Source organism: Salmo trutta, chromosome 16, assembly GCF_901001165.1.
Source record: "Salmo trutta chromosome 16, fSalTru1.1, whole genome shotgun sequence".
Taxonomy (NCBI): Eukaryota; Metazoa; Chordata; class Actinopteri; order Salmoniformes; family Salmonidae; genus Salmo; species Salmo trutta.
The window spans coordinates 26,611,446-26,752,166 of NC_042972.1; the positions used below are offsets into that span (position 1 = coordinate 26,611,446).

The 140,721-nt window shown below is 42.7% G+C and overlaps 11 protein-coding genes and 1 long non-coding RNA gene across 25 annotated transcripts; 6 read left to right on the forward strand and 6 right to left on the reverse strand.

Moving 5' to 3' along the window:
- The first annotated feature begins 4,645 nt into the window (after positions 1–4,645).
- On the forward strand, positions 4,646–8,783 carry LOC115150412 (translocon-associated protein subunit alpha). Its single transcript, XM_029693680.1, has 9 exons — positions 4,646–4,803; positions 5,906–6,027; positions 6,140–6,233; positions 6,386–6,513; positions 6,848–6,982; positions 7,134–7,210; positions 7,348–7,426; positions 7,558–7,651; positions 7,862–8,783. The coding sequence occupies exons 1-9, from the start codon at positions 4,734–4,736 to the stop codon at positions 7,930–7,932; spliced, it is 870 nt and encodes a 289-aa protein (XP_029549540.1). The 5' UTR covers positions 4,646–4,733; the 3' UTR covers positions 7,933–8,783.
- A 321-nt stretch (positions 8,784–9,104) lies between these two features.
- On the forward strand, positions 9,105–15,942 carry LOC115150413 (neuritin). The gene is made up of 3 exons (XM_029693681.1): positions 9,105–9,730; positions 13,227–13,377; positions 14,215–15,942. The coding sequence occupies exons 1-3, from the start codon at positions 9,670–9,672 to the stop codon at positions 14,438–14,440; spliced, it is 438 nt and encodes a 145-aa protein (XP_029549541.1). The 5' UTR covers positions 9,105–9,669; the 3' UTR covers positions 14,441–15,942.
- A 6,049-nt stretch (positions 15,943–21,991) lies between these two features.
- Positions 21,992–23,959, reverse strand: LOC115150415 (protein SYS1 homolog). 3 transcript variants are annotated; one of them, XM_029693689.1, is made up of 4 exons: positions 23,888–23,959; positions 23,170–23,370; positions 23,011–23,078; positions 21,992–22,743 (listed from the first exon to the last, which is right to left on the reverse strand). In XM_029693689.1, exons 2-4 carry the CDS (start codon positions 23,329–23,331, stop codon positions 22,503–22,505), a joined length of 471 nt encoding a protein of 156 aa, XP_029549549.1. In that variant the 5' UTR covers positions 23,332–23,370; positions 23,888–23,959; the 3' UTR covers positions 21,992–22,502. The 3 variants fall into 3 exon arrangements, with proteins under 3 accessions (XP_029549549.1, XP_029549548.1, XP_029549547.1); XM_029693688.1 differs by having other exon boundaries at positions 21,994–22,743; positions 23,806–23,940; XM_029693687.1 differs by having other exon boundaries at positions 21,994–22,743; positions 23,632–23,931.
- On the forward strand, positions 23,942–28,925 carry LOC115150416 (bile acid-CoA:amino acid N-acyltransferase-like). 5 transcript variants are annotated; one of them, XM_029693692.1, is made up of 4 exons: positions 23,942–24,324; positions 27,179–27,914; positions 28,199–28,408; positions 28,647–28,925. In XM_029693692.1, the coding sequence occupies exons 2-4, from the start codon at positions 27,911–27,913 to the stop codon at positions 28,796–28,798; spliced, it is 366 nt and encodes a 121-aa protein (XP_029549552.1). In that variant the 5' UTR covers positions 23,942–24,324; positions 27,179–27,910; the 3' UTR covers positions 28,799–28,925. The 5 variants fall into 5 exon arrangements, with proteins under 5 accessions (XP_029549552.1, XP_029549554.1, XP_029549551.1 ...); XM_029693694.1 differs by lacking the exon at positions 23,942–24,324 and adding an exon at positions 25,466–25,502 and having other exon boundaries at positions 27,789–27,914; XM_029693691.1 differs by lacking the exon at positions 23,942–24,324 and adding an exon at positions 25,470–25,502.
- Positions 28,926–31,299: 2,374 nt separating this feature from the next.
- LOC115150419 (bile acid-CoA:amino acid N-acyltransferase-like) lies at positions 31,300–35,147 on the forward strand. Of its 2 annotated transcripts, XM_029693696.1 has the most exons (6): positions 31,300–32,016; positions 33,559–33,627; positions 33,853–33,946; positions 34,192–34,229; positions 34,393–34,516; positions 34,815–35,147. In XM_029693696.1, exons 1-5 carry the CDS (start codon positions 31,994–31,996, stop codon positions 34,454–34,456), a joined length of 288 nt encoding a protein of 95 aa, XP_029549556.1. In that variant the 5' UTR covers positions 31,300–31,993; the 3' UTR covers positions 34,457–34,516; positions 34,815–35,147. The 2 variants fall into 2 exon arrangements, with proteins under 2 accessions (XP_029549556.1, XP_029549555.1); XM_029693695.1 differs by lacking the exons at positions 31,300–32,016; positions 33,559–33,627; positions 33,853–33,946 and having other exon boundaries at positions 33,957–34,229.
- Positions 34,593–46,520, reverse strand: LOC115150420 (uncharacterized). Its single transcript, XR_003867105.1, has 3 exons — positions 46,332–46,520; positions 35,226–35,384; positions 34,593–34,903 (listed from the first exon to the last, which is right to left on the reverse strand). It is a non-coding gene; the product is annotated as an uncharacterized LOC115150420 (long non-coding RNA).
- Positions 39,209–49,492, forward strand: LOC115150414 (inositol polyphosphate 1-phosphatase). Of its 4 annotated transcripts, none has more exons than XM_029693683.1 (8): positions 39,209–39,512; positions 41,896–41,968; positions 42,097–42,168; positions 42,245–42,466; positions 42,621–42,681; positions 42,849–43,055; positions 46,815–46,983; positions 47,390–49,492. In XM_029693683.1, the coding sequence occupies exons 4-8, from the start codon at positions 42,263–42,265 to the stop codon at positions 47,892–47,894; spliced, it is 1,146 nt and encodes a 381-aa protein (XP_029549543.1). In that variant the 5' UTR covers positions 39,209–39,512; positions 41,896–41,968; positions 42,097–42,168; positions 42,245–42,262; the 3' UTR covers positions 47,895–49,492. The 4 variants fall into 4 exon arrangements, with proteins under 4 accessions (XP_029549543.1, XP_029549546.1, XP_029549545.1 ...); XM_029693685.1 differs by lacking the exon at positions 42,097–42,168 and adding an exon at positions 39,612–39,672 and having other exon boundaries at positions 39,210–39,512; XM_029693682.1 differs by lacking the exon at positions 42,097–42,168 and having other exon boundaries at positions 39,210–39,512.
- A 2,405-nt stretch (positions 49,493–51,897) lies between these two features.
- On the reverse strand, positions 51,898–58,317 carry LOC115150421 (dnaJ homolog subfamily C member 14). The gene is made up of 7 exons (XM_029693698.1): positions 57,935–58,317; positions 55,758–57,319; positions 55,363–55,469; positions 54,687–54,806; positions 54,299–54,459; positions 53,742–53,847; positions 51,898–52,917 (listed from the first exon to the last, which is right to left on the reverse strand). Exons 2-7 carry the CDS (start codon positions 57,057–57,059, stop codon positions 52,596–52,598), a joined length of 2,118 nt encoding a protein of 705 aa, XP_029549558.1. The 5' UTR covers positions 57,060–57,319; positions 57,935–58,317; the 3' UTR covers positions 51,898–52,595.
- A 4,001-nt stretch (positions 58,318–62,318) lies between these two features.
- On the forward strand, positions 62,319–70,568 carry LOC115150422 (NGFI-A-binding protein 2). 2 transcript variants are annotated; one of them, XM_029693699.1, is made up of 8 exons: positions 62,322–62,598; positions 62,760–62,893; positions 63,644–64,561; positions 64,705–64,838; positions 65,563–65,614; positions 66,269–66,383; positions 67,232–67,417; positions 69,035–70,568. In XM_029693699.1, the coding sequence occupies exons 3-8, from the start codon at positions 63,653–63,655 to the stop codon at positions 69,130–69,132; spliced, it is 1,494 nt and encodes a 497-aa protein (XP_029549559.1). In that variant the 5' UTR covers positions 62,322–62,598; positions 62,760–62,893; positions 63,644–63,652; the 3' UTR covers positions 69,133–70,568. The 2 variants fall into 2 exon arrangements, with proteins under 2 accessions (XP_029549560.1, XP_029549559.1); XM_029693700.1 differs by lacking the exon at positions 67,232–67,417 and having other exon boundaries at positions 62,319–62,893.
- On the reverse strand, positions 70,512–73,772 carry zgc:113184 (uncharacterized). Of its 2 annotated transcripts, none has more exons than XM_029693702.1 (4): positions 73,484–73,772; positions 71,985–72,113; positions 71,464–71,846; positions 70,512–71,387 (listed from the first exon to the last, which is right to left on the reverse strand). In XM_029693702.1, exons 2-4 carry the CDS (start codon positions 72,094–72,096, stop codon positions 71,208–71,210), a joined length of 675 nt encoding a protein of 224 aa, XP_029549562.1. In that variant the 5' UTR covers positions 72,097–72,113; positions 73,484–73,772; the 3' UTR covers positions 70,512–71,207. The 2 variants fall into 2 exon arrangements, with proteins under 2 accessions (XP_029549562.1, XP_029549561.1); XM_029693701.1 differs by lacking the exon at positions 73,484–73,772 and adding an exon at positions 72,990–73,440.
- A 4,722-nt stretch (positions 73,773–78,494) lies between these two features.
- LOC115150424 (LETM1 domain-containing protein 1) lies at positions 78,495–90,584 on the reverse strand. Its single transcript, XM_029693703.1, has 9 exons — positions 90,422–90,584; positions 88,989–89,122; positions 88,521–88,636; positions 86,369–86,451; positions 85,977–86,163; positions 85,413–85,514; positions 84,863–85,015; positions 84,428–84,524; positions 78,495–79,394 (listed from the first exon to the last, which is right to left on the reverse strand). The coding sequence occupies exons 1-9, from the start codon at positions 90,541–90,543 to the stop codon at positions 79,330–79,332; spliced, it is 1,059 nt and encodes a 352-aa protein (XP_029549563.1). The 5' UTR covers positions 90,544–90,584; the 3' UTR covers positions 78,495–79,329.
- A 24,210-nt stretch (positions 90,585–114,794) lies between these two features.
- On the reverse strand, positions 114,795–133,927 carry LOC115150425 (probable nuclear hormone receptor HR38). Of its 2 annotated transcripts, none has more exons than XM_029693705.1 (7): positions 133,614–133,927; positions 117,556–118,388; positions 117,215–117,344; positions 116,546–116,709; positions 116,070–116,272; positions 115,700–115,878; positions 114,795–115,456 (listed from the first exon to the last, which is right to left on the reverse strand). In XM_029693705.1, exons 2-7 carry the CDS (start codon positions 118,384–118,386, stop codon positions 115,194–115,196), a joined length of 1,770 nt encoding a protein of 589 aa, XP_029549565.1. In that variant the 5' UTR covers positions 118,387–118,388; positions 133,614–133,927; the 3' UTR covers positions 114,795–115,193. The 2 variants fall into 2 exon arrangements, with proteins under 2 accessions (XP_029549565.1, XP_029549564.1); XM_029693704.1 differs by lacking the exon at positions 133,614–133,927 and adding an exon at positions 120,668–120,825.
- Between the last annotated feature and the right edge of the window lie 6,794 nt (positions 133,928–140,721).

Here is a 140,721-nt window from a genome sequence, read left to right on the forward strand (position 1 = left end):
TCACCCTCAGAGTCTTGCGGTCCGCAGAGGTGGAGTTACCGTACCAGAGGCTATGATGCAGCCCGACATTATGCTTTCAATGGTTCTTCTGTAGAACACTGAGGGTTCTCGGGGACAGGCCGAATTTCTGAGGCCGAATTTCTTCAGCATCCTGAGGATGAAGAGTCGCTGTCGTGCCTTCTTCACCATGTGTCCATGTGGTTCGACCATTTCAGCTTCTCTGAGATGTGTACGCCGAGGAAATAGAAGTTATTGATCGTCTCCATGGCGGCCCTGTTGATGAGGATGGGGGCGTGCCCCAGCCTGGTTCCTCCTGAAGACCACAATCAGCTCCTTTGTTTAGCTAACGCTGAGGGAGAGGTTGCTTACCTGGCACCACACCGTCAGAGTGCCTACCTCCTCCCTGTAGGCTCTCATTGTTGGTAATCAGGCCTACTACTGTTGTCGTCATGGAACTTGATGGAGTTGGAACTGTGTGATGCCACACACTCGTGGGTATACAGGGGAATACAGGAGGGAACTGAGAACGCACCCTTGTGGGGCACCCGTGTTGAGGTAATGTTGCTTACCTTCACCACCTGGGGGCGCCCTGTCAGGAAGGACCAGTTGCATAGGGAGCAGTTCAGACCGATCGCTGTGAGCTTTCTAATGAGCTTATAGGGCACTATGGTATTGAAGGCCGAGATGTAGTCGATGAACAGCATCTTATGCATTTCTTTTGTCCAGGAAGGTGAGGGCAGTGTGCAGTGCAATGGCGATTGCATCGTCCGTGGAGCTGTCAGGGAGGTAGGTGAATTGGAGAGGGTTGAGTGTGTTGGGGAGGGAGGAGGTGAGTGCTCCTGGTTGGTAGTGGAGCTGTCAGGGAGGTAGGTGAATTGGAGAGGGTTGAGTGTGTTGGGGGAGGGAGGAGGTGAGTGCTCCTGGTTGGTAGTGGAGCTGTCAGGGAGGTAGGTGAATTGGAGAGGGTTGAGTGTGTTGGGGAGGGAGGAGGTGAGTGCTCCTGGTTGGTAGTGGAGCTGTCAGGGAGGTAGGTGAATTGGAGAGGGTTGAGTGTGTTGGGGAGGGAGGGAGGAGGTGAGTGCTCCTGGTTGGTAGTGGAGCTGTCAGGGAGGTAGGTGAATTGGAGAGGGTTGAGTGTGTTGGGGAGGGAGGGAGGAGGTGAGTGCTCCTGGTTGGTAGTGGAGCTGTCAGGGAGGTAGGTGAATTGGAGAGGGTTGAGTGTGTTGGGGAGGGAGGGAGGAGGTGAGTGCTCCTGGTTGGTAGTGGAGCTGTCAGGGAGGTAGGTGAATTGGAGAGGGTTGAGTGTGTTGGGGAGGGAGGGAGGAGGTGAGTGCTCCTGGTTGGTAGTGGAGCTGTCAGGGAGGTAGGTGAATTGGAGAGGGTTGAGTGTGTTGGGGAGGGAGGGAGGAGGTGAGTGCTCCTGGTTGGTAGTGGAGCTGTCAGGGAGGTAGGTGAATTGGAGAGGGTTGAGTGTGTTGGGGAGGGAGGGAGGAGGTGAGTGCTCCTGGTTGGTAGTGGAGCTGTCAGGGAGGTAGGTGAATTGGAGAGGGTTGAGTGTGTTGGGGAGGGAGGGAGGAGGTGAGTGCTCCTGGTTGGTAGTGGAGCTGTCAGGGAGGTAGGTGAATTGGAGAGGGTTGAGTGTGTTGGGGAGGGAGGGAGGAGGTGAGTGCTCCTGGTTGGTAGTGGAGCTGTCAGGGAGGTAGGTGAATTGGAGAGGGTTGAGTGTGTTGGGGAGGGAGGGAGGAGGTGAGTGCTCCTGGTTGGTAGTGGAGCTGTCAGGGAGGTAGGTGAATTGGAGAGGGTTGAGTGTGTTGGGGAGGGAGGGAGGAGGTGAGTGCTCCTGGTTGGTAGTGGAGCTGTCAGGGAGGTAGGTGAATTGGAGAGGGTTGAGTGTGTTGGGGAGGGAGGGAGGAGGTGAGTGCTCCTGGTTGGTAGTGGAGCTGTCAGGGAGGTAGGTGAATTGGAGAGGGTTGAGTGTGTTGGGGAGGGAGGGAGGAGGTGAGTGCTCCTGGTTGGTAGTGGAGCTGTCAGGGAGGTAGGTGAATTGGAGAGGGTTGAGTGTGTTGGGGAGGGAGGGAGGAGGTGAGTGCTCCTGGTTGGTAGTGGAGCTGTCAGGGAGGTAGGTGAATTGGAGAGGGTTGAGTGTGTTGGGGAGGGAGGGAGGAGGTGAGTGCTCCTGGTTGGTAGTCGTTCAGTTACTTTCCCTTTCTTTTCTTTTTTTGTAGCAGAGTTTCGACTGTTAGATGCACATCAGCTGTAGTTATGCATAAAACAGTGGAAAGAGGCATGCTGCTAGCCACCATTGTACTGGAGAACAAGCGCCCACACGTGGACTATTTGGCCTCCCCATCTTTCCAGACCAGATTTATACCACCCAGAAAGGCTGGATGTTCTGCCCCTGCCTGCTATGAGAGTGAACTAGTGAGTGAGTAAATAAGCCAGCCAGCCAACACTTTAGCCAGATTCATTCATCGGTATCATCACAATCTAATTCCACGTAGTCAATACATAGGCTGATTTGTTCGTAGTTTTGGAGACTTTCCTTTGGCGCACAGAAACAAAATCCACAGTAGAAATAAGGAAAGGTGAATACAATGAACACAATTGATATGAATGTATAGCCCTCAATCTATACAAAAGTAATTCTCTATAATGGAATGTAAAATTGTTGGAGATTATGATTTAAGATTAACCAAAAGTTACTGAAAGTAACCCTCTACATCTCTGCATGCCTGCAATATTGTAAAAAGTATAAAAATGATATCATCCCTATTGCCTAGATCTTTCCCTTTATTGTACATGGTATGACACTGATGGGCTGATTAAGAATTTACTGATTGCCGGAAACATAACACACATTTCTCTTCTGACAAAAACATTGTGTTAATATTATGTGAACAAAGCACATAACAGTGAATTTCGTATTCACTGACGACATATGTATTTCAAGTTTTGCAAAAGGTGGTCAAAGATCTGCAAGTCAGGTACAAAACCAAGAATATGATCAGAAGATCTGTAAATGGATTTGAGCACAGATCAAAAAATTGCTTGTAGGCGATTAAGAAAAACTGCAATTAGATACACACCTCCTTCTGAAGCGGGGCAGAAACGTATTTCCTTTATCTGTAACAACAAAAGTGTGTTCTCTGTCAGTATTTTCTTTTAAATCAGAGGTTGTGTTAACTCTTGACTTCAGTCTTACCTGTACAATGTGTTGCGATACAGCAAAGAATATTCCAGCACACTGAAAAGACCAACATTGTGCTGACAACTGACAGTAGGATCCACAGCTCAAAAGACCCGCAGAAAATACCAAAAACTTTGGGGAGAACAACAACAAGAAAGAGAACAGGTGTATAACCGTTAGTATACGTTGTTTTCTTTGCATTGGGCTGACAAGACTTTATGGCAAGTCTGACAAAGACTTTCGGGTCTAAATTTTGCACAATAAAACGGCAGATGCATGGAATAGTGTGTGGGTATTCATCTTTCTTTCAAGATTTGATGGCTTGTCATGTGTAATATGTCTATTGGTCCAGAAAACACTGAATTGAATAAATAGTTCAAACTAAATGAAGCAACACACTGTTGTATAGCCTCCCACATGTCTTTTGGGAGCCGACAACAGTGTGTGGGTTCATTTGGATTACACTGTGTAATACAGTTTAAAAAATGGAACGCTGACACCAATCTTTGAGCCTGAAGTGTTTTGAGTTTCATTTTTTTTTTATAGCATGTAAATTTGACCTTTTTGACCTCTTGATGAGAATAAAATATTGTCTAACTTCAAACAAGCTTTTAAAAAGAACACTACAATATCCACTGTTCCTAGGCTGTCATTGAAAATAAGAATTTGTTCTTAACTGTCTTGCCTAGTTAAATAAAAGGTAAATTTTTTTTATATTGTGAGTTAAAATAGATCAGACTTACCTGTTGTTTGAGTGCTGCTGTTACAGCTATCTCCCATGATTGCGAGTTTATAAACCTGATAAATTCAGACTCGCTTGAGAAAAAATTTAATAAATAATTTAATCTCTCCCTGTGACTCTCTAAAAGATTGATCCAAAATGTAATTATATTGAAGCGTAATTCTGTACTAAACTATTATATTTGTATTTGAAGGTGTTGGTTTTAGTGATGCAGGTTAATCTAGGGTTCTTTCTGGGAGTTTGCTGCAGGATGTTAGTTTGTCATTTCTTTTGTGCATCAGCAGGGCAATCTGCAGAAAACCACAATCCTTCCTATGAAAACAACTCATGCTGAGACACATTTTGGTAATGCGCAAAAGAGAGAGAATATTTTGTGTGTGTTTTATACCAAGGGATGCATCACCGATTTATTTTTGTCTGAAAGATTAGGACTAATTTTTTGTTTGTCTGTTTTGGGAAATGTACTTATATGTTTGCTAGTGTGCTAAAAAAAAATTACAGTGGCTGCAAAGAAAAAAATATATATATTATAAATATTTAGGCAGCGTAGGCCTAAAATGATCTACAATGATTAACTATAGTGAGAACCCCCACAACATAAGTTCATTTAATTATCGATGATGGATGGAAGAATTACATGTGTTTTTATTGTTGTTGATTCAATCAATTTCTCCTAAACATTTTGACAATACGTGCATAGTATGGGCGTGTCTTAAAACTCTTGTCCCACGTCTTCTCTAACTTTTCTTCCTTTTCCTGAGTGCTGATGTGTATGTAGCAAGCTACGAACTTGACCGCAGCAAAATGTTCAATTTCGGATCAAAAATACTTGTACTTTTTCTCGTGGCTTTCCCATGTGGCCTGATATCCTTCGGTAAGTCATTTTATCCTTCTGAATTTGTATTCGTCACTCCAGCGGTCCAGAGTTCATTGCAATAATGAAACGTTAACAAAGTTAACATTGACGTGGCATAACGCAGTTTTTCATTCAGTGATATTTAACGTTTGAAGACTGCATTGTCTTAAAGCTTCGTGCTCAATGTCCATATTTGATTAATTAAGTAAACAAATGCATTTCACATAAAATTATAGCAGGAACATAAAACTTTGGGAAGCTTTCTCAATATTGGCATGTTGAGACATCGCATGCTTATGCAAATTAAACATTTCCATAGATGTAGTTTTGTGGTGAAAGACAATAAGAACCTTAAATGGAGAAACAAAAATGACACATTTTTCAAGACAAAATGTGTCTGGTGAGCAATAATGTTTCTATACACAACTAGAATTCTGCACTAGAGCGCCAAAAAAATTGATATTCACAAGTTTAGCATATCTTTGCAGGGGGTCTCTTATTTTGAAAAATACAAGTAACAGATCGTGCTGCCATCATAATATACTGCTGCTAGGAGAACGGTAATCTCTACTCTGAGTTCCCCTTTTTTCTATGGTGACGTGTCCTAGGATCATCGTTGCGTTAGTACTGTGTTGATGCATTGCAACACCCGTGTGAGGCGCTGACTTTTACGTTGTATCTTGCCTGTTACATAGTGTTCAAATTGATACAATAGGGCAGGCCTACTACTAAATGATTGGCTTTGCAATTTCTTATACAAAGTTTATACAGCATTTTCGATTAATTAGGCCTACCAGTCATGAAGCATAACAGGACCTAGTTTTAGCCTTTAGGCTACACATTCTTTGTGAACGTGCACAATGAACTAATCTCTTTTCATGATCACTTGTATCTATTTAGTAGTGTCACTAGTTTACATTTATTTGATCCATTGTATCATATGTGTATTTTTTGTGAAGATGGAGAAACTATGGGTAATGTTAGGTTAATAAGAGGCCTGGCCTTTTTAACAGGTGGCGAGTTGAAGTCAAAATTATCATTAGCTATTATAGCAATGTATGCTATGTGTATGTGTTAAAATGCACACATTGCTAATGGCTTCTTTTCTCTGTTTGGACAGGCCAAGTATCTGCAGACTCTGAGTCTGCGGAGGACATTTCCCCAGATTCAATAGTCGATGAGGAGGAGGAGGAGGAGGAAGAGGATGAGGTGCTGGTGGAAGAAGATCAGGTCCCAGGCTCAGTATGTGACGTTGGTCGAACTGGGATGAAAGCGGCTTCTATTGTCCCTGCCAAATGAACCAGACAGTTGTTTGACATATTGCTATTTGATTTGATATTTTGAAATCTCTCAGGAAACAGAGGATGACATAGATGAAGATGCTGCAGTTGGAGATGTAACCTCTCACCCTGATGCTGACACCACCATTGTCTTTGTGACTGGGGAAGGTTGGCCTTCTCTTCCTTGATGAAGACTTTCATATCATTTTACACTCAGTCATTCATTGTAAAGTTAAAGGCTAATATGCAAGACAGCATTGAATGGAATTATTCATTCACATCAATGGTTTAATTTGTATATCTTTGTGCCCTCTATCCAGAGTTCCCAGCCAACGAGATTGTGAAGTTCCTGGTGGGTTTCACCAACAAGGGAAGCCAGGATTTCACTGTCCATTCCCTGGAGGCCTCCTTCCGTTACCCTCAGGACTTCCAGTTCTACATCCAGAATGTGAGTCTGGGCTCTCGGATGCATGATGCCTGCATGCCTCATCTGAGGAATAGAAAGTCCCCATGAAAACACACATGATTCTGTAACATACATTATAATGGGGTTTGTAATCTGTTTACTTCCAATTTATTAACTAACAACTACTATAATATTAACTTATTATAAAGCCTTTACAAACCCGATAACATATGTATTACCCATGAAAGATTACAGTTAGTTCAAAAACAGTGTGTTGTATTTACCAAATATACATGGAATGCCCTGTAAAATGTAGTATTGGGAACTTTCTGCCATTGTTGATCAGAAAAGTAGACTAGATGTTTTTGGTATCTAGTTCACAGCCTTGCCCCTGAGCACTGTGGTCCAGCCCCAGAAGCAGGCCTCCTTTGAGTACTCCTTCATCCCTGCTCAGCCTATGGCTGGTCGTCCCTTCGGCCTGGTTATTCTACTCAACTACCAGGACAGTGAGGTGAGACTACTAGATTTATTGATTGTTTTTATTATTGGAGTGTTTTGCATCTTCAGTATGCCCAGCTCATATGGGTTGTTGACCAGGTGTTCAGAAGTTCCTTGGAATGTGTGTCCTGAGGCGCTGATCTTGTGTTTTGACTGTTCCGCAGGGCAACGGTTTCCAGACGGCCATTTACAACCAGACCGTCACTATCGTTGAGCTGGAGGAGGGACTGGATGGAGAGACGTAAGCATTTCTTTGCATACATCAATTCTATTTTTATGCCAGTATTTGGTTATATTAATTTATGTTTTAGGTACATTTGTTTAAATATTTTAACTCATTTATATAGTATGACATGTTTTCCTTTGTTTTTCCTCCAGAATATTCATGTATATCTTCCTGACTGGATTGGTTGTCTTGGCGGTCTTTGGCATGTACCAGGTGCTGGAGTCTAGGACGGTACGAGTTTCATGAATCTAAATTGTCATAGTCTAAAATATTTCCAACCTCTTTACATATGGTGTTGAATGTTACATTAAAAATGAGCACCAGGGTGAATGAAGTGATGACCTTTCATCTATGTTGTGCAGAGGAAGAGGTTCCCCGTGAAGGTGGAGACGGGCACTGGTGGGATGAACGGTGTGGACATAAGCTGGATTCCCCAAGAGACCCTCAACATCATGAGTAAGTTGAGCTTTAATACTCTGTCATAGCTTTTCTTCCTGAGCGCAGGAAGACAAATTCAAACTCTGCTTATAACAACCACTTTTTTGGAAGTGTACTTGAAAAGGCATCCTCTGTTTTTATCTTGTCTGTACAAAGATGAATATCAACTCAAATGGCTGTATTGACCATCTCTCTCTCTTACTCTCTTTGTCTCGCTCTCTCTTACAGGCAAGGCATCTGCATCCCCTAAAGCCTCTCCAAGGAAACGCACCAAGAGAGCGGTGGGAGTAGATCAGTAAACTATTCCATGATGCGGCCATCTTCATATCAATATCCACCAGGCCCATGTTCAAGGCCCATGACATCACAACAGTCAACACCATCAACCTCTACTCAACCTCTGGGTGGACCTAGTTAGTTATCCAAGAGCTTTTTGCCGCTGATACATAGGCATACACCAAATGTCTCAATGTCAAGGGTTCTTGGACTGAAGACACTGGTGTCACGAATGTGTCCCATTTAGACACCACTCTAGTTGGACATGGTCATAATTGTGCAAATTTGGCCCACATTTTGTTTAATTAAAGGAACTTGTTTTTTATCACTGTGTGGTTGAAACACTAAAGGACTGATATGAGACTAAAGACTAAGTAATTTAAACACCATGCCAGCTCCATGAAAGACATGGGGAAGACCTGGGGAGTTTTAGACCTGCCAAAGAAAGCTATAACGCTACACCAAGTATTTCAATCAATCTTTTACTTTTTTTTCACTTTTAGAAATGTATTTAAATACTTAAATTCCTGAAGTATTATGATATTGAGCTTTTAGTTCTATTTCATTCTGTGCCTTAGTGGCTGACTCCCTGTCAGGAATTGAGATAGTGACCAAAAGGGTCTCCCAAGTTCCTCCAAGGGAAAGTTTTCCTTGTTAATGTGGACCAGGTTTTTCAGTGTCATACTTTGGAATATCATAAAGATGCTTTGAAAGGCTCAGTGAAGAGAATTTCAAAAGAAAAGGCCATCGGCTACCAGGTTACATTGTTAAATGTGAATGATACAAATGCATTTGAAAAGGTACTTGCTTTCAGAGTCAGGTTTAATTTTTTCCCAAACCATACTACAATAAATGTACCTGGTTGAACTATGAATTATAATTTTTTTCACACATACTACACTGACACTCCAACACACACACACCACAAACTACATATGCTCACACACACAAAACACACATGCATATTGATGCCACACACTTCACACACTGCAGCTACTCTGTTTATTATCTATCCTGATTGCCTGGTCACTTTTACCTACATGTACATGTTACCTTGGTCACCTCAACTACCTCGTACCCCAGCACATTGATTCAGTACCAGTACACCTTGTACTGTATATAGCCTTGTTATTGTTATTTTATTGTGTTTCTATTTCCTTTTTATTTTGTATAAATGTCTTTTTAAATCTGCATTGTTGGGAAAGGGCTCTTAAGAAAGCATTTAATGGTAAAGTCTACACCTGTTGTATTTGGAGCATGTGACAAATACATTTGTTTTGATTTTATGCCTCAATTTATGAAGCTCTGAAATAAGCACTTTATTTGGTCTTTTGATTTTGCACAATATTATTCTCAGAGAAATCAAAGATGACTAATGTCAGATTAACAAGGGATCCGACTGAGAGGAGACTGTCCATATGTACCAATGGGCTATATTTGTCTGTCAGCAAATGAGAGACATGGGATGGCACTAAACGTATCTCTGGCGAAGAGCGTTGATGAGGTGAGAGAAGCGCTCTGAGACGATGCACGCACGCGAGGGGCAGGTTAAGTAACGTCACGGTTGTTAATCATGTTTTGGATCGAGAATAAACTGCAACTGATACTGCAAATGTCAATCGCCTCCTGGTAACCAGATAGGACGTCATAAGTAATTTATCTTGATCGATTCATCTTACTTCGCTTTGATTTTTTTTCTCAATTTATGAGCGACTTTGTTGGATCCCACAGATGGCGAGAGGCACCCTCCGCTGGGTTTGATGTGGGAAATGGGATTTACGTCAGCGAAGATTCTAATATTTTGTGCATGTATTACATTAGGTAAGACGGGTTCAATTATCGTTCTAGATACATATTTATTTGTAGAATAATAATTTGTCGTATTCAATGAATTTATTTTTCGACACCACTGTATTGGCTCTGTTTTTATAATATATTGGATGAAACGTAATATTTTATTAATTAAGGGTGTAGGCTAAATGTAGATGTTGCATGCAGGGTGAGAATATAGTTGTAGCCTACTATTTGATAGTGCCAAGCCTTTTTCATATTTTAAGTGCTTATCAATAACGCATTGTCACTCAGGTGTGTGCAGTTAGATTTTGGAGTGCTTGAATGATATTTGACCAGAAATAGACTTTTAGTGTTGTGCTGGTTTGGGGTCACAGAGTACTGAGTATGGCTGGAGGGCGGTCCGGAGGGGGACTAGGCCCCATCCTGAAGTTGGAGAATTGTGCATTTTTCAAACACCTGAAATGTTTTTTGCCCTGCAATCAAGAGCCATAATCATTATGCTTAATTGTATGTAAAAAAAATATATATATATATATATATATGTCAATTTCTCTGCATATTTAGCTGTATCCTCCTGACTGGTGGCTCTTTTTTTTAAAGAAACTAAATATGCTTCTCTGGTAAAAATCTGGGTAAATGATTGAAAGGAATGTGAGTCATATTCAGTAATTGCTTGCTTTTCTGAAGTCTACCAACCTTGCCAGCAGGAATGGCAGCTATTTAATTTTGTCCTTATTTTACCAGGTAAGTTGACTGAAAACACATTATCATCTACAGGAACAACCCGCAGAATAGTTACAGGGGAGCGGAATGATCCAATTGGAAGCTGGGGATGATTAGCTGGCCATGATGTTATGAGGGCCAGATTGGGAAGTTAGCCAGGACACCAGGGTTAACACCCCTACTCTTACAATAAGTGCCATTGGATCTTTTAGTGACCACAGAGAGTCAGGACACCTGTTTAATGTCCCATCCAAAAAGACAGCACCCTACACAGGGCAATGTCCCCAATCACTGCCCTGGGATCTTTTTGTTTAGATCAGAGGAAATAGTGCCCTCTACTGGCCCTCTAACACCACTTCCAGCAGCATCTGGTCTCCCATCCAAGACCAATCCTGCTTAGCTTCAGTGGCAAACCAGCAGTGGGTTGTAGGGTGGTATGATGCTTGATTGATAGCATGAAATGGCTAGTGGTAGCTAGTTATGAGGTTGGGAGATTGGGAACCTATCTCGGCTAGCTAAAGCTAACGTCCTAAAATTGCTAGGTGGCCAGTAGTATTACAGCTAATATATATTTTTAAATATTATTATTATTATACAGTGCCTTGCAAAAGTATTCATCCCCCTTGGCGTTATTCCTATTTTGTTGGATTACAACCAGTAATTTAAATAGATTTTTATGTGGATTTCATGTAATGGACATACACAAAATAGTCCAAATTGATTAAGTGAAATTTAAAAAAATGACTTGTTTCAAACAATATATATATATTTTTTAAACGGAAAAGTGGTGTGTGCATATGTATTCACCCCCTTTGCTATGAAGCCCCTAAATAAGATCTGGTGCAACCAATTACCTTCAGAAGTCACATAATTAGTTAAATTAAGTCCACCTGTGTGCAATCTAAGTGTCACATGATCTGTCACATGATCTCATTATATATACACCTGTTCTGAAAGGCCCCAGAGTCTGCAACACCACTAAGCAAGCTGCACCGCCAATCAAGCGGCACCATGAAGACCAAGGAGTTCTCCAAACAGGTCAGGGACAAAGTTGTGGAGAAGTACAGATCAGGGTTGGATTATTAAAAAAAACATCTGAAACTTTGAACATCCCACGGAGCACCATTAAATCCATTATTAAAAAATTGAAAGAATATGGAACCACAACAAACCTGCCAAGAGAGGACAGCCCACTAAAACTGACGGACCAGGCAATGAGGGCATTAATTGAGAGAGGCAGAGAGGCAACAAAGAGACCAAAGATAAAGCAACAATCGAGTGGTTTAAGGGGAAACATTTAAATGTCTTGGAATGGCCTAGTCAAAGCCCAGACCTCAATCCAATTGAGAATCTGTGGTATGACTTAAAGATTGCTGTACACTAGCGGAACCCATCCAATTTGAAGGAGCTGGAGCAGTTATGCCTTGAAGAATGGGCTAAAATCCCAGTGGCTAGAAGTGCCAAGCTTATAAAGACATACCCCAAGAGACTTGCAGCAGTAATTGCTGCAAAAGGTGGCTCTACAAAGTATTGACTTTGGGGGGGTGAATAGTTATGTACGCTCAAGTTTTCAGTTGTTTTGTCTTATTTCTTGTTTGTTTCACGATAAAAAATATTCTGCATCTTCATAGTGGTGGTCATGTTGTGTAAATCAAATTATGCAAACCCCAAAAAACTCTTATTTCCAGGTTGTAAGGCAACAAAATAGGAAAAATGCCAACGGGGGTGAATACTTTCGCAAGCCACTGTATTTGGGGAGGGGGCATTGGATTGAATGTGCAGTGGGACTTGGGAATTTAATCGATTTCTTGAAAATGATCCAGGCAAGCAACCAAATCTGGGGGCAGTTGCTCTATTCTCAGAATCCCATAATATAATCCATGCCCTGATATACTTCAATGTTTTCTATGCTTTAAAATCAATCATTCAAGCTTATAACAGACAGTGGCTATTACAGTGGCCTTGGACACCTTGACCCTGACCCATGAGCCTAAGTGATCAATAAGGGGGTGGGAGGAGGAGGTAGATGGGAGAGAATTGTGACATGAACCATTCTCACAGGTAGCCTATGCTGATTATATCTATTGACAACGGACATATCTGCTGATGGCATCATCCACTCTTTGAAGCATCTCTAAATCACAGGAGGACAAATATCTCTAATGCAATCTCGTCATTAAAAGTACATTGAGAGGCAATTTTGAAAGACTGGAAGAAAAACGTTAGCCAAACTTCCTGGGAGGGATGCTGAGAGCTGTTATGTCTCTGTTTCCCCCATTTTAACTCCAAGAACAACAAAGAAGGAGGGTGACCTACTTTTGGCATCCTCCCATTTGTTTCAGAAGACACTCTTCGCTTCAAACAGGGAGATGGATAAAGATCTGGATCAGTGGAGGCTGGTGGGAGGAGCTATAGGAGTACGGGCTCAATGTAATGGCTGGAATGGAATTAATTGAACGGTATCAAACAGATCAAACATATGGAAACCACATTTGACTCTCTTCCATTCACTGCATTCTAGCCATTACAATGAACCCATAATCCTACAGCTCCTCTCACCAGCGTCCACTGATCTAGATAAAGATGATACTAGAGCCTATTGTTATTGTATCATGACATAAAACAATTATATTTGGCCTCTGTAAGTGCAATGCCTGAATTGTACAATAAAACCTATGGTAAAAATGAATAAGCAGGATATATATGAATACAGTATGATTTTTTTCACAACGGGCAATATAATGGCCTTTCTTTCCTTAATGCATTTGGATGTATTTTTCTCTCTGTGTGTGTTTTGCAGTGTCCCTGGCTGTGGCAAGAGTCTCAGCGGCAGATGTGAAGTGTAAGAATATTTATAGGGACTTCTCTGACTGTGTTCTGGAGCTGGGGGAGAGCATGGACAACTACCAGGAGAATGTGACCAGCGAGATGGGAGTGGAAGCTGTGTGTAGGTGAGAGAGAGTGTGTGTGTGTGTGTGTGTGTGTGTGTGTGTGTGTGTATCGTACAGCATCCTCTACATATCTGCATCTGTGTTTGCAGTGCACCAGGATCTCATGGGACCTGATTACTCTTACGACTGTAGGCAGCAGTCTCCTTTTGCTTGTGCATATAAGATCTAATATCGAAATCCAGTGAGGTGTGTACCTTGCGTAAGAACAGTGGAGAGAAGAGAGAGATGCTGTAACCTCCGAGGAAGATAGCAGAAGTGAATGGTGCTGAAACACTCAGCCACTGTACTGAATAATTTATGACTTTGCTGCAGCAGTAATGAAACTCAGAGGCCATCTTTTATTGTTACTGAGTGCATTCCTATACATAGTAAAATATATTATTGCCTAAAGCTTACAGGCCTTGCCTTCCCCGGGTGAAACAAGTTCCCTGTGTAGCATCAGCTGTTTTTTCCAATCTAATTTCTGTGGCTACAAAATAAAGGTGGGTTGATCTTGCAAAACGCTAGAATAAAAACGGTTACAGTTTCACTGGACAGTAGTATAAAACACAATAATAAACCAAAAATACTCCTGTAAAACACACCTTTGGCCATGTGTGTTACAGGTGAGCTTTGAAGCCTGGCATGTGAGGCGATTAAAGTGCCAGATAAATCAAACCAATGTCATTCTTCAATCCAATAGATTGAAAACCAATGGCATGTTTTCATGTCAAATATAAAACAGTTGGTGAATTTGTGGAAGACCCTCTTGTAAAGCACTTTGAGACAACTGCTGATGTAAAAAAGGGCTTTATAAAATATATTTGACTGATTCATTGATTGATCTTTCACCCCTAGCCACTGGGAGGCGTTCCACACGTGTGCCCTGACGGCACTGTCCGGGTGTCAGGAGGAGGTGGGCTCCATCTGGGAGACCCTAAGAGAAGACTCCAGGAAGATCCGCTTCCAGGGCAGCCTCTTTGACCTGTGCAGCCCTAGCTCGGCCCCAAGCCTGCGCTCGCCTCTACCCCCGCTGTTCCTGGGCCTGCTGATCCTGGGAGGGCCCATCTGGCCCTCCACATAGGTGGGGGATGCCTCTCTCCTCCTCGCTTCCACCCCCATGCTCTCTCACATTCCCGAGGTGGGGTGAGTAGAGAGACGATCAGTGAGTAGAGAGGGGATATGGGTTGAAGATTAGGTTAGCACACCGAGCCATGTCTCTATGGAGACACCATTGATATCTATAGTACTGGGTAATCAGAAGGCTATGATATCACAGAGCCATTTATGTCTATGGAGAGATGAATGGATACCTATGGCTCTGGGTTACCCACCATAGATGTCAATGGCACTAAGTAGCTATAGGGTTATGTTATCAGAGCCTTAGATGTTAATGGCATCAATATCTAGGAGTCTGGATAAACAAACACACCCAAGACCCAAGCAATTGTAATGAAATTACCTACTACAGTATACGCCTATGAAAAAAAGCAATTTTAAAGCAATTGGTCGGTTTTGTTGACAATCAAGTGAATTCTTTATAAACAATGACCTTTTGACCCCTACACACCAGCCCCAAATGGTTGGAGTTGCATGGCTGCTATAATGACACCAAAAAGGTATTTTGTATATGTTTGCTCTGTTAAACCGTTTCTTTGGTCATCCTGTTAGACAGTAGTTGCTGTTAAAGTCAGGTAACGCTCTTAACTGAAAATATTGTAAAAAAATGTTGAGGTAGATTATGTTCTTAACTGAAAATATCGTTCCTTGCTTTATTATGCACCTTACAGTAAAATGCCTAAATTATTGTTAGTAATTGTTTATGAAGGACAATAGTCTAGTTAGTTTCTCTTTTGCCAACTAGTTATTGTACCTGAAAATGATCGCTGGTTATGTGAGAATGTTCAGCGTTGTTTTATGAACCTGTGTCTTGTATGGAAGTCCAAGTGTTTGGCTGTTAATTCATTTTATATCATTGACTCCACAACTATATACAATTGTACACAGTTCACTTCCAAGCACATTCACCCTTACACAATACGCACAGCATACTGAGTAGAAATAAAGACGAGGTAATGCCACAAATATTCACTTCATTATGGAAGCTAAAATATATAGGACTTAAGTCATAGGATTCTCCTATGGCACCACCCTGCATTGTTAGGGCTAATGCCTCAATGCATTACAATATTTGATTTTGTCAACAGCTGTAATATAACATCAAACTGAGTCAATATAAATATAAAATGTAAGTAATTTGTAGTTTTATAGCAACATGTGGTGTTATTGTATGGCTTCTCCGTTACTATTCTCAGACTGAATAGGCAATGAGGGGTGAATCCTGACTTAAGAATTTATGCCTTTCCTACACACTTCTCAGTATATTCAGACTTACCTTATTGAGTCGCTTAACGTGCTCTGCAGGTGTGGCTACCTTGCACACTCTGAATAAATGTAAAACCCTCCCAATTGCTGGCCACCATATTTTCTAGTTGAGTTTTCATTCAATGGTGTTTTCAGTACATTTATCTTAAGCCATCCCTTTAAATACAGTGTACCTTCATTTTTTAAATTTCACCTTTATTTAACCAGGCAGGCCAGTTGAGAACAAGTTCTCATTTACAACTGTGACCTGGCCAAGATAAAGCAAAGCAGTGCGACAAAAACAACACAGAGTTACACATCGGATAAACAAACGTACAGTCAATAACACAATAGAAAAATCTGTATACAGTGTGTGCAAATGAAGTAAGGAGGTAAGTCAATAAATAGGCCATAGTGGCAAAGTAATTACAATTTAGCAATTTACACTGGAGTGATATATGTGCAGATGAGAATGTGCCAGTAGAAATACTGGAGTGCAAAAGAGCAGAAAAACAAAAACAAATATGGGGATGAGGTAGGTAGTTGGTTGGATGGGCTATTTACAGATGGGCTGTGTACAGCTGCAGCGATCGGTAAGCTGCTCTGACAGCTGATGCTTAAAGTTAGTGAGGGAGATATAAGACTCCAACTTCAGTGATTTTTGCAATTCGTTCCCATCATTGGCAGCAGAGAACTGGAAGGAAAGGGGAGGACCAGTGAAACCAGTGAAATATACCTGCTGGAGCACGTGCTACGGGTGGGTGTTGCTATGGTGACCAGTGAGCTGAGATAAGGCGGAGCTTTACCCAGCAAAGACTTATAGATGACCTGGAGCCAGTGGGTTTGGCGACGAGTATGTAGAGGACCAGCCAACGAGAGCATACAGGTCGCAGTGGTGGGTAGTATATGGGGCTTTGGTGACGAAACGGATGGCACTGTGATAGACTGCATCCAATTTGCTGAGTAGAGTGTTTTATGGCATTGAAGCTTGTTTGGAGGTTTGTTAACACAGTGTCCAAAGACAAATATAGTTAGAATATAGTCGACAGACAATAGAATACATAGAGAGAACGGGGTCAGAATATAGGGATTAATGAAAGAAAGCCCCATCTATGCATATTCGTCTCTGTTTCAGCACCAACTGGTAGATTTAAAAATACTCTGATCTTGTAGAATATTTAGGCACATTTTTGGGGTAGGAAAGTATATATGAATTAAAAAGAATTACAGTTTGGAGAACCTTTACGCACAAAATATACTGACGAATAAAAAAATACAGTGGTTTGAGTCAAACTGAAAGCTGTCATATTCAAGTTCAACCCATAAAATATTGGAAGGTGGAAAAAAGAGTACAATAGAGGTTGAACAATAATCCTATAAATCGACTCTAATTCCCACTAATCATGGAACTGTATGACAACAGTCCAGTCGTGTGGTCTTAGTTCCATAATGATTCATATAGGCTACATGTTCCAACTTATTGCACAATGTTAGCCGAATATGATCCACTAATGCTAGCAACCCTCAGGAACAATTTACAAGGACATGACAGAGGAAAGAAAGGTAAACGGAAGGGAATGAAATTATGCAAAAATAAATGTAAGTGGGTATTACTGACAGTGGCTCGCGATAGTGGCTAATATTTAACGTGATACAAATTGTAAAATAAAACGGAGAAAAGCCTGGGCATATAATCAAAACATTCTAAAGAGCATACATCAACTTGGCAGGTCCAGCCCTAGAGAAGCCTATAAACTATGGTCTCCAAATTTCATCAACGCAAATTATGAGGGCACACAATTACAATTCTGAATAATGACACAGCAATTTTTGTTTTCTATTTCACTATGTTAAAGGGGCGGCAATACATGTCATGTTGATATGATTTTCAGTTTGCTTCTATATGGCTGGTGTCACATTTGTCTCCAGGGATCATAAGAAAATAATATACTGCTCAAAAAAATAAAGGGAACACTAAAATAACACATCCTAGATCTGAATGAATTAAATAATCTTATTAAATACTTTTTTCTTTACATAGTTGAATGTGCTGACAACAAAATCACACAAAAATAATCAATGGAAATCCAATTTATCAACCCATGGAGGTCTGGATTTGGAGTCACACTCAAAATTAAAGTGGAAAACCACACTACAGGCTGATCCAACTTTGATGTAATGTCCTTAAAACAAGTCAAAATGAGGCTCAGTAGTGTGTGTGGCCTCCACGTGCCTGTATGACCTCCCTACAACGCCTGGGCATGCTCCTGATGAGGTGGCGGATGGTCTCCTGAGGGATCTCCTCCCAGACCTGGACTAAAGCATCCGACAACTCCTGGACAGTCTGTGGTGCAACGTGGCGTTGGTGGATGGAGCGAGACATGATGTCCCAGATGTGCTCAATTGGATTCAGGTCTGGGGAACGGGCGGGACAGTCCATAGCATCAATGCCTTCCTCTTGCAGGAACTGCTGACACACTCCAGCCACATGACGTCTAGCATTGTTTGCATTAGGAGGAACCCAGGGCCAACCGCACCAGCATATGGTCTCACAAGGGGTCTGAGGATCTCATCTCGGTACCTAATGGCAGTCAGGCTACCTCTGGCGAGCACATGGAGGGCTGTGCGGCCCCCCAAAGAAATGCCACCCCACACCATGACTGACCCACCGCCAAACCGGTCATGCTGGAGGATGTTGCAGGCAGCAGAACGTTCTCCACGGCGTCTCCAGACTCTGTCACGTCTGTCACGTGCTCAGTGTGAACCTGCTTCATCTGTGAAGAGCACAGGGCGCCAGTGGCGAATTTGCCAATCTTGGTGTTCTCTGGCAAATGCCAAACGTCCTGCACGGTGTTGGGCTGTAAGCGCAACCCCCACCTGTGGACGTCGGGCCCTCATACCACCCTCATGGAGTCTGTTTCTGACCGTTTGAGCAGACACATGCACATTTGTGGCCTGCTGGAGGTCATTTTGCAGGGCTCTGGCAGTGCTCCTCCTTGCACAAAGGCGGAGGTAGAGGTCCTGCTGCTGGGTTGTTGCCCTCCTACGGCCTCCTCCACGTCTCCTGATGTACTGGCCTGTCTCCTGGTAGCGCCTCCATGCTCTGGACACTACGCTGACAGACACAGCAAACCTTCTTGCCACAGCTCGCATTGATGTGCCATCCTGGATGAGCTGCACTACCTGAGCCACTTGTGTGGGTTGTAGACTCTGTCTCATGCTACCACTAGAGTGAAAGCACCGCCAGCATTCAAAAGTGACCAAAACATCAGCCAGGAAGCATAAGAACTGAGAAGTGGTCTGTGGACACCACCTGCCGAACCACTCCTTTATTGGGGGTGTCTTGCTAATTGCCTATAATTTCTATTTGTTGTCTATTCCATTTGCACAACAGCATGTGAAATGTATTGTCAATCAGTGTTGCTTCCTAAGTGGACAGTTTGATTTCACAGAAGTGTGATTGATTTTGAGTTACATTGTGTTGTTTAAGTGTTCCCTTTATTTTTTTGAGCAGTGTATATAAAACAACTGCCATGTTTATTTACAATCCCCTTCTCCAAATGGAATACTCATTTACCTAGCTCTTATTAATAGCTCTTATCAATATATAAATTACAGTGCATGGACAATGGTGTTATTTAAATTAGAAAAAAAGAAAGCAGATGCTTTTTCCACTTGGAACTGTCAGGCTAGCTTGACCTTATTCATGGTTTCCTCGCACGTTAAGATGGCGGAATTATTATTAAATCAAGGTCAAAATACGACTTAACCACCACACCTTTATTCGAGCTCCACCTCAAACGAATAGCAGGTGAATATCATGCTATTCTCAAGCTTAAATTCAAGGTCATAATATGCAGAGAAAAGCGCATAAAAAGGGAATTACCTTCCATTTACGCACGCTCAACTTGGGTCGGAATCGAGGCCTTAGTACTGAGATTTTTGTGCAAATCTCTCATTGATAAGAATGCATGATTTACGCCTAAACTAAAGCTACATCCACATCCATGTATCTCAAATTAGGATTTGACCCAGAGAGAGCATGTCAAAATATTCACACGGCTTCAGCCAACATAGGACATTCTTCTTGTTTTCTTTTGTACCCTCCCAACAGTACCTATAGTATGAATGGATCTCTCTCTGCATGGTTGTGTCTAGATATTAGGTTAGATATTCAGTTGAAAATACATTCCCAAGAGACATCCTATTCTCTATCAGCATGTTTGTACTGGTTGTCCTCCACACCTAGTCTGTGCTCCTGATTGTGGTAGCATTCTGTCACCCAATCTGTGTGCCTGGTGGCAAGAGTCCACTTCATTTTTTTTTTAAACAGAGTTGTGCTATTCACAAAGCATGAGCAATATGTATGGGAAACACTTGAGGGACCAACTACTTTTCTTTTCTGTGAGATCGGCAGCTAATGAAAGCATGAAAAATATCACAAACACTAAGCATATCATTATGTATGACTGATTATTGAAAGAATTACTGCATAGAAAAATAGGCCTACATCAGGAAACACTAAGAATTAAATATGTATGTGGTTTTTCAGATACAAACTACAGAGTACATTAAGTATTGTATTGCAAAGTAATGTGTTTCAAATAATAAAGTATCAAGTTTGGAAATATGACATATTATGCTGTTTATACCTGCATGACCACAGAGGGATCTGCTAGATCAAGATCATACTTGCTCCTACTCAGTATATGCTCTATCACAGTTATAGAGGATAGATTCTAGGCACGAGACACTTATTGTTGATATGATGTCCCTCCCCTGAACCATGGTTTCTTTTTTAGTCGTCCTCGTGGCAAGGTGCTAATAATCAGGACTGGATCCAGTATGGAACAGCCCAGCTGGCAGTCAGCCGCTTGTTAGTGGGCTACCATCTGTTCTCCCCAACCTGGCCACAGAGAATGCAGAGAGGGAGTGGGGGGAGAGGCAGAGGGTGCAGCAGGGCCCCCAGGACTCCCCCATGGGAGGCTAACATCCATGTGTGGTGGTGGTGTAATCCTCTCATTATGTTGCCTCCTCCGTCGCTGACATTTCTACAGTCCAGTTTATCACCCACAATATCCCACATTACAATGCACACGATCACTTTGTCTGTGCCAATGATAATGCACTTAATAAGAAAGTAGGTCTGTATTGCATGTTGCAGTAAGTAACTTCTTCCTGCACTGTCTAGTAACGCTCTGGTGGATAGAAGTCTGATGACAAGTAATGAATGACTGAATATTCAGATCTATCTTATTGATGGAAGACAAATAATGTTAACATGGATCCAGTGATGCAATAAGTGGAAACTACAGCATTGCACTTCCTTACAGAGAAACCTTACAAAGTCCAAGAAAATTAGCTGAACCATGACTTTCCTGAGTGCTTATCATCTAGTCTAGTCGAATAGATTATTCCCACACCAAGAGCTAATTTTCAACAAATGCATCTACAATACTGCAGGCAATTATGATTTCATTAAACCGCAAGTCCTGAAAAAACAGGACTTGTGGTTTAAAATCAGAGAAAAACCATCCCAGATAATTTCAGAGTATATTTTAAGGTCACATATGAGTCAAATATGTGATGTGAAGAGAAGCACTCTTTGTGGTGACTATAAACCAAAAAAAAAGGATTTGGTCTTAAGACACCAAATGGTCCAACTTATTATCAATAGTTCAATACCTTGGTTATATAAAAACCACAGCAGCAACGCCAGAGGAAAAAAACATTAACAGGTGAGGTGTAGAAAGATCTCACTGCATAGTCCAGATTTCCACCGCAATTCAAGTAAAACCTCTGATCTCACACAAAGTTCAGAATGATATAAAAATGTGTAAGGTGCAGACATAGTCTGAAAATCATTTTTACAAATAATAGGCAGAAGGAAAGAGAAAGTGCATTGAAAATCAGCAGAGAACCAAGAGCACTAAGCATGCTTACTAAAATAGGTTTACGTATAATTTGACCATAGATGGCAGTCACTGCACCATCAAGCACACAGTCATGCACACAGTCAGTGACAGCATCTTGTCAAAACACAGCTGGTGGCTGACAGACCATCCCCAGAGGGGCCATCTGCTCTCCACAGCATCACATCATGTACACACACAACACCATGATCGTGCTAAGCAATGATTATCTTGCTGCTCCTATAGCGTTGTCATGTTAACTTCATAATATTGACATATGGATGTGCATTGCTGATTCCTTTCACCCCTCAAGCTCACAAACTATAATGAGGAATAAAATAGAATTCCATATGTGGTGATCTGTTGTTTACATGTATGACTAGTTATCGTTTTTATTTTTCTCAACTGGAAAGGACATAACCGAAAGCATGTGCATGACAACCATTTTGCCACAATCATGTGATATCATCATTATTTAATCAAATCATGAAACCATTAAGATCTTTGTAGACAAACTAAACTCTGCTTCGAACTGTCTCAAAGCAAGTGATATCTTAGTGGGTCGAGGAAAAAGTTAGCATTCACTGTTAGACAGGTAGTACATGTTTACAAATAAATACAGCAACCAGCCCCATTTCAGTTAATTTCCAAGTCCTTGAATCTATTGAGAGGTGTGCAATGTTCCAACTTGGAGCATCTCTGTCTCTAGATCCAACTATTGCGTTATTGCAGCTCGCATCCCAGTCCCACCAAGTCTTTGGGCACAAATGTCATACCCTACATCATACTGGGCAGAATACTGTCAGTGAACAGTTCACAGGGAGTGAGCCAGAGTCACAGAGTGGGGTGAGATCAGGTGGAGGTCAGCGGTCAAAGGTTAGACTTAGGTCCACTGTTGACTGGGATGGCCCTGAGCTCAGTCCGCATGCATAGGTACTCTCCAATCACGGCCATCAGAGCCATGCAGGCCACGTTGACCAGCCACCAGGACAGGGCCGCCGGGAGGTGGGCGTTGTAGATCCAACAGCCTATCATGTGGAAGAAGTGCACGGTGATAGTGAAGTCCAGACACTGCTTCCCTCGGCGGATAAAGAACAACAGGCCCAGGGCACTGACGAAACAGCGAGACAGATGCACGATGAAGGACAACATGCCACAAAACAGGTTGGTCATTCAACTGAAGTGTGTGTGTAAATGTTATGATAGTTAGTAGTTAGGCCAAGTTTAACAAACGTTAAGATTGTCATCTACTATAAAGCATCATGGATTATTGACCTCATAACAAACCAGCCTTTCATCAATGGTATATGACTAGAGACTTCTTCATACCAAAGTGTTGAGGGAACATGCAGCACTCGAAGTCGGCCCATTAACTTACCAGGTAAGCGAGTTCAAGATGAACGCAATCATTGAGAGTCTGCCCTGCATTGTTGCAAATCCAAGAACCTGCAAGCATTGAGCCATGTTGTGAATCTGTCCACTGTCAACTCAACAGACAAAAATTTGGAAAATGTAGGAAACATTTCACAAAACTCACCTCATAACTGAAGATCTGGTCCAGTGATCTGTTGGTTTGTACAAGACTGTCCACAACAGCCAGCCACAGACCCAGGAAGCTGTAGTAGATGCATTGCATCAACACAATCTGGGACAAAATGAGGACCGGGTCCCAGATGTAGCTGCGGAAATGACTGCCCATTCCAACGCTTTAGGAGGGAACACAGGGCCCGCCGAACAGCTGAAAAGTAGGGAGTGTCAGTGAATCAAAACCTGAAATGAAATTGTAGACATGATAACCTAACAACCTAACGTTAGCTATAAACTGTTCTGTTACAAGCATTATTCAAGATAGTTAGCTGGCTAGATATCTAACAACGTTGCTAGGTCTACTTGTTACAGTAGTTATCTAGCTATGTGACATAGCTAATTTAGCAAATTTGCTAACGTTACAATCAAACTCGTGTTTTACATGTCCTCTATTGAAAAAAAATCTAGCTACCTGAAATCTTTGATAGCTGGCCGACATTAGCTGATTGGCTAATTGGATTAGCTCGGTAGCTAGCGAGCTATGTCAACAACTGCTTGGTGACATAGCTAACTAGTGGGTAACGTTAGCTAGCTATTAACTTGTTAGCAGCAGTGATTGTTATTGAGTTTACAAACTGTAGCCTACTTTTGCTGATATTTAATATCGAGTCGGGGTGTTTGGTAGTGAGATATCCAAAAGTACAACACATTAAATATGATAAATCTACCAGATAACGTTGAGCTAATGACGAACAGCAGAAACGTGAAAACAACGCCACTAAATTTGACCCGGAAGTGATTAACCTCTAATACTTACATTTCAAAATAAAAGTATGTTGTATCTGGAATGGGAAAGGAAATCCGGCAATTTGAAAAATTAATGAACATCTTTAATAAAAATCTTATTTCACTGATTTTTGGTGCCGAAATTAATACGTCTGGTGTTACGATTTTGTTTTAAGGACTTTACAAGTTGCAGTATTGTATTTCATTCTTCTGATACTTTTGTTTTGACAGAAATTCCTTGAGCTCACGTTTCTTTCCACATTTTCTCCCACTTCTTCACTGAATGGGCCTTGCAAATTTGCCTGGCCAGGTGGACGCCCAAGAAAAAGTTGCAAGCAGTCAACACTTTGCCAACAGCAGTGCATATGAAAAATAGGAGGTAGGTATCAAATACAATGCCATATAAACGTTCTTAAACAATTACCAGTTCCTAAATTCTTTGCTCACTTCTCTCTCAGGCAGTGGGCAATGCCATGGTAAAGAATTTACCGGAGACTCAGATGTTTCATTTTAAAATGTATACCATACAAAAACCATTGATGTCAAAGTTTAACAAACCATACAACTCTGTGCATAAGGACCACTTTTTAACAATTTCCACTAAAAACTGTACAAAAACACATTTCCAGGAAGAACTGTGCAGATAAAATGTTTATCAAACTTTGCATCTGCAGTTTTTCCAGTAAATGTTTTTGTTTATTTACTGTGTAAATTGTTCAAAGTAGTCACTGTGCATAGAGTTGTATGGTTTGTTAAACTTTGAAATCAATGTTTTTTGTTTGGCATACATTTTAAAGTGACAAATCAGAGTCTCAGCGTAATCCCATTACAAAATTAGAAGGTGGTAAGAATGACCGCTGTTACCTTTCCTATTCATCACTGCACATATGCATTATAGGCTATTCCAGGGGTCTACAACCTTTTCTAGCATGAAAACGAACACATTTGGATTTGTTAGTGTAATTCCCCTTTAATTCTGGTAAGATGCCGGCAAAGTCGGCTGAATTCCGGTAGACGGAAACGGCCCGATGTACTTGGGCAGACTCTGGACAGTCATTCATTTTGATTCCGGGCCGAGTCCGACACCGGGTCGATTCAGTCAGACTGCCGGTCTCTGTACTGCTGCTGCTCATTTCATGGCAAAGTTAGCAAATAATAGATACAGATGATATACTTAGGGGGGGGGGGGCAGTGCCCCTGTGACAACAATTTTGGACCCCCTTGTGGCCCCCCTAAATGTGGAGAATGAAATCATTTTTACATAACTAATTTTTGCTATCGTTCTTTTTTTACATCCGTTTTTAGACAGTGGCAACTCGGAACACTAATTTAACCCACACGTTTTCTAGAGGGACGGCTTTAGGCGGAACACAACAGTATCGTACCACATGCATCTGCATTATGTACATGGTATTTTGCCTGTTAATGCAGTGAAGAAAACGATATGACAACAATAACGTCTAATGTAACTGGCCCCTCTAACAGTACAACTGGCCCCAGCTTGCCCCCCCCCCCCCCCCCCCAGTTGAAATGGTCTAGAACCGCCACTGCTGCCAGGTAAGCCTACTTTGCAGTTAACATTTTAATTGAGAAAGCTTTGGGTAAAAAATGGCTGTCAACCCACAAGACAGTTATCACGTCAACTGGCTACACAGGGAGTGATAGACAAACTCGCGCACCACACAGACAGGGTCAATATTGTTGGAAATGAATTGGTAGACAGTCGCAGACAGTTTGAACCTCTCATAAGGCAAAGAACTGTACCCAGCTAGCAATGAGGAATCGGTCCTGAAGCGGCCCTCCGGAACTGACTGAATCGACCCGGCGTCGGACTCGGCCCGGAATCAAAATGAATGAGTCTGAGTCTGCCCAAGTACATCGGGCCGTTTCCGTCTACCGGAATTCTGCCGACTTTGCCGGCATCTTACCAGAATCCCCCACAGAAGCGTCCCGATGCACATGTAAATGAATGAATACAAAATTACCCGATTTAGTCATTTTAAAAATTACTATTATACATTTTATACATACAAATTATACCCATCAACATGTTTTGTGTCCCCTAAATCGGACGACGCTGGGCCAATTGTGCGTCGCCTGGTGACGGTGTCAGCGTGCATGCGCCTGGCCCTCCACAGTGCGATGGAACTAGGACATTCCGGCCGGCCAAACCCTCCCCTAAATCTGACAAGGATGGGCCAATTATGCTTCGTCTCATGGGTCTCCCGGTCGCGGCCGGGACGTGTCTCGTACCAGCATCTGTAGCAACGCAGTTTGCACTGCGATGCAGTGTCTTAGACGGCTGTGCCATTCGGGAGGCTCCATCCACAAAGTTTTTAATGCTTATCAAGTCTCTTGCACAAAGTATCAAAATACTAAAATACTACTTAAACAGGACTCTTAAAGAATGTTTATTTTTTTTATCACAAATGTTAATTATATAAAGCAGCCCGTGCAATCATCTGCCAGACAGTAACCCCAATCGGCCCGAGCCACAAGTAATACATTTGGGCCAGATAACTCTCACAGGGATCGGCCCGAGCACCAAGTAATACATTTGGGCCAGAAAACTCACACCGGAATCGTCCCGAACTCAATCCCCGCATCATAGCCATAAGTAATACTGCCGAAGGCGGCCCAGACTCTCAGCCGGAATCGGCCCAGATCCACTGTGCTCGCGGGGTACTGTAGTAGAAAGTGAACTCCTGAAACAGTGACTACATTGGTATAGGAAGTTGGCACGTTACACAAAATAGAGATTGAAGGTCAGTGTCTGGCAGGGGGGGGAAACTATCTCGAACTTGAGAAATCTTGTCAGTAATGGACTGAAGAATAGACTGACCTCACATTACTTCAATACTAGGCTACTACGGTAAGGTGACCAGATCGATTTTGGAAATGAAAATAGAGGGTTTATTTTTCAGAGTGGGTGGTGTAGCTTCACAATAAAGAAAAATACATTGACTTTATTTAACTATCAATTTTCGCTTTTCAAACAGGGTACTTTTAGTTGTGGTGGTCACACTGTATCACTGAGCCAACGTTTACATTTACATTTAAGTCATTTAGCAGACGCTCTTATCCAGAGTGACTTACAAATTGGTCTGCGGGAGCAAACTAGTTTGGTACAGGGATATACATAATTTTTACATGCTAATATGATTAGATACAGCGTTTTGATTATTGACATTTCAACCTCAATTTAACTTTACAGTTGCTTTTTTCTGTTTGAGGGCTAATCAGAGACATTTCCAGCGACAGCTCCAGCCGAGGACAGGTCACCAAAATTGGGGAATGTCCCTGAGGACGCCTGGTCGGTCACCCTATACTCGGGGTAATGCTGTGTTCATAACCAGGTGGGAAGGTGGTACTTACCAGTTGTGAAGTCCTAAATACCAGTTGGATGCATTCACCTGCTTTGGACTCATTGAGAAATGCAGATTGGCTAATGGAAAACAAGCTGTTTCAACCATAAACTAGAAGTACAGCTATCATGCTTGTTAACAAATTATAGTGTTCAAAAATCATATTAATAGATTGCTTTTTATAAATAATGTTTTGTTGTTGCATTTAACTGCCTAAAATCCTGTTATCGAGGTCATTTTTTAGTAGGTGATGTCAAAGATCAGCATGTGGGAGAAGTCAGAGCTCAGGGATGATAGACAAGTTTCACACTTGTAATTATCAGTTGGAGGGGCGTTCAAGTGGATTTATTCCCATCATATGTGGTATCTACCAGCTTCCTAACTGGTTATGAACACAGCATTAGACAACAAAAACACTTAACAATATTTCATTTTCATATATATGTTTGACCGTTGCACAATGTTATTCTCTACACAGGGAGTACTGAAAGAACAGCATGCTAAGAGCACACGTGTGTGTCGGCGCTATGTCATCTCTCAGAGACGTTTGTGCTTTGATGGGTCAACATCCGCAGGAAGATAGCATGTTTGCAAAGTGCAATGGGTAAGGAATGGATTGATTAAAATACGTCATATCCCTCTGGAAACACATTACATTGACCAAACTTTTGTCCTTGTCAATACAGATGATTTTGTTCTATGCGACTATTCAATCTTTCTTTTAACTGGACTTTCCCACATTTTCCATTTATTGAAGCGCCTATGTCACACCAGGGCTATGAAGCAGTCACAGTCTACATCCTTATATCTTGTCCTTTTACATTGTAACTAAAATGCACAAAGTGCAAAATCCCGTCTGATCCCATGTTGTTTTGGTGTGCTTCTCAGGGCCAGTGAGATGGAAGACGTCCTGCAGCCCAGCACCCTTTTTGACAGCCATGCCTACCCGTGCTCTCATAGATGAGCTGTTTACCCTAGAGGGGCATCACCTTCCCCCTCACTCACCTATCACGGTACGCGCCTGTAAGCCTAACGAGGACGGTGACCTATGGGAGGCGCTCTCTCACTACAACACAGACGGGAGGGGTGACGTCAACAGTGAGTCACATCACTGACATAGAAATATAATTACTAGTTTATATTAGTAGTAGAATTATTAGCAACAATATTTCTATGATCATTGGCTACAGTATGCAGGAGCTAGGAATCTCGGATGGCAGATTGTTTTGTCTGAACAGCTATTATTATTTAATCTTAGACTATCTCACTCTCTCCATCTCTCTATTTACTCTCTCTCTATCTATCTCTCCCTCCCCTAACCCTCTTCTTCTCACAGTGACCACAGATGTGTCTGTAGGGGGTTCCTATGTGGACTGTGAGCCCATGGGATTCTTTTGGGCACTGCAGCCTGCACCTGGAGAGAGAGAGGGTCTGAGGTTGGAACAGGGAATAAAACTAACAAAGCATGCGACGCTATGGTCACATTGAATATGATTCAGAGACAAATGCTATTGTTCAATGAAGTCAATATAAATATTTTTTAAAGGGATAGTGCATCAAAATGATAAAAGTATGTATATATTGGGTGATTCCTCACAAAGCTAGAACAAAAAAAGACCATGATTTTGGGGATTTTCATTAAATGTAATCCATAGAATGGTCATTTGGAAGATGGAATGTTGACATATACAGTTGAAGTCGGAAGTTTACATACACTTAGGTTGGAGTCATTAAAACTGGTTTTTCAACCACTCCACAAATTTCTTGTTAACAAACTATAGTTTTGCCAAGTTGGTTAGAGCATCAACTTTGTGCATGACACAAGTAATTTTTCCAACAATTGTTTACAGACAGATTATTTCACTTACAATTCGCTGTATCACAATTCCAGTGGGTCAGAAGTTTACATACACTAATTTGACTGTGCCTATAAACAGCTTGGAAAATTCCCGAAAATGATGTCATGGCTTTAGAAGCTTCTGATAGGCTAATTGACATAATTTGAGTCAATTGGAGGTGTACCTGTAGATGTATTTCAAGGCCAACCTTCAAACTCAGTGCCTCTTTGCTTGACATCATGGGAAAATCAAAAGAAATCAGCCAAGACCTCAGGAAAAAAAATTGTAGACCTCCACAAGTCTGGTTCATCTTTGGGAGCAATTTCCAAATGCCTGAAGGTACAACAATCATCTGTACAAACAATATTATGCAAGTATAAACACCATGGGACCACGCAGCCGTCATACTGCTCAGGAAGGAGACGCGCTCTGTCTCCTAGAGATGAACGTACTTTGGTGCGAAAAGTGCAACTCAATCCCAGAACAACAGCAAAGGACTTGTGAAGATGCTGGAGGAAACAGGTAAAAAGTATCTATATCCACAGTAAAACGAGTCTTATATCGACATAACCTCAAAGGCCGCTCAGCAAGGAAGAAGCCACTGCTCCAAAACCGCCATCAAAAAGCCAGACTACGGTTTGCAACTGCACATGGGGACAGATCGTACTTTTTGGAGAGATGTCCTCTGGTCTGATGAAACAAAAATAGAGAACTATTTAGCCATAGAACATAAAACATAATAGAACTGTTTGGCCATAATGACCATCGTTATGTTTGGAGGAAAAAGTGGGATGCTTGCAAGCCGAAGAACACCATCCCAACCGTGAAGCATGGGGGTGGCAGCATCATGTTGTGGGAGTGCTTTGCTGCAGGAGGGACTGGTGCACTTCACAAAATAGATGACATCATGAGGAAAGGAAAATGATGTGGATATATTGAAGCAAAATCTCAATACATCAGTCTGGAAGTTAAAGCTTGGTCGCAAATGGGTCTTCCAAATGGACAATGACCCCAAGCATACTTCCAAAGGTGTGGCAAAATGGCTTAAGGACAACAAAGTCAAGGTATTGGAGTGGCCATCACAAAGCCCTGACCTCAATCCTATAGAACATTTGTGGGCAGAACTGAAAAAGCGTGTGCGAGCAAGGAGGCCTACAAACCTGACTCAGTTACACCAGCTCTGTCAGGAGGAATGGGCCAAAATTCACCCAACTTATTGTGGGAAGCATGCGGAAGGCTACCCAAAACGTTTGACCCAAGTTAAACAATTTAAAGGCAATGCTACCAACTACTAATTGAGTGTATGTAAACTTCTGACCCACTGGGAATGTGATGAACGAAAATAAAGCTGAAAAAAATCTCTACTATTATTCTGACATTTCACATTCTTAAAATAAAGTGGTGATCCTAACTGACCTAAAACGGGGAATTTTTACTAGGATTAAATATCAGGAATTGTGAAAACTGTGGTTAAATGTATTTGGGTAAGGTGTATGTAAACTTCCGACTTCAAATGTAATTAACATTTGTATCTTAAAGCATAATTGAGAAATAATTAGTTGAAGTCGGAATATTTGTGAATTTCTTTTGGCCTTTCTGTAGATGCTACAAAGCAAAAGTTGGTGTCACATGAAGTTTTACCGCATGCTCTGTAATATGAGTAGTATTTTGATATCAATAACACATTGATGAATATAGAAAAAGATAAACATGAATATTGAAAATATAAAATTTTAGATTTGGCAAATTGTTCTATATTGTTTAACATAATATACTCTACAGGCATATCAAAGTTCCAGAGTGGGATCTCTGCTTGTTTTAAAGTTATGGCCCATTTTCACTTTTACTCTGTTGGTAATGTTTACAATTTGGATCATACAGTAACTCTAATAGTAGCAGAGATCCCAATCTGGAACTTTGATATGCTTGTAAAGTATATTATGTTCAACAATATATTGAAAAAATTGGCAACAAATATATATATATATTATTTCTATATTAATGTTTTTATATTTTTCTATATTCATAAATGTATTAAAGACAGTTATTATTGAAAGAAAAATACTACTCATTGCAGAGCAAGGGTTAAAGCTTTATATGACACCAACTTTTGCTTTGTAGCACCTACAGATTACGTCTTAAAGGAGGCCTGGGTAAGGCCAAAATGTCACAAATATTCCGATTTCAATTAATTATTTCTCAATTATGCTTTATTGAAGAGGCAATCTGCAGTTGCTATATACATTTTTTTAACTTAAATGAATGATATGAACCCATTGATTCTTGAAGAATATACCTTACAAATGCCGCATGAGCTTAGATAAGCTGTCGTACCCCATCAGAACCAAAAAAAATGTGTGTGTTTTACTCCAATGTTTGTAAACTAAGTAAATGTAAACAAACACTATATAGCCTCAACATGTTTATAGCTATAATTCTGATATCATGGATGGTGGTTACATTTCTCTCACCAAAACAGTGGCGGAGAGGGCGCTTTGTTACTGTTTGCCGCATTAAGATACAAATGTCAAATATATGTCAACAATCCTTCCTCCAAAGGACCCTTGGTCTTGTTTTGTGAGGAATCAACCTATTTCCTTATTTTGAAAGTAGTCTATGGGCCAGGAGTTATCGCGATACAATCTTGGGGTTTGTATACATAGCCCATGATAGTGACAATTTCATCCGTGTATTTTCCCACAGGCTGCGGAAGAGAAACGTTGAGACTCCGTACTCAGTATAGTTGTCCTTATTAGAGGGTTACATTCCAGTTCTACCCAGTGAGGGTTCCAACAAGGAGCAGCGGCACAGAGGGGAACATGAGCTGGTCCACTCAACACTATCAATGTGGGAGATGCCTACTTTCAGGTAATAAGGTGGTAGTGCATAGCCTATAGAAATGTAGGACAACATGGGCTTATAGGATCACATTTCATTCCATGCATCAACCAGCTATGAAGAGATAGCTCTAACTGTGCAACAGGTGATCCTATTACTCTCAAACTCTGAATGCCAGGGCTCTCATGAAGAGTTTGATTTGATTTTTGATTGGATTTGCATTGATGTTAGTGTGATTAGAGGGAACAATAGAGCCCTGAGTGCCGGCGATTAGCGACTTGCAGTTAGTAAGTTTGTTGGGCTACTAATGACCATCAGCGGCATCAGAGTGTGGTGTTGGAGAAGCCTAGTTACCGTGACTTAATGGTCACATGGAATTTGACTGCGGTCAGGACTCGTGACTACCGGTGTGGCGGTAATATGGTCACTGTAACGGCCCTAGGTAGTGCTAGGTTTCAAAGTAGCTAGGTGATGCTTCCCTGTATGACATAACATTCTGGCACCTCTGCAAAACTCTCTTTCCTCCTTGTTTTCTCAATGGGTGTTGAAAGACTGCATTCCAGTTTCTCCAGGACCACCCCCGGGTGTGTGGGGACAGGCTGGGGGTCATTGGCCTCTCGTTCGGAGCCTACCTGGCTCTGCGAATCGCCACTCAGATTGGTGTCAATATAAGTCTGGCCATACAACCCCCTGAAGCGGTCATCTGTCATCAAACAACTATTAGCCTTCCAAATATGAAATCATGTTTATACCTCTTGTGATGTGTTCGGGAGTTGTTATGTCCGATGTAGTCTAAGGTGGAATGACCAGAATTTGGGTAAAAGAGAAAGGCATATGTCATGAGTATGAGTTACAGTGAGCTCCAAAAGTATTGGGACAGTGACAAGTTTTTTTTTGTTTGTTTTGGCTCTGTATTCCAGTACTTTGGATTTAAACAGATACAATGACTGAGGTTAGAGTGCAGACTGTCAGCTTTCATTTGAGGGTATTTTCATCCATATTGGGTAAACCTTTTAGAAATTCTAGCACATTTTGTACATAGTCCCTCCATTTTAGGGGACCAAAAATATTGGGACAAATTCACTTATGCGTATCAAAAGTTTAGTACTTGGTCCCATATTCCTAGTACGCAATGATTACATCAAGCTTGTGACTTTACAAACTTGTTGGATGCATTTTGTTTGTTTTGTTGTGTTTGAGATTATTTTGTGCCCAATAGAAATTAATAGTAAATTATGTATTGTGTCATTTTGGTGTCACTTTTAATGTAAATAATTGTTAAGAACGTTGGGACAGTAAGCGAAAGGTGGCTGTTTTGAATCCCCGAGCCGACTAAGTAAAAAAATCTGTCTGTGCCCTTGAGTAAGGCACTTTACCCGAATTGCTCCTGTAAATCGCTCTGAATAAGAGGGTCTGCTAAATGACTAAATTCAAAGTGTTGGAGTACCGAGCCAAAACAACAAACAGTGTCACTGTCCCAATACTTTTGGAGCTCACTGTATCTGCATGTAGGACTGCATCTGTATAGAAATTCCTGGGATTCCCATTCACTCAGTTTCTTTCTCAGCTCAGTTGTGTGATCGGAGTCAATGGTCCAATAGGAAGTATCAACAAAATCGGCAAGACCGAAAGCTTTGACGGGTTAGTTACCATGGAAACATAGGACAGAAATAAGCTTTTGAAGAACTGTTCTTAACATCATAGCAATAATTAAATATAGTTAACCTATTCAAGTATTGTGATGTTTAAAAATGGTATGCCTGAAAGATGACTTTACAGGGACTAAATTAGATCATTCTCATTATATTGTGTTATTGTCAAGAGGGGTGCAACTCTTTTCTTATCCCACCCATTGTTATGTTATAGGGATCAGAAGCACTGGAGTTACAATGAACAGGGCTACATCAGCTTCAGAGAAGTGTCCACACCCTACAACATTCCACCTGAGAACAAAGCAAAGGTACGACCCTTAAGTGTTGATGGGGTCAAGAACCCCCTCCAGCCAGCTGCACAGAAAACGTTATAATACTACTCTGTTATCATATCCTATCATTTTATTTCTAGTATAGTAATACCTGTGCAGCTAATGTGGTATTGGTGGAAATTCATGTAGAATTTGTTTCCTATGGTTACATCAACAATGATATCCTCTGTTCATGCGGGTTGAAAACCTGTGTTGCCCCCTATTGTACATTGTGGGTGAAGATGACTGGAGCTGTGCAGCTATTGAGAACGCAGATGAGGTAAGCCTACTTCAAGGTATGTCCTTACCATTAAACCTACCATATGGCATACTATGGTAGTATATAGTTATAGCTGCTGATAGTAATAACTTTTCCAATATCCTGACGAGTCAAATATGGTGATCATTTGAATGAACATACTGTATATCTCCTTGGTTTTCAGATTGAGAAGAAGCTTAAAGATGCTGGTAGATCCCACCTGTTATACCTGGGTGCTGGTCACCTGATTGAGCTACCCTACACCCTCAACGCCCGAGCCTCGATGTGGACCACCCGACCAAAGAAACGTGGGTCCTCCTTTCCTCCCATACACACCTTCACCTTTAGTTTGTCATGCTCTTATGACCTTGTTTTCAGTGGTACTTTTTGTAAATAGTCTTGATTGTATACTAAATGATAATCATACTTTGAATTTGTCTTGAAGTAAATTTCTCAGTCCTTTAATCTTCATCTGTATCTCCAGTTAGATTGTTAAGAGTTTCCAAAAAGGGTAATAGACATTTTAATCAATGAGAGGACGACAATGTGATTCATTTTCCCAGGTTATTTCCCATGCTGTCCTGTTATGTATTTTTTCTCCTATAGTGATCACTCTCTGGGGAGGGCACCTGGCACCCCACGCTGCCGCCCAAGAAGATGCCTGGAAGAGGACCCTGGAATTTATGGAACGCCATCTAAGAGGGTGAAGGGAGAGGAATAGTAATAACTTTGTGATAGAATGGTACATTTCATGCCTCTCCACAATGCAAGATCCAAAACTCAAAATCAACTGGACTGTGTTCTCATGAATGTACTGTAATTTCACAACACATATTGTTATGTAGGCATCTATGTATTGTTGTCATTGATTTGTAAAATGTTTATATATACACACACACAACTATTATACCATAATAAATTCAATGGCATGTAAACAAAGTAGCTTCATCTTCATTTCATCTTTGTGAGAGGGTTACACTGTATGTGTGTTTTGCTGAAACACAGTCATTCCTTTACATTGTGCCACTAATGGTTGTGATCTGGGCTGAAGAGGTCGTGGCATGCTGATGTCACCATGGCGATCAACACGATGAACTCTTGGAAGTCAATCTCCAGGTCTCTGTTCTGGTCCAGGTCTGCAAACATCTCATTCAGAGTCTGATTCTCTTGTATTTTCTTAAATGTAACAAGAAGAGTCAACAGGAAAAATTAATCTGTGTCAGGTTATTTTAGTTAAAAATGTCCTGTATAGGCCTGTACAAGTTTATAAGTAATGACCTGCAGGCTTTTAGTAAAGTGTACTAATCTAATAATCATAGAATAGTCATCTAAATCATTACAGCTGTTCAATGTAATTATTGTATAATTTTTTTATTCATACACAAGGCTAAAAAACGATTCCTCTTTTTCGAATTGGATGAGCCCGTAGGGCTCTGGTCAAAAGTAGTGCACTATATAGGGAATAGGGTGCCATTTGGGAGACACTGGAGAGTGACTCACGATGATGAAGTGACTCATCTCATTATTGATAAGATCTTTGAGCTCTGCCTTCTTCAGCTTGCACTTGTGGCCAGAGTATTTATGGAACACATGGATGATGGCGATAATGGAACTCTCTAGTTCTGACATGCTCTGCTCAGTTCTCTTTCAGGAGCACAGTACCATAGAATTACATATAGAACACACTCTATGCACAAAACACAGATACAGCAAGCACACATCACCTATCAAAACTATATTTCAATATTATTCAAGTAAATTGTAATTAAATACAAAAGTATTTGAATGATCACTGTTTTTAACTTGTTTCATAGACTCATAAGATTAGGAATATAGCTGGTTTTATAAGGCATATTTAGAATTGTATAGCAACTTACCTGGTTAAATAAAATAAAAACATTTGTCTATGATTTCATTTTATGTTGGTCTCATATTGCTCCTTAGCTAAACTCAATGTTCAAATAAATGTACATTGTGTTCGCCTTATGGTCTTATAAATGGACATAAATGAAAGCTCATTCAGATCATCTGACCATAGAGTGAAATACGAAAGGACATGGACAACTACAGAATGACACTAGGCGTGGGACAATACATCAAAATGACATGGACAACTACAGAATGACACTACGCGTGGGACAATACAACACCAAAATGACATGGACAACTACAAAATGACACTAGGCGTGGGACAATACATCAAAATGACATGGACAACTACAGAATGACACTAGGCGTGGGACAATACAACACCAAAATGATTTTCCTCAATTATCTAAACAAACAATTCCATGCAAATGCAATCATTACTGCTAAATTATTTGCTTTATTATATTACCTGCATTTGAAGACAGAAACCCACCCTTTTTTCGCTGTATTGTGAGACTTGGCAAACTTGCAAACTGATGCTTTAAGACTGAGACACTCCTTGTCAGTGTCCCAAAAGGCACCCTATACCCTTTATAGAGCACTTCTTTTGACCAGGACCCACTGTATAAGGCTCTGATCAAAGGTAGTGCACTACATAGGGAACAGGGTGTCATTTGGGACATATCCCTTGTCCAGTGGTTGTGTGTTTTGCTGCCTCTTACCTCAGTGCTGTGAATAGCTAAACTGTATTGATCAACCACATGAAAGCTCCTGGCAGTCAGCGGCTCTGTCACAAACAGCACCCTATTCTCTTTATAGTGCACTACTTTTTATGGGCTCTGGTCGTATGGGCCCTGGTCAAAAGTAGTGCACTATAAAGGGAATAGGGTGCCATTTGGGACTTAGCAGTCTCCATGCAGGCCTACTACAATAATGCTTGATGTATGCAGCATGATAATGGACGCTTCTGGTGGTAATAGAGGGGCAATTTAGGGCGCCACTAGAACCATTTCCTCTTCAATTTTGTAATTTATTAGGATTATTTTATGGTTGTGTTCATATCAAATGACAATGCATATACAGTTGAAGTCGGAAGTTTACATACACTTAGGTTGGAGTCATTAAAACTCGTTTTTCAACCACTCCACAAATTTCTTGTTAACAAACTATAGTTTTGCCAAGTCGGTTAGGACATCTACTTTGTGCATGACACAGGTAGATTTTCCAACAATTGTTTACAGACAGATTATTTCACTTATAATTCTCTGTATCACAATTCCAGTGGGTCAGAAGTTTACATACACTAAGTTGACTATGCCTTTAAACAGCATGGAAAATACCAGAAAATTATGTCATGGCTTTAGAAGCTTCTGATAGGCTAATTGACATCATTTGAGTCAATTGGAGGTGTACCTGTGGATGTATTTCAAGGCCTACCTTCAAACTCAATGCCTCTTTGCTTGACATCATGGGAAAATCAAAAGAAATCAGCCAAGACATCAGAAAAAAAATTGTAGACCTCAAGTCTGGTTCATCCTTGGGAGCAATTTCTAAACGCCTGAAGGTACCACGTTCATATGTACAAACAATAGTCCACAAGTATAAATACCATGGGACCACACAGCTGTCATACCGCTCAGGAAGGAGACATATCTCCTAGAGATGAACATACTTTGTTGCGAAAAGTGCAAATCAATCCCAGAACAACAGCGAAGGACCTTGTGAAGATGCTGGAGGAAACAGGTACAAAAGTATCTATAGCCACAGTAAAACGAGTCCTATATCGACATAACCTGAAAGGCCGCTCAGCAAGGAAGAAGCCACTGCTCCAAAACTACCATAAAAAGCCAGACTACGGTTTGCAACTGCACATGGGGACAAAGATTGTACTCTGTTCTAATGAAACAAAAATAGACCATAATGACCATCGTTATGTTTGGAGGAAAAAGGGGGAGGCTTGCAAGCCGAAGAACATCATCCCAACCGTGAAGCACGAGGGTGGCAGCATCATGTTGTGGGGGTGCTTTGCTGCAGGAGGGACTGGTGCACTTCACTAAATAGATGGCATCATGAGGAAAGGAAAATGATGTGGATATATTGAACCAACATCTCAAGACATCAGTCAGGAAGTTAAAGCTTGGTCGCAAATGGGTCTTCCAAATGAACAATGACCCCAAGCATACTTCCAAAGTTGTGGCAAAATGGCTTAAGGACAACAAAGTCAAGGTATTTGAGTGGCCATCACAAAGCCCTGACCTCAATCCTATAGAAAATTTGTGGGCAGAACTGAAAAAGCATGTGTGAGCAAGGAGGCCTACAAATCTGACTCCCTTACACCAGCTCTGTCAGGAGGAATGGGCCAAAATTCACCCAATTTATTGTGGGAAGCTTGTAGAAGGCTACCCGAAACGTTTGACCCAAGTTAAACAATTTAAAGGCAATGCTAGCAACTACTAATTGAGTGTATGTAAACTTCTGACCCACTGGGAATATGATGAAAGAAAATAAAGCTGAAATAAATCCCTCTACTATTATTCTGACATTTCACATTCTTAAAATAAAGTGGTAATCCTAATTTACCTCAAACAACAAATTTTGACTAGGATTATATGTTAGGAATTGTGAAAACTTAGTTTAAATGTATTTGGCTAAGGCCAAATACATAACTTCCGACTTCAACTGTATGATAACATTTGTTTTGGTCACCTTCAGCCTCGCAAAGCTGCCTGATCCCGCGAGTTTACATGAATGTTGCTGCATAGGTCACCTTTACCTTGGATTAAGCATTAACCTAGAATTGAGCATTTAGAATTGATGCAGTGATTATTCTTCTCCCAGACTTCTAAATGTTGTGTTGCATAGCTTTTGTCCAGTCCTTTTACCTTTCTATGTATAGAGAAATGTATTGGGGGATGTAGAATAATTATATGTTGTAGGAAATAAACAGGCCTACTACGCCGTAGGCGGGTCCAGAAGTGTTGAAGTTCAAATTGTTACATTGTAGCAGTGCTTACTTTGACGCTTGCTAAATTAGGTTACATTGTAGCAGCATACAACTCTACACTGGTAGGCTACTGTAAACGCTACATTCTAAACTCCGCCCTCGTCTGCGCAGAAAAGCCTTCGCGAGCTCAGTGGAAAATCACCTCCGTCCGCCCTTCCCATACGCAACATCTGCACCGACGTAATCAAACAAGAGTAGGCAACCCCTTCCCTGAAGTAAGGAATTGAGATCCCCTACATTGGAGTTTTGCCCATAGTGCATTTGTTTTTGTAGCCGATTGTAGACTAGCCTACACGGCCTCACGCCCATTTAGGAAATCCCCATCTTGTGTGCATTGACACAGGAAACATTTGCAGTGATCGTGACAGGCCAGCTTCGAAGGGCGATAGACGAGAAAAGACCAAAGTACGAATCAGCCGGAACGTTTCCCGGTAAGAGTAGAATAAGCTACAATGCTTTTATATTTTACTTAAGGTAGCATCCACTGTTGATAGTATTTTTATATAAAGACATTTTGGCTTAATTACTAGATCAGATAATCTACTCAAGTGCGGAGAGGCTGGATTGATCGTTTTTTTTTCTTCTACTACGGTAAAGAACTGGAGCTGCGTGAAATATGCGCACGTACAGTAGCCAACAGTATATTCGTTAAGTATTCAGACCCCTTGACCTTTTCCACATTTTGTTATAGCCTTATTCTAAAATTGATGACATTCAATGTTTTCCTCATGATCTAAACACAATACCATATAATGACTAAACGAAAATAGGTTTAGACATTTTTGCAAATGTATTAAAAATAAAAAACAATCTTATTTACATAAGTATTCAGAGCTTTTGCATGAGATTCGAAATTGAGCTCAGGTGCATCCTGTTTCCATTGATCATCCTTGAGATTTCTACAACTTGATTGGAGTCCACCTGTGGTAAATTCAATTGATTGGATATGATTTGGAAAGGCACACACACCTGTCTATATAAGGTCCCACATTTGGCAGTGCATGTCAGAGCAAAAAAATAAGCCATGAGGTCGAAGGAATTGGCCGTAGAGCTCCAAGACAAGATTGTGTCGAGGCACAGATCTAGGGAAGAGTATCAAAACATTTATGCATCATTGAAGGTCCCCAAGAACACAGTGGCATTCGTTATTCTTAAATGAAAGAAGTTTGGAACCACCAAGGCACTTCCTAGAGCTGGCTGGCTGCTTGGCCAAACTGAGCAATCAGGGGAGAAGGGCCTTGGTCAGGGAGGTGACCAAGAATCCAATGGCCACTCTGATAGAGCTCCAGAGTTCCTCTGTGGAGATGGGAGAACCTTCCAGAAGGACAACAATCTCTGCAGCACTCCACCCATCAGGCCTTTATGGTAGTGACCAGACGGAAGCCACTCCTCGGTAAAAGGCACATGACAGCCTGCATGGAGTTTGCCAAAAGGCACCTAAAGACTGAGACCATGAGAAACAAGGTTCTCTGGTCTGATGAAACCAAGATTGAACTCTTTGGCCTGAATGCCAAGTGTCACGTCTGGAGGAAACGTTGCACCATCCCTACAGTCAAGTATGGTGGTGGCAGCATCATGCTGTGGGGATGTTTTTCAGCGGCAGAGACTAGGAAGGATCGAGGGAAAGTGAACAGAGCAAAGTACAGAGAGATCCTTGATGAAAACCTGCTCGGGACCTTGGAAGGTATACGTTTGCCCCAGTCTAACAGGACAATGACCCTAAGTACACAGCCAAGACAATTCAGGGGTGGCTTTGGGACAAGTCTCTGAATGTCCTTGAGTGGCCCAGCCAGAGCCCGGACTTGAACCCGATCTAACATCTCTGGAGAGACCTGAAAATAACTGTGCAGCGATGCTCCCACATCCAACCTGACAGAGCTTGAGGATATGCAGAGAAGAATGGGAGAAACTCCCCAAATATAGGTGTGCCAAGCTTGTAGCGTCATACCCAAGAAGACTCAAGGCTGTAATCGCTGGCAAAGGTGCTTCAAGAAAGTACTGAATAAAGGGTCTGAATATTTATGTTAAATTTGTTATTTCAGTTTCTTATTTTTAATAAAAAAGTTTTTGTTTTGGGGTATTGTGTGTAGATTGATGAGGGGAAAAAAAACAATTTAACCCATTTTAGAACAAGGCTATAATGTAACAAAATGTGAAAAAAGTCAAGGGGTCTGATGGATAAGACATTACTGAGTGACTGGTGACGCAATTACAATTGAAATTATTTAGCATTTACAGTGAGTGTATTAAACATTAAGAACCCCAGAATAGCCTCAATTCGACAGGGCATGAACTACAAGGTGTCGAAAGCATTCCACAGGGATGCTGGCCCATGTTGACTCCAATGCTTCCTGCAGTTGTGTCAAGTTGGCTGGATGTCCTTTGGGTGGTGGACCATTCTTGATACACACTGGAAACTTTTGCAGTTCTCTGTGTTAGTAAACTGTGTTCTCTGTGTTAGTAGCCTATTCTTGACCGTGCACTCTAGTCATATTTGAAGAAGATTGTAATCAGTGTAACTCTTGAATTGTTTGTCTTCAAACAACTTGATAGCAGGGCCATAACCAGAGAAACACTGGCTGTACAAAAATACCCAATGGGGCAACCATACAGCTGCCTCAACTTGCCCAAATGCCATAGATTGTTTTGACTTACAGCAGTGAGGAGAGGAACCAGAAAGATCAGTTTTAGGCTACTGGACTTCTTTGAAGTTTTTGTATGTGGATACAGTTTGCATGTGGATAGAGTGTGTGGTTTCGTTAAACAGGTTAGGTTATTTCTTATTAAAAATGGGGTCATTCTTTTCCTTTGCAGTCACGTAGAGATGTCCTGGTTTCATCATTTGAGAGGCTATAATTAGGCGTGGACCCAGAGTAGACCTCCCCAGGTAATTGCTTCATTATAACCCCTACAGAGTTAGTCTTTGACATCTTCAATATCCTTTCCCCACTGAGAGAAGCTATGGCCTACTACTATGCTGTGGCAAAAAATATATATATTTTTGTAACCCCTCAGTTCAGCCACGCCGTGGCACAACATGTTTTTTGGAAAACACCCTCTTCCAGAAATGCTGACCCCATATCTAAGGTACTATCTAAGGACCCTCTAGCCTACATGTAGGTATTTAATGTGTTAACCCTCTCACTCTCTCTCTCTCTCTCAGGTCAGGTGTCAGTCAGGTATGGCTGATCTGCTGAAGCTGCTGCTGCGTGTGGCAGAGAAGGCGGCCAACGTGGCCCGCGTGTGCAGGCAGGAGGCCCCTCTCTTCCAGCTGCTGGTCCAGGAGAAGACTGGGGTGGACAAGAACAAGAAGTTTGTCCAGGACTTCAAGACGCTGGCCGATGTGGTAATCCAAGAGATGATCCGCCATGATGTTGGAGCTCAGGTACAGGAACCAAAACACTTCTCATGTTATGATAATTATTTCATGTCTGAAATCCAGGCAAGCCTCTGAAGGATGTGTCATATCCCTCTCTAGTATGATAAAATGTTTTTGGCAACCCTAACGCCTCCACTGGTTTTATCCTGTTTTACCTTAGTTTCCCGAAATGATTGACCATATACAAGGAGAGGAGTCTAACAAGTTTGAAAATGGACTAGGTTAGTAGAAACAGCATCCACAATTACTATTATACATATACAGCTACTTGGGTAATAAGTGTTACTTACTACAAGAGCAACAATTCCACTATACCATCAATTTTTTTTACAACACTGGACTTGTCGACTACCTATTGGCTCTGTGTGTGTTCATGCGTGCGTCCCAGGTGAGAGTGTGATAGTCACAGTGTGTGGGACAGAGAAGGAGACGGCCGCGTTGCTGGCCACGGTGCTGGACGGGGACCAGATGGCGGCGACTCTCCTGGCGTGTGCCATCCACCAGGACGCTATGCTCACACTCACAGACACGGGCACAGACGACCTCCACATACCCCTCAGCCCCTCTGACCTGGGCATCTGGATTGACCCCATCGGTAATACCTGACCAGGAGTCACTATTTTAAAAACCCGATTTGTTATCTTCGTAGATATACTTGGAATGATATTATGGATAATGTTAGAAGGGATGTGTGATCACTGAGCAGATCCACTTATTGTGTGGTGTAAATACTACACAAATTCCAGGGCAGGGATTTTTCCTTGTCCTTTTAAGACTGTTTATTCACATATTAATTGTACATACACTACATGACCAAAAGTATGTGGACACCTGCTTGTCGAACATCTCATTCCAAAATCATGGGCATTAATATGGAGTTGGTCCCCTCTTTGCTGCTATAACAGCCTCCGCTCTTCTGGGAAGGCTTTCCACTAGATCAGTGGTTCTTAACCTTGTTGGAGGTACTGACCCCCACCAGTTTCATATGCGCATTCACCAAACCCTTCTTAATTGGAAAAATAAAATTCAAAACATAGGTATATATTTTACTGGTGCACAAAATGAACCGTGCATCAACATCAGTGTTCAAAGAACAAAACCTGCCTTTCAGAGACCAGTTCAGAAATGCGCGGCTTCACCTTGGCAAGTGCCACTCTCATGTCATTTTCGCAACAAAGTCTGTTCCTTTTCTTCGTTTTTATGTCCAGCATCCTCGAAAAGGATTGCTCGCAAAGATATGTTGTAACAAACGGTATGAAAATCTCCAGAGCTTTCTTAGCAATAACAGGGTACGTTACCATTTGTTGACACCAAAACATTGAGAGCGTTGTTGTTCTGAAGAGTTGCTGTTGAACCTGGCTCTGCTGAATTTCAATGATTTCATCGAGGTATTCATCATTGACATCTGTTGTCTCAACACTAAACGTGAACGGCTGTCTCACCCATGCTGGATATGACTCTCTTGTAGGGAAGTATCCGTCGAGAGACTTTGCAAGCTCATCTAAGTGCGTGGCAATTGCTTGCTTCAGTTCCGCGGGTACAGAAATGTCTTCGATTCCAGATACATCTTCGATCTTACTTACACAGTCGTCCAGCAGGGGAAAGTTTGCGAAGTTATCGTTCTCTCATATGAGTCGGGTGTGTGTCTTGACCTCCGCCGAACCCCTGAGACTGACTCACCGAACCCCTGGGGTTCGATCGAACCCAGGTTAAGAACCACTGCACTAGATGTTGGAACATTGCTTCGGGGACTTACTTCCATTCAGCCACAAGAGCATTACTGAGGTCGGGCACTGATGTTGTGCGATTAGGCCTGGCGGACAGTCGGCGTTCCAATTAATCTCAATGGAGTTGAGGTCAGGGCTCTCTGTATGCCAGTCAAGTTCTTCCACGCTGATCTCAACAAACCATTTCTGTATGGAACTCACTTTGTGCACGGGAGCATTGTTATGCTGAAACAGGAAAGGACTTCCCAAAACTGTTGCCACAAAGTTGGAGAAACAGAATAGTGTACTATGTCATTGTATGCTGTAGCGTTAAGATTTCCTGTCACTGGAACTAAGGGGCCTAGCCTGAACCATGAAAAACAGCCCCAGACCATTATTCCTTCTCCACCAAACTATACAGTTGGCACTATGCATTGGAGCAGGTAGCGTTCCCCTGGCATCCGCCAAACCCAGATTTGTCCATTGGACTGCCAGATCGTGAAGTGTGATTCATCACTCCAGAGGACACGTTTCCAATGTTCCAGACTCCAATGGCGGCGAGCTTTACACCCCTCCAGCCGGCACTTGGCATTGCGCATGGTGATCTTTGGCTTGTGTGCGGCTGCATGGCCATGGAAATCCATTTCATGAAGCTCCTGACGAACAGTTATTGTGCTGACGTTGTTTCCAGAGGCAGTTTGGAACTCGGTAGTGAGTGTTGCAACCGAGGACAGACAATTTTTACACGCTTCATTACGCGGCTGTACCGTCCGGTGAACTTGTGTGGTCTACCACTTCGCAGCTGAGCCATTGTTGCTCCTAGACGTGTCCACTTCACAATAAAAGCACTTACAGTTGACCGGGGCAGCTCTAGCAGGGCAGAAATTTGATGAACTGACTTGTTGGAAAGGTGGCATCCTAGGTGCATGGGATGCAAACTGCTGAGGGCTCAAAAAGGTGACACTTTTTATTTTCTTCTCTGAAACATGCAAAACAATCACTGCTAGGAGGAAATGCAGGTTAACTAATTAAACAAAGAATATGATCTACATGATCAGTCTCTGTGTAAAATAAAGTGGTTAATGTGAACCTAACTCACAGCTAAAAAATGTAAAGAAAGCAATCCAATGTTATTTGTTGCCTAGACTTTACAGCAAATGACACTCGTCTTGAGAAAAAAACAATACACTAATATTGCAGTTAGCCATAATAGCCTTTATAATAGAACGCGTGGCCACACACAAATATTGTACTTGAGGGAAAAAACATCTTAAAGTAGAAATAAAATGAAAAACAGGCATTCTATTTTTTCTCTATTATCGCCACGATAGACTTCGATCAAGTGCACAAGGCTACACGTGTGCAAAAATAACTTTCACTGAGAAAAAAAGTAGAATCTCCCTCACGTGTTACTGTCAAGTTCAACACAACAAAAGCAATATATTTGGGCTACACTGCACATTACATTGTACACTTTCTGCCTGTGGCCAGGGAAAGTGTGGTGTTCCTTTCACCTCTATAGTGGCATCCAGTTTAAGCCAGGCCCAGCTCCAGCTACACTTGATCCCTGAATCCACATGTTTAACAAGCAACGCCTCATTTTCACCTAATTCTGAAATTTAACCACATACTGTAGAGGGAAAACAGTAGTTAACTGATAGTGGTTAGTTCGTTAACATTTCACAAAGGACCCAGTTAGCAACGAACGCGTTATAGCTTGAGGAATGGCAATGAGTCGTATACCAGTTAATACTATAGCGAATTGATTATATATATATTTTTTTATTTTATTTATTTAACTAGGCAAGTCAGTTAAGAACCAACTCTTATTTACAATGACAGCCTAGGACCAGTGGGTAAACTGCCTTGTTCAGGGGCAGAACGACATTTCTACCTTGTCAGCTCGGGGATTCAATCTAGCAACCTTTAGGTTACTGGCCCAACGCTCTAACCACTAGGCTACTAATGTTAGCTCATCTGATGTTGTAACGTTAGCTGTCTGATTTTATTAGCATGCTAATTTTCACACCATAAACTCAATCATTTTATCAGATAAGTTGGCTAATTGTGCTCAACATTTCTCTGGCTAGCTAACGGAGAATTCGATCCAGCTAACAAGATACTTAACAATGCTAATGCTTGTTCCACCACACTTTCTCCCTCACCTCAAACTTTCCAAATGTCAGTAGTTCTTCGGTTACAGCTCATGAAGTACGCTTCATCACCTTCTCACCCGTCTCTGTGGTCAGGCTTCTCACCTAACGTTACCTCTTCGTTATCGTTCAGGGGACGCGCTGCTCTAACTAGCAAGCTGACTTCCCAGAGCGCGCGGATGCTGTAACTAGTAAACTAGTTCAGTCGCGTGCTGCATTCTGTTGTTAAGTGAACGATTGGCTGAGCCTTGGATACAGACAGTATTGCGCCAAACGCGCTTCACTCGTTCTCTTACAGCCAGTAGCAATCCAACCCCCCAGTTTTCAACCCTGTAGGCGACGTTGAAAATCAGTGAGCTGTTCAGTGCTCGTCTTTATACACCTATCGGCAACAGGTGTGGCTGAAATCACTGAATCCACTCATTTGAAGGGGTGTCCACATACTTTTGTGTATATATAGTGTAAGTTGTTTCTATGTGTTTGGTTGTCGTTCAGATGCCACTAGCCAGTACATTGAGGGTCGCGAGGAGGTGGTGGTGGAGGGCTGTCTCTGTCCTTCAGGTCTGCAGTGTGCCCTGGTCCTGATCGGGGTATACCTCCGCGCCACTGGGGAACCCGTCATAGGGGTCATCAACCAGCCCTTCAACCACAAAGACCCAACGGGGTGAGACTCTTACTTTTCTATTATTTATTTATTTTCTTTCTCTCTGAATTGTTGGGAAGGGCTTGTATTTAAGCATTTCACTGTTAGTCTACACCTGTTGTTTACAAAGCATGTGACAAATACAATTGGATTTGACTCTAGAACCAGAACAGCAATCATTTTGACACCAGGGTTAGGGTAAATGCTATTTAAGTTATCGAATAAATTAAACATTTTCCCCCCAATTTAAGTATTGGAAAAGGTATTTTCATTTACAATTACTATTTTCAATCCATTTACTGAATTTAAATAGAAAAAGAGTTAACACTATCTAACACAGAAATAACATACTCAATAATGCTCAGTCCTCACCAACTAAGCTTCGTTTAATGGCATTTGGTTGATGTGATGTGCATATTTGTTGCAGCTGGAAGGGGAAGCATTTCTGGGGTGTGTCATGTGGGAGCGTCAAAGCCTGCTCAGTGCTCCGACCTAAAGACAGACCTGCAGAGTGTCCAGGACTATCGGTGGTGCTGAGCTCCAGTGAGAAGCAGGCGGTGAAGGAGGCCTTGGCCCCTCTGTGTGGGCCTGACAGGCTGATGTACGCCTCGGGGGCCGGATACAAGATCCTGTGTGTGATCCTGGGCCTAGCTGACGTCTACGTCCTCTCCGAGGGCAGCACCTTCAAGTGGGACTCCTGCGGACCCCATGCCCTGCTTCTTGCACTGGGTGGGGGGATGCTGGACCTTAAAGAGTGCCTTCGCTTCGGCCACTGTGAGGGGGGGCACCATGACCAGGGGGAACTGACCTACCACCAATCCCTCTCAGAGAGCCCTGGGGCAGACCGCTGGGCCAACCAGGGTGGCCTGGTGGCCTACCTAGACTGTCAAATGCTTCATAGGGTTATTGGGGAACTGAAGGGCAAGTTTTAAAGGAAGAGGCATTGTTTATGGTGAAGGGCACAAGTAGCTGTATCATTGCTTATAGGGATGTGCTGCTTAATATGTCCATTTTTGGAGGAGCTGTGTTTTTTTAATCTACTATGCTGTCAAAGTTATCTTGTAAAAGCTAGATGTATATGTAAATATATAGTAAGGAATGTAAACATGTTAATGTATCTACAGTAGCTGGTATGTTAAAGGTGTTTTGTAGAAGATTAAGCTGCATCTAACTTTTACAGTTACTGGTTTTCTCCTTGACAGGAAGCGTGTTGGTGGCAAACAAATCTAACTTCAGGAAAGACCAGAGTGCTGTTTAAGTAAAACTTATTCCAAAGCAAGATAATCAGAATCGAGAGACTGGTATGAACGGGAACAAGCATGGTTCAGGGAACAGTAGCTCACACTGCGTAGCTGAAACATGCTTTTTGTCTCAGTCATACCAAAATGTGGCACATGGCAATAACCTTGCTTTTGATTGGTTAAGGATCTCTGCTGGACTTACCTGAATATTACTTGATGGCCTAGTTGAAGTTGTGGTATAGTGGGACAGGGAGACATAGTAAATATCCCAAGTGTCCCACCTTGACAGAAGCACTAATGGTGTGTGTGTGTGAGTGAGAGAGGCGAGAGCGGAGAGGAATCAAATAAGCTGGCTTCTGGGAATCTGCAGCGGCCCAGAAAATGCCTTTTATGGAAAAGAGGTGCATTTTACACTGTTTCCATAGCTCTAGCTGTATGACTTAGGATAGGGCAGAGGATTGAAAAACACGAGGTTCAGCAATCAACAATGAAACGGGGGCTAGTGTTCATTTACTGTAAATTAAGGGTTAAACCCCTTTTGAAGGAAAGGAGGGAAACTGTCATATAGCCAGGTTAGTGGATTTCTGGAGATATAGCAGAATTCAGAGGTATTTAAACCCAGTCAGGTACTCCATTTATAGAATAAAATGAGTTAGTTTGTTCAACATAAGTCCACCTGTCCTGTACCAAGAGGGTGGTGTGGAGATTCATTTTTATTATTTTCCACAACTATCACTTGCACCACTTCATTGGCACACCCAATAATATATTGGGATGCGGTCCAAAGTGGTTGTCATTACTTAATGTTGCTGTCTATGGCCTTCCATCAGAAAAGCATGACAACCACTCAGGTCTGTGTTGTGGACCACATGTGTATAAAGACTGGTTTGATCTACTGTAAGTTTAAAATTTGTGTATTGTAAAACGCCATTTCATGAGTGTGCTCCAGAAGTGCCATTAGCAAGTCCCCTGGTTTCTGCTCCATTGGAATTATCCAGCATTCTCCTGTCTTGTGAGAGTCAGAATTTGAAGACGGAATTCAAGCCACAAAACAATGAAAGTCCATTCATCCATCTGAAAACAACTTTACTATGAAATCCAGAGAAAAGGAAAATAAACTGAACACTGATGTTTCACAATTGTAAAACTCTTGCCAGCAAACTCACTCTCCAACCCAAAAAACTAAAAAAATGCAAGTGCCCCGCACATTTAACCCTGATGATTGTCTGATTTTTTGCAACATTTATTTTTTTGCATATACTGTTTAAAAATATCTCAAGAACAAATTATAATCTGTGATATTGGCTCTTCTTCCACAGTGGGAGCCCTTAGTTGACTTGCCGCTTTAGACTGCTACTTAAGCCATACATTCTCAAGTCAACTAGGGTATCTAAACATTGACAGTATTGATAATTCAGACTAAAACTGAGATTAAATTAAACCTCTAATACCTCCATAAAAAAATAAAAAGCAAGTGGACAATTCCCCTGAAAACCCTTTTCACTTCAAGGAGAACAAATAAACATGTGCAACAAGGGGCCTAGGCCCTTTAAATCAAAGCTACAACACATCTCCCAACATCCACAGAATAACACAAATCAAAAGGTAAAATGGAACCGATACCTGGGCAGGGCACATATTCATAAAGTGTCTCAGAGTAGGAGTACTAATCTAGGATCAGTTTAGCCTTTTTGATCCTAATGAATAAGATTACATGGAAAGGCCTGAACCTAGATCAGCACTCCTACTCTGGGGCGATTGATAAATATGGAATCAGACCTATTGACGTTTGAATGTTTTATCTCCTTCACTGGAACCTAGCTAGTTCTGTGGCTTATAAAAGGAATTAGATTATCAACATTCACCACATTTATTTCCAATACTGTATCTCCACAGGAAAAACACAATGATTTACCATAATGAGTACAGGCAGATTGTTAGAGATCTGAATACTATCCCTCTTCAATCTGGAGCATACTGACTAATGAGAAAGGGGCGAAAGAGGGCAGTGGTAGCTTTTCTTTGAAATAAAAAGTGGTGGTAGGACTGTTAGTCTTGATATTCAGCTCCCCTGTCATTCAATCAACCTTTAAATTGTTGGTAAGTATCTGCCAAAGAGTAATCTCTGATATCAATATTGTACACTGCTACAGTCGTTGTGTTCTCAATGGAAGTTCAGTCACCTCCAATCTTAAAGGGTGTCAAGATGCAATTCGAGGGCGGATTGCATCTTGACATTCTCTTGAGCCACAGGAACGACATGATGCCTTCTAGACAGGTCCCCTGGTTTCTGCTCCATTGGAATTATCCAGCATTCTCCTGTCTTGTGAGAGTCGGAACTTGAAGATGGAATTTAATCCACATAACTCACAAAACAAACAAAGAAAGTCCATTCATCCATCTGAAATCAACTGAACACTGATGTTTCACACCAATACTTAGGGACTGCAAGCAGTAAATAGCCTAGGTCCTTGACTCACAGTATAACCGCCTTGATTTGAATGTGAACCTGCTAACCTCTGATGCCTCAAAGTGATTCTAAATTGGCTTCAATATGTTGAGAGACAGATTAAACATACAGTATTCACTGTAGCTAGACGGAGTTGATACACTACATGGCCAAGAGTATGTGGATGCCTTTTCAAATGAATGGATTCAGCAATTTCAGCCACACCCGTTGCTAAGGGGTGTATGAAATCGAGCACATAGCCATTGGCAGTACAATGGCCCGTACTATAGAGCTCAGCGACTTTCAACATGGCACCATCATAGGATGCCACCTTTCCAACAAGTCAGTTTGTCAAATTTCTGCCCTGCTAGAGCTGCCCCGGTCAACTGTAAGTGCTGTGATTGTGAAGTGGAATCTAGGAGCAACAACGGCTCAGCCACAAAGTGGTAGGCCACACAAGCTCACAGAATTCGACTGCTGAGTGTTGAAGCACATAGCAACATGGTTGCAACACTCACTACCAAGTTCCAAACTACCTCCGGAAGCAACGCCAATCACACTTCATCATCTGCCAACGCTACCTACCCGAATGCATAGTGGCAACTGTAAAGGTGGAGGAGGAATAATGGCCCGAGGCTCTTTTTCATGGTTCGGGCTAGGCCGCTTAGTTCCAGTGAAGGGAAATTTAACACTTCAGCATACAATGCTGGACATTCTAGACGATTCTGTGCTTCCAACTTTGTGGCAAGTTTGGGGAAGGCCCTTTCCTTTTTCAGCATGACAATGCCCCCGTGCACAAAGCGAGGCCCATTCAGAAATGGTTTGTCGAGATCGGTGTGGAAGAACTTGACTGGCCTGCACAGAGCCCCGACCTCAACCCCATCCAACATCTTGGGATGAAGAGGAACGCAGACTGCGAGCCAGGCCTAATCACCCAACATCAGTGCCCGACCTAACTAATGCTCGTGGCTGAATGGAAGCAAGTCCCCGAAGCAATGTTCCAACATCTAGTGAAAGAGTGGAGGCTGTTATAACAGCAAAGGGGGGACCAACTCCATATTATTGCCAATGATTTTGGAATAAGATGTTCAACGAGCAGTGTATCTATGTTTGGCAGGGAGCATACTTGCACTCTAATTCAGGTGCAAAAGAATTCCCCACAAACCTACTTCCCAATATAAATTAGGTGACAAACTTTCGCTCTAACTTCATTCAAAGCAATAAAAATGGCAGAAAAGCAGTTGCTCAAATGATAACCTAACAATTTATCAAAGAAGGCAACAGGCGGAAGGAAGGGTGTGTACAAGCAGTAACAGGCAGAGGAGCCCTCTCACTGGAGACAGTCTTCTCCCAGGATTCAGCTTGAGCAGTTAAATTCAGAAATTAATCAATTCTGATTGGCTTCTTCTAGCCGTGTCCCTCTTAAACACAAATGCACAGAGACCTGAAGCAATATTACATTACCATATCCCCAAAAATGTATCACAAAAGTCTCAAGGACTAAAAGAGTCCAATGGCATGTAATGATGCAATCGTGTATGCAGAATTGTGCAGGAAAGTAAGACCTAAGGAATTGTGTTTGCATTATAAGCAAAAAGGGCTTGTGATTTCAGTGGCATGGCTACAGCTGTTTCATCAAAGAAAACAAATGAGGGAGAAGCAAAAATACTGCCACCTCCTTACCCCAAATATACTTAAACTGAGTTAGTTTCTTCTTCTTATACATGGTCCAGTCTCATCTCTGGCTTGGGACCTATGTGTTGTCAGTCATTGATTCGTGTGGTAGCCCCGACCAGTGTGAATCTTCCTGAGTTCGAGTGATCCTTCGACTCATGTACAGTAAGGGGAGGTCCGGGCTCGCTGGCAGACAAGCAAGAGAGACAGACATGGCCATGTGTAGAGTGTCCCTGTGTTGCTACGATGTGTCACAACAATGGCCGCTCTCACCTCTGGAAGGGCTTGCGGACCTTCTTCTTCCTGCGGGGCGGAGGTTTGCCTCCGCTCTCAGCCCACGTCTCGCTGGGCTCTGGCCGGGGCCCTCCAGGAGGCATGAAGAAGCCAGTCTGAGGTGGAGGAGGGGAGAAAGGTCCACTAGGTCCCGGTCCAGCACCAGAGGGGTGATGGGGGGGCGGTCCTGAGGGAAAGAAACCCCCGTTGGCAGCCATATCAGGGGGAGGTCCCCCCTGGAAGATGCGGTTGAAAAAGTCCTGCAGGTCAGCAGGGTTGGTCGGGCCTGGAGGAGGGTGCTCTGGGCCTGGAGGTGTCCTGGAGATCATGAAAGGACAGTTACATAAAAAAATAAAACATTCAACGGGTGACTCCAGGAAAATCAAGAAAAAGGAGCACTCTGTGTCTGAGTTTCATTCACGGGACAAACAAAAAACCATCAGAGCCTTGGATAGCCTTTCATTCTGTTACATTCATTCTATTTCCATCTAGCCCACCAGGGATGGGCAACCGGGGGCACGTGGGCCGAATGGCCTTGGACCAATCCACCCCCCCTCCCAAAAAAGTAACTCAGTCGGAGTCTCATGTGGGTACACAGACCCGCGAGCAACTGCGGCCTCTCATAATGAGTTCACATTTTTTGTGGCCCCACCACCATCAAAGTCCCCCATCCCTGATCTAGCCTATAGTTAACTATGATGCAAGTCACATTGAGATTGTTCTCTCTTTTGCCTTGGCCAAGAGGAGGCATCATTCACAAGCATCAGAGATGCTTGATAATCTGGAGCTCCAAAACTCATCTCTCTCTACAAATATGTAACTCTTTCACATGCAGGAGCACCTGCTCTGACCAGAGCGTAATGGCATTTCAGAGAACAATCTAATTTAGGCCTCTGTGGTCTTTTAGACGGTTGGTCACATAACACCTAGGTTGTGTCCCAATAATCTCTCCTTTCTCACGAAATATGCACTTGTTCCCTTCCCTTCATGGATTTGAAAGGATATGACTGGTATATGGAAACTCCCTCTAGCCCATGCATACACCAACACAATCATTTTACATTCGTGTGGAGTAGTTAACGAGCGCAAACTTCAGGAGGAGAATTAGATTGGAACGCAACCCTCAGTGCCCTGGGACCTACCTGTGGCGCTGCGTGGAGTTGCTGTTGTTCTTGGATCCGAAGGAGATGTGGTAGGGAACGCGGTGTGTGTCTGGAGAGATTCCTATCCTCTGGCAGCCGGCCCACTCTGAAAGGTGGGAGCGGAAAAGGTGACAAATTAATCAATGTGACAATACTGAAGCAAGCGGCAAGGAGGAGAAATAGTCAGTCTGACTTTAGGTGTCTTAACATTATTTAGCAGCTTAGAATTCAATTTAGTTGTAGAGCTCTTGAGCCTGTCAGTTGACTTGTTAAGAGTGCTTTTAGTTTACAGATGAAACAGAAACATCATTAAGTCAATACATAAAGAAGTATTGCATTAGCATAGATGAGAGCCTAACTATCCATGTGGGTGTCATTACACAGCTTGTCAAAGCAATGGGCTTGTTCGACAGTGGCGATTGCAGACTGACTGATCTACAAATCCCCGTGCAGCATAAATAACTTCTCAATGTTATTTTTAGATCAGTCAGTCAAAATGTACCCACAATGCATTACAGTTTTGATGCTCTCAAAAACTGTCATAGTCAAGCCAGTACCTGTGATGTCGTAGACCTTGCCATCCATGCAGGCGAAGTATGTGATGCGTAGGCCCAGCATGCTGGACTCGGCCCACAGGTCTCCCTCCTCGGCGCTGTGGCGTCTGTTACACTCTGCACAGAACCGAGCCTCCGCAGGCTCCCGGTCCATCTCAAACCTCCTGCACACACAGGGAGGAGTCAGGGCCTGTGCTTTTTGTATGTAACTAATTATTTTGTCAGCAGCAAAATGTACGAATACAATTTTAGTGATTGGGAGTAGTCAGGGTAGGTAAATTATATTACTATTCCAATCCCTCACTTTCACAATAGTCTGGTTATAAAAGTATGATACAGATATTATTAATACATTCAGATATTACAGATATTAATTCAGTCAGTGATCTACCTGTGCTTGCCCTCACACTTGGTGCACATCATAGTGTTCATAGCTTCCTTCAGGTCATCCTGCAGTTTGGTGAGGAACTCATTCATCGACTTGGAGAGTTCCGTCTTCGCCATGCGCTTCCTGAGGGAGGAGCAGGGGAACAAAAGTTAAAGCCATATCAACTACATCAAACATCCCACCGGCCTTCAGTGCAGTCATTTGATCACAGTTTATTGCATTTGAATTAAGTAATAGTCCAGTTTGTGTGTCTTCTACTCATATCACGTATTCTCTCCATGTGTCTGGGTTACTAAGGAACTAAACTAAACATCCCACAAGCCTTTAAATTGACTATAACATGGTAAGGTCCCGTGTGGCTCAGTTGGTAGAGCATGGTGTTTGCAACGCCAGGGTTGTGGGTTCGATTCCCACGGGGGACCAGTACGGGGGGAAAAAAATGTATGAAATGTATGCATTCACTACTGTAAGTCGCTCTGGAGAAGAGCGTCTGCTAAATGACTAAAATGTAAATGTAATCTAAGGACCACAGTTAAGGAATGCTTCTCCATCTGTAATCCTATTGTGAGAGGCCTGAGTTCTAACTTCAGATGTTTTTGTTTAAGGTAAAGTCATGTGATCATGGTTTCTTGCATTTGATATAAGTACTGGTCCAGTAGCTTGTGTGTCTTCTACTCACAGCTCATATTCCCGCCGTGTCTCTGGGTTACTGACGATGTCCCAGGCAGCCCTCAGCACCTTAAAGGCCTCCCCAGCACGCGGGTGCTTGTTCTTGTCTGGATGGACCTGAGAAGGGAAGGAAAAAAGAAAGACAAACTGAAGGGCAGAGCAGAAAACATGATGTAAGAGAGTGAAAAACTAAGGAAGAGACTACTTCTAGTCATTTTCTGATTACATTTTATATTGTGGATATAAAAAAAGATGCATGCAGCCATGCACAGCCAAGTGCAAAACTGCCTTGGCTTGTGTTTGACTATAATCGCTACACTCTCCATTTGATGAATTCCAGACATTTTTATTATACACATGTATTCAAAAGATATAATGCACATCTCATTGCACCCTTAAGCTCACCTGGACAGCCAGCTGTCTGTAGGCCCTCTTTAGCTCAGCTTCAGTGGCATGGGCCTCCACCCCCAGCACTGTAAAAGGGTCCAGCTCCTCCTCAGGGACTTGAGCCAGTGCCAGCAGTCTCTCCAGCTCCTTCCCAGGCTGGTATCTGCATGCTCCACCAGGAGAATCCGGGGTGAAGGGGGGCACCTGGGTGGCTCTCCTCCTGAACCAGCTGCTGACCCTCTCCACCAGCGAAGCCACCCTCCTCCATACCCTGGAGTCCTGCATGGCCGTCCACCACCGCTGGGCCCTCTCCCCGCCCAGCTGGACCAGCGTGAACCGGGCCCACTGGAACCCCAGCAGCACCACGGCACAGAGGAGGCCGAAGCAGGTTAGGCAGGCCTTCCTGACCCATTTCACCAACCGAACACTCTTATCCACCAGGACCGCCCCGGCGCATCTCACCCTCTCCAGCACGCGTTGGGCATCTGCCTTCATCCCCGGCACGTCAGTGACCCTGTTGAGCATCTGTGAGCCCAGGTCGTAGATGGCCACCCCTCCGACCTCCACGGCCACCCCGCATCGATGGGTCATGGTGACAATGACCTCCACCACCATGTGGATGCAGGAGATGCACCAGGGGCTGAGCGACTCCGACAGCAGCTCCCTGAAGGCCAAGGCCAGCTGGGTGCCCGTCCGCCGCCGGCCCCGGCCCTGTTGATGGTGGTGGTTGCGCCTCCGGGTCTGCTTGTGCCTACCGCCACCCGACGACAGGGGACCTTTAGGGAGGTAGGAGGACGAGGATGATGATGTAGCCTGAGTGTTTTGCTCCGAGGCTGCCCCCCCTCCTCCTCCGCTGTTCCGGGACCGGCCTCTCCTCCCTCCGGCCCCTGAGTTCCTCCAGCCTGACTCCCCGTTTATGCTTGGCTCCTTCCCTCCGCCTCCACTCTCCTCTTCATCTCCACCCTCTGTCTCCTCATTTCCTTCTCTCTCCACATGCTCCACCCCCTCCTGTCTTAGAGAGACCTCATTGTCCTCTGCAATCCCACAATCTTCTGCTTCTACATCTTCCGAGTCCTCCTGGTTGACTGGGGATTGGATATCCTGAGGGGTAACTTTGATATAGTCAGTCATGTCCTTATTGGGAACTGGTTGTTGAGTTTCCTCCTCATCTCCTCTGACTTCCCACTGGTCGGGCATGGCGGTTGAAGGTGGGAGGAGAGGAACACCTGAGGGCAGCTCTTCAGGACTCTCCTCAGTTGCCTCTACAGTCCATGTCTCTCCCTTCATCTCCACCGCCCTCTCAGCCACCTCTTTCTCCATCTTCCTTCCAGTCTCTTGATTAAAGTTCCAAAAAAGTATCCAGTGTCATGTCAGGTTGGGGCCTGGATCCATTCTCACTGACCGCACCTTCTCCGACACCACACCTCAGCAAGGCCAAAGAGTCAGACAAGGACAGCTGAATAAGACTGCAATGGCAGGCATCATTGTCCTAGGTACCCTACCAAATGCAGACATTGAATCAAGGATCAATCGTTACAATCCTTGGACCCGACTGGCCTCATCTTGTATCTGGTTCTTGCCTGTGGAGAGACCGCAAGTTTAAACATTAGCCTACCTGTAACACGTTCACTTTCCCAAGCACCAGAACTAGGGGTCTAATCTAAAGTTCACCGAAAAGTGAAATCAAACGGGATGTGGAGTTTCTGCATTAATCGTTGTTGTTGTCAAAGTTCTAACATGTTATTGGCAATATTTCCTATTTGATGACCACAATATCCACTCAACGAGCTGATCCGCAGCGCCGACATTTTGAAAAGATAACCAGATGGCTAGCTAAAGAGTTTGGTTTATCAGCAGTTGCACTAGCTAACTATCTAGAAATGCAATTAATTTATTCTACAAGAAATGACTGGGTCGGGATATCAGAGGATAGTTGGGGCAATGTTAGGTTCTAGCGAATAAATTATGTCGTCACCATTGCGAACAAAATGACCAACTGTCTCGAGACGAATAGCTAGCTGTCTCGTAGCTAAAACGCTAACTAGCTTACAACATTAGTTTGATCGTATATAGCTATCTAGCTAATGTAATTGTAATAATATTAACGGTGGATTGTTGACAATGTTATTTTAGCTATTTCACTGCTAACACTGACTGGAATAACATTGGGAAAGATGACAACCAACGCAACTCACCTTTCTCTTCCGTAAAAAGGGAAGGCAAGATTAGATGACACAATGTAGGCTAGCTTCAGCCCTGTAACGTTAGCGTCGCTCCTATAAAATGACCAAATGTGGCAAACTGATCAACTCTTCTCGTAGAAAGAACATTTAGTTATTGAATTGTGAATACAAACTATTCTTATCCTGTATTTGTAGAGTGTGTTCTTTCTCCTAATTCAAATATTATTTTTTTCTTATTTTGTTCTTGGCTAACGCTGTCCTTGTTGTTTGTCTTACTATTTTTCACTTCCGAGGGAAACAAACCACAACCTCGTTTCCGCTGTATTAACCCTATCCTTGCCAGAACAAATTTGAGGCAGAAATGTTCCGAATGAACTTTTATTGGCCACTGAATGTAACGTTAATCACCAGGTTTCTCTTTATATCAAAACAATTACATGGGTCTACAATTGTATTATCTTCAAGAAGCCTAGGCCTAATAACTAAATAATAATAAAAAAACTAGAATTGTAAAAGGCAAACTATTGTCTGGCATACTTCCTATTTTAACGAAACAAGTCATTGTTTATTCAACAATGTAAACATGTATATCATGCAGTCACTTTTTCCTACTCTCAAACACCATCCACTCTCTCATGTCTGCCTTCTCCACCCACCTACACACTCCCTGGATGCATTGCATTCTCTAGCCTATTTCTGCCCATTCCGGATGCTGTGTGTTCCTCAAGGAGTGTGTGTGTTTGTGTGTGCAAGTAGTTTGTGTGGGCGGCTGCGATATCAACTGGGGCTCTCCGCTGCAGAGGGGGGAGGTCTGGGGGAGGAAAGAGGGGCCCAAAACCGGCAGGGGCACAGCTCACTCTCCAGGGGACTTGTCAATCAAGACAGGCAGACAGGGGATTTTCTTTGACCACGCGCTCCTTCCTTGCTCCTTCCCTACCTTGCCTCTTCCGCCCATCCATGTGTTTATATGGACAGAAAAGGGCAGAAGCGCTGAGCTGTCTGATCAGGCCAAGTGTCTAGTTAGTTAGGCTGGAGATGGATACCGAGGGCACGTGCCCCCTCAGATTTGTCCTGTGGGTTTCCAATCTATCAACCTCATAACTAGCTACCATGAAGCCATTTTAGGCTATCAATCAGTTAGAGTATCTAGCTTGTCTAACTATCTTAGCTGGCATGCCTGTTGGCAAGGTTGGTAGACTTTAGAAATAACTAGATGTACTTTACAATAATCACATTCCTTTCATATTTTACCCAGATTTGAGCAGCAATACAGAAGCATATTTTGTTTCTTTAAAAAAAGAACCACCAGTCAGGAGGATACAGCTCAAGAGGTATGCTTAGATATACAGAAAAATAGAACATATTTTGTTACATAGAATTAAGTGATTAATGATTATGGCTCTAGATTGAAGAAAAAAAAGCTGATTCAGGTGAAAAATGCTAAATTATCCAATTCACGGATGGGGGATGTAGCACACTCCGGACCACCCCCCGCCATCCTCACGTAACTCTTGCCCCCTCCAATTTTTGGGGTGCATGACATCCTTTGATGGATATAAAGGAAGTGGGACGGACTGAACACAGTACGGATGTCCTCTGCCTCAGAAGACCAAGAAGTAGAAGACCTCTCAGAATCGCCTTTATTTGACCTACAGTCAATCTGATATTTTAAGAGGGCAATCATTATTTCTTATTCATAAGAAAATCTGAATCCTCTGGTCCAATTAGGCCTACTATTATAAGAATTTTAGGAAAGTGAATGGTGCATCCGGAAAGTATTCAGACCCCTTGACTTTTTCCATATTTTGTTACGTTACAACCTTATTCTAAAATGTATTAAATCGTTTTTTTCCTCATCAATCTACACACAATACCCCATAATGAAAAAGCAAAAACAGTTTTTTTGACATTTTTACAAATTTATTACAAATAAAAAACTTTTTAAATAAACCATTTACATAAGTATTCAGACCCTTTACTCGGTACTTTGTTGAAGCACCTTTGGCAGCGATTACAGCCTTGAGTCCTCTTGGGTATGATGCTACAAGCTTGGCACACCTGTATTTGGGGAGTTTCTCCCATTCTTCTCTGCAGATCCTCTCAAGCTCTGTCAGGTTGGATGGGGAGCGTCGCTGCACAGCTATTTTCAGGTCTCTCCAGAGATGTTCGATCTGGTTCAAGTTCGGGCTCTGGCTGGGCCACTCAAGGACATTGCAAGAGGCATCACTACAGTCCCTGGTTCGAATCCAGGCTATATCCCATCCGGCCGTGATTGGGAGCCCCATAGGGTGGCGCACAATTGGCCCAGCATCATCTGGGTTTGGCCGGGGTATGCCGTCATTGTAAATAAGAATTTGTTCTTAACTGACTTGCCTAGTTAAATAAAGGTTAAATAAATCATTCTGAGACTTGTCCTGAAGCCACTCCTGCGTTATCTTAGCTGTGTGGTTAGGGTCATTGTCCTGTTGGAAGGTGAACCTTCGCCCCAGTCTGAGGTCTTGAGCGCTCTGGAGCAAGTTCCATCAAGGATCTCTTTGTACTTTGCTCAGTTCATCTTTCCCTTGAGCCTGACTAGACTCCCAGTCCCTGCCGCTGGAAAATATCCCCACAGCATGATGCTGCCACCACCATGCTTCACCGTAGGGATGGTGCCATGTTTCCTCCAGACGTGACGCTTGGCAATCCCGCCAAAAAGTTCAATCTTGGTTTCATCAGACCAGAGAATCTTGTTTCTCATGGTCTGATTCCTTTAGGTGCCTTTTGGCAAACTCCAAGCTGGCTGTCATGTCCCTTTTACTGAGGAGTGGCTTCCGTCTGGCCACTCTACCATAAAGGCCTGATTGGTGGAGTGCTGCAGAGATGGTTGTCCTTCTGAAAAGTTTTCCCATCTCCACAGAGGAACTCTAGAGCTCTGTCAGAGTGACCATCAGATTCTTTGTCACCTCCCTGACCAAGGCCCTTCTCCCCCGATTGCTCAGTTTGGCCAAGCGGCCAGCTTTAGGAAGAGATGGCCACTGTGTTCTTGGGGACCTTCAATGCTGCAGAATTTGTTTGGTTCCCTTCCCCAGATCTGGGCCTCGATACAATCCTGTCTCGGAGCTCTACAGACAATTCCTTCGATATCATGTCTTGTTTTTTTTCTATGGCATGCACTGTCAACTGTGTGACCTTATATAGACAGGTGTGTGCCTTTCCAAATCATGTCCAATCAATTGAATTTACCACAGGTGGACTCCAATCAAGTTGTAGAAACATCTCAAGGATGATCAATGGAAACAGGATGCACCTGAGCTCAATTTCAAGTCTTATAGCAAAGGGTCTGAATACTTATGTAAATAAGGTATTTGTTTTAACATTTTTATAAATTAGCAAAAATATCTAAAAACCTGTTTTCGCTTTGTAATTATGGAGTATTTTGTGTAGATTGATGAGGGGGGAAAAATGTAATCAATTTTAGAATAAGGATGTAAGGTAACAAAATGTGGAAAAAGGGAAGGGGTCTGAATACTTTCCGAATGCACTGTAGGCCTAATAAAAATTGTTCAGCCTAGTAGAAATAGTGAAGCCTATAGTTTAGTTTTCATTAATCATCTAGACTTTCTTTTCACACACACAGCTTTTGATAAATAAATAAAAAGATTGCTTATTTGGTTGAGAGGGCGCAGATAGAACGTGTGTCAGCATGCTTCAACGCCTACATGGTGACCCGAAGGACACAGAGACAATGGTGCTTTGTGAAAAATCACACAGCTGTGGTGAACATATAGGCCTACTCAAAATAAACCATTTAACCAATTCGTCCCAAGTTAAACCAATCAAAACAATCATGGCCAGACATGTTGGAGCCTAAATGCCATTCATTTACGCAAAATGAACTTCGGATTTTGTTCAATTAATTTAAGATAGCCTATTTATCACAACAAACCTGCAACGCTGTAGGACTACTGTACATCAAATTCACAGTGATGCCTGTTGCATCATTGGGGAATCCCCTATCTTATGCGTCATGCAGAGAATCTACCCAACCGATCGGAAACAGTCCTTCACCACTTGCCACCCACTTGATGATTCTGCCGCACAAGGCTATTACTGTATGTCCATTTTGTTTACACGACTGCGCTGTATATCAATACGATGTATCTGTGAAACAGCACCCAATATCAATAACTCATATAGTGCAATAAAGGGAGATGAATTAAATCGAAGGTTAAGCTATTATCAGCATAGGCTATCATACAGCTCACCTCACACATTTATGTGACTGACCAGAATGGTAGTCTATGTGGTCCTCAGTTTGTATTGTATAGGCTTAGACAGGTGCATCTTATTGCGAAGTGGGCAGACAAAATCAGAAAATGAAAGGGTTAATAAGCAAACCTCAGCCTTTCAAGCCCCCGCCTCCCACATCTCCAATTTGAAAGCCGCCTCTCTACCGGGAGAGGAAAGCTCTTTTTCGGTCAGATGGCGTGCTGCAGTCCGCCCCCAGGTTTCTCGCACCCACACAACCAGCAAAAAGGCAGCCAGCAACCAATACGGTTCGTCAGGGGAGGATATCTGCTAACGAATCCAGACGAGTTACGATATGCTCAGGGATTCAGCTGATGACAACACCACTCCGAAGTGAGAAAGAAAACGACTGTACAGGGAAAGAGAGCGATTATACAAATACATTTAAGGTATTTACAATAGGCTACGTACAATAGCTCTGTTGATCACGTTTCTTAAAAAAAATGTTTGTCTCACCCCTTTCATTGATAACAATTTAACGGGATTGGATGGGACTTTCGACAAGGTTAAAAGTGCGATAACCGTTAGGCTTTTGCTCATTTACCTTTAGCATTCAATAATCGAGCCTATTACGAGGCGGCACATATTGCGCGAAAACTGGATTCTGTTGCTGGAGACACCACTCCGTCACTCAGTGAGCGCGGGTCTCCTCTGCCAATCCAGCCGTCGGACGACGTGGACGAGGTAAGAGATTACATTGGAGTCATTTAAATGTTTTATGCTGAAATATTACATTTTACATGCGTGTGTAATTCCATAGATCGATGCATTGTCTGTTATTGGGCTTGGACGGATGTGCGTGTAATACTATTGTCATAGTTTTTCAATTATTGTTTTCGTACCATCAAATTCGGGTCTCATAAGAATAGACAAACTATTTTTAATTCTCACAACTTGAATAAGATATAAAACATTGTTCATTTCTAAACTGTAGGCCTACATTTCCCCAATAATACCATGCGTACACATCCTGCATATTTGAGGTATAGAGGGTTGGGCACCCACATGTGAAATGTTGCCAAAGATTATCACCAATAATAATATACTATCAGGAAAAGTAGGCTATTGGAGTATAAGTCTCTAATTTAGTAATTTTTATTAAAAAAATTAAAAGATATTGACTTTGTCTTCTTATACAAGACATCTGATGGATATGGACTTTAGGTGTTCTTATGAGACATCTGTTCCCAGATATTGCATCACAGCAGTAGTTACCACTACACCACAAAAAGATTGGTAGAAAATTGCTAACATTCCAAAGAAAACATAACCTGAAATAACAATACATATAGATTATACCATATAGCAAACAAATTAATAAAGCATTCTGTACACACAACACAATACTCCTTCCATTGATTGATGAGCCATTTATTAAAACTTAAGACTCTTGAGTAACTCTCCTCCGGTCTGTTCCTTCTTTCCCACCTCCAGTCCTGCGCCATGTCTCTGCCACGCACGTTGGGCGAGCTGCAGCTGTACCGGGTGCTGCAGAGGGCCAACCTGCTGGCCTACTACGACACCTTCATCCAGCAGGGTGGCGACGACGTGCAGCAGCTCTGTGAGGCTGCAGAGGACGAGTTCTTGGAAATCATGGCGCTGGTCGGCATGGCGACCAAGCCACTGCACGTGCGCCGTCTGCAGAAGGCCCTCCGTGACTGGGCGGCCAACCCAGCCATCTTCAACCAGCCCCTGGCCAACGTGCCCCTGGGGGGAATCCCTCTGTTCAAGGTTGATGGGACGGGTGCTAGCGGGACCACTGCCGGAGGACTCAGGAAGTCCCTGAGCAACGGGCAGCCAGGGTCACCGTGTGACAGAGAGGACAGGGCATGCCTCACTCCTATGCACAGCGGGAGCCCCAGAAGCCCCTGCTCCCAGGCCTCACCGCAGCCCCAGGACACCCACTACAGGGACAAGCTGTCCCCAATGGACCCCCACTGGCTCAGCCCTGAACAGGACGGGAACAGCGCCTCAGCCTCAGGGGTGGACGAGGAGCAGCCCAGCCCACCTCTGCTCCCCCCTCGTCCCCCAGGTCCCTCCACGCCCCCGGCCTCCTCCTCATCCCTCTCCCCGGGAGCCCTCTCAGCCTGGCCCGGGGGCCAGCTGGATGGGGAGACGGCGCAGGCAGTGGGGGAGAGCGTGGATAGGCTCCTGAGGACCCTACCCAGGTCAGACCCCAGAGAGGTGAAGACACTGCTGAGGATGAACAAGAAGATGGCCAAGACGGTGGGCCACATCTTCAAGATGGCACCCCAGGATGTGTCCAAGGAGGAGGAGATCCGTAAGTACAGCCTCATCTACGGCCGCTTCGACTCCAAGAGGAGGGAGGGCAAGCAGCTCACACATCACGAGGTAAGAGTGTTTCCACTACTAGAGGTCTCTGTGTACCAGGATGTGTGAGGCTTGAGCCTTGTCTTCTTTTTTATCATGCTGTTCATATCATTCTAGCATTCTCTTTCCCCTTTCACCTTATTTTATGTCCTCCTCATATTCAGCTGATCATCAATGAAGCGGCTGCACAGTTCTGTATGCGTGACAATGCTCTGCTTCTGCGACGGGTAGAGCTCTTCTCATTGGCTAGACAGGTGGCGAGAGAATGCGCCTACACCTCCACACTCAAGCATGCCAGGTAAGGGCACGAGCCTGCGCAGTTCAGGGTCTTCCCTACCCCAATCTGATGACCATCCCACCCTCTCACCTTCTGTCTCTTCCTCTATAACTAGGTTTTATTCCCTATGGGCCCTGGTCAAAAGTATTGCACTACATAGGGAATAGGGTGCCATTTGGGACGCAGACAAAGAAACCCAAATAGAGAGAGTTACGATATCAGAAATTCAAATGTTATGTTCTGCTTTGCCTTGAGAATATATGATTCCTTTTCTCAACCAGATATGATCTTAGAGAAACTACTATGTGGTTGCAGGCAGCATAGGGGCGAAGAGAGGTGGGTGTATAGAACAGAGGGAAAGCTGGGAACTCCCACAGCACACATAGCTAAGCCTAGCCAAGGTCATGCTATTAGTCAGACAGCACTGCAGTCAGTGCATCAGTTTAAAAACAAAGTCATACTGTGTAACCAACAAAATGAAAGCACATTCAAACACTCAAGCGTCTCATATAATCAATAACAAAAAAATATCTTTCAAACTCAATGAATAATGTATGTGCTTACTTTTAGTCACAAATAGCCTCGAGGTTTGGTTACTCAACATCAGTTTTTATATTGTAATTGGATATAGTGAGCTACTACTTGCTAATGAACAAAACAGGACCAACTGAATCCTGGGGTTTGCACAAGAGGTTTGCTCTTCTTTTACTGCCTTTTTACTTTATTATACCTTCTCTTATTACAGATCAAGTGCAGATGACTGCAGCTTACCATCCCAAAAGAGAGTAAAAAATGAGGTGAGTGGGCTAAAGTCTCTGAACCCCTAACAGGAAAGAGTAAAACTATACCAAACTCTATCTCACTCTTGTTTAAATGTGTTATTGTGGGTGTACAAAAGCCGTTTTGTCAACATAATATTGGTAATGTATTGGATACGGCATCGGTAGACAATGAATGAGCTGTAATGGGAATAAATTGCTGTAATTTATACCATGGCTACAATTCAATTTGTCCTTTACTATATTTAAGCAATAAGGCCGGAGGAGGTGTGGTATATTGCCAATATATCATGGCTAAGGTCTGTTCTTTGGCATGACGCAAAGCGAAGTGCCTGGACACAGCCCTTAGCCGTGGTTTAATGACCATATATCACATACCCCTGAGGTGCTTTATTGCTATTATAAACTGTTTACCAATGTAATTAGAGCAGTAAAAATAAATGTTTTGTCATACCCATGGTATATGGTCTGATATACCACGGCTGTCAGCCAATCAGCATTCAGGGCTCGAACCACCCAGTTTATAAATCAATTTATACCATAGGTACTTTTCAGTAGTAATTGCATTGTAATACACACAATATTACGTTTTGGTGTGTGTTTCGGGTGATAGTGTGGAAGTGTGTGCTTGAGATGTTTTGTGTATTTAATGGTTAAGTGTGTGTGTTTCAGGTGATAGTGTCAGAGTGTGTGTCCTCCCTCCATGGTGTTGAGGGGTCAGAGGGCGTGTCCCAGAGGGCTGACGAGGACAGCCTATCAGGAGAGAGTCTGGACAGCCTAACACAAGGTATGTACGGTGTCCAGATCCAAATATTATTTCTTAGTAACACTAGCATGTATATCGGCTTAAGTCAAGTAAGTCTAGCATGTACAGTATATACAGTAATTGTTGAACACATTTAGCACTGATCTTGTACAGTGTCACTTAATCACATTCCATTCCCAGACATTCTTTATGTGTTTCTGTAAATGTCACAGAGCCCCACTGACTTTAAAGCACCATTTATAATCAAGCACAAATAGTTCATGTTTTCTGTAGTGTCAGGTTGTATCCCAAATGGCAACCTATTCCCAATATAGTGCACTACTTTTGACCGTAGCCCAATAGACAGGTTGGCTGACATCGTCACAAAAAATGTGTGAGCATTGATGAGGCAGAAAGCCATGTGGTGTTATGATTCTGAACGGTCAAATAACTAGCAACAATGTCAAGCTGCCGCCATATGGGGAATTGTAAGTGGCTCGTTTCAGCTCTTTGTATGTTGTTATTGATACCATGTATTCTTTTGAGGCTTTTTGACTTATGTTTATGCTAATATGGCTAAAATTCCCTAGCTAGCTAATCAACAACTGTAACGATGTATTTGAGAGACCAAGTACTCATTGTGCAAATTTATTTATGTTTTTAATAAACATTTAGAGACTAAAATGTATTTACATGTCAACAATCTATGCCAACCCCATCTTTTTTGCCCCATAGTTGCGCACGTGTCGTTTTTTTTTGCTAATCAACCAAACCGTCTATGGGGAATAGGGTGCCATTTGGGACGCAAACCAGCAGCTTCAGCCTTGTCAAGAAGCAGCTATATGTGATTGGTTCAAAATGGCATTCACACCTAACCTTGTCTGTCTTAGACGTAGGCTCACAGTGCAACCAATCTCCATCCCCCCGCCCCCCCACCGACACCTCCATACCTGCCAACTGGAATCGCCATCTCATGCAACAAACGCTCATGGATGAGGGGCTTCGATTGGCTAGGATGGTGTCACATGACCGTGCTGGCAAGGTCAGCCTTAGGTCAGAGGGGACACATACCACAGGTGACTTTCTGAATAATGGCTTACAAACATTATCATGCAAGAGTTATCATACTAACACTCTTAAAGTGATAGTCTGAATTTTTCAGGCCTAAAAGATTTTTCTGATGTTGAGATGACTCTGTCTCACAACATTTGTTGTATAGATTCGGCTACGTCTCAATCTCAAATGAATAGGAAATATGCACCATCTCATTTCATCGTTTTTAAACGGTGCCTATCTTTCCCATTAATTTGAGATTGAGACATACAGCCAAATCTCACTAAAGCTACACAACAGATGGCGTGGGACATTGACTGGCACATTGACTCATCCTGATATTAAACCACTTTCGAGGCCTGAATTATTTTAACAAACGTACATTTTGAAGTGAACTATCACTTTAGCATACTGTCCCTGTAGCCAGTATCGTTTACATTGATAACAAATAGAAACTGAGGTAGGGCTAAAAGGCCGGAGAGTTTTGCTACCGTTATTTAAAGACTGTTTCAAGGATCTTCGTTTTGAACCCAAGTGAGTCAGAATCTCTATTGTGATTCCTCCCACTAGCCAGGTCTGAGTTCTAACTAGCTGGGACTGGAGAAGAGAGAGAGAAGGAAAATGAGTTGGGGGATAGAGAGGGGAGGAGGTAGCCTATCAGCTACAAACCATACTGAAAATTGACATAGATGTCAAATTGCCATGAGGTCTAGTAGCATATGTAAATAACTGATTATGACACTTCAAATGATTGTACTTTCCCCTGTCACATCTTATCACGCATCATTCAAATGTTAAAGGTACAGCCATTCAGATGTTAATAAAACTACTGTGCCGTAGCACTAGGCTGTCACAGTAGGCAGGGTGGAGAAGATAGAGTGGGAGAAAGAGAGAATGATAGCAGGAGGGGCAGAGGAAGTGCTGTGGGGCGGTAGAAACAGACCCCCCCCTTCCTCCTCGCTCCGCCACCAGCTGACGTCACAATGTGTTAGGCATGTGGGCTGAAGGGCGGGATGGATGGAGGGAGGGGGCGAAAGAGTGGGCTGTAATTGGAGGGGCGTTGCATTGACTCACCGAGCGACAGAGAACCAAAATAAAAACCTGTGGGCAGGGAAATGGCACAGGCTTTTTTTTCTCCCTCTCCCTCTACTTAAGAAGTAGAGGGGGAAAAACAACCATTTCATCTCTCTATGACGTCAGTCTCCCTCTCACTTCCCCTCCGTCGTCCTTTGTTCTTGTCACTCACCTTGGTTTCCTTCTCCTTTTCTGTTTCACTCACTCAACACGACCTGTCTCCTCTGACTATACTTTAACTGCACCTACTCCCTCTACAGTGTTATCCTATTAGCCTGTAGGTGGGCTCTCATTCTGTCAGACAAAACCCTTGACATTTAATATTCCATTTCAAATATTAAAAAGTTTGCTACCATAGTTGAATGGTGTTGTTGTATTTCCAGTTTTATTACTTTGAGTAAGTGAAGTACTCGTAAAAGTTATGACCCTAACCAATCTAGTATGCATTAATTGGTGTACAGTTGACCATAGCAAGCACTCAAAGGTTCAGGGGAGTAATAATGTATTGTCATCATATTGTCTCAGTCGGGCATATAGGCTAACAGCCCTCATCTTTCCTCTTCCAGACTTTGAAGCTAAGGCGGAGAGGAGGAGCTCAGTAGCTGTGTGCAGGAGCAGCAGCCCTGGCAGCACCAAAGATGACTCGGACCAAGGGGGAAAGTAGTAAAACCAACCACTCATCATCCTGAGAACCCATCAACAACCCTGCCTCTCATCACCTTCAATCCCGGAGGGCCAAACTCAGCAGGCTTTCCATCTGTACTTAAACCACTAACAGTAGTAGTAGTACAGGGAGGGGGGAGGGGACGTGGAATAAATAATTCCAATCTAAATCAAATGTGCATCCTAAATGGCACCCTACATAATGCCCTACTTTTGATCAGAACCCTGGTCAAAAGCTGTGCATGATATAGGGAATAGGGTGCCATTTGGGACAGAACCCATGATTGGCTGAATCAGGTGGTTCAGGCAGAGGCAACACATCCTAAACCTGCAAATACTATGGCCCTCCAGTACTGAAATTGAGAGACAGGTGCTTTACAACTTTACCTCTGTATATAGTGCCCAAACCCTCCAAACAGCCCTCCGGGGGCATTAGCCACATCTCCACAGGACTACTGTAACACTTACACAACTGTGGGAGGTTTGTCACATAATGTGACAATGTCTGTTTGTCCCCTATGAACATAATCCCAATAATCCCCTCCTCCCCGGGACAATGGATGCAAAATGTTGATATCATGACTAACTTTTGGTGCTATTTTTGTTCTGTTGATACAAGGTTGTAACTGAGAAAGGACTTGTGATGAGGATAAGTATCTGTAATGACACTGCCGTTAAAGCTTGGTTTGCAAAGTGTCACTCGTTCGAGTGTTGACCGTTTGATAGTTAGGTGATGAACAGAAATATATGTGTACAGAGACGATAATCAGGTTGAGGCCTTTTCCTCCCAATACTGCAGCAAGTGTCACTGACACCCACTGAGATTATGTTCATTTGGAGAGGTGGGTTTGGATGTTAATATGTTAATATTATTGAGCCCTTAGATTAGATTTATTGGTGAACTCAACATTCTTTGATTTAACTTAAGGCTTAAACAAGCAACAATCATTTGCATAACTCTTACTTGAGGCAATTACTTAGGTAACAATGACGAATGATCATCTCCCAATGTTTTATTTTTTTATACAGTATGTATGTCATATTAAACACTAAATTCTTTGACTATGGAGTTTTGGATAATTAACGGTTTGTTTTTTTAAGAAAACATCATCAGATGTTACTGGGTATGAATGTTGAAAAGAAAGGTGTTTGGATGATTAAGAAATCAGGGTAAATCAAGGACATTTCATTTTCTGTATCCCAAAAGGCCTTCAATATCCTATATAATGAACTACTTTTGACCAGGGCCCATATGGCTCTGGTTATTGGTGGTGCTCTATAGAGGAAATAGAATGCAATTTGGGATGCACACATTATTACCATGAGGTACCTAAACTGTAACCTCCTGCCTCACAAGCATTAAACAACCTCAGTTTGTTATGTTGAACAGAATATTATTTATTTTGTTAAATCTCAATAAATGTTATTTTATTGTTTTAAAAATCTTGTGGCCCCATCTGTTGCACCCCTTTTGAGGAAATCCATTTTGACGGAGCATAAGAGTCAAATGTACGATAAGGCTGAATAAGCCTTCGTCATTCGAATGCTGCCAGCAATTAGGGAACTAATAGAAAAGCACTAAGTCCAAACAGACATTCCCACTCTCCCCCCAATATCACCACCACCATCATCATCACCGCCGTCAAGTTGTTTGTTCCTTCCAGTTCTGTGCTGAGTGCTAATCCTGCACAAACGATGCTTGCATGACTCACCTGTATTTGTGATGTCACCCTCTTTTCACTCCATGTGAGTCTGCACACCCCCCACCACCATGATGAGAAAGCAGACTAAATATAGCGAGATATAGCTGCCAATCTGGTGGCTCGTTGAGGAGTTCTGCTGTGTGCTTTTGCATCGCTGCTTTGATTGTGAAAGACCAAGGTTACATCCCAAATAGCACCCTATGATATAGTGTACTACTTTTGACCAGGGCCCATATGGCGCAAATTACTGATCACTGTGGCAACATATTAACCCTATGGGAAAAAAAAAATTGTTGAATCAACATTGTTTCCATGTCATTTCAACCCCCAAAAAATCAATGCGATGACGTTGAATCAACGTGGAACCAGAGTTTTAGCTGATGTGTGTGTGGAGGTGGCGCAGGAAGTCCCCCCTGGTGGTGGTGTAGCCAGGGAACACAGCACTGCAGAATTCACACACCTGAGACTGCAATGCCACCTCTGACATCAGCATCATTCCCCTGGTCTGGCTCAGGAACTCACTGTCCAAGAAGGAGCCACACGCCGAGGGCATCTGGGGGGGGGGGGGGGACTAGTCAAATGATTAAGTCTAATAAAACATAAATATGAATTCAAGGGGAGAAACCTACCCGGAACATTTGTCGGGTCGTATCATCACCCCAAAATCGACCTGCTTGCTTCGAGTCCCCAGAGACACTGGAGGGTGCCACCTCTCCATTATTACCCCCAGGTAGATCCAGAGGCCTGAGGGGGGCGGCTTTGAGGACCTCATTCCTCTCTGTCCCTGGATGAGCAAAGTCCAGCCGTAGTCTGCCCAAATCCCCCTCCAGGAGATCAGAGAGTGAGCCAAAGGTCCCAGATAGGACTATACCGCCACGATGTGCAGCAGGGTTGTGTGTTGGTACCATTGGGGGTTCTGGCTGTGCAGGGAGAGACCGCAGGCCATCCTGGGTGCACTGGACTGGGATTGATGCCATTACGCTGGGTTGTCCATCAGGAACAGGGGCTTCTCCTAAGGAAGGAACCATATTTTAAAAGTCTGTCAAACATCTTGACTGTCTTGTAGCCTACTAGATTAATTGATATTGTATATACAGTACGCACTGAATTCACAGATTTTCTTATCATATAAAAAGGAGATGGGAGTGACCTCGCTGTCTCCTCAGTGTCTCTGTGAGTTGCTGGAGTAGAGCAGCCTGCTTCAGACATAGCGAGCGCAGTCGGAGGAACTCCCTGTACAGCTCTGTGTACGCCTCCTCCATCTCAGCAGCATAGGGATCTTTACAAAGCCATTGAAAAAGAGACCCATACATTACAATGTACATGAAAAATGATCACCTTCGTGTCCAAAAAATAAATGTTGTGGTGGGACTTCTGCTCCTGTGAGTGTAACATACTATATATAGCATGTTATGCTATCGTCAGTTGTGTGCAAGGGCTAGTTTCCCTCCCTCAACTTGAGTCTAAAGAAGGAAGTGATAAGGAAAAAGGGAACCAAGTCAAGGGGAGAGAATGGGGCCCTATCATACAAAACATCTGTGGGGTCTCTTTATGTCCAAAGTCAAACACAGAAATCACTGAACACTTTTTACAGTATAACTAAAAATACTTGGCTCTAAATGTACTAAATACAACTGATACCTATCAAACGCCTTTGTTTTCAGGCATAATAAAATCACATTTGTCTTTTTCAAGAGGCATATTCTATTTGTGACGAGAATTGTAAACTGTACAGGAACTCATACACTTCATAAAACAGAAGGAATTCATAACATAACAGGAAAATACAGTCAATTCCATTACATGTGCATGTCTTGTACAGGCTTTCTAATAAGGTAATGTAAAAGCTTCATTCATGTTTGATACAGCCAGCCTACAAATTACCACTTCAATCACATGTTGAAGTGTATATGATTTTTGTGAAAACTTATTACAGCTGTATTTGAAAACCTGCATATACTATTGATTGTCCATTAAATGTTAAATAACATACTTATATTGTTGAAAACAAAGCATGTTGTTCCCCTAGCTTCATACTTTGTTTTCATTGATTGAATTTCTTGTGAGATAAAGTCAACTCTAATCATTTTAGTACAGGCATTTTCAAGACGTGGACGCACTTAAACTGACAAAGGTTAAGATTAATATAACTTACGATCATACGAGTGGTCTTTCTCAATGACACAACGGCATATCACGTTGAACACACTTTCATATCTTTCATGTATTGAGAAGAGGCAGAGGACTTGTCCTAATGTTGATTGTAGCCTACCAGTGAAACAAAATCACCCCCGAAACAGGAACAGGAAAAGTTGTTCTTGTTCTTCGTAAACTGTTCTTATGAATAGAATTAACCGGATAATTGTTGAACTTTCAATGAGATGAGCACAACAGAGAAGTTGAGTTGTTGCAGGAAAAAGGCAGAGTATATAAGATAAGGACACGCAACTTAGATATAGTTACGACCGTATGTTGCTTTTTATAGCAGGTTAGGAATCGAATTATCCTAACCTGCTGCTTAAATTCTCCAAACCTGCTACGAAAAAGCCACTTCCGGTCGTAGTTGTATCGAAGAGGTGTGTTTTTTAGGGAATCTCGATAAGTATACGCATGTAAAATGACTAACCAACATCTAAAACTGACTCTTACCTTAACCTAATTGTACCCAATTATGAAATATAATGTTGGTTTGCAGGTCAGGAGTGTCCTGGGTAAACTTCTTGAAGGCAGTGCGTCGCGGCACTCCAACTGACTCCGTCAGTTGAATTTAAGGTGAGGAAGTCTGTTTGAGGCCTACCAGAGTTACTCATTTAATCTAACAATATAATGCTTATCTTTATAGAAAATATTCTGATCAAAATTTAACTAATTAGCCTCCTGTACGTCTATATCTGTACAGCAGCCGCAACAGCCATCTGGCATAAAGAAATGCATATCTCTCTCTCTGGTGTTAGGACTAAGCTTCTCTTCCTTTATATAGATTGATATACAGCACCAGTCAAAAGTTTGGACACACCTAATCATTCAAAGGTTTTTCTTTATTTTTACTATATTCTGCATTGTAGAATAATAGTGAAGACATCAAAACTATGAAATAACACATATGGAATCATGCAGTAACCAAAAAAGTGTCAAACAAATCAAACTATATTTTATATTTGTTATGGAGATGCTGGGAGTCGAGAAGCAAGTGCAGGAGGTGAGTTTATTGTATTATTAAACATGGAACGATACAAAACAAGAGTAGCACCTGGACATGAAACACAACCAATACTGCCTGGATAATGGAACTAAGGGAGTGACATATAGGGGAGGTAATCAGTGAAGTGATGGTGTCCAGGTGTGTCACGATGAGGCGCAGGTGTGTGTAATGATGGTGCCAGGTGTGCGTAATGATGGTAGTCAGAACCAGTGATTAGTAAACCGGCAGTGTTGAGTGCCGGGGAGCAGGAGCAGACTTGACAATATTTTTGACTCTTCAAAGTAGCCACCCTTTGCATTCTCTCAACCAACTTCACCTGGAATGCTTTTCCAACAGTCTTGGAGTTGTTGGCTGCTTTTCCTTCACTCTGTGGTCCAACTCATCCCAAACCATCTCAATTGGGTTGAGGTCGGGTGATTGTGGAGGCTGGGTCATCTGATGCAGCACTCCATCACTCTCCTTCTTGGTCAAATAGCCCTTACACAGCCTGGAGGTGTGTTGGGTAATTGTCCTGTTAAAAAACAAATGATAGTCCCACTAAGCGCAAACCAGATGGGATGGCTTATAGCTGCAGAATGCTGTGGTAGCCATGCTGGTTAAGTGTGCTTCGAATTCTAAATAAATCACTGACGGTGTCACCAGCAAAGCACCCCCACACCTCCTCCTCCATGCTTCACTGTGGGAACCACACATGCAGAGATTATCCATTCACCTAGACACGGCGATTGGAACAAAAAATCTCAAACTTTGACTCATCAGACCAAAGGACAGATTTCCACTGGTCTAATGTCCATTGCTTGCGTTTCTTTGGTCTGCAATTTCTGAGGCCAGCATCCCGGAGTTGCCTCTTCACTGTTGACGTTGAGACTGGTGTTTTGCGGGTACTATTTAATGAAGCTGCCAGCTGAGGACTTGTGAGGCGTCTGTTTCTCAAACTAGATCTCAAATGTACTTGTCCTCTTGCTCAGTTGTGCACCGGAGCCTCCCACTCCTTTCTATTCTGGTTAGAGCCAGTTTGCGCTGTTCTTTGAAGCGAGTAATACACAACGTTGTACGAGATCTTCAGTTTCTTGTCAATTTCTCTCATGGAATAGCCTTTATTTCTCAGAACAATAATAGACTGACGAGTTTCAGAAGAAAGTTCTTTGTTTCTGGCCATTTTGAGCCTATAATCGAATCCACAAATACTGATGCTCCAGTCTAAAGAAGGCCAGTTTTATTGCTTCTTTAATCAGAACAACAGTTGTCAGCTGTGCTAACATAATTGCAAAATGGTTTTCTAATGATCAATTAGCCTTTTAAAATGATACATTTGGATTAGCTAACATAACGTGCCATTGGAACACAGGAGTGCTGGTTGCTGATAATGTGCCTCTGTACGCCTACATAGATATTCCATTAAAAAAATCTGCCGTTTCCAGCTACAATAGTAATTTACAAGATTAACAATGTCTACACTGTATTTCTGATCAATTTCATGTTATTTTAATGGACAAAAAAATTTGCTTTTCTTTCAATAACAAGGACATTTCTAAGTGACCCAAACTTTTGAACGATAGTATGTATATAATTAAAATATTAATATTATTTAGTGGACACCTAAGCCTAAAGGCCTATGCATGCAATGCCCTGATGCAATTTAATATTCAAATCTCTGAAAGCTGACCCGTGAGGTGGACAATTATTGTTTTAGGAAAGTTGCCGAAAAACAAATAAAATACACTACACATCGAAACGCAAGGAAGTGTTTTTGTAATTTGTTATAGCTGTTTTTAAGGACACGTAAATGTGGCTGATTTGACCAACATCCCTCTGTTATTGATGGCGCTGGTTGTGCCAGGTCAGATCTGAATGCATATGGATGTCTGGTAAATTAAAATCTTCCCTGTCATGTTGTTCGACGCCAAATTTTTCTAAAGGAAACTCAAATGGTATATTGTTTTTATGAAGATTTTAGAATATTGGCATGAAAATCTGTCACCAATTGGATGGAAACCTAGCTATAGACACCCTAAAGACTAGTCCAATGTCAGTTCTTTATGCCTGCACATCAGGATTTACCAGCAGCCCCAAACATCTAAAGAATAAGCTACCAGCAAAACAAGCTTGTAAGAATTATAATTCAAATCTCCCCTCATACTCATCTGGAGGTTGAGAATATTTTTGTCTATTTATGTAAATGTTTTGTATTTACAGTGCATTCTGAAAGTAAAATCAGACCCCTTGACCTTTTCCACATTTTGTTACATTACAGCCTTATTCTAAAATTGATTAAATATTTTTTTCCCCCTCATCAATCTACACACAATACCCCATAATGACAACGCAAAAACAGTTTTGGGATTTTTTGCAAATGTATTACAAATACTGTAAATATTTATACCCTTTACTCAGTACTTTGTCTAAGCACCTTTGGCAGTGATTACAGCCTGTCTTCTTGGGTACTCAACAAGCTTGGTACACCTGTATTTGGGGAGTTTCTCCCATTCTTCTCTGCAGATCCTCTCAATCTCTTTCAGGTTGGATGGGGAGCATCGCTGCAGTTATTTTCAGGTCTATCCAGATATGTTCAATCTGGTTCAAGTCCGGGCTCTGGCTGGACCACTCAAGGACATTGAGACTTGTCCCGAAACCACTCCTGCGTTGTCTTGGCTTTGTGCTTAGAGTCGTTGTCCTGTTGGAAGGTGAACCTTCGCCCCAGTCTGAGGTCCTGAGTGCTCTGGAGAAGTTTTTCCTCGATCCTGACTAGTCTCCCAGTCCCTGCCGCTGAAAAAAATCCCCACAGCATGATGCTGCTACCACCATGCTTCACCGTAGGGATGGGGCCAGGTTTCCTCCAGACGTGACACTTGGCATTCAGACCAAAGAGTTTAATCTTGGTTTCATCAGACCAGAGAATCTTGTTTCTTATGGTCTGAGAGTCCTTTAGGTGCCTTTTGGCAAACTCCAAGTGGGCTGTCATGTGCCTTTTACTGAGGTGCGGCTTCCGTCTGGCCACTCTTCCATAAAGGCCGGATGGGTGGAGTGCTGCAGAGATGGTTGTCCTTCTGGAAGGTTCTTGGTCACCTCCCTGACCAAGGCCCTTCTCCCCCAATTGCTCAGTTTGGCCAGGCGGCCACTGTTCTTGGGGACCTTCAATGCTAGAGAATATTTTTTGGTACCCTTCCCCAGATCTGTGCCTCGACACAATCCTGTCTAGCGCTCTACGGACCATTCCTTCGACCTCACGGCTTGGTTTTTGCTATGACATGCACTTATTTTTCTATGGTATATTGCCGATCACACAATTTAATGGGATGGAAACAGGATTCCTCCAAAAAACTAACAAAAGAATTTACAAAATAAATAACTAAAAACAGATCTGATCCCTACACAGGCTCAATGAGATCCTGGGAGGGCGGGTCTTCCTGCACCAGTTCCACTTGCAAGTCTTCCTTGAGTCCCAACAACTTTTCTGCTGCAGCCACAATAATGTCTAGTTTCTTCAACTTCTTTGAGACTTGTGCTGTACAGTCTATAACTGTGGCAATGAATGCAACGAAATCCACCTTTTTAACACACAGGGTATCTTTTGTCTGGCAGCAAACATTTACTACCGGCTGTGGTGTATCCACTACCATCACTTGTTTTCTCAATTATTTGAATCGACTCGCATAGGAGATTTGATTGACCGCTCTAACCTTTGCCACCTCAATTTCCTTCACCCTTAAAGGGCACTCCAGGAACTCAGGATCATGAAACCCACAATTGCAACACTGTCATCTTTCTACACACCTTCAGTATACTCTGTTCGTATGCACACGCTTGAAACATGGTCAAATCCTTCACAATTCTTACACTGCAGTGGTTTGGGGACGAAAGCTCTTACATAACCAAGCTTCACATGCGTAGGTAGTTGCTCTTTATCAAAAAATAACTGGACCGACTTTTTCATTCACCCAGCGGGTCAGACGCTGGGCACCAACCACACCAGGAATTCTCTTCAGGTATTCAACTTGAACGTCCGTCGTCACCCCTGAGATGACTCCTACTCTAAAGTTCAAAACAGAAAACTTCTGTTGTCCGGATTCTTTTGAGGCCCACTGCAAACTCCCACTGTTCTTAAGAAATACAATTAATCAAAATAAGACCACTCCTGGTCTCTCCTACAGACTCCACTTTTGCAGGCGCATACTTCCCCATTTGAGACACCTCAAACGGATTTCCCCACATACACATCCTTACTCAACATCCTTGCTCTTCCTGTCCTCCCCGCACCCTCTTCTGGATATTTTGTCAGTCATGCCTTCTTTTGGGGAGTCGAAGATATTCAAACCTGTCCCCCCCATTACTGTTGCTCTCTGTAGCAGCCTTTTCCCATGAAAAACTGCTGAGCTTTGGAGCAGAACTTGATACATTGTTGTTCTCTGGTTCGTGAATCAAGGGTTTGAAGTAGACAGAGATTGATGAGCATAGATACAGACAAAATGTTTATAGATCTTGTAGTGTCATACACATGAACAGTGTGCTTATTGTTTTTATTAGATTTACCTTATATTAGGTGAAACTAAATATGCATCCGCATCTTTTGGTTGCAATATGGTTTCGAGTGGTATGCTTGTTATAAATAAATTCAGATAATACACAATTTAAACATGTCTCCTAATGTCAAAAATGTATTACGGTAGGCCTATATAAATATGCGCCTGACAGACTGTCATTTTACAATGCACCATACTTACCATGTCAAGAAGTTAACTAAAGGGACACTAACACCACACAGAAAAATATCCCATACTATCTCCTTGAAAGTATCAATATACAGCCCCACAACAGGACATCTATACATTTTGGAAGAGCAAGGTACAGCTGGGCTGCATTGGCATATTTGGGAACCCACTTCTATTTTGTACACCAGTTGGTAGACTGAAATGTTTGCATGCCAAATAAAAGTTGGAGTGTGTGTGAGCTTCTTCTTTTGAGTCACATTATCCAGTGCATATCTTTCCAATTCATTCCACAAGACATATGCGTGACGTCTATTGTGTGTGTACATACACGTGTGATTGTAACCAAATGTGTGACATCAATTGAATGAATTAAGACATACAGCACAGTAAAAGTCAATGTCCTCCATGCTCTGAATCATTGATTCTCCACATGGTAACAATTGACCAGTTTGGATCATTCTTTCCCTTTCCGTCCCAAGAAAATGAGATGACAATTGTTGCTGTTCCATTAGACTTTCTCACCTGAGAGCAAATTAATAAATATAATAAAGTCTGGTTGCTGCTGCATGCTTTTGTTCCTCTGGTCAGGAGCTGGGGTAGTTTACTGAGAGCAGGACCATGTTGTGCAGCAGAAGAGATGTCTCTGATTCTAGAAAGCACAGAAAGAAGGAGACCCATAAGACAAGGATAGTGAGTACTATCTGAGATTCATGAGTGACAATTGGAAAATAAAGAATTAACATTCATGTCAAATTCAATCATTTTCACAGCTTGACAGGCCGTAGCCCCATCTGTGGAAGTATACACTTCTAAATATTAATGAAGCTATCATTACTACATAAAAAAAGTAATTAAAAAAATGACTCAGGTGTTTGTGTGATAAAGAAATTAAATGGCTACTTTCTGGTATATGCTACCTCAAAGCATTCAACACCATTGTAGCTATGCAATTATATAAAAAGGTATAATGACGGTCTTTTCATGAATCCCCAAGAACTGTGGAGTGTAATATCTGTAATTACTATATAATAACCACATTTACCATGCCATTTCTTTTGTAAATACCAGGGCCCAGTTTCCAAAAAGCATCTTAGACTTAAGTTCATCATTTGAATTTGAGCATCGTTAAATCCCCTGACCGTTTCCCCAAAACCATCGTACTCAAGTTACACTTAAACGCTTGTTAGTTACCGACTGCCTTATACCACTTGTAGAACAGCTAAGTGTGATGTTAAATGCTTTTTATGCCCTTCCCCGCCACTTCATAAACTGAAGGATTCCGCTAAACATAGAATAAAGCTGTTTCTCTCTCTGTGACCGCCGATAACTTGAGCGAAGTTGACTACAAATACAAAGTTGCCAATGTCTTTGAAATTATTACAAACAAGTAACAATTGTGAGAATGGCGCCGACAGATAGAAGCACAGCTGCACTAGTTCCTAGGTAACTTTGCAGTACTGTTTTTGTGTTATTGCTTACATTATCATCCCCAATTTGTGTGTTATTACATACAGCTGAGAAGAACTTTTGGATATCAGAGCGGTGGTAACTCACCAGCATTACAACCAGGAATACAACTTTCCCGAATCGGATACTTTGTTCGTAACCCCAGGGCAATTGAACTGATTCCAGAGGCTGATCCAAAACACCACCGGCGGAGAAGAGGTATTTGGAGTGGACTTCTAGTCCGACTCAGGAGGGGCGCAGACAACCCACCGCTTCCCGAGTACATTACTCGCCAATGTTCAGTCTCTGGATAATAAAGTTGATGAGCATTTCCTTCCAGAGAGACAGATTGTAACACTCTGTTTCAAAGAAACATGGCTCTCTCAGGATACACTATCTGAGCCTGTACAATCAGTTAGGTTCTCAGTTCATCGTGCAGACAGGAATAAGTATATCTCCGGGAAGAAGGGCAGGGGTGTATGTTTCATGATTAACCACTCATGGTGTGATTGTGATAACATACAGGAACTCAAGTCCTTTTGTTCACCCGACCTAGAATACCTCAAATGCCGAATGTATTACCACGTCGCTGACACCGACGTCTTGCTTCCGGACAAGCTTAATACCTTCTTTGCCCACTTTGAGGATAACACAGTGCCACCGACGCGGCCCTCTACCAAGGACTGTGGCCTCTCCTCCGTGGCCGACGTGAGTAAGACATTTAAGCGTGTCAACCCTCGCAAGGCTGCTGGCCATTGTGTTTACGGACATATTCAATCTCTCCCTATCCCAGTCTGCTGTCCCCACATGCTTCAAGATGTCTGTCCACCATTGTTCCTGTACCCAAGAAATCAAAGGTAACTGAACTAAATCACCCCGTAGCACTCACTTCTGTCATCATGAAGTGCTTTGAGACTAGTCATGGATCATATCACATCTACCTGACACCCCAGACCCACTTCAATTTGCTTACCGCCCCAATAGATCCACAGACGATGCAATTGCCATCGCACTGTACCCTGCCCAACCCATCTGGACAAGTGGAATATCTATGTAAGAATGCTGAGCTATAAATCAACACCATTGTACCCTCCAAGCTCATCATTAAGCTCGGGGCCCTGGGTCTGAACCCTGCCCTGTGCAACTAGGTCCTGGACTTCCTCATGGGCCATCCCCAGGTGGTGAAGGTAGGAAACACCTCAACTTCACTGATCCTCAACACAGGTGCCCCACAAGGGTGTGTGCTCAGCCCCCTCTTGTACTCCCTGTTCACCCATGACTGCGTGGCCACCAGTGTGGTGAAGGCACAACAGCGCCTCTTCAACCTCAGGAGGCTGAAGAAATTTGGCTTGGCACTTAAAACCCTTAAACTTTTACAGACGCACAATTGAGAGCATCCTGTCGAGCTGTATCGCCGCCTGGTACAGCAACTGCACCACCTGCAACCGCAGGGCTCTCCAGAGGGTGGTGCGGTCTGCCCAACACATCACCGGGGGCAAACTACCTGCCCTCTAGGACACCTACAGCACCCGATGTCACAGGAAGGCCCCCCAAAAAAATCAAGGACAACCACCCAAGCCACTGCCTGTTCACCCTGCTTTCATCCAGAAGGCGAGGCTATCAAAGCTGGGGCCGAGAGACTGAAAAACAGCTTCTATCTCAAGGCCATCAGACTGTTAAATAGCCATCAGTAGCACCTTAGAGGCTGCTGCCCTATATATAGACTTGAATTCACTGGCCACTTTAATAATATTTACATTTTGCATTAATCATCTCATATGTATATACTGTATCTTAGTCTATGCCGCTCTGACATTGCTCATCCAAATATTTATACATTCTTAATTCCATTCCTTTGGATTTGTGTGTATAGTTAGATATTACTGCACTGCTGGAGCTAGAAACACAAGCATTTCGCTACACCCACATCTGCTAAACACGTATGTGACCAATACAATTCGATAAAAAAATGCTTCAAATCAAAACTGCATTAAAAGATAAATAGGCTACATAGACCAATATATTTCAGTCATATTGAAATCAATTTAATATTCAGTCACTTGAGTTCTATTTTGCAAATTGTAGGCTACACTGTAAAAAAAAATTGAAGTGTGTAACAAAATGTGCGCAATGATGTGCCAAATCTGTGATATAGTACATTATTACAGGGTAAGCATAAAAATAAGCTGCCTCAATATTTGCAACCATATAAGTGGTCTCTCTCTAGGAGCTGATCCATCATTATTATTGTGGAATAATTGCAATGCTAAGGTTAGATTTTAATGGAGAAAGCTGGTCTGAGAGAAGCACCGTCTTTCGATCCTATCAGTAGTGACACATGCTCCAACGAACGTTCTTTCTACACAGTGTTTTGGGAAACGCATGTTACATCTTCGGCTGTTGTAGGAATGATGCATCATTAAAACCCTCGTAGGCCTAGGTTCCATCGCTATCGGGAAACCGGGCCCAGGAAATAGCATAATGCTGTATAGCAGGTGCACTGTGAAAGCCAGGATGTGCCATGATAAAAATAGAGTGTATAGAGCAAACTGGCATTGTGAACCAAGCTGTCATAAATATGACAGCAAGCAATCCCCGGTGTGTAAAACAGATCTGGGTTCAAATACTTTTTTAATAGGGATAGGGGGCAGTATTTTCATGTTCGGATGAAAAGCGAGCCCAGAGTAAACTGCCTGCTACTCGGGCCCAGAGTCAAATATTTGCATTTTATTAGTAGATTTGGATAGAAAACACTCTGAAGTTTCTAAAACTGTTTGAATGATGTCTGTGAGTATAACAGAACTCATATGGCAGGCAAAAACCTGATAAAAATCCAACCAGGAAGTGGGAAATCTGACGATTGTAGTTTTTTTTCCTAATCCCTATCGAAACTACAGGGTCTGTGGGGTCACATTGCACTTCCTAAGGCTTCCATTGGCTGTCAACAGCCTTTAGAAACTTGTTTCATCCGTCTACTGTTACTGGGCAGAGAATAGGAGCTCAGTCAATCAGTGGACTGCCTGGGACCAGTGAGTTGTTTACTGCGTGGGCACGTTTGGCGCGCCGCTCCTTTTTCTTCTGTAATAAATACGCTATTGTCCGGTTGGAATATTATCTACGTTTTATGTTAGAAAGACCCTAAGGATTGATTGTAAACATCATTTGACATGTTTCTAAGAACGGTAATGGAACTATTTGACTTGTTGTCTCGTTTTACGCTCACACGTTATGCCTTTGGATAGTGATCTGAACGCGCGAATAAAAGGAGGTATTTGGACATAAATATGGAGTATTTCGAACAAAAATAACATTTCTTGTGGAAGTGGGATTCCTGGGAGTGCATTCTGATGAAGATCAGCAAAGGGAAGATTTATAATACTAATTCTGATTTTAGTTGACTCCAGAACTTGGCGGGTAACTGTATAGCTTGCTTTGATGGCTGAGCTCTGTACTCAGAATATTGAAAAATGTGCTTTCGCCGTAAAGCTATTTTAAAATCTGACACAGCGGTTGCATTAAGGGGAAGTGTATCTATAATTATTTCAATAACTGTTGTAAAGTTTATCAACGTTTATGATGAGCATTTTTGTAAATTGATGTGCTCATTCACCGGACGTTTTGGGAGGCAAAACATTTTCTGAACATCACGCGCCAATGTAAAATGTTTTTTTTGGATATAAATATGAACTTTATCTAACAAAACATACATGTATTGTCTAACATTGAGTCCTGGGAGTGTCATCTGATTAAGATCGTCAAAGGTTAGTGATTAATTTTAGCTGTATTTCTGGTTTTTGTGATGCCTCTCCTTGCTTGGAAAATGGCTGTGGTTTTTCTTGTGAAGTTGATGTCCTAACATAATCTAATGTTTTGCTTTCGCCGTGGTTGGATTAAGGAGAATCTTATCTTTGAAATGGTGTATAATAGTTGTATGTTTGAGAAAATTGAATTCTGAGATTTTTGCTGTTTTGTATTTCGGGCCAAAGCTATTACATTGGCTGTTGACTAGGGGTTCCGCTAGCAGAACTCCTGTCCATAACAGGTTTTTTAAGTCTTTCAAATATATTTGAGTGATTGCTTTAGCCCACCTTGAGTGCCACGGGAGGGGTTTGCATTTTAGCGACAATTCTATTGGTTCCATCGTGCCAGGCAAGCTCAATTGAAAACACAAAATATATGAAATTATTTAAAATAGTATTTGAACCCAAGTCTGCCTGTAAGTAAAACGTGTCAGACCTGTGAGCTGGGTAGACAGCTGAAGCCACTGGAGGATCCACTCTCGACACTGGCTAGTGGTGAGGCTACTGGGATTAAGACCCCGCAGATAGCAGGCCTGGGGAAGTGGAGGGAGGAAGAGAAGCAGTGTATCACGCTTAAGATAAAACATTTCCCTTGTAAATGTGTAATTCTGACTTACCAAAGATGATAATGTATGTTTATTTTTTGTGCCATAAACCATACACTGGAGCATCAGCTAGCAGTTCCAACTGCTCTCTTTTTTAGAATATAGTGCTACACCTGAGTTGTAGGTTTGCTTACTGCATCGGACACATCTACTGAATACAAATTCTGCTTTGGGTAAAGGCATAAGGTATTGGTATTGACTTTATTTAGATCTATAAATGGCAGTCTTGAGATGGGATTATATGGAGGGGTTGTGGGGAACCTGACCTCTCTAATCTCTGCGTCAGTGAGTTGGCCCTGTCCCAGTGTGGCTAGAGCCTGATCCAAGTAAAGCAGGTCCAGGGCTTTGGCCCTCAGCCGTCGCCGGAGCAGGAACCCAGGGAGCCAGGGGTTCAGCAAGAGGTGGGAGCACAGCAGCCTCTGAGAGGGAACAATGGAATTAGAAGAGGATAAGAAAGAATATAGGAAGGGGGAAAGAAATGGGAAGAGTAAGCATGGGGAAAAATAAAGATCAGGAAAGAAAGGGAAGTGTAGAGAGGAATAAATGGAGAGAAAGAATGAGAAAGACACCTGTCAGATGAATCACCCATGTGAACTGAATCCCCAAACAAATCAAAAAGAGTTCAAATAACCTGAAGCAGATTGTGAAACCCAAGACCAAACACAGATGAAACAAAACTATTTTTATACAGGGATGACCCTCACCCTGCTAATATGCTCTCTCCAAGTTTCTTATAAAACACAATTGCATAACGATATGAAATGCAATGCTCTTTACAAGCAGAGGCCCACTCTGAAAAACACCAAAAATCCTTACCATGTGAACAGAGTCCATGCCTGTTAATCCCAGTGGTTGTCCGGAAAACACGCCTCTCACTGCACTGATGTCTTTCACACTGGGGTGAGACCCACTCTGCACCTGCATAACAAACATTTTAAATCACCCCTCCCATTCTGCAGATACACACCAACTGGACCAGGCAGGACAGGTTCAACTGCATTCTCCACACAAAAAACACCCACTTAAAGTCTTGTTCTCTTTCATAACACAAAAGGCCTCAACCAATCGCTGGTGTGGGAAGTTATCACACTGTATTATTAGCATGATATGGGTGTGGACCTTTCCCTTTAGCCATTAACACAATTTCTCACTGATCATCTATGTAATGATAATTAGTAAACACAGAACTGTATAGCTGGGATAACCCTTAGATGATCTGTAATATTTACATACAATGACAGTCTGGTTATGCATTTCAAAATTGTGATGAATCATTACCTACAGTATAGGCCTAGAATAAAATAAATGCACGGCAACTGTTTGAAATGTCCGTGTTCAATTAACAAACATACTCAGAGTTTAAAGAGCTAAATGATTAACCTTGCTGATAAGAGTAAGCAGATGGCTGCGGAGGGTCCACTCTTTGATGTGAGGTATTGACCAGGCCACACCCTTCAGGATGTTCTCACGGTGTCGGCATCTCTGCTCGTGGTACAACCTCTGGAAGTCCTGCTGCTGCTGCGGAGTCCACAGGTGACGAATCAGCAGTTGCCTAGGGAACAGGCACCTACCGAGGAGAGGTCACACATATCAGATTAGAGGTTGGAGGTAACCCATCATTCATTTAATACCCCCCCCCCCAAAAAAAAGGCATTTTGGAAGCATGCACGACTCCCCTAAAATGTATTTGCACTCTTTTCAATCAGTCTCTTAAAACTGTTAGCAAATGATATTCTCAATATCAGGTTGGTTGATTCACAACAACAACTCACATAAGAGTGAAAACCAAAATGATGGCAAAAGGCGGGATAGATATTATCACCAGGGGAATGGCTTTTATCATGTCTTTGCGAAACTGCAAGAAAAAGAGAGAGAGGTACAGACAGAAAGAAACCATTACATTTGAATATTTTATCAAGTTCTCTGCTGTAGAGTTTATGACAGTCATAAACTGCCTCTATGATACAGTCGTATGAAAAGGTTTGGGCACCCCTCTGAGGATGCCTAATAATTTACTCTGTCGTCACAGAAAATGATCACAGTGGCATGCCATTCATTTTCTAATAAAAGCTGAGTACTGGGGTATTGTCCAGACAAAGATTTTTAGTGTAGCAATATTAAGTTGTATGAAATTAAATCAGATGTGAAAAATAGGCTATGCAAAAATTTGGGCACCCTTGTCATTCTGTTGATTTGAATACCTGTAACTACTCAGAACACATAATTGGTTTGGTGAGCTCATTAAGCCTTGAACTTCATAGACAAGTGCATCCAATCATGAGAAAAGGTATTTAAAGTGGCCAATTGCAAGTTGTTGTTCTCTTTGACTCTCCTCTGAAGAGTGGCAACATGGGGGCCTCAAAACAACTCTCAAATGACCTGAAAACAAAGATTGTTCAACATTATGGTTTAGAGGAAGGCTACAAAAAGCTATCGCAGAGATGTAAGCTGTCAGGTCCACTGTGAGGAACATAGTGAGGAAATGGAAGACCACAGGCACAGTTCTTGTTAAGGCCAGAAGTGGCAGGCCAAGTAAAATATCAGAGAAGCAAAGGCAAAGGATGGTGAGAACGGTCAAAAACAGCCCACAGACCACCTCCAAAGACCTACAACATCTTGCTGCAGATGGTGTCACTGTGCATCGTTCAACAGAAGCTGTATGGGAGAGTGATGCGGAAGAAGCCTTTTCTGCACACACGCCACAAACAGAGTCGCTTGAGGTATGCAAACGCACATTTTGACAAGCCAGCTTCATTTTGGAATAAGGTGCTGTGGACTGATGAAACAAAGATTGAGTTATTTGGTCATAACAAGGGACGTTATGCATGGCGGCAAAAGAACACAGCATTCCAAGAAAAACACTTGCTACCCACAGTAAAATTTGGTGGGGGTTCCATCATGCTGTGTGGCTGTGTGGCCACTGCCGGTACTGGGACTCTTGTTAAAGTTGAGGGTCGCATGGATTCCACTCAATATCAGCAGATTCTTGGGAATAATGTTGAAGAATCAGTCACAAAGTTGAAGTTACGCCGGGGCTGGATATTTCAACAAGACAACGACACAAAACACTGCTCAAAATCTACCCGGGCATTTATGCAGAGGAACAAGTACAATGTCCTGGAATGGCCATCCCAGTCCCCAGACCTGAATATCATTGAGAATCTGTACAATGTCCTGGAATGGCCATCCCAGTCCCCAGACCTGAATATCATTGAGAATCTGTACAATGTCCTGGAATGGCCATCCCAGTCCCCAGACCTGAATATCATTGAGAATCTGTACAATGTCCTGGAATGGCCATCCCAGTCCCCAGACCTGAATATCATTGAGAATCTGTGGGATGATTTGAAGCGGGCTATCCATGCTCGGCAACCATCAAACCTAACTGAACTGGAGATGTTTTGTAAGGAGGAATGGTCCAAAATACCTTCATCCTGACACTCAGAGGCTATAGGAAGCGTCTAGAGGCTGTTATCTTAGAGGCTTAGAGGCTCTACTAAATATTAATGTGATTTTTCTATTGGGGTGCCCAAATTTATGCACCTGTCTAATTTTGTTTTGATGCATATTGCACATTCTGTTAATCCAATAAACCTCATTTCACTACTGAAATATTACTGTGTCCATCAGTTATTTGATAGATCAAAATGAAATTGCTGATCCAAACACCCAATTATTTATAAATGGAAATCATGGAAATTGTATAGGGGTGCCCAAACCTTTTCATACGACTGTATGTGCATCCCAAATGGCACCGTATTTCCTATAGTGAACTACTTTTGACTAGAGGCCCTAGTCAAAAGTAGTGCACTATGTAGGGGATACAGTGCTACAAAAGTAGTGCACTATTTGGGACACAAAGTTGTGTCTACTGCACAAAATGCATGGCTGCCAGGGTGGAACTGCAAAGTGTGACTCACTGACCAGAATGATGGTCTCCATCTCACGGTAGGGCAGCTCTTTGAGTGAAACATCTTGAGTGAGCATTTTCATCCTTATCCTCTTCGTTTCCCTCACATCGTGTACCATGAGCCGAAATCCTGAACACAAAAACACATTGCAAAAATGCTTCATGGTATTGCCTCAAAGAAAAACACAAATACACTTTGGGCAGCACAATCTAGCAGGAAAGGCGCCATCCAATTCCAACAGGAAAATGTTACAGCTGTAGACTGTCTATGGAGAAGCTGCACTGAGGTAGCTAAGAAGTAGCTTGGTTGTTGCGTAGGGTTGCTTGCAACCTATGCATGTAAGTAATAATACATTATTTCTTGGGTGTGCTAAGCCTGTTTTTGAGGGGGCTTCAGCACCGTCAAACCCCTCCCTGGAGCTGCCCATGAGAAGTTGTCAGCTAGGCATTAGAGGGTGTTGTTTTGGTTAGGGGGTACTTACCTTTCACAAAGGTGGTATAAAGGATGTAGAGGCGGGGGAATCGATGTTCAAGGAATTTCTCATACTTCTCACTGGCTCTCTGAAATATGCCTAGTCTGCCCTGAGATAACGAGTAGTGCCTGCAAGATAATACACTGTACAAGAGAGAGGGATATCCGATTTAGAGAGACAAATTACATTAAAAATACCTTGTGACATTGTGTTTTTGATAGTCTCTCCCCACATCATCCCAGTGTTCATAAAACAATTTGGTTCTGGGTTTCAAGATGATGTTTTTGTATATATCCCATGTGATGTTTTGTAGTTGTATGAGGACAGGGAAGAGTTTAGTTTGGGACACCTATGCCTATAGGGTTTCAGTGGAAATGGAATAGATTTCTGTTGACAATAGACTGCTTAACCTCTGGATGCTGCATAATGTGCTAGCCTGCAGGAGGATTGCAGGCTTACTTTCAATCCCTAGACACTGATTTAACCCACAAATGTATCCTAAAATCAGGGAAAGAATTAACACTTTGGATGTGGTTATATGTTGTGAAATATGATGGCTTTGCTGACTGACAGTGGTCTTTGCTCTTTCACGTGCACCTGCCGCAGGGAAAAATAACGAACTATAACAGGAAGGCAAATGTATTTGGTTACATTGTCACCGTTTAAGCAGTGCTGTTCTCAGGCATATATTGGCATAACTGTCCGTTCTGCTTGTTAGTCACTGATAGTCACTCAATTAGCCCATGTCAGCTGACATTGTATAGATAGATGGCTAGACTAACTTACATAGCAATCGATTTTGTTTAGTCACTTTAAAATCACATATCATAATAACATGGCAAAACGTGTAGAAAGCAGGAAATTAGCTTTACATTTTTTTCTCGTCATCCCATGGCAAAATGTGTAGAATTGCAGGAAATTTGCTTTAAAACCGCAAAATGTTCACTATGCTCCATGGGAAAATGTGTAGAATTGTAGAAAATGTTTTCCAATTTTTTTTTTATCGCTTACCAAAATGGTCTCCACTAGCTTCTTTAGGCATAAAGTCAGATTTCATACACAAAAACTAAATGAGCACATAAAACAATATATTATTTTTGGTCTTAATACGGTTAGGCTTAGCCATACGGTTAGCATTGTGGTTAAGGTTAGGTTTAAAATCTAACTTTAATTAGATATAAAAGACCTGAGTTTATGCCTTTGTGGCTATAGAAGCTAACGTTAGTACCGACCACCTGAAACTGCCCTGCGTTTAAGACGAGAAGGCTGCATGTCAATGCTGTTAGCGACATTGTTTATTTCGCGTGCTTGCAACATTAGAATGATCACTGTTAGCCCTAGCTGGAAGGACTAGAGAGAATAACCAACGACAATGATCGACAAAGCATTTCGAGTAGGCTGGCTACTCTCCATTTTCCAGAGACATTCGAGTTATTCAGTACCTTAGTCTTGAGTAGGCTAATATTGGAGTGTATGTCGACACGGTTGCGATCCCTTGAAATGGATAACTGCATCGTATTATCGTTGTAACACAGCATTGGACCCCTCTCTTGCACAGCGCCATGGTGTTTTTTACACTGCAGGGTGAGTCAATGAGGGGGTTCGATTAATCCCGCCCGGGCGCCCGTATAGGCGTGTTTTGTATCGGCTGAATGTTGATTGCATTCGATTTAGAACCGGGCTGCCTCCCGGTCGACTCAAAAGTAAAGTATTTACGCGCGTGTTGTAATTAGTAGGATTATGTGTTTCGCCATTCAAAAGTGATTGTCTTCACTGGGAAGGCTTTAATTCAATTCAAGGTGCTTTATTGGCATGGGAAACATGTTAACATTGCCAAAGCAAGGGAAGTAGATAATATACAAAAGTGAAACAAACAATACAAATGAACAGTGAACATTACAGTCTCAGAAGTTCCAAAAGAATAAAGACATTTCAAATGTCATATTATGTATATATACAGTGTTGTAATGATGTGCAAATGGTTAAAGTACAAAAGGGAAAATGAATAACATAAATATGGGTTGTATTTACAATGGTGTTTGTTCTTCACTGGTTGACCTTTTCTTGTAGCAACAGGTCACACATCCTGCTGCTGTGATGGCACACTGGTATTTCACCCATTAGATATGGGAGTTTATCAAAATCTGGGTTGTTTTCAAATTCTTTGGATCTGTGTAATCTGAGGGAAATATATGTCTCTAATATGGTCATACATTTGGCAGGAGGTTAGGAAGTGCAGCTCAGTTTCCACCTCATTTTGTGGGCAGTGTGCACATAGCCTGTCTTCTATTGAGAGCCAGGTCTGCCTATGGCGGCCTTTCTCAATAGCAAGGATATGCTCACTGAGTCTGTACATAGTCAAAGCTTTTCTTAAGTTTGGGTCAGTCACAGTGATCAGGTATTCTGCCACTGTGTACTCTCTGTTTAGGGCCAAATAGCATTATAGTTTGCTCAGTTTTTTGTTAATTCTTTCCAATGTGTCAAGTAATTATCTTTTTGTTTTCTCATGATTTGGTTGGGTCTAATTGTGTTGCTGTCCTGGGGCTCTGTGGGGTCTGTTTGTGTTTGTGAACAGAGCCCCAGGACCAGCTTGTTTAGGGCTTTTCTCCAGATTCATCTCTCTGTAGGTGATGGCTTTGTTATGGAAGGTTTGGGAATCTCTTCCTTTTAGGTGGTTGTAGAATTTAACGGCTCTTTTCAGGATTTTGCTAATTAGCGGGTATCGGCCTAATTCTGCTCTGCATGCATTATTTGGTGTTTAACGTTGTACACAGAGGATATTTTTGCAGAATTCTGCATGCAGAGTCTCAATTTGGGGCGGCAGGGTAGCCTAGTGGTTAGAGCGTTGGACTAGCAACCGAAAGGTTGCAAGTTTGAATCCCCGAGCTGACAAGGTAAAACTCTGTCGTTCTGCCCCTGAACAAGGCAGTTAACCCACTGTTCCTAGGCCGTCGTTGAAAATAAGTATTTGTCCTTAACTGACTTGCCTAGTTAAATAAAGGTTTGTCCCATTTTGTGAATTCTTGGTTGGTGAGCGGATCCCAGACCTCACAACCATTACATTCATTTAGCAGACGCTCTTATCCAGAGCAACTTAAATGCATACATTTCATACATTTTTTTAAATTTATTTTTTATACTGGTCCCCCATGGGAATCGAACCCACAACCCTGGCGCTGCAAACACCATGCTCTACCAACTGAGCCACACGGGACCATGAAGGGCAATGAATTCTATAACTGATTCAACTATTTTTTAGCCAAATCCTAATTGGTATGTCAAATTTTATGTTCCTTTTGATGGCATAGAAGGCCCTTCTTGCCTTGTCTCAGCTCGTTCACAGCTTTATGGAAGTTACATGTGGCGCTGATGTTTAGGCCAAGGTATGTATAGTTTTTTGTGTTATCTAGGGCAACGGTGTCAAGATGGAATTTGTATTTGGGGTCCTGGCAACTGGACCTTTTTTGGAACACCCTTATTTTAGTCTTACTGAGATTTACTGTCAGGGCCCAGATCTGACAGAATCTGTGCAGAAGACCTAGGTGCTGCTGTAGGCCCTCCTTGGTTGGGGACAGAAGCACCAGATCAGCAAACAGTAGACATTTGACTTCAGATTCCAGTAGGGTGAGGCTGGGTGCTGCAGACTGTTCTAGTGCCCTCGCCAATTTGCTGATATATATGTTGAAGAGGGTGGGACTTAAGCTGCATCCCTGTCTCACTCCACGGCCCTGTGGGAAGAAATGTGTGTTTTTTGCCCATTTTTTTTGCCCATTGAGTCAAAGGCTGTTTTGAAATCAACAAAGCATGAGAAGACTTTGCCTTTGTTTTGGTTGGTTTGTTTGTCAATTAGGGTGTGTAGGGTGATAATATGGTAAAAAGCCAATTTGACATTTGCTCAGTACATTGTTTTCACTGAGGAAATGTACAAGTCTGCTGTTAACGATAATGCAGAGGATTTCCCCAAAGTCGCTGTTGACGCATATCCCACGGTAGTTATTGGTGTCAAATTTGGCTCCACTTTTGTGGATTGGTGTCAAGAGCGTCGTAAGGATTGGACCAAGGCGCAGCGGGTAAAGTGCTCATCTTCTTAATTTATGACCGAGTACTGTTCCCCGCTTTCGCCCGATGATGACGAGATGGGCATATGCCCGGTGCCCCGCGGCTCAGCATAATCGAATCAGCACATTGAAACCGCGGTCGCCACTCGCCACTCGCCCGTCGCCGTGCGTGAAAGTAAAAGCGACCCATAGAGATGTATGGCAACGGTGATCTGTCCCATAATGGCTTCTGTAACCGGAAGGGCAGCGCCATTGAGGCCATATACATTTTTAAATAGTCCATTTTCTTCTTCTACTACTATTATGATGTAATATCATGCTATCTCAGCATGTTGGCCACGTTTGTCTAAATATTAAACTGAATGAATTTGTAGGGACACTAAATAGCCAGCAGATGGCAATCTTGTACATCACATCAGGCTGAGCTGCTGCCACTAGTTACCACAGCCACAAAGTCATAATTATGGCTAAACCCCGCCCATTTCTACAATTTATCTTTTTAATATCTGGTTTTAACCCTAACCTTATCCATAACCGTAAACACACTGCTAACCTTATGCCTAACCCTAAACTTAAATTACATTTTTGTTGTCATACATTTTTACGACACAGACAATTTTGACTTTGTGGCTCTGGTAACTAGTGACAACCACTGAGTAGGGCAGTCTGTCAAACGAGTTGGCCGAGATGTTGCCCACTGATGCGCTCTAGACTAGTTATTATTGGTGAAGACCTTGTGGTCAGAATAAGTCATTCTAAATACAAGTTCAGAGTGAAGAATTAATGTAACTTATAATGTAGGATATTCAGTTGGTACCTGACACTGCTTTAATAAAATTATATACAGGAGAATTTGCACCACAAGATGAGGGTGAGGTGAGACACTAGCTATAAGTGAGATACTTGCCTATAGCCTATAGCTGATGCAACAGTACAATGCTGGCTTTAGCATGCAGTTGATCTAAACTAGACACTGGTGGAGGACCTGGTTCAGAGAGCGTGTCCCCTGAATGAGCCGCAGTGCGTCCAGGGGACAGCCTGTCCCTCGAGTTTATCGGCCATGCGATATCTCTATCTTGGATCTATATTGGTCCCTGACTGAGCATCGCAGGGGAAGATTTGTAGTGGCTAGTTCCGAGAAAGTCCTAGGACCTAGTGGGTATCTCATGATGTGGTTGGAAAAGTTACAATATGTACACACTAAGCTCTCCCAGGCAACATCTGCTCTATTTTAATATTGTAGAGAAAACGAGGCAGTGTGTATTTTGAGGATATTACCTGGTTTTTGATCATCATCTATAACTTCACCATTTTTTCTTCAGTCTATGGTTTTTGACTGTCATTGATATGTTACAACTGAAGTACTAACTCTTTTAGTGCAAACTGTAAATGGACAAATGCAAATGCTATGAATAAAGTATCAAGTGATTTTTGGAAATGGATGTATGTTTGCAAAGATATTTGCAAATGAATAAATTTGAAAATGACCTAACCTTGACAGTTCTAGCATCAAGCATCAATTATGCCAGTCAAATGGAAGATGATCATTGAATGAAGATACAGATCTTAATTTCTCCTGCAACAGGGTGATGAAATTAAGATCTTACATCTGCAAAGGCCCAACAACATGTTTTGTATAGGCTTTGTGCACTGGAGTTCCCCACAGGCCTTTTTGACGACCAACCGCTAGTGGTGTTGCCATTTAAATGTGGTAGTGATTACCAAGCACAGAGAGCGCTAATCCACAGAGGGTCCTTGCCGCCAACACACACTCTGTCACTTCTAAGTGGCATTATTGATTCCATGTGATGAAGCTCTATTTTTAAACCCAGGACAAGGCTAATATTGGAAACATTGTTATGATACCCACCCATCCCCGAGCCCCGGACTTTTATCCCTTTGCCACTCCTCCTTCCTCCCCATCGTCTGCGAAGATAAAATGTGAGTTACATTACCTTTACATTACTGACTACAATTTTGGACACAAGGAGATGCAGCCGAGCTCTAGTTTGTATCCAAGGTACATGTGCCACCTGCTGATTGTTATTTTCAAGCTGAACTGTTAAAAGTTAGTTGAGAAAATATTCAGCAACTCTTGGTAGGCCATGGTAGGATTTTTTTTAAAGGAATATTCCGTTGTCATGAATGAATACATTCACCAAATATAGATTTTTCAAGCAATCTTCACATCATCAGTTTGGTCCATTTTGCATTGTTTGCTTAATTTTGGATTTTGACCTAATTTTATGGTCATGGTCAAGTGCCTGGGGCAACGTTACACAAGGATATGCTGCCTAGTCCTAGTTTGCATAGGAATGTTAAGTCCGCTGTAACATAAATAAAAGTTAACATTGGTGTTCCCTTGTGTGTTCCGAACGCACTAGACGACCAGTTCTTATAGCCTTTAGCCGTACCCTTATCCTACTCCTCCTCTGTTCCTCTGGTGATGTAGAGGTTAATCCAGGCCCTGCAGCCCCTAGCTCCACTCCCATTCCCCAGGCGCTCTCATTTATTGACTTCTGTAACCGTAAAAGCCTTGGTTTCATGCATGTTAACATTAGAAGCCTCCTCCCTAAGTTTGTTTTATTCACTGCTTTAACACACTCCGCCTACCCTGATGTCCTAGGCGTGTCTGAATCCTGGCTTAGGAAGGCCACCAAAAATCCAGAAATTTCCATCCCCAATTACAACATTTTCCGACTAGATAGAACTGCCAAAGGGGGCGGAGTTGCAATCTACTGCAGAGATAGCCTGCAGAGTTCTGTCATACTATCCAGTTCTGTGCCCAAACAATTCGAGCTTCTACTTTTAAAAATCCACCCTTCCAGAAGCAAGTCTCTCACCGTTGCCGCTTGGACACCATATGTGAATTGATTGCCCCCCATCTATCTTCAGAGTTCGTACTGTTAGGTGACCTAAACTGGGATATGCATAACACCCCGGCTGGCCTACAATCTAAGATAGATGCCCTCAATCTCACACAAATTATCAAGGAACCTACCAGGTACAACCCCAAATCCGTAACAATGTGCACCCTCTTAGATATTTAAAAAAACATTTTAACTAGGCAAGTCAGTTAAGAACAAATTCTTTTTTTCAATGACAGCCTACAAACAGTGGGTTAACTGCCTTGTTCAGGGGTAGAACAACAGATTTTTACATTGTCACCTCAGGGATTTGATCTTGCAACCTTTCAGGTTGCTGGTCCAACACTCTAACCACTAGGCTACCTGCCACCCAAATCATCCTGACCAACTTGCCCTCTAAATACACCTCTGCTGTCTTCAACCAGGAGCTCAGCGATCACTGCCTCATTGCCTGCATCCGTAATGGGTCCGCGGTCAAACGACCACCCTTCATCACTTTCAAACGCTCCCTAAAACACTTCAGCGAGCAGGCCTTTCTAATCGACCTGGCCCGGGTATCCTGGAAGGATATTGACCTCATCCTGTCAGTAGAGGATGCCTGGTTGCTCTTTACAAGTGCTTTTCTCACCATCTTAAATAAGCATGCCCCATTCAAAAAATATAGAAATAAGAACAGATATAGCCCTTGGTTCACCCCAGACTTGACTGCCCTTGACCAGCACAAAAACATCCTGTGGTGTTCTGCATTAGCATCGAATAGCCCCCGCATTATGCAACTTTTCAGGGAAGTCAGGAACCAATATACACAGTCAGTTAGGAAAGCTAAGGCTAGCTTTTTCAAACAGAAATTTTCATCCTGTAACACTGTAAAATCCATGGAGAATAAGAGCACCTCCTCCCAGCTGCCCACTGCACTGAGGCTAGGAAACACTGTTACCACCGATAAATCTACGATAATCTATCATTTCAATAAGCATTTTTCTACGGCTAGCCATGCTTTCCACCTGGCTACCCCTACCCCAGCCAACAGCTTTGCACCCCCTGCAGTAATTTGCCCAAGCCCCCCCTCCACTTCTCCTTCACCCAAATCCAGACAGCTGATGTTCTGAAAGAGCTGCAAAATCTGGATCCCGACAAATCATACAGCACTCCTTCCGTGGCCTCCAACTGCTCTTAAATGCTAGTAAAACTAAATGCATGCTCTTCAACCGATTGCTGCCAGCACCCACCCGTCCGACTAGCATCAGTTCTGACTTAGAATATGTGGACAACTACAAATACCTAGGTGTCTGGTTAGACTGTAAACTCTCCTTCCAGACTTCCTATTTCGCAACAAAGCCTCCTTCACTCATGCTGCCAAACATACCCTTGTAAAACTGACTATCCTACCGATCCTTGACTTCAGCGATGTCATCTAAAAAATAGCCTCCAACACACTACTCAGCACTGGATGTAGTTTATCACAGTGCCATCCATTTTGTCACCAAAGCCCAATATACTACACACCTCTGCAACCTGTATGCTCTCGTTGGCTGGCCCTCGCTACATATTCGTCGCCAAACCAACTGGCTCCAGGTCATCTATAAGTCTTTACTAGGTAAAGCCCCGCCTTATCTCAGCTCACTGGTCACCATAGCAACACCCACCCGTAGCACGCGCTCCAGCAGGTATATTTCACTGGTCATCCCCAAAGCCAACACTTACTTTGGCTGCCTTTTCTTCCAGTTCTCTGCTACCAATGACTGGAACGAATTGCAAAAATCACTGAAGCTGGAGACTTATTTCTCCCTTTCTAACTATAAGCATCAGCTGTCAGAGCAGCTTACCGATCACTGTACCTGTACACAGCCAATCTGTAAATAGCACACCCAACTACCTCATCCCCATATTGTTATTTATCTTCTTGCTCTTTTGAATCCCAGTATCTCTACTTGCACATCATCCTCTGCACACCTATCACTCCAGTGTCAATGCTAAATTGTAATTATTTCGCCTCTATGGCCTATTTATTGCCTTACCTCCCAACTCTTCTACATTTGCACACAACTCTGTGTTGTTGTTTTTGGCGCACTGCTTTGCTTTATCCTGGCCAGGTCGCAGTTGTAAATGAGAACCTGTTCTCAACTGGCCTACCTAGTAAAAAAAAAAAAAAAGTGGTCCCTCAGCTAAAATGTGAATCAGTTAGAAGAGGAACTTCAGTTCCTTTATTGAAGGGTTTGCGCTTGGCTTTGGAGGAAAAGTGAGAGAACCTATGTTAGACTAATGCTGTCACTTCATACTTACATTTGATGACAGTGACTGAGCATGTTGTCCACAGCAGCTGGGTGCTTCGGTGACAGTTCAGACCCATTCATCACAGTTTAATGTCTTATCATAATTGTCCTTTAACTGAGATGCATTCTAAATAGCACCCTATTCCCTATTTAGTGTACTACTTTTGACCATGGCGAATAGGGTGCCATTTGGGGCGCATACAGAAGCTGTCTCCTTCCTCAGTGACCTGCATATTCAGTAACCAAATAAAATCACATTTCATTTGTCACGTGCTTCTTAAACAACAGATGTAGACTAACAGTGAAATGCTTACTCACGGGTCCTTCCCAACAATGCAGGGAGAAAGGAAATAGAGAAATAATAGAAAAAACAGGTAATAAAAATAGTTCTAATAATGGGCACCAGGGGCCCCAGTGCCAAGTCGGTGTGCAGGGGTATAAGGTAATTGAGGTAGATATGTACATACAGAATAAAGTGACAGATAATAAACAGTAGCAGCAGCGTACTGTATGTGATGAGTCAGAAAAAGGCATTATCTATATGATTTATTGTCATAGGCTGCTATGGGTACGGTATATATTCTGCTGGCCTTGCATAAAGTTATTCTTGGACATATACTGTGTGTTCTGTCTGTGCATGTGTGACTCAATAAATCTATGTAGATACATCATACAGTACAAGTGTGCCTGTCTTATTCAGACTGTGACCGCTGACTGGGCATTCTCTACTACTAGACCGTAAGAAGTTTCCCCTTTCGCAGTTTTAGGTGTCAATACAGGTTACTGCCTTGAAGTTATAATTGAAAACCCACATGCTCTGCACATTTATGAGACAGTGGGTCAGCTTTGGAGTTGCTACAGTAACTGAGTGTGGACAAGCCTGAATGACTGTCATTTTAAAGATGTGAGATTAAAACTAAGTGTGACAAAAACAAAATTGGACCAAACATTTTAGGAAGCCAGGAGCCACCACTACAAATCAAAAGGGTGGAAAATATGTTTATGTGTTGTCAACAAACTCATTTCCGTCCTCTTCCATCACAAAGTAGGTCTTATCTCTTTTCTTCATGTGTGTGGGTCTTTTCCATTTCTCTCTTTCACAAAGCCAGTCCTCCCGATGAACTCAGCCTGAGGTAATTATTGAAACACGTCATAAAAACATGAGTGGGAGTGAGAGTCAAAGACAAAGTGAATGGGAGGGACCTCTTTAAATCATTTTATTCATATCTTCCCTCCACAACCGTCATCTGCTGCATTGGTTCCTCTGTCGAACAACGGGCCTTGTTCTCTACTCGTTCAGTGGGAAACAGTTCCCACAAAAAAATTGTCAAATGCATCCATTCAGTGGAGATGAAATCTCTGGTAATGTGTGATGCAGGATTTCCAATGCCCACACATTCAAATATGTCTCCATTGCAGGGGAGGGGGGGTATGAACAAAAAAGTGAAAAAAAAAAGAAAAGAAGGAAAATTCTTTTGTTGGGGGTTTTCGTCAGGTTTTGTCAAGGGTAGGATTGTGTACAGGGGTTAGCGTTGTTCTGAACACGCTGGCTTGATGATTCACACTATTGGCGTCTCTGTATGGTGTACATCATTGAATCGCTCAATAAGCCTGTTTGTTATCTTGCTACACTGTAGTTACCCTCCACTTTATCAAGCACAGCTAGAAGGAGATAGTCACATAGTTAGGGGCTTGTACATACTATACTATACTATTCTAATGCTATTTACCACTGTACTACTCTCCACATACTGCAGCTATATAGTACTCTTTATGACACAAAAATATATTACCCGGGGCCTGTTCTCCCAATAGCTCCACACCAGCCCTGGTAGATGGGAAGTTCAAAGACCTGTCATATCATATGAATAAATCAGACCACAATGACGGTGCTGAATATAGACAGGCTAATAAATATAACACAGAGAAGAAAACAGTCAATAGCTACTTGGGCATTAAACACTTGACATGGCGTTATATTGATATATTGGCACCGCTCTCCACCATGTCACAGACAGGGATCTTCTGTGACAGGATGCTATGAGACCCTTGCTAATGCTTTATTCCCCAAACATGACCGTTGGCTGCAGAGTTGAGCTGGAGCCATTGTCTGCAGTCTGCCAGGCTATATTTTGCAGACACAGCAGTGCTTTCCAATCAGAACCCAGGCTAGGGTGTTGTAGTGGGGGCTGGGGTCGGAGGGGGGTGACGGTGGGGTAGGTGGGAGGGGGGAGTTGGGATGTGGGAAGAAGAGTCATGGGGCTGTGGCTGACATTGGTTCAGAAATAGCTCTGTACTTCCTGTCCCAAGACAGCGAACGGTACATTGGAGGTGGCATCCCCCCAATGGAGTGCGATAGATTTTGTCCTCTACGGCGAGCAGCAACCATACCTAAAAGGGCGCCGAGCCGACTCCCTCTCCTTGTCCTCCAGCAGTATAATGTAACACTGCATTCCAAAAATGACTTTATTCTATGTAGTGCACTACTTTTGACCAGAGCCCTATGGGTAGTAGTGAACTACATTGGGAATAGAGTGCAATTTGAAACACATTGTTTGAAATGTATCAGACTCAGTGAAGGACAGCCTTCATCGACACTTCGCAGTGGTGAGAGGCCTATGTTTTTGTTATGCTGCTCCCCTTTCTTCACATTGTGTTAGAGCTAGCATGTTAATGCCTGTTTAAGACCTGGGGCCAATGCATGTGTTCTCAGGTTGCAAGAAGCTCATATGGACGATGTGTGGTACTTGCGTGCTTAGTTATTGTTCTAGTACATGTAATGTAAGTATCCACACATGAATGAGAGCTTTTTCACCCTAATGCCTTGGCATAAGTCTGGGAACAATTGACCCTTCGATAAGCCCCGCCCTAAATGTTGGGCAACTAATCGCAGCACTCCAGCGCTGGATAGCAACTGTCGGACAAGCTCATGTTTAAATCGCATGAAAGCCAGTGAGGTCTATGGCAAAAACTGATAGTTTTCTTTAAAAACTGTATGTTTAAATAGCTTAATAATTGTACAGTGCACCAAGAGTACTTGCTACTGTGATTCCTGAAATGCAGGAATCAATACAATACATTGTTTGCTAGCTCAGCTGGTTAGCTAGCTAGCTCTCACTCTCTTTGACCACCAAACATTGCTAACGCTAGCTACTGTAGCTGGCCACTTAATACAACTTGTTTTCTTAAAATGTATTTTAGCTAACTAAGTTAGCAATGTTATGAATACAACACCCATCTGCTGTCGAAATCAGGATTCAATTTGAGAGCACTAGTTTGCTCCAAAAGTGGTCATAGCTTTGACTGCATGCTGACAGAGAATTCAGAGCCATTCAGTGGTTAGCTACACTACAAACATAATTTTACCAGGTTCCCCTAAAGCAATTGTAATGACAGTCTACCACAACATACCCAAGAGTTTCCTGATTAGCAAGGGGTTTAATTTCTTTGTGTTTTAGGAACACAGTTTGGGATCATTGTGAAGGGATTTCACCAGCAGTGAAATGGGTAATTGGGCTTCCCGGGAAAATGTTGTCCGAGGTTGCAACGGTAATCAAGGGGGGGGCGGGGCTTAGGGAAGGGCCAATTGTGGATTTATGTAGACAAGGAATCTAAAACAACCCCCGAAACTAAATTGTGAATTCAATTTTTATGGTAGTGTGCTAAATATTTAAAACAGTGTTGAATGCTTAGCAAGTTAAAATACCAACTTGAATTATCGGAGTAAAGGGTCATAGTTATAGACTATAACTAGGGCTTGGAATTTCCTGCCCCAATTATAACTCCAATCAATACTAGCCTATATATGTAATCTACCAGTCAGGTTCAGGCATGATGCCTAAATGGTTTGCGGTTCTGTGTTAGAGGTTGGAGGGGAATCAAAGCATCGCCTGATGGTTTCCCACCTGAACTAGTGTGTCTGACAGCATGTGTTCCTTCTGACCTTGCCCCCCCCCCTTTATATTGGGCCTTTCTGAAGTGTGTGTATGTGTTTGTGTGTGTGTGTTGTGGGGAGAGGGGGGTGGCGTGTGGTGGGGTGGTATTGCTGTGAACAACTTTCAGGCCGACGGCCAGACTGTCATCTGCCATCGAAACCCAAGCCGTTATGTGTGTGTGTGTGTGTGTGTGTGAGTGAGTGCAGCGTGCGCGCGTGTGTGTGTGTGTGTGTGTGTGTGTGTGTGTGTGTGTGTGTGTGTGTGTGTGTGTGCAGGCTCTCTGTGGTTGAGGGATGAGAGTGGTGGGGTGTAATTTAATCTCTTTGAAGATTATAAATCTGCAGTGTTTTACCGTCAGACTGGGACACTGTCAGTACACTACGTTTTCTCAGATGCAAGAGTTCTTCTTCCCAGGTGTAAGACAGTGTAACGCCCTGGCCATAGAGAGGGGTTTTTGTTCTTTATTTTGGTTAGGCCAGGGTGTTACATTCGGTGGGCGTTCTATGTTCATTTTTCTATGTTTTTGTATTTCTTTGTTTTGGGCCGTGTGTGGCTCCCAATCAGGCACAGCTGTAGTTCGTTGTTGCTGATTGGGAGTCACACATAAGGAGCCTGTTTTTCCTTCGGGTTTTGTGGGGGATTGTTTCTGTTTAGTGTTTGCACCTGACAGGACTGTTTGGCTGTCGTGTGTGTGTGTGTGTGTGTGTGTGTGTGTGTGTGTGTGTGTGTGTGTGTGTGTGTGTGTGTGTGTGTGTGTGTGTGTGTGTGTGTGTGTGTGTGGTGTTCTTACGTTTATTAAAATTCAAAGATGAACACTAACTCCGCTGCACCTTGGTCTACTTCCACAGACAGCCGTTACAGACAGCCATCTAAAGTACATAAACCCATGAATGAATGCATTTGTCTCTTGTAAGGAAAGAAACATGGTCAAACCATAATTAAAATATTAAAACCAGGAGTAAAACTCTACCTGGTCTATTCCTTGCTTCCAACCATACTGTCTCTCTCACACACTCATTATGCACCTGTTCATTATTATCCAAGATGACGTAACAGTAAGACGTGTTTGTCTTTGTCCCGTGTAAATATTATTTTTTTCCCCTTTTTTTTGTATACATTTCAATATATTTCAATCTCTTTTTTCCATTTACGAATTAAATATACCTTCCTGCAACCCGCCTCACCCAATGTGGTACGGATCTGCAATTTTTAGACCTTATAACTGGAACCTCCATTAGAAGCTAGCCATCAGAAGCTAGCCAGCTAATTAGCTACTAGCTTTTTAGTCATTGTTAGCCACTGCTAGCGGTCTTTACCTTTAGCTCAGACACCAGCCGCTTTAGCCCGGATAGCCTGCATAATACCTGCCAGCGCGATATCAGCCCTGAGCATATCGGACTGATTTTTTCCCCCCACTATATCACCGGATTCCTGCCGCAAGCTCTGGACCATTACACCGGATCATCGCAGCTAACTAGCTGCTACCGAGTGGCTATTGTGGCTAACGCCCTTGTCCAGAAGCAAGCACCAGCTAGCCTCGAGCTAGGCCCATCAGCTAGCAAACGAAGTACACCAACTACAATACCTCTCTTGCCAATTGGCCTGGGCTCTTTGTCGACACAGAGCCCCGCCGATCCATCACGACTGGTCTGCTGGTCTGCTGACGTAATTCGGCCGATGTGCTCTCAATTGGCCTCTGCGTCGTGGACGTCGGTGAAGACCCTTCTGCTAGAAACCGGCCCACCTACCTTCCTGAACGCCGTGTCTCCCGCTCGCCTAGCATAGTAACGACTACCGAACGGCTTCCTGTTTCATCTATTGCTGCTCATTGGACCCTATGATCACTTGGCTTCACAGCTGATGCCTGCTGGACTGTTCATTAACACGGTACTTCATTTTGTTTATCTGTCGGCCCCAGCCTCGAACTCAAGCCCTGTGTGTAGCTAACTGACCCTCTCTGCCCATTCATCACCATTTACCCGTTGTTGTTGTTGTCTTAGCTGTTTACCCATTGTTGTCTTTACCCATTGTTGTCTTAGCTCTCCAAATCAACACCTGTGATTGATTTATGCCTCTCTCTAATGTCAATATGACTTGTATACTGTTGTTTAGGGTAGCTCTCATTGTTTTATTTTACTACTGTGGAGCCCCTAGTTCCGCTCAACATGCCTCAGATAGCTCCTCTGTCCCACCCCCCACACATGCAGAGACCGCACCTAGCTTAACTGGTGCCTCCAGAGATGCAACCTCTCTCATAGTCACGCAATGCCTAGGTTTACCTCCAATGTACTCGCACCCTACCATATCCTTGTTTGTACATTATGCCCTGAATCTATCCTACCACACCCAGAAACCTGCTCCTTTTATTCCCTGTTCCTAACGCACTAGGCGTCCAGTTCTTATAGCCTTTAGCCGTACCCTCATCTTACTCCTCCTCTGTTTCTCTGGTGATGTAGAGGTTAACCCAGGCCCTGTGTGTCCCCAGGAGCTTTCATTTGTTGACTTCTGTAACCGTAAAAGCCTTGGGTTCATACATGTTAACATCAGAAGCCTCCTCCCTAAGTTTGCTTTATTCACTGCTTTAGCACACTCCGCCAACCCTGGAACTGCTAAAGGGGGCGGAGTTGCAATCTACTGTAGAGATAGCCTGCAGAGTTCTGTCATACTATCCAGGCCAAAACAGATCAAACTTCTACTTTTAAAAATCCATCTCTCCAGAAGCAAGTCCCTCACTGTCGCCACTTGTTATAGACCCCCACAGCTCCCAGCTGTGCCCTGGACACCATATGTGAATTGATTGCCCCCCATCTATCTTCAGAGTTCGTATTGTTAGGTGACCTAAACTGGGATATGCTTAACAACCCGGCCGTCCTTCAATCTAAGCTAGATGCCCTCAATTTCACACAAATCCGTAAACATGGGCACCCTCATAGATATCATCCTGACCAACTTGCCCTCTAAATAGACCTCTGCTGTTTTCAACCAGGATCTCAGCGATCACTGCCTCATTGCCTGCGTCCGTCATGGTTCCGCGGTCAAACGACCACCCCTCATCACTGTCAAACGCTCCCTAAAACACTTTAGCGAGCAGGCCTTTCTAATCGACCTGGCCCGGGTATCCTGGAAGGATATTGACCTCATCCCATCAGTAGAGGATGCCTGGTTGTTCTTTAAAAGTGCTTTCCTCACCATCTTAAATAAACATGCCCCTTTCAAACAATTTAGAACTAAGAACAGATATATCCCTTGGTTCACTACAGACTTGACTGCCCTTGACCAGCACAAAAACATCCTGTGGCATACTGCATCGAATAGTCCCCGCGATATGCAACTTTTCAGGAAAATCAGGAACCAATATACACAGGCAGTTAGGAAAGCAAAGGCTAGCTTTTTCAAACAGAAATTTTCATCCTGCAGCACTAATTCCAAAAAGTTTTGAGACACTAAAGTTCATGGAGAATGAGAGTACCTCCTCCCTGCTGCCCACTGCTCTGAGGCTAGGAAACACTGTCACCACCAATAAATCCACGATAATCGAGAATTTCAATAAGCATTTCTCTACGGCTGGCCATGCTTTCCACCTGGCTACCCCAACCCCAGCCAACAGCTCTGCACCCCCCGTAGCAACTGACTCATATTAAGCCAGACTCATATTAAGCATGTCCAATCCAAAATTAAATCTAGAATCAGCTTCCTATTTCGCAACAAAGCCTCCTTCACTCATGCTGCCAAACATACCCTGGTAAAACTGACTATCCTTCCGATCCTTGACTTTGGCGATGTCATTTAAAAAATAGCCTCCAACACTCCACTCAGCAAACTGGATGTAGTCTATCACAGTGCCATCTGTTTTGTCACCAAAGCCCCATATAATACCCACCACTGCGACCTGTATGCTCTCGTTGGCTGGTCCTCGCTACATATTCGTCGCCAAACCCACTGGCTCCAGGTCATCTATAAGTCTGTGTTCGGTAAAGCTCGGCCTTATCTCAGCTCACTGGTCACCATAGCAACACCCACCCATAGCACGCGCTCCAGCAGGTATATTTTACTGGTCATCCCCAAAGCTAACATCTCCTTTGGCCGCCTTTCCTTACAGTTCTCTGTTGCCAATGACTGGAACAAATTGTAAAAATCACTCACTAACTTTAAGCATCAGCTGTCAGAGCAGCTTACCAATCGCTGCAGCTGTTCACAGCCCATCTGTAAATAGCCCATCCAACCAACTACCTACCTCATCCCCATATTTGTTTTTGTTTTCTGCTTTTTTGCACACCAGTATTTCTATTTTCACATCCTCATCTGCACATCTACCACTCCAGTGTTAATTGCTAAATTGTAATTACTTCGCCACTATGGCCTATTTATTGCCTTACCTCCTTACTTCATTTGCACACACTGTATACAGATTTTTCTATTGTGTTATTGACTGTACGTTTGTTTATCCCATGTGTAACTCTGTGTTGTTGTTTTTGTCGCACTGCTTTGCTTTATCTTGGCCAGGTCGCAGTTGTAAATGAGAACTTGTTCTCAATTGGCCTACCTGGTTAAATAAAGGTGAAATTCAAAAAATATTGTGTTTCTTGGTGTGACAAACTTCACTAGTGGCATGCAAATAAAAGCAAGGAAATGTAATGTTCATGTCGACAACGTCCCATTCAGTCCTGTATGGTTGACATAGGCTCGTCTCGACGCTATAGAGCAGTGGTTCCCAAGCAGGGGTACTAGGGCCTCTGGGGGTACTTGAGAAGACTCATGAGACCGTAGGCTTACTAGTAAAATTCACATAAGTGGATACTCCGGGCAGAGCTAAATTCATTTAACCCTTTACCAGGTAAGTTGACTGAGAACACATTCTCATTTACAGCAACAACCTGGGGAATAGTTACAGGGGATGAATGAACCAATTGAAAGCTGGTGATAATTAGATGGCCATGATGTTATGAGGACCAGCATGGGAATTTAGCCAGGACACCAGGGTTAACACCCCTACTCTTACAATAAGTGCCATGGGATCTTCAGTGACCACAGAGAGTCAGGACACTTGTTTAATTTTCCCATCTGAAAGACAGCACCCTACACAGGGCAATGTCCCCAATCATTGCCCTAGTGCATTAGGATGTTTAGACCAGAGGAAAGGGTGCCTCCTACTGGCCCTCCAACACCACTTCCAGCAGAATCTGGTCTCCCATCCAGGACCAACCCTCCTTAGCTTCAGAAGCAAGCCAGCAGTGGGATGCAGGGTTGTATGCTGCTGGCATGCAGTTGGTGGTACAGTAACCAAAAAAGCTTGGGAACCACTGTTATAGAGAAGCAAGGTCAGCAGACCTTCAAGTTGAGTTCAAGGTCAGGGGGAAGGGCATGAGTGGAGTTAAGATTGTTGTATAGCAGGGAGGGGTGCTAGTCTGTTTTAGGAAGGGAGGTGATTCAGTAATGTCTTCTACACTTGATGTGTTGATTATCAGTGTTATACTGTATTACCATGGCATAAAACTAAGAGGATCGTTTTGTATAAGGTCATCTTCTATTACAGAAGTGGTATTTAAAGTTGGAATCGCGACCCATAGTGGGGAACCAAAAATGAAGAGTACCAATTATCTTATGGGACAAAATACAAATGTGATTGAGAAAGATAATTTGAAAAATGTACAGATTTTAAGGTTTTGTCATTAGAATTTGGGTGGGGGCAGTTGACAGAATATTTGGAGAAATAAATGTAAGTAAATAGGGTCTGAATACCACTGTATTACAGGGATAGAATGGATGAAATGAGGCAGATTCAGTTAGACCTCTGGAGTTACACACACACACATTATACATTGTATCAGCCACCCTTATCACACCAACATGATTAATTTTGTCAGAAAGTTATCTAGAGAGAGATGCATCAATTAGTTGTTTTCCAGAAACAATGAATATCGGGAATCAGGATGCCATGGTTCACAAATCAATACAGCTTAATAAGAGAATAATAGAGTGGATTTTGCTGAACACACTGGACTATCCTCCACCTCCTAACATGTTGTACTAAGTTTGATAGAGCGATGATACTAGAGGCTTACCATTCAGTTATGGATTTAATCCCCTGGGCACTAGGAGCTTAAGAAAGTGATAGGGGCCGTACGGTATGCGTAGGGATGGCATGAGCGATGGTGTCTGCCAACTAATTTATCACTAGACTCCCTCAGTCAGACAGGGGAGATCGGATTACAGAGGTTTCCATGGGTTCAACAATGGCCGGCTAAAAATACACTCACCAGAGGGTTTTCCACCCACCCACCCACACACACACACACACACACACACACACACACACACACACACACACACACACACACACACACACACACACGTGCCCAGAACAGAGATACAGGCAGAGACGTACATATTAGGGATTGAATGTGGTCATAGAACAATCACAGGACAGACACAGGACTCTTCGGCAACCAAAGATGAGAAATGTTGTCAGATAAGCCAGGGGAAGTGCATCAGATGTCCACACCTGGCCCTGGGGACTGGGTGGAGAGATTTCATCTTTATTTAACTAGGCAAGTCAGTTAAGAACAAATTCTTATTTACAATGACGGCCTACCGGGGAACGGTGGGTTAACTGCCTTGTTCAGGGGCAGAACAACAGTGAATGAAGGCACTGGGAACAAGAGGAAAACACACGCACTCATCCCCTTGTAAGAGCTAATTTTGGCTGTTTATAGTAAATGTGTAGAAATGATAGTGGTGTTTCAGTATGTGTGTATGGGAGAGAGAGGGGGAGAGAGAGGGGGAGAGAGAGAGAGAAGTGGGAGGTACAAGAGCCCCCCACTGAGCACTAAACAACTTCACAGAGTTATTTACAGCGCAGTCCATCAACAAATGGCAGGTGCAGCATCCTCACAAACAGGCCTATTGGCTTTCCTCTCCAGCTAGTGCTCTGTGGCCTCCGTAACTCTCACAGACACAGACACACACACACACTGCACTTGCACCTGCTGTAGGCCACCTACTCACATGTACAGTATGTCACATGTATGTCACATCATCAAATAACATTTTAGTGGTCCAGTGACGCGTACACATATTTTGCAGATGTTATAGTGGGTGTAGCAAAACACTTATGTTCCTAGCTCCAACAGTGCAGTAATGCCTAACAATACAAAACAATACATACAAATCCAAAAAAGAAAAAGAAAGGAATTAAGAAATATAGAAATATTAGAACAAGCAATGTCAGAGTCCGGAATATAAATATACACCACATGACCAAAAGTATGTGAACACCTGCTCGTCGAACATGTAGAACCCTTTTTGGGTGAAGGTAGAACCCTTTTGGGTTCCATGTAGAACCCTCTGTAGAAAGGGTGCTACATGGAACCCAAAATATTTCTACCTAGAACCAAAAAGGGTTCTACATGGAACCAAATAGGGTTCTTCAAAGGGTTCTCCTATGGGGACAGGCAATGAAGCCTTTTAGGTTCTAGATAGCACCTTTTTGTGTATATTAACAGTTGGTAGCTGTCTTGGTCTTTTATTTAGTCCTTAATATAATCTGTTGAAAAATATTGAATGTCAGTCTATATTATCAAGATACTTTAGACATTGACCTAGACATGGATCAAGACAGATTTAGATTTTTGTTTCCAAAAGCATCGCTATGACATATATTTACGAGCAGACCAGTTCTCATGTTCTTTCTCATGTTCACATTCTTTCCTCCCTCTTTGATGTTTATCACATCTTCCTTGCATTCTATATGCTCCTTGTCCCGCACACACTCATATAGTTACAGTGGAGAACATGTCGTCTTGCATGTAAGGTGGTTGTACAATGAGGCTAGACGCGTCCTCAAGTCCCGGGTGTTGCATGACAGGACATGAGGTTAGAGGTCTAAGGTCAGAGGGTCAACAGCAGCTCCAGATGGCACCTTTCCACTTTGGGAAGGAGATGGTGGCGGGCCACACATTGTGATGACAAACATGGACCGAAATGTAACCCCAAACATAACCACCATGGGGGGGTTAGTGTTTTGATACCTTGCCCCACAGTTATACATAACACACAGAATCATGGCCAAGCCAGAACGTACGTCTCTGACCGAAACATCCACAATAAATGTGCAGAAGTAGTTTCTGGGGCTGTTGCTATGTTGTTTACCTTAAGGCACAGCTCCGTGCTAAACCACCAAAGTGTCCGGTTTTCATATGTTCATTCTAAACACCAGCTAAACTAAACCACACCATATTGTTTTCTACAATTAAGTCAACTTTGGGGCTGGAATTTCCTGCACCACAAATGAGAGAATAATGATTATGTGCGTGTTAACATTTCACTTCTGAAGGACAGAAAACTGACCACCAGTTTATGTCATTAGGGTAAACATTTGACCCATTAGGAGTACGATATGAGTGAAATGTTAGTACTATGATATGAGTGAAATATTTCTCCCTATAGCAAAATTATTGTGACCCATATCCAGCGCACATATACAAGGTTACCCACAAGGCCCAGTTACCACTTGTAATTAAGGTCCAAAAGCAGGCCAGCTCTGGTTGCCATACCTAAACCATATCTTTACCCCAAGGCTCGACCTTGCTATGGGCCCCATTCATCTGCTGTCTGTGTGGAATGGAATGGATGCGGTCAGGGATTATCTTATTTTACAGCTGTAAGTAATAATATCCAACTCATTTTGAAATTAGTTCACAGAACAAATAACATAGCAATCAAGATTTGATCTGTAGTTTAAGCTAGCCTATCAAAAACAATGGACAAAGTCAGTACATCGATCCCCATTCAAATGATGAGCAACAAAAAAGTGTGGACTCCTTTTACCTTTGTGTGGTTCCCCTGGCTCGAACATGCTTTTCCACTGGCTCTGTTGGTTGTAGTATGGTTCTTACATCACCAGAGGATATGAATTTGATTGCCACATGGGCCACGTATACTGAATTATCTGTAAGACACAATGTATAAAATGTACAGTATCTAACCACAAAGGTCAACATTCCATTTACCGCTAGCTACCACCATTTGCACTCTTGTAAATCTCATACTATCAGGAATCAAGGTAAGACCCAGATGCAGACACATTGAATAAACAATTGTTTAATAGTCCAAGGGGCAGGCAAGAGACAGGTCAAGGCAGACAGGGGTCAATAATCCAGAGAAGGGGCAAGGGTACAGGTCGGCAGGCAGGCGGGTACAGAGACGGGACAGGCGAGGGTCAAAACCAGGAGGGCGATAAAAAGAGAGCCTGGGCAAAAACAGGAGCTGACAGGACAAACGCTGGTAAGCTTGACAAACAAGATGAACTGGCAACAGACAAACAGAGAACACAGGTATAAATACACAGGGGATAATGGGGAAGATGGGCGACACTTGGAGGGGGGTGGAGGCAAGCACAAAGACATGTGAAACAGATCAGGGCGTGACACATACTGGATAAGGTCTGCCAAAATGACAAGTGTATTCTACATATACTGCTTTATGTAAACATTAGCTGTATCCATAATGAATGCAGAGATAGGTAGGTAGGCAGGTAGCCTAGTGGTTAAGAGCGTTGGGCCAGGAACTGAACTTTTGCTGGTTGAAATCCCTGAGCAGACTAGGTAAAGAAATATGTTGATATACCCTTGAGCAAGGCACTTAACCCTAATTGCTCCTGTAAGTTGCCCTGGATAAGAGTGTCGGCTAAATGACTAAAATGTAGATAGCGTACTGTATACTCCCCAGGTTTCATGCCCACTGGTCCCTGAAGTGGGACTACACCCAAGTCTGTCCACTAACTGTACCCATCAGGGTGTGGACATGCCTGGCTTTTTAAATGGTAATACATGTCTCAATGTCTCACCCTCGTTTCTCCTGTTGCCCCATTTCCACTCCTGCTGCCAACATCAAAATCCAGATGACTGGATTGTGGTCTGAGATTGGGTATCCGGAGGGGTATTGGCTGAACACGGCTGCAATTCTCCTGGGCTGTGGGCTGAGAGGCAAAGGATAGCCTCTGCTGATCATGAGTACTGCGCCACCGTTAACACCTTGTGCAACAAAACACATTTACAAGTACAAAATTGTGAATTAGAGCAAGTTTTGTGCACTTCTCCCCCTCTCTCATTGGCAGACCAATCTCAAAAAGCACCAAAGTGGTAATAGCAAGTCTTGAATACAGCAACATATATTTCATTGATCATCTTGCCCTATAGTAGTAGTGGAGTGAGTTATCTCCATTGTCCATACAATTTAAAACACTTTGTGAACTTGTGAAAAGCTTAGAACAATATCTATTATTGCAATCAAAGATGAGTTGCTAAATCTAACAATCTGAATATGTGCTCAGGGGACTTGTGTCTCCCTACTGTATTTGATGGCATATACTACAGCATAGCCGTGCCATACTTTATTTAATAGAGTATGTGGTTCATACAGCCCAATAACAAAGCAACTCAAAGGGGAACAACCAAAATTCATATTGTAAGGTGTTGCTATTTGTGAGTGGATTGGTTGATATAGTGTTGCTATTTGTGAGTTGATTGGTTGGTATAAGCTATTTTAGGCATTCATATAATATGATTAGACAATACTATGGAAAAGACACAGACTCCCACACAGTTATTACGTCATGTGCCCCTGCGTGGCACAGAGCATGAAAGTTCCCCTTCCATCAATCTTATCTAGAAACTATGCTAGTGGTTTAACCGAAAGGAACGAACTGCTTCCTGTTATGATGTCATGAAAATCAGACCAATGGTGTATAACTTCGGCTGCAGAAGAGCCTGTAGACTAGAGGAAATAGTTTTGACATCATCTTATGTGGTTTAACCACTGATTTCTTTGGAGATACCAGAGAACTCAGAATCTGGTGATAGTTTTTACTACACACACACACCATCATAAAAGTATGTGTAGTAAAAATTGTCTGTGAAATAGTATCATGACATTTAAGAAAAATGGCAACAAATGTATTTTGAAATGTTCTTTTAATATTAAATACTTTTTCTTCCTCTGAATATATATACGTATGTACCACATTACGAAAACTCACAAATATAAAGTATTTATGTTATAAGTATACACACGTCACAAACAAACATAGAACATTTTTGTATAAATCTGTATACTGTGTTAGAACGCTGAAGTGCTCTTAGCTGCTCGTCCTTTTGTCACATTTCACTGTGTAATGACTTAAGAAATCACTTGAAGTTCATTTCAAGAACAAAATAAAAATAACTACATTTTATAAAACTGCACACACTCCTCCTGAAGGAGTGTGTGTAAGGCAACCCTTACAGTAGCAGAAGTTTATAGATTCACACAGTTAAGGATAAAGATAGTAAGCTATAGAGCATTAAGGGACACTTTTGAGTGGATCCATGTTACAGCTATAGTGTGAAACTTAATACTCTCTCACATTCAAAAAATGAAATGTATTCTATGATTTTTATCCCTAGACTATTCTTAGGCTATTCCAAACCATGAGATTCCTGACCTCCGTTTTCAAGTAACTCTTGGTATGCACATTTTCATTTCAGCCAATCAAACTTCACCAAGTCTGTTTGAATGTTTTGTCATCTGGTTGTTGCTGACATCAAATTAATAGATTTACACAGTTTCTATCAGTGAGATGGTTGAAATGAAAACCTGAATACACAGGAGGTCTTCAACTTTTTTAAAGGCACTTTTTAAACATTGTAATTCTGCTGGCATTTTTCTCTTTTTAAGGACTCATTCCTATAAAGTTTTAAGGGAAAAAAAATAGTTTCAGTGATATGATTCTCCTGCCATTACAAAACCGCAATACTTGTTGCATTGTGGCATGAGTAAAAATTATGACACCTTTTAAAGGTCCAATGCAGCCATTTTTATCTCAATAAAAATAATGAAGTAAGTACCTTACTGTGATTTTTTTCAATTACAATGGTAATAAAACAAATAAAAAAATAGCTTCTTTGCAAAAAGCAATTTCTCAAGCAAGAATTTTGGGTGGGGAGGGGAAAACTGAAAACTAGCTGTTATTGGCAGAAAGGTTTAGAACTCTCTTTCTTATTGGTCTATTAACTAATTTACCCCCTGGTGATGTCACCAGGCAGGCCAAAACTCCATCCCACCAAAACAAGCTGAAATTTCAGGCAGCTCTTACACTAAAAGGGCATTATCATAATTTTAACAATTTCACAGTATTATTCCATCCTCATAGTGTGAAAATATAAACACAGGGAAATCACGTTTTTGACTGCACTGGGCCTTTAAAGTACATTAAGGCTTTATGGTTGATGAGCTGTAAATGTCACAACAATAGCCAGCTGTCACTGCAGACAGATAGACAGCTACCCTTTGGTCCGACCTTCTATAGGTGCAAATGTGTGGTATCAGGACTACAAATGACTATTATTATTATCATGGTTTCAGTGAAAATACTCACTTTGAAATGTAGGACGCAACAGTTGTCTTTGAGAAAGGCTAGTGGACTGGAGACTCCAGTGTTTGACACTGTTGGCCTCCCTATGTGTCAACTTTGAACAGCTACTAAATTAAGTTGTGTTGGGATTTGGAAACTCAATAGGATTTTTGAGAACTTAGGTTTAAGTGGGTGTTCAGGTGTGAACATGCCTGCTTTTCCCCCTTAAAGCTGTACATACACACCAACTGTTTCTCAATATCTTGCAGCGTGCAAAACCACAAAACGTACACATTTTGCATAGCGATAAAGCCACTCTACAAAGTCACACTTACAAAAGAGACCAAAAACTAGAAATGTTATCTCATGTCTTCCTCTCTCTTGTTGAATGAATTGTCCAGAATAATTCCACAGATTGGAAAATAAACATCCAATTCTGTCACCCACAGGTTTTTGTATTTAAACTAAATGTGAGAAAAATACAGTCTAAGTCCTCACTTTTAGACACTGGACCAGAGGCAGAATCAGACACTTTTCATCAAGTCAGTGCACTGGAAAGGGGCACTGACACTCAGAAGTCCCAAATGTAATGGACACAGACAACGGCCCCCTATTCACCTCCTCAGTTTATCATATTTTTGTCCCCTCAGCATCATCACTTAATCATTCCTCTTCCTCTTTTTGTCTGTCTTTTCAGAAAGGTAAGGTATCCATGAAGATTTTGTCTACGATGGGTGGTGGGGGGACCAGGTCCTCCAGCTTCAGGTAGAAGATGCGCTGCAGGCCCTGGGTGCAGAGGGTGCGCAGTTCGGGGAGCTTCCCTAGCAGACGGGACAGGAAGTTGGGCTGGGGCCGCCCCGCGTCGGAGCCACTGCCAGTCACGTGGTCCCTCAGACAGGTTATGAGGCGGTTCTGGAACTCCTCCACCCGTTTGGGCTCTTTAAGGCCATGGCGATCTGAGGAGAAACAACAAGGAGAAACCTCTTGATCAGACACATTAATAAATGGGCTTGTGACAGGCTATATACCACAAGCATATAATATGAGTGTTTCAGTTGAGTAACCAGAATTTACCAGACTTATTGCTTTCAACTACTAGTGGAGCAGAGAAGGGGTTCACTAAAACTAACATTATAGTGAAATTGTATGTGTCTGTCTGTCTGTCTGTCTTCGTATGTTTGCATGTGAATGTGTTTCACCTGTGATGATGACGAGTGCTGCGAGGCAGGCGAATGAGGACACGTCCAGGTTCATGCGGTGGAGGCTCTGGGAGAAGTCCATGATGGAGTCGATCCAGTCGCCAAAGCCCCTCACACACTGCATACGGTGAAGTACCACACCATTGCAGAAGATCAGCTTGTTCTTCTCAGGACTCGACCTAGAAACAGAACAGTCTTAACATATATTGCAGAAACATTGGGTGCACATTTGTGTTTAAGGAATTATACAGTACATTTGTGCCTCCCAAATGGCAGTCTATTCCCTATTAAGTGCATTACTTTTGACCAGGGCCCGTAGGGAATAGGGTGCCATTTGGGATGCAGCCCATGTTTACAGTGGTAATTATACCTGTATGCTAGCCGGAGGATGAAGAGTTCCACGAAAGCAGATTCCAGGAGCAGCTCCTGGTCTTCTGGGCAGAAGGCGGTGAATCCTGGGATGGTCTCGGCCCATTTCCGCAGCACATCCATGGTGCCAGTCAGCAGGTCGTAGAACTGCTGGATGTCGTTGGCATCCTCTTTCTCTGATAGGCTGGCCACTGTCTCATGGTACTGAGGAGTGGAAAGAGAAAAGAAAGGGATGACTCACTGCCTCTGATGTCCATCTCGTCATAACATATAGTGTGAAATGTGATCAAGATCACTTCAATCAAAGAAGATGAATTACATAATAACGATATTAAAGCAAGAAGCTTAACTTTAGCAACAGCAATGGGCTAAATTCTGAGAGAGATTCAACAGCAAAGACGAGCTACTGCAGGCACTTAACAGACAACCAATAATATGCTGTTCCATGAGTCACATGACAAGGTCTGGAGGTCTTACCTTGGAGTAGTCCAGTTTTCCGATGGCGGGGTTGGAGTCTATGTGAGCCCTGACAAGAGAGGTGATGATGTTGATGGGTGGGGTGGTGGACGCTGACTCTGGTACAGTCTTGGGTTTAGAGGGCAGACGACCCCTGCGACCTTTCAGGCTGTCTGTGCGGACGACTGTAAGTGAGAGAGAGAAATAACAACAAATACTCTCACTGACTGTACATGTCTGAGATTCTCATATGACTGTCACCGCAAGCCTCCGTTTCACTAAACAATTGCTATATCCATTTCAGTTTCTCTTTTTCTACGAGTGGGCACTGTAAAAGCTTCAGTTTAGCATTGCTGTCATTCTTAGCTTGGGTTTCACATGACTGTCAGTTTGAGCTTGGGTTTCACATGACTGTCAGTTCGAGCTTGGGTTTCACATGACTGTCAGTTCGAGCTTGGGTTTCACATGACTGTCAGTTCGAGCTTGGGTTTCACATGACTGTCAGTTCGAGCTTGGGTTTCACATGTCTGTCAGTTCGAGCTTGGGTTTCACATGTCTGTCAGTTCGAGCTTGGGTTTCACATGTCTGTCAGTTCGAGCTTGGGTTTCACATGTCTGTCAGTTCGAGCTTGGGTTTCACATCAAATATAATAGTCACTGAAGGCTTTATGGGGGTGTAACATGGCATTACCTTCTTTCACCATTCCCACCACAAGGCACTTCTGGAAACGGCAGAATTGGCAGCGGTTCCTCCGCCGCTTGTCTACTGGACAGTCTTTGTTGGCTAGGCACACGTATTTAGCATTCTTCTGTACAGTTCGCTGCAAGAAGTGAAAATAAAAACAAAGAACAGTGTGATTATTTTCCTGCACATTTCTCAATGTTCCCCTTTCTCTTTTATAATCACACTGCTACTAGATCTGGAGCCAAGTTAATGTATGAATAGGTTATTATGTGTAACTGAATTATAAAAAATTCCTTTGCAGCCAGCCTGTGAAATAATAATAATGTAAGTACTGTGAAGCGTCCTACCTTAAAGAAGCCCTTGCAGCCCTCACAGGTGCGGACGCCATAGTGCTGACAGGAGGCGTTGTCCCCACACACCGCACAGCGACCCTCGTTGGCCCCGGGGCTGCCGATCTTAGGGGACAACATAGGCCCCTCCGTGAGCCCGGGGCTGTCCAGGGACACCTGGTCCAGGGATAAGGGGGTGTAATGGAGAGGGGAGGCGTGCTGCTGTGAGGGCTGGAAGAAAGGGTCCTCCTCACCTTGCTGGGGGCCCTGATGCTGCCCCAGGGGGGAGTGCTGCTCCACCGGGGGGGTGAAGGTGAAGAAGGAGGGCTGCTGAGCTAGGCCTGACTTATCAGCCACCCAGAACCCAGGGCCTGGGGAGTAGGGGCTGAAGGGGGAGTCCCAGGCCGAGCCAGGCTGGCTCTGGAAGCCCGGGGTGGGTGGGGAGGCGGTGGCCGATGCAGGGCTGCCATAGTAATCGGAGCCACAGGAGGACAGCGTCTCGTCGAGGTAGCTGAGGGCAAAGGAGCCCGGGTAGCAGCCGTACACCTGGAGGTCGTCCAGTTTGAAGGCTGAGTGCTGAGCCTGAGGGCTGGAGCTGCCGCCGGCCGCGGGGCCGGAGGGGGCATTGGAGGCAGAGGTAGTGATCTGGCAGGAGTAGGCATCAAACTCGCCCACGTAGCCGCTGCCCACCAGGGTGTTGATGCTGGGGAGGGAGGAGGCGGTGAGCTGGTCCCGCTGGGCACCGACGTCCATGGCTGGCTTAGCACTGAGGTCAGGGTTCAGGAACTCAGAGATAAAGTAGTTGTTGTCGTAGGGCACAGTTCCATACTGAGTTTGAACACAGGGCATTGCTAAAAAATAAATGAAACAATATTTAAGAAAAATATTCTGAAGCCAAATAGTTGCATTCTGTAGTCGTTGATCTTAATTGTTGTTCTCTATCAAAACGTGAGGCCAACATAATTGCTGAAATTATGAAATGATTGAAATGGTGCCATTTATGTTAAGTAATGTAGCATGAGTAGACCTTATAGGCCCACCTGCCGAACACTCCAAGTTCACCATCTCTCCAGCCAAACCAGGTGCAATAACCTGTAAACAACTCTACAACCATCATCTGCAAGCCTCCTTACTAATCACTTAAGTCAACAACACTAAAGAAACTTAACCCGTCTTAGGGATCCCTTTTTAACACCTCTCCAACAGTGCATCCTGACATCATCCCATACAGAAACACTTCCATTTCCCCCCTCTCCTCACGCTGCCACAGCTTTAGGCCTCTTGGTACCCCTTTGGTGATTCTGAGAAAGCCTAGAAAGCCGGCTGACTGGCTGATGGGGAGATAGTCTTGCTGGAGGATATTGGTTACTGGCTTTGAATGCTTTGAAACCCACCCCTTCGGTTATGAACAGGGCAACCCTCCTACCCAAGGTCTGGGGATTGGGTTCCACGGTGGGCTAAATGCCAATATCGGATCTGGAGGATTTTTCTCCAGGAGGTGTTCTTTCACTAATCTGTAGCTATAATCATCTGATCCAAATCATATCTTAATTATTGTCTTAATTCAATTTCAGTTAAAATCGCAATGAAGACTGTGGTCAGTCAAAGCTTTGAATATCTCAAGATATTCTGGCATGACTAAAAGCAATATAAAATAAACAATTATACTAAATACTTGAATTTATGTGGAATCACTGCTTTTTCCTGTTTATACACTACATGACCAAAAGTATGTGGACACCTGCTTGTTGAACATCTCATTACAAAAACATGGGCATTAATATGGAGTTGGTCCCCTCTTTGCGGCTATAACAGCCTCCACTCTTCAGGGAAGGCTTTCCAGTAGATGTTGGAACATTGCTGTGGGGACTTGCTTCCATTCAGCCACAAGAGCATTACTGAGGTCAGGCTCTGACGTTGGGCGATTAGTCCTGGCTCGCAGTCTGCGTTCCAATTCATCCCAAAGGTGTTTGATGGGGTTGAGGTCAGGGCTCTGTTAGCAACGGTGTGGCTGAAATAGCCAAATCCAGTAATTTGAAGGGGTGTCCATATACTTTTGTATATATAGTGTATCATCACTAACAACATGTCTGGGTGTAACCTATTCTGCCCCTAAACAGTGACTTGTGTTTTTACCTCTTAGCATGTGCTTTGGTGAGAGAAACTATACACTTGTTGCATACAAACTAAAGTAAGAAACATCCTTGACCTATAAAAAGGGTGCTTACATCAAAAGGTCACAAGTTAACCTCTGAACCACATGTGTAACATGGGTATGTGTGCATCTGATAAGATGAGGACAAGATGAGGACAAGAGAGACAAGAGTGAGACATCCGATACCGCCACTGCCTCCTCTTGAACACCCAGTAAAACTACTGGCCACATCGCCACCTGTCTGATCTTTGTCATTAGTAGCCTAAGTTGATAACAATGTGATGCATCAGCCTATTTATTTCATATAATAAAATAATACACATGGATTAAGATTTTAATATCTGACCATGAAGAGCAAATATTACAAAACTATAAATAGCCTACCACTCATATTCTCAACCATTCTCATCTATTTCAGACCATCAATACACCCCTATTGGCCCCATATAAAAGGCCTTTTAAATAGCCCTGTTAAACAGCATAGTCAACAGGTCAGCTTTGAAACGTGCGAGGCAAAAATATGTCAATGATAGAGAACTGGGGGAGTGTGCGGCCGGTTGCAACACAACACATAGTCAATTCACAAGTGTGATTGCGATCAATGTTGAATGCAGTCAAGTCTACAATGATATCCAAGACATCTATAATTTGGTCTGACATGTTATTAAGTTATTATTTGATTAACAGTTTTAAGCAGCTGTAGCCTATTCGAATGGTATAGCTACACATTGCATTTTCTGTATATGTCATTCGAAAATAGAAAGAGACTAGGCTACTTTATCACATGATCAAGAAAACAAATTTATAGTCATTGCAAGTAGGCTAAAATGCCACAAATCATTCAATAAGTAAGCTCTTTAGGAGGGTAAAGTTTTCGAAGATTAAAAAAAAATAATCCTTGCCAATCCGATCCATAACAAAACAGTGAAGACCACTAGCATGCATGCAAAATAATAAGAAATACCTTTTACTAACCTGATCTATAAATCCTCTAAATTCCTTAGACAGATTTTCATTTATTCCGAGTGATGGAGAAGCATCAAGTGTATTAAACCTCTGTCTACAGTTCAGAAAGGGAATGAAATCTCCAGACTTCGGGTAGAGCGTAATATATACAGTCACTTTTATTTTGCCGTTACGTCGGGTGGCCCCGGCTCTAGGCGTGTCTTTCCGCAAAAATGGCAAAGGGGGCGGTGATTTTTCCGGGTCAGGAGCCAATGGCATCGTTCTCACACAGACGTCCTTATACTCTGACGCACGCTCGGGATTCCATTGACGCAAGCGACGGCGGAACGTTTGATCTAAATTTAGACCAGGTTACACGCGTAGAGCTATAACTGCCTGGAATAGGCCAAAAATAAACGTCAGATGATTACATTTTATGCTTAAAGCAAAGTTTATAACTGCCAAATGAGTGACAGAGATAACGTAATTAAGGGTTTGTCATAGGAAAGTCCTTGTAAAGACTATATGTTGGATCGTTTTGTTTAAGTCTATTTAAATAGCATAGGCCTAACTATAGGCTATTCAAATGGTACACAATGTAGCCTATATATAGGCTAATATATCTAGTCTAACATACCATTTGTAAACAGTGACATTTGCAAACAGGGAGGGAGTTGAGGGAGTTTATATAGCTATAGCCTATCTTCTAAGTAAAATTTGAACAATTGAGTAATTACAATACTTGTTATTAAACTGTACTTACAGGAATAATTACACAGTAAAAATGGGCACTGTATGTAAAGTAAACCTTATAACACATTAATAACATATTGCATACGCTCTGTATATAGCCTCGCTATTGTTATTTTACTGCTGCTCTTTAATTATTTGTTACTTCTTAGTCATATTTTTTTAAAGGTATATTTTATTTATTTTATATATTTTTAAACCGCATTGTTGTTTAGGACTTGTAAGTAAGCATTTCACAGCAAGGTGTATTTGGCGCATGTGACAAATACAATTTGATTTGATATTGTATGAAGGCCTTTTTATTAATCAGCTGGACTATATAAATTACACTAGCCTACATTCTAGGAGGCCTGTGCTCCAATTCTCCACCCTTTTCCCCAAAGTGAGCATTTGTGCACTCCACGACATGGATTTAAAAGTATAGGATTGGTGAACAGTCCATGCTTATAACAATCTTATGCTTTTAAATCCAAGTGCACACTTCAGGGAAGAGGGTGGAGAATTGGAATGCAGAGTAGATGCATCTCGTCAAGTTGTAGTATGAATGGGTGTGTTGAGGGTGTGTGTACACGAGAAAAGCCAAGCCCTGCTTGAAGCGTAACAAGCGGGAAACATCTACACGTGGCTGCATCAAGGTATTATTATTACAGTGCCAACAAGTACAGACAGGTGTATCCCTACAGCCCTAAAGCCATGCAGGGCAGTAAAACAACAGTAAAGGTGTTGGCACCTTCTCGACAGATAAAGGCTCAGAATTCAGGGACTGAATACCCAGCTCAACTCATGGAGGGCCGAGTGCCTGCGGGTTTTTGCTCCTCCCTTGATTGATCAATGAAGGTAATTGATTAGTAAGGAACTTCCCTTACCTGGATGACTAATTGATCAAAAAAACTAACAAAACCAGCAGGCACTCGGCCCTCCAGGAATTGAGTTTGACACCCCTCGTATAGCCTTCATTTTGCCATCTCCACTTCCTCTGGGGAAGTTTCCACAGAAACTTATATTTACTGCAAGTTTTGATCATTCTGGTAGCAGAGTACCGCTCGCTCTAGGATCAGTTTCCCCTCCCTCAATCGTAACCCTGAACATTAGTGGGGAAAAAGCTAAAGTGACCCCAGATCAGGGTCTACGGGCAACTTAATCCTATACCAGCAGAGTACCTAGCAACTTTAGTTGAGTCAGAAAATGTAATGTGTGTCAGTCAACAATATGGGACAGTATGACAATCTACTACTCTATTGAACAACAAGGACCGGTTTCTCAGACAAAGATGAAGCCTAGTTCAGGCCTAAAAAACACAAACAAGCATGCGCGCGTGTGTGTGTGTGACTCCAGACTTCCTCATTCACTCTCATTGGGGTCATACTGCAAAGTATTGTATCTTAGTATGAAGATGGTAATGTTGCTAACAATATCAGAGAACAACCCTTACTTATACAAAAGGCCCAGTCTTACACCTGTACCCTTGCAGTAAATGTGAGCACCTGCACTTTACTGTCTATGTCTGCACTCTGCTCTCTTTCCAGTCCCAGTGCAGGCAGGCCAGGGCCACAGTGCAATGACATGACTCATATCTCCAAATTCCTCCCTTGACTTTGAATCCATCCCAATCCCAGCACACAGTATGTACAGTAAAACATGCTATACTGTAGAGTCAATATTCATCCATCTGGTGCACCATATTCTGGAAACTTGGGGAAATAAACTGTTGTTTTCACCAACCACCTGGGGAGAGAGTGGGAGGGGGGAACCCCAGCAGTAGTCTAACCTAACTAACGTCTCAGTGTAATAGAGGCTATAGACATGGTGGAAAGATATACTGTATGATAGGATATCCTATAATGCCGTCCAGTCTCTCAGAGTACAATATATGTTCATCTTCTATACTTAAAGCATAGACAACAGATCTAGACCAATTGTCCCTGCAGAGTTCACTCCAGAAAACACTCTGACATGTAAGCTGCAAATCACTCACCAATGATAACAAAACACCCTGTGGCCAGTTAAACTGTCTATACTGATCCCCTGTAGTTGAAGATAATTATAATTTCCCATCGCAGAACATTGACTTGAATGGGAAAGTTTGATCTAATAATTCTACTTCTATGGTTGAATATAGCAGTTGGTGCCCCCTGGATCCTTGAAGGCAGAGGTATGTCCCAATAATATCTCCTTTCTCCTGAAGTGTGCACTCGTTCACTATTTATCATCAATTTTAAAGCACTGAATTGGAGGAGGGCTAGTGGGAGTTTCCACCGTGTTTCTTATAACACTCATTTTATTTAAAATCAGTGAAGGGAATTGAACAAGTGCACACTTTAGGAGGAAGGACAGATTATTGGTACCTAGCCAGAGTGTCTGCTGATCATTACACATGACATGTATACACACACCCGGTTTTCTAAGAGTAGATAAGAAAAACATTCACCATGTAGGTCAGATGACTCCCTCTCTCCAAAAAATGTACTCTCTCAAGTGTAAAGCAGAGCTACGACCAAACCCCAACACGCCCTCCCTCGGGAACTGAAGTGTCTGATCCCACCATCCATCCACAGCGCCCAGCTGCCATCTGACATTTGTCAGCAGCCATACAAGCACAGGCCTGCGGACAAGCACAGACACCACTTAAGTAGTTGCCTCCTCACTACCACACAACAGCAAGAAATCACTAACTGCCACTTGCACCCTCTGAGGGGGTCTTTGGGCATGCTGTAAGTAATGTCTAATTTATTTTTAAAAAGCAGGCTAGGTGAACCCACACAGAGAATAACCAGGATGGGTTTCCTCTTCCCTGCCTAGGGGATAGAAGAGCATCTGGAGCGTCAGGACTGGCCTGGTCACAAGTCAGCTGCTTTATCCCCAAAGGGAGCCCCACCCCACACAGGCATCCTTGTGGTGATAGGCAGCGCTCCCTTTGTCGTGTTCATGAGGTAAGGCTTTGAGATAGTGGCCGTACTTGTGGAGTTAAGATTATCTGTGGAGTTAAGATCTTGGCTGGGGAGTGAAATGGACCAGTGTCTGACACCTCTCAGACAACAGCAGCTGCCTCTACAGTCACCACACCTCCCTCCCTGGCACGCGCGCACATGCACAGGCACACACACATCTCCCTTCCCCCACGCTCTGTACATACAGTCACATCACAACTAAGTTTTGAAGATCCAGCAGGCATCCCACATGACATACTTTGAAGAAACGGATAGGTGATTACACTGTCACTCAGTAACAACACACATTTTACACTTGCTTCTTGCTGGACATTTTCTTATTTTTCCTCACTGTGTTTATGAAGCCCAAAATTGTTCCTCCATACAGAACTACTATCATTTCACCTGTAAGGATGGTACCTGGGAGATGGGGACAGAGCCACCAGCATGGGAAATTCTAACACTGCCTAAATCATTAGGTTATATTATAGCTACGTAAATATAACTGGCCACAATAATGCCTTAGATCTATTAAACATGAACAGGAAACAATGGCTATTGCATAGGGAAATATCAACCAACCCCTTGAGGTGTACAAAATGTATTAAACAATTATTTGTTTCTTAAATGTAGGTTCCCTCAAAACACTTTCCCCAATCATGCACCATGTAGTTGCTAATCAACCATAGACTCAATTTAGTAGCCTTTATTCAATTTCAGACATAATTAAGTTGATCAACACATACACCTAATCTTAGATTTACGATGTTATCAATTCCAGGCATAGCCTTCTATTTATTTATATTTTATACCTTTATTTATCCAGGAAGTCCCATTGAGGTCAGGAAACCTCTTCACAAGGGAGACCTGTTGTTGTGCTTACAGAGTGCTCAACATGAGAAGCCCACAGGGAATGATCAGGTGCTGGTCAATGACGTTGAAAATAAAAAACTGATGACCCGATCTGAACAGTCTCCAACCTACTGGATCTTTGACAGCTGTTTAAATTTGGAAGTCTCATATCCTATACTCCAACCCATCACGGGGCCCCGTGGATCCCATTGGCGTATGTTTCAGCTCACAAACCCCCCTTATCCTAGTAGATTCACACCTTGACAAGCAGTGACAGGGATGAATAATGGAGGGGATGTGGCTAAAAATGGGGCGGCTGCATCAGATATCGTTCCCCTCTCCTAGGTATTAGTTTAGGCATGGGACCTTTTGTAAAGCCTTGGCAATGTAAACTTAGACATGACATGACACAAGACATAGCTGTACGCTACATGATGGTTCAATTGGGTAAGGCCTTTCCACTTTTAATGGCCATGATGACAGATGTCACATAATGTGACTGATAAAAGTTATAGCACATGAATTGATATGCTTATCATAGCATGATGTGGGCTTAGGCTTTATGAGGAATGGTAAGAGTACAGGGTCACAATCAGGAAGTTATAATTATATGTGTTACATTCCTGCAGTCAACATGCCAATTGCACGCTCCCTAAAAACTTGAGACATCTGTGGCATTGTGTCGTGTGACAAAACTGCACATTTTAGAGTGGCCTTTTATTGTCCTCAGCACAAGGTGCACCTGTGTAGTGATCATGCTGTTTAATTAGCTTCTTGATATGCAATACCTCTCAGGTGGATGGATTATCTTGGCAAAGGAGAAATGCTCACTAACAGGGATGTAAACAAATTTGTGTACAACATTTGAGAGAAATACGCTTTTTGTGGATCTTTTATTTCAGCTCATGAAACATGGGACCAACACTTTACATATTGCATTTATATTTTTGTTCAGTATAAGTCAACGTCCTAAAGGGTGATTTTTAGCTCACAGTCCCATAGAGGGCCCTGGTCAAAAGTAGTACACGAAATAGGGAATAGGGTGCCATTTGGGACACAACCCAGCTTAGGCTATTTCCAGATATTTGAGGAAGATATTCAGTATATACATTGTTATTAGGTAAATCTGAAAAGTAACCATGCACTGGAATGGCTTCTTTGTTTTAATGCCTCATAGCATTGCTACTGTAAGGATAGGTATGGGAACATATACCAAGTGAAGACACCAGAGATTATGATAATAATGCATGACATTGGCACTACCACCACGCAGCTACTGCTCACACATACCCCAAGAAGTCATGGCAACCATCAACACCACTGTCTGCCTGTCACTGAGTAATAAGTTGTCTCAACTCTTGTGGGTTATCTCAAGGTGACCCAGAAGCTACATGCCATTCCCTATGATGTGCTGATCTAAGTTTAGCTTTTGTCAGTCTTGGTTATGTTGACAGTTCATATTGGATATTTTTAGGCACGTAATGTTTTATCCAAAGCAACATGTCCATGAACTGTAATATATATATATATACAGTATCAGTCAAAAGTTTGGACACACCTACTCATTATGGTTTTTCTTTATTATTTTAAACTATTTTCTACTTTGTAGAATAATAGTGAAGACATCGAAACTATGAAATGACACATATGGAATCATGTAGTAACCAAAAAAGTGTTAACAAAAATCTAAATACACTGCTCAAACAAATCTAGGGAACACTTAAACAACACATCCTAGATCTGAATGAAAGAAATAATCTTATTAAATACTTTTTTCTTTACATAGTTAAATGTGCTGACAACAAAATCACACAAAAATAATCAATGGAAATCCAATTTATCAACCCATGGAGGTCTGGATTTGGAGTCACACTCAAAATTAAAGTGGAAAACCACACTACAGGCTGATCCAACTTTGATGTAATGTCCTTAAAACAAGTCAAAATGAGGCTTAGTAGTGTGTGTGGCCTCCACGTGCCTGTATGACCTCCCTACAACACCTGGGCATGCTCCTGATGAGGTGGTGGATGGTCTCCTGAGGGATCTCCTCCCAGACCTGGACTAAAGCATCCGCCAACTCCTGGACAGTCTGTGGTGCAATGTGGCGTTGGTGGATGGAGTGAGACATGATGTCCCAGATGTGCTCAATTGGATTCAGGTCTGGGGAACGGGCGGGCCAGCCCATAGCATCAATGCCTTCCTCTTGCAGGAACTGCTGACACACTCCAGCCACATGAGGTCTAGCATTGTCTTGCATTAGGAGGAACCCAGGGCCAACCGCACCAGCATATGGTCTCACAAGGGGTCTGAGGATCTCATCTCGGTACCTAATGGCAGTCAGGCTACCTCTGGCGAGCACATGGAGGGCTGTGCGGCCCCCCAAAGAAATGCCACCCCACACCATGACTGACCCACCGCCAAACCGGTCATGCTGGAGGATGTTGCAGGCAGCAGAACGTTCTCCACGGCGTCTCCAGACTCTGTCACGTCTGTCACATGTGCTCAGTGTGAACCTGCTTTCATCTGTGAAGAGCACAGTGGCGAATTTGCCAATCTTGGTGTTCTCTGGCAAATGCCAAATGTCCTGCACGGTGTTGGGCTGTAAGCGCAACCCGCACCTGTGGACGCCGGGCCCTCATACCACCCTCATGGAGTCTGTTTCTGACAATTTGAGCAGACACATGCACATTTGTGGCCTGCTGGAGGTCATTTTGCAGGGCTCTGGCAGTGCTCCTCCTGCTCCTCCTTGCACAAAGGCGGAGGTAGTGGTCCTGCTGCTGGGTTGTTGCCTGCTCCACATCTCCTGATGTACTGGCCTGTCTCCTGGTAGCGCCTCCATGCTCTGGACACTACGCTGACAGACACAGCAAACCTTCTTGCCACAGCTCGCATTGATGTGCCATCCTGGATGAGCTGCACTACGTGAGCCACTTGTGTGGGTTGTAGACTCCGTCTCATGCTACCACTAGAGTGAAAGCACCGCCAGCATTCAAAAGTGACCAAAACATCAGCCAGGAAGCATAGGAACTGAGAAGTGGTCTGTGGTCTCCACCTGCAGAACCACTCCTTTATTGGGGGTGTCTTGCTTATTGCCTATAATTTCCACCTGTTGTCTATTCCATTTGCACAACAGCATGTGGAATGTATTGTCAATCAGTGTTGCTTCCTAAGTGGACAGTTTGATTTCACAGAAGTGTGATTGACTTGGAGTTACATTGTGTTGTTTAAGTGTTCCCTTTATTTTTTTGAGCAGTATATATTTTATATTTGAGATTCTTGAAAGTAGCCACCCTTTGCCTTGATGACAGCTTTGCACACTCTTGGCATTCTCTCAACCAGCTTCATGAGGTAGTCACCTGGAATGCATTTCAATTAACAGCTGTTCCTTGTTTAAAGTTAATTTGTGGAATTTCTTTCCTTCTTAATGCTTTTGAGCCAGTCAGTTGTGTTGTGATAAGGTAGGGGGTATACAGAAGATAGTCCTATTTGGATAAAAGACCAAGTCCATACTATGGAAAGAAAAAAAAATTGAATAAGGAAAGAGAAACGACAGACCATCATTACTTTAAGACATGAAGGTCAGTCAATACGGACCATTTCAAGAACTTTGAAAGTTTCTTCAAGTTCAGTTGCAAAACCATCAAGCGCTATTATGAAACTGGCTCTCATGAGGACCACCACAGGAAAGGAAGACCCAGAGTTACTTCTGTTGCAGAGGATAAGTTCAGTAGAGTTAACTGCACCTCAGATGGCAGCCCAAATAAATGCTTCACAAAGTTCATGTAACAGACACATCTCAACATCAACTGTTCAGAGGAGACTGTGTGAATCAGGCCTTCATGGTCGAATTGCTGCAAAGAAACCACTTCTAAGAAGAGACTTGCTTGGGCCAAGAAACACGAGCAATGGACATAGACCGGTGGAAATCTGTCCTTTGGTCTGATGAATCCAAATTTGCGATTTTTGGTCCCAACCACCGTGTCTTTGTGAGACACAGAGTAGGTGATTCTTTCTTCAATGAGTCGGACGGGAGGGATATACTACATATACCAGACCAGGCCCAGATCCCCATCATTCGCTGGAGAAGAAAATGTAGATTTCGCAGAAAAAGATCAGGGTGCCTTGTGAGGATCAGGAGACGAGTGGCTAATCTACCGTTGCCTTCCGTCCTACTAGCTAACGTTCAATCCCTGGGAAAAAAAATGGGACGAACTGAAAGCATGTATATCCTACCAACGGGACATTAACCTCTCTGGGCCAGAGGGACGCTTGCGTCCCACCTACTCAACAGCCAGTGTAATCCCATGGCGCGATATTCAAATACCTTAGAAATGATATTACTTCAATTTCTCAAACATATGACTATTTTACACCATTTTAATGACAAGACTCTCGTTAATCTAACCACACTGTCTGATTTCAAAAAGGCTTTACATCGAAAGCAAAACATTAGATTATGTCAGCAGAGTACCCAGCCAGAAATAATCAGACACCCATTTTTCAAGCTAGCATATAATGTCACATAAACCCAAACCACAGCTAAATGCAGCACTAACCTTTGATGATCTTCATCAGATGACAATCCTAGGACATTATGTTATACAATACATGCATGTTTTGTTCAATCAAGTTCATATTTATATCAAAAACCAGCTTTTTACATTAGCATGTGACTATCATGTGACTAGCATTCCCACCGAATAATAATTTAATATAAGTAATTTACTAAATTACTCACGATAAACGTTCACAAAAAACATAACAATTATTTTAAGAATTATAGATACAGAACTCCTTTATGCACTCGCTATGTCCGATTTTAAAATAGCTTTTCGGTGAAAGCACATTTTGCAATATTCTGAGTAGATAGCCCGGCCATCACAGGCTAGCTATTTTGACACCCACCAAGTGTGGTACTCACCAAACTCCGATTTACTATTAGAAAAGTTTGATTACCTTTGCTGTTCTTCGTCAGAATGCACTCCCAGGACTTCTACTTCAATAACAAATGTTTGTTTGGTTCCAAATAATGCATAGTTATATCCAAATAGTGGCGTTTTGTTCGTGCGTTCAAGACACTATCCGAAGGGTAAAGAAGGGTGATGCGCCCGACGCGTTTCGTGACAAAAAATGTCAAAATATTCCATTACCGTACTTCGAAGCATGTCAAGCGCTGTTTAAAATAAATTTTTAGGCTATTTTTCTCGTAAAAAAGCGATAATATTCCGACCGGGAGTTGTTGTTTTCGTTCAAAGAGAGAGAAAGTAAACATGGTGTCGGCTCGTGCACGCGCCTCCAGTCTCATTGTCCTCAGATCGACCATTATCCAAATGCGCTAATGTTTTTCAGCCAGGGCCTGCAAAGCCACCAATCATCGTTCTGGCGCCTTCTGAGAGCCTATGGGAGCGTTAGAAAATGTCACGTTATGCCAGAGATCCCCTGTTTTGGTTAGAGATGATCAAGAAGGCCAAGATATAGTCAGAGAGAGCGCTTCCTGTTTGGAATCTTCTCAGGTTTTGGCGTGCCAAATGAGTTCTGTTATACTCACAGACACCATTCAAACAGTTTTAGAAACTTTAGGGTGTTTTCTATCCAAATCAAACAATTATATGCATATTCTAGTTACTGGGCAGGAGTAGTAACCAGATTAAATCGGGTACGTTTTTTTCCGGCCTTGCAAATACTGCCCCCTATCCCCAACAGGTTAAAAACTGTAATATCTTATGTTTCACTGAGTCGTGGTTGAACGACGACATTAAGAACATACAGCTGGCGGGTTATACACTCTATCGGCAGGATAGAACAGCAGCCTCTGGTAAGACATGGGGCGGGGGCCTATGCATATATGTAAGCAACAGCTGGAGCATTCCAGCATAGACTGTTCTCTCTGCTACCGCATGGCAAGCAGTACCGGAGCGCCAAGACTTGGCCCAAGAGGCTTCCAAACAGCTTCTACCCCCAAGCCATAAGACTCCTCAACAGCTAATGAAATGGCTACCCAGACTATTTGCATTGCCCCCCCCCCCCCGGTACCCCCTGTATATAGCCCCGTTATTGTTATTTACTGTTGCTCTTTAATTATTTGTTATTCTTATCTCTTAATTATTATTTTTTTGTTGTTGGTATTTTCTTAAAACTGCATTGTTGGTTAAGGGCTTGTAAGTAAGCATTTCACTGTAAGGTCTACAACACTGATGTCGGTTTGGTTATTATTTTGTGATGTCATTGTGATGTCATTGGATACAAGTGAATAGTCACCGCCCCCTTGAGTGAGGTCAGAGAGCATGTCAGCCTGGCGGAACCGCCCTTTTGAACGAGCTGTATAAAATGATGGATTAAGAATTAACATATCAGACCAGAAAGACGTTGAGCTGCAGCTCACGTTTAAAGTGGTTTGAACTCTGAATATCAACACGAGGTAGAGACGATAAAGTCACCTCCCGGACAATCACTGGAACGGCTGATTAGCTGTCCTATGTAAAGTATCTAGAACAGCTCATTTAAGTGGGACCATTCCCTTACTCATCGTATTATGCTACTCTCATCACCCCACTGGAAACTATTGACACGGCTGGCTAGCCTATCTTCAAAGAAGCATCTTCCAGAGCGAATGGAAGTAGAATAAACTCTGTAGTTCTGTTCCGGACTACACGTCAAGTCACCGGATACCGGACCATGGCAGAGGAGAACAACAGTAGAATACGGGTGGGAACCCCCTTTGGACAATCATTGCCTTACAAGCATGCCGTGAAAAGGCCCAACTCCCTTTCCAAGGTTTCCGACAGAAATACACGAAGACATTTCACAAAAATACATTCATGATTTCTTACTCAAAGAGGACGGCGGTTCGTGTGCAAAGTATATGATTACTGTGAGAGTAGTTTCTAAATGTACCAAAGTATTATGTCTCTGTCCCCCTCTCTCACCTCCTCTCCATGACTCATGACTTTTGTAACAAGCAGCCATATTATGTCAGTCCTCTAGGGACCTTTGTTTATCCTGTGATACCATTTAGTTAGCTAGTAAATAAATAATGAAACCAATTTGTGTAGTACTGAATCATAAGTAAGGCTCGGGTTTTTGCAGATGCAAGGAGGTTATGACTGTTCAGAATTATGATATGATACAAGGTTATGATTAATAAGTTGACTGTTTATAAATGTGCTAGATTAAGACTTTTAGAGTTTAATTCGAGAGATGGTAACTCTTTAAAGAACCGCTCTCGTGGTGCCCCAATTCCTAATGAGCTAATTGTTACTTGATTAATTTAATTGGGTAACAATTAAACATAGTTAGTTGATTAGATAATAAAAGTCATCAGATTAATGAAAGTAAAGTCACGACATTGTCAGTAATTTATTTAGAATTCAACGCACACTTAAACAGCATGGCTACCACAGCATTCTGCAACAATACGACATCCCATCTGGTTTGCGCTTAGTGGGACTATCATTCGTTTTTCAACAGGACAATGACCCAAAACACACCTCCAGGCTGTGTAAGGGCTATTTGACCAAGAAGGAGAGTGATGGAGTGCTGCATCAGATGACCTGGCCTCCACAATCCCCCGACCTCAACCCAATTGAGATGGTTTGCGATGAGTTGGACCGCAGAGTGAAGGAATAGCTACCAACAAGTTCTCAGCATATGTGGGAACTCATTCAAGACTGTTGAAAAAGCATTCCAGGTGTAGCTGGTTGAGAGAATGCCAAGAGTGTGCAAAGCTGTCATCAAGGCAACGGGTGGCTTCTTTGAATAATCTAAAATATATTTTGTTTTGTTTAACACTTTATTGATTACAACATGACTCCATATGTGTTATTTCATAATTTTGATGTCTTCACTATTATTCTACAATGTAGAAAATAGTAAAAATAAATAAAAACCCTTGAATGAGTAGGTGTGTCCAAACGTTTGACTGGTACTGTATATGCAACAATTACAAAATATGAGTGGACAGGATTGGACATTCATGATTCCTGATTATTATTTGAAAGAGACATTATGTGATGAATTATTTGAACATGCAGTGCGCAGGTTAGCCTTGCAGAGTGGTCACTAGCTGGCACAGCTACAAAGTCATAAAATCAGATTTTTCCCTAACCTTAACCCTAAATTTAACCACACCGCTAACCCTAATGCCTTACCCTAACCTTACATAAAGAACAAAAAGCACATTTTTGTTTTCATAAATTTTAACAATATACCCAATTTTGAGTTAGCAGCTGGCCTATCTAAGGGGAAATAGCTCAGTTCTGCCTCCAGGACAAGACTGACAATGAACGTAAACCGTCAACCTACATGCAGTGCAAAGGCTACTTGTGTTGCCTATTCATGCAAATATTTTTCATTTACATAAGTAGGCTATTTATAGGTGATGTGGGATGTGGCCTTTGCAAACATACATTTTTATTAAAATAAAAACTTTAGAAAAAACGTTAACTTGCCTGGGCATCATCATCATGTTGTTGTAACTATCTTCTTGTCCGTCGTTTCGCTTCACTCCACATCAATCTCAAAGCGCAACACTGCTCGTCGTCATTTCACTCTAGCCAGTCCGCGTTTTCAGGTTAATCTCTACTGTCTGTCTGCATGCTTTATATGTTTACACAGCTCTGCATGTTTACTCTTCTGCTTTCTATATTGAAGTCATTTCAAAAGACACAAGAAGAACAACAAAACAGCAAAGTCCTTAAAACAAAGTGGGCTTTTCTCCACCGCATTTCTTCATGCAATTCGATGCTTGTTTTCCAGCTAAATTAACTCCCCACTTGTTCCATTCACTGTTTCGTATTTGATAGAATGGGAGATGCTTGTCTCGCGAAGAACAATGAGAGCCAGTCTCTCCGATGACGTAAATCAAGGGTTCCCATTGACGTTGGTGGAATCCCTGCATGTGACGTAGGTCAGATCTGTCGATGTCAGGGACTTCGAGATACACGTTTCAATGGTCGGGGACGTCCGAAAGAAGAAAAAAGAGAAACAAGTTTCTAAAAATAGATTGCGGAAGAATAGCCTATTGTTGTGTATGATGTCTGTTGCCAGATAGGGTAAAATGTAACTTTCTTTTGCTTACCCTTTTTCATCGTGTTGCACACACTGTAGGTCTACACATAAACAGTTACATAAAAAAATATGTGAATAAATAGCTACAATGAACAAAATATAAACGCAACATGTAAAGTGTTGGTCCTATGTTTTGATCCAGAAATTGTCCATGCACACAAAAGCTTATTTCTCTCAAATGTTGTGAACAAATGTGTTTACATCCTGAGCATTTCTCCTTTGGCAAGATAGTCCATCCACCTGACAGGTGTGGCAGATGAAGCTGACGCACCACCACGATCATTACACAGGTGCACCTTATGCGGGGGACAATAAAAAGCCACAGTTTTGTCACACAACACAATTCCACATATGTCTCAAGTTTTGAGGGCAGGTGCAATTGGCATGCTGACTGCAGGAATGTCCACCAGAGCTGTTGCCAGAATTGAATGTTAATTAAATTGGTCATTTTAGAGAATTAAATGTAATTTTAGACAATTTTTAGCAGTATGTTCAACCAGAGAGAATTAGAGAATTAAAGAATTAAAGAGAATTAAACATCATTTTAGAGAATTTTTAGCAGTATGCCCAACCAGCCTCACAACCGCAGACCATATGCAATCCAGCCAGCCCAGGACCTCCACATCCGACTTCTTCACCTGCAGGATCGTCTGAGACCAGCCACCTGGACAGCTGATGAAACTGTGGCTTTGCACAATCTAAGAATTTCTGCACAAGCTGTTAGAAAGCGTCTCAGGGAAGCTCATCTGCGTGCTCGTCGTCCTCACCAGGGACTTGACCTGACTGCAGTTCGGCGTCGTAACCGATTTCAGTGGGCAAATGCTCACTTTCCATGGCCTCTGGCATGCTGGAGAAGTGTGCTCTTCATGGATGAATCCCAGTTTCAACTGTACTTGGCAGACGGCAGACAGCGTGTATGGCGCCATGTGGGCGAGGGGTTTGCTGATGTCAGCGTTGTGAACAGAGTGCCCATGGTGGTGGTGGGGTTATGGTATGGGCAGGCATAAGCTATGGACTAACGAAAACAATTGCATTTTATCGATGGCAATTTGAATGCACAGAGATACCATGACGAGATCCTGAGGCCCATTGTCGTGCCATTCACCCACCGCATCACCTCATGTTTCAGCATGACAACTTGTAGACTTGTTTACGTGCTGCTGTGCGGTTTGTTGCCAACCTTACTTTGCTACCTGCCAACTTTACGGTTTTTACTTTTAATTATCGTTTTGTTTGAATTTTTTCCCTCGCTCAAGTTTTTTCATTCCACTTTTTCACCCCAGACGCTTTATCTGGACGTGGTTTGTCAGGACCTCCACCAGGCGAAGCTAAGTAGTAACATTAACATTATGCCTTCTAATTGCAGTCGCTGTACTCATAATATACAGGAGAATGGTCGCTTTATGGTGAGGATAGCTGTGCTGCAAGCCCAGCTTCAGACTCAATCGTTAGGCAAGGGCAATTTAAGTGTAGGAAAGGATGAAACAGCGTCTGTGCCACCAATAAGTACAGATAGTAGTATAAATCCCCCCGTACAGTCCCCGCAGCCTGACAATTTTCTCATGGCTTCTGGAAGGAAATGCTGTAGCAATGCTCAACCGGTGTCGCTCATTCAGCCGACAGAAACTTTCGACCGGTTGGTTGGAGTCAGAGGCCGAGCCTTCTCTTGTCTCTACTCCTCCCGTTACAGGGTCTGAGACGCCGAAGCCTCCCACCATTAGCTCTGACAAATTGAAAACCCTAGTCATTGGTGACTCCATTACCTGCAGTATTAGACTTAAAACGAATCATCCAGCGATCATACACTGTTTACCAGGGGGAAGGGCTACCGACGTTAAGGCTAATCTGAAGATGGTGCTGCTAAAACTGGCGAGTATAGGGATATTGTTATCCACGTCAGCACCAACGATGTTAGGATGAAACAGTCAGAGGTCACTAAGCACAACATAGCTTTAGCGTGTAAATCAGCTAGAAAGATGTGTCGGCATCGAGTAATTGTCTCTGGCCTCCTCCCTGTTAGGGGAAGTGATGAGATCTACAGCAGTGTCTCACAACTCAATCGCTGGTTGAAAACTGTTTGGCTGTTAGACTCCACTAAGCTGGCAGGCTGGCTGCCACTAGCACAGTCAGTGTAGTCAGCTCAGCTATCCCATTAAGACCGTGTCTGTGCCTCGATCTAGGTTGGGCAAAACAAAACATGGCGGTGTTCGCTTTAGCAATCTCACTGGAATAAAGACCTCCTCCATTCCTGTCATTTATTGAAAGAGATTGTGATATCTCACATCTCAAAATAGGGCTACTTAATGTTAGATCCCTCACTTCCAAGGCAGTTATAGTCAATGAACTAATCACTGATCATAATCTTGATGTGATTGGCCTGACTGAAACATGGCTTAAGCCTGATGAATTTACTGTGTTAAATGAGGCCTCACCTCCTGGTTACACTAGTGACCATATCCCCCACGTATCCCGCAAAGGCGGAGGTGTTGCTAACATTTACGATAGCAAATAAAAAACAACGACTGGGTTTTCGTCTTTTGAGCTTCTAGTCATGAAATCTACGCAGCCTACTCAATCACTTTTTTATAGCTACTATTGACAGGCCTCCTGGGCCATATACAGCATTCCTCACTGAGTTTCCTGGATTCCTATCAGACCTTGTAGTCATGGCAGATAATATTCACATTTTTGGTGACTTTAATATTCACATGGAAAAGTCCACAGACCCACTCCAAAAAGCTTTCGTAGCCATCATCGACTAAGTGGGTTTTGTCCAACATGTCTCCGGACCTACTCACTGCCAGTCATACTCTGGACCTAGTTTTGTCCCGTGGAATAAATGTTGTGGATCTTAATGTTTTTCCTCATAATCCTGGACTATCGGACCACCATTGTATTACGTTTGCAATTGCAACAAATAATCTGCTCAGAACGCAACCAAGGATCATCAAAAGCCATGCTATAAATTCTTGGACAACCCAATGATTCCTAGATGCCCTTCCAAACTCCCTCCACCTACCCAAGGACGTCAGAGTACAAAAATCAGTTAACCACCTGAGGAACTCAATTTAACCTTGCGTAATACCCTAGATGCAGTCGCACCCCTAAAAACCCCAAAATATTTGTCATAAGAAACTAGCTCCCTGGTATACAGAAAATACCCGAGCTCTGAAGCACGCTTCCAAACAAATTCCAGAAAATTTGAACAGAAATGGCACTACACCAAACTGGATGTCTTCTGACCAGCTTGGAAAGACGGTACCATGCAGTATCGAAGAGCCCTCACTGCTGCTCGATCATCCTATTTTTCCAACTTAATTGAGGAAAATAAGAACAATCCAAAATGTATTTTTGATACTGTCGCAAAAAGCAGCATTCCCCAAGAGAGGATGGCTTTCACTTCAGCAGTGATAAATTCATGAACTTCTTTGATGAAAAGATCATGATCATTAGAAAGCAAATTACGGACTCCTCTTTAAATCTGCCTATTCCTCCAAAGCTCAGTTGTCCTGAGTCTACACAACACTGCCAGGACCTAGGATCAAGGGAGACACTCAAGTTTTTTAATACTATATCTCTTGACACATTGATGAAAATAATCATGGCCTCTAAACCTTCAAGCTGCATACTGGACCCTATTCCAACTAAACTACTGAAAGAGCTGCTTCCTATGCTTGGCCCTCCTATGTTGAACATAATAAATGGCTCTCTATCCACCGGATGTGTACCAATCTCACTAAAAGTGGCAGTAATAAAGCCTGGTTTGAAAAAGCCAAACCTTGACCCAGAAAATATAAAAAAACTAAATCGGCCTATATCGAATGTCCCATTCCTCTCAAATTTTTTTGAAAAAGCTGTTGCACAGCAACTCACTTCCTTCCTGACAAACAATGTATACGAAACGCTTCAGTCTGGTTTTAGACCCCATCATAGCACTGAGACTGCACTTGTGGAGGTGGTAACGGACCTTTTAATGGCATCAGACCGAGGCGCTGCATCTGTCCTCGTGCTCCTAGACCTTAGTGCTACTTTTGATACCATCAATCACCACATTCTTTTGGAGAGATTGGAAACCCAAATTAGTCTACACGGACAAGTTCTGGCCTGGTTTAGATCTTATCTGTCAGAAAGATATCAGTTTGTCTCTGTAGATGGTTTGTCCTCTGAAAAATCAACTGTAAATTTCGGTGTACTTCAAGGCTCCATTTAAGGACCACTATTGTTTTCACTATATATTTTACCTCTTGGTGATGTCATTCGGAAACATAATGTTAACTTTTACATCTATGCAGATAACACACAGCTGTACATTTCGATGAAACCTGGTGAAGCCCCAAAATTGCCCTCCCTGGAAGCCTGGGTTTCAGACATAAGTGGATGGCAGCAAATTTTCTACTTGTAAACTCGGACAAAACAGAGATGCTAGTTCTAGGTCCTGAGAAACAAAGAGATATTCTGTTGAATCTGACAATCCTTCTTGATAGTTGTACATCTCAAATAAAACTGTGAAGGACCTTGGCGTTACTCTGGACCTTGATCACTCTTTTGACAAACATATCAAGACTGTTTCAAGGACATCTTTTTTCCATCTACATAACATTGCAAAAATCAGAAACTTTCTGTCCAAAAATGATGCAGAAAAATTCATGCATGCTTTTGTCACTTCTAGGTTTGACTACTGCAATGCTCTACTTTCCGGATACCCGGATAAAGCACAAAATAAACTTCAGTAAGTGCTTCACACGGCTGCTAGAATCTTGAACTAGAACCAAAAACTGTGATCATATTACTCGTGCTAGCTTCTCTACACTGGCTTCCGGTTAAGGCAAGGGCTGATTTCAAGGTTTTATTGCTAACCTACAAAGCATTACATGGGCTTGCTCCTACATACCTTTCCAATTTGGTCCTGCCTTACATACCTACGGTCACAAGACGCAGACCTTTAAGTCTTTATTGAATACTCATCTCTTCAGTAGGTCCTATGATTGAGTGTAGTCTGGACCAGGAGTGTGAAGGTGAACGGAAAGGCACTGGAGCAACAAACCACCCTTGCTGTTTCTGCCTGGCCGGTTCCCCTCTCTCCACTGGGATTCTCTGCCTCTAACCCTATTACAGGGGCTGAGTCACTGGCTTACTGGTGTTCTTCCATGCCGTCCATAGGAGGGGTGCGTCACTTGAGTGGGTTGAGTCACCGACGTGATCTTCCTGTCTGGGTTGTCACTCCCCCCTCGGGTTTGTGCCACGGGGGGAGATCTTTGTGGGATATCCCTCTAGTGGTGTGGGGGCTGTGCTTTGGCAAAATTGGTGAGGTTATATCCTGCTGGTTTGGCCCTGTCCGGGGTTATCGTCGGATGGGGCCACAGTGTCTCCCGAACCCTCCTGTCTCAGCCTCCGGTATTTAAGCTGCAATAGTTTGTTTCGGGGGGCTAGGGTCAGTCTGTTATATCTGGAGTATTTCTCCTGTCTTTTCCGGTATCCTGTGTGAATTTAAGTATTCTCTCTCTCTCTCTGTCTCTGTCTCTGAGGACCTGAGCCCTAGGACCATGCCTCAGGACTACCTGGCCTGATGAATCCTTGCTGTCCCCAGTCCACCTGGTCTTGCTGCTGCTCCAGTGGCTATGGAACCCTGACCTGTTCACCAGATGTGCTACCTGTCCCAGACCTGCTGTTTTCAACTCTCTAGAGACAGCAGGAGCGGTAGAAATACTGAATGACCAGCTATGAAAACCAACTGGCATTTACTCCTGAGGTGCTGACCTGACCCTGCTGGTCATCTCTTAACACCATGTTCTGTTATAATCTCCACCCGGCACAGCCAGAAGAGGACTGGCCACCCCTCATAGCCTGGTTCCTCTCTAGCTTTCTTCCTAGGTTCTGGCCTTTCTACTGAGTTTTTCCTAGCCACCGTGCTTCTACACCTGCATTGCTTGCTATTTTGAGTTTTAGGCTGGGTTTCTGCACAGCACTTTGTGACATCAGCTGATGTAAGAAGGGCTTTATAAATACATTTGATTGATAATGCACAGCCCGTGTCGTAAGAATCTGTACATAATTACTGGAAGCTGAAAACGTCCCAGTTCTTCTATGGCCTGCATACTCACCAGACATGTCACTCATTGAGCATGTTTGGGATGCTATGGATTGACATGTACAACAGGGTGTTCCAGACAATATCCAGCAACTTCACACAGCCATTGAAGCGGAGTGGGACAACATTCCACAGGCCACAATCCACAGGCCACAGTCAACTCTATGTGAAGGAAATGTGTCACGCTGCATGAGGAAAATGGTGGTCACACCAGATATTGACTGGTTTTCTGATCCACACCCCTACCTTTTTTTTAAGGTATCTGTGACCAACAGATGCGTATCTGTATTTCCAGTCATGTGAAATCCATAGATTAGGGCCTAATGAATTTATTTCAATTGACTGATTTCCTTATATGAACTGTAACTCAGTAAAATCTTTGAAACTGTTGCGTTTTGGGT

Coding starts and splice junctions, on each gene's coding strand:
- zgc:113184 (XM_029693702.1), bottom strand. CDS start 72,096: ATGGAGGAGGCGTACACAGAGCTGTACAGGGAGTTCCTCCGACTGCGC. Junction 71,847..71,984: donor GACACTGAGGAGACAGCGAG/GTCACTCCCATC, acceptor TTCCTTCCTTAG/GAGAAGCCCCTGTTCCTGAT. Junction 71,388..71,463: donor CGACCCGACAAATGTTCCGG/GTAGGTTTCTCC, acceptor CCCCCCCCCCAG/ATGCCCTCGGCGTGTGGCTC.
- LOC115150424 (XM_029693703.1), bottom strand. CDS start 90,543: ATGGCGCTGTGCAAGAGAGGGGTCCAATGCTGTGTTACAACGATAATA. Junction 89,123..90,421: donor TTAGCCTACTCAAGACTAAG/GTACTGAATAAC, acceptor TCTCTTGTACAG/TGTATTATCTTGCAGGCACT. Junction 84,525..84,862: donor CTGACGCAGAGATTAGAGAG/GTCAGGTTCCCC, acceptor CCACTTCCCCAG/GCCTGCTATCTGCGGGGTCT.
- LOC115150425 (XM_029693705.1), bottom strand. CDS start 118,386: ATGCCCTGTGTTCAAACTCAGTATGGAACTGTGCCCTACGACAACAAC. Junction 117,345..117,555: donor GCTGCAAGGGCTTCTTTAAG/GTAGGACGCTTC, acceptor CACTTCTTGCAG/CGAACTGTACAGAAGAATGC. Junction 115,457..115,699: donor AGCACTCGTCATCATCACAG/GTGAAACACATT, acceptor GTTTCTCCTCAG/ATCGCCATGGCCTTAAAGAG.
- LOC115150414 (XM_029693683.1), top strand. CDS start 42,263: ATGGCTGATCTGCTGAAGCTGCTGCTGCGTGTGGCAGAGAAGGCGGCC. Junction 43,056..46,814: donor CATCTGGATTGACCCCATCG/GTAATACCTGAC, acceptor GTTGTCGTTCAG/ATGCCACTAGCCAGTACATT. Junction 46,984..47,389: donor AACCACAAAGACCCAACGGG/GTGAGACTCTTA, acceptor TATTTGTTGCAG/CTGGAAGGGGAAGCATTTCT.
- LOC115150422 (XM_029693699.1), top strand. CDS start 63,653: ATGTCTCTGCCACGCACGTTGGGCGAGCTGCAGCTGTACCGGGTGCTG. Junction 64,839..65,562: donor TCCACACTCAAGCATGCCAG/GTAAGGGCACGA, acceptor CTCTTATTACAG/ATCAAGTGCAGATGACTGCA. Junction 65,615..66,268: donor AAAAGAGAGTAAAAAATGAG/GTGAGTGGGCTA, acceptor TGTGTGTTTCAG/GTGATAGTGTCAGAGTGTGT.
- LOC115150415 (XM_029693689.1), bottom strand. CDS start 23,331: ATGGGCAGTCATTTCCGCAGCTACATCTGGGACCCGGTCCTCATTTTG. Junction 23,079..23,169: donor ACCAGATCTTCAGTTATGAG/GTGAGTTTTGTG, acceptor CAATGCTTGCAG/GTTCTTGGATTTGCAACAAT. Junction 22,744..23,010: donor ATCTTGAACTCGCTTACCTG/GTAAGTTAATGG, acceptor CTGTTTCGTCAG/TGCCCTGGGCCTGTTGTTCT.
- LOC115150421 (XM_029693698.1), bottom strand. CDS start 57,059: ATGGAGAAAGAGGTGGCTGAGAGGGCGGTGGAGATGAAGGGAGAGACA. Junction 54,807..55,362: donor ACACGGCGGGAATATGAGCT/GTGAGTAGAAGA, acceptor CTCCTCCCTCAG/GAAGCGCATGGCGAAGACGG. Junction 52,918..53,741: donor AACTCCACGCAGCGCCACAG/GTAGGTCCCAGG, acceptor CATGATCTCCAG/GACACCTCCAGGCCCAGAGC.
- LOC115150412 (XM_029693680.1), top strand. CDS start 4,734: ATGTTCAATTTCGGATCAAAAATACTTGTACTTTTTCTCGTGGCTTTC. Junction 6,234..6,385: donor TGTCTTTGTGACTGGGGAAG/GTTGGCCTTCTC, acceptor CCCTCTATCCAG/AGTTCCCAGCCAACGAGATT. Junction 7,427..7,557: donor AGGTGCTGGAGTCTAGGACG/GTACGAGTTTCA, acceptor TATGTTGTGCAG/AGGAAGAGGTTCCCCGTGAA.
- LOC115150413 (XM_029693681.1), top strand. CDS start 9,670: ATGTGGGAAATGGGATTTACGTCAGCGAAGATTCTAATATTTTGTGCA. Junction 9,731..13,226: donor TTGTGCATGTATTACATTAG/GTAAGACGGGTT, acceptor TGTGTTTTGCAG/TGTCCCTGGCTGTGGCAAGA. Junction 13,378..14,214: donor GGAGTGGAAGCTGTGTGTAG/GTGAGAGAGAGT, acceptor TTTCACCCCTAG/CCACTGGGAGGCGTTCCACA.
- LOC115150419 (XM_029693695.1), top strand. CDS start 34,143: ATGCGGGTTGAAAACCTGTGTTGCCCCCTATTGTACATTGTGGGTGAA. Junction 34,230..34,392: donor CTATTGAGAACGCAGATGAG/GTAAGCCTACTT, acceptor CTTGGTTTTCAG/ATTGAGAAGAAGCTTAAAGA. Junction 34,517..34,814: donor GACCACCCGACCAAAGAAAC/GTGGGTCCTCCT, acceptor TTTCTCCTATAG/TGATCACTCTCTGGGGAGGG.
- LOC115150416 (XM_029693692.1), top strand. Junction 28,409..28,646: donor CGGGAGGGGTGACGTCAACA/GTGAGTCACATC, acceptor TTCTTCTCACAG/TGACCACAGATGTGTCTGTA.